The 136,986-nt window shown below is 36.3% G+C and overlaps 2 protein-coding genes across 2 annotated transcripts; one reads left to right on the top strand and one right to left on the bottom strand.

Annotated features, from left to right (window-relative positions):
- Positions 1-8,630: 8,630 nt before the first annotated feature.
- On the top strand, positions 8,631-65,191 carry LOC121425317 (myoferlin-like). The gene is made up of 13 exons (XM_041621346.1): positions 8,631-8,771; positions 10,215-10,343; positions 12,200-12,355; positions 13,263-13,354; positions 14,081-14,251; positions 14,719-14,864; positions 15,728-15,956; positions 19,420-19,515; positions 20,179-20,317; positions 25,731-25,830; positions 27,801-27,985; positions 29,356-29,465; positions 65,008-65,191. The coding sequence occupies exons 1-13, from the start codon at positions 8,646-8,648 to the stop codon at positions 65,189-65,191; spliced, it is 1,863 nt and encodes a 620-aa protein (XP_041477280.1). The 5' UTR covers positions 8,631-8,645.
- A 5,537-nt stretch (positions 65,192-70,728) lies between these two features.
- LOC121424977 (cytochrome P450 26A1-like) lies at positions 70,729-94,367 on the bottom strand. Its single transcript, XM_041620885.1, has 8 exons — positions 94,310-94,367; positions 91,827-92,056; positions 80,339-80,482; positions 78,077-78,214; positions 76,365-76,580; positions 75,697-75,873; positions 74,773-75,033; positions 70,729-74,215 (listed from the first exon to the last, which is right to left on the bottom strand). Exons 2-8 carry the CDS (start codon positions 92,001-92,003, stop codon positions 73,760-73,762), a joined length of 1,569 nt encoding a protein of 522 aa, XP_041476819.1. The 5' UTR covers positions 92,004-92,056; positions 94,310-94,367; the 3' UTR covers positions 70,729-73,759.
- Between the last annotated feature and the right edge of the window lie 42,619 nt (positions 94,368-136,986).

Genomic DNA, 136,986 nt, shown 5'->3' on the forward strand with positions numbered 1-136,986 from the left:
AGGCAAGATTTAGGGGCGTGGTATTGTATTTTCCGTCTCAAGGTAAGGCTCTAGCTACATTCCCTTCCCATCTCTTTGCAGTTTCAATGAAGTCCCCCCCCCCCCCGGTTTCACAAACCCTGCAGTGTATGCATGCGGGAGACAAGATCTAGAGAATGGTCCAGGCAGTGGACTACATGTAGGTTTGAATGAGTTTTGGGGTTGCATGTAAAGATGGAGTTCCTAAGATGATTTCCCTTTAACGATGGTTTGTTTTTTTTTGTTACATTTTATACCACCACCACTCTCACCTTCCCTCCTGTGCCCTATAACCTATAACCCTTATTGGGTTCAACCCAATCTGTTAGTTTTGTTTTCTTCCCAAGCAGTAGTGTTTTTAAATTTTGCATGAATTGAAATCCACTGACATTGCATTCTCTCAGAGAGAAAAAGTATCGCAAGCATCCAACTGTAGCATTGAATATTGCAATATTCTTAATGGTAATGTGATAGAATACAGAGAAGCACTGGAGTGCTGGAGTAGGATGTGGAAGCGCAACTACAAATGGAGATGCAAGCAAACTTGACAGATGGTGGTCAAAATTGGAGACTGAAAATATTTTTTTTCTAATCCCACTTAGTGTACATACCAAAAGATTTGCCTAAATTTGTTAGTTCCTTCCACCCACTAAGGAAAGTACATCCCTCTTCCGTGAAAGCCTTCACATCATTCCATCTTAAGAAGAGGTCTTATTTACAAGTTGTTAGCGAGAGCACCGACGTGTTTACCAAAAAAAATTTATCAGATTACTTTCTTCATCCAGTGGGCCGGAAATTTGATCAAAGTTCTTGCAAAAGGCTGTCATGTTTTCTGGGTTCTCAGCAATTACTCAATAACATCTTATTAAGATTGAATCTGATATTTGGTGGGAGTTGCCAAATGGATGATTACTAGTGATTTATATCTTTTGTACGGTGGGATGTTTGATGTGATAGAATTGGGCAAGCGGTATGATCGGGCCGATGATTTAATCATCATCGAACAAATTGCTTCTCAGATGCAAGTGCCCATGCTTTGTGTATATAGAGATGATGTTTCAATCATCGTTTGGATGATAAAAAACAGCATGTAAGAAGTTATGAAGAATCTTATTCTGTAGGATAATACTTACATGCTCAATCCTACCTCCACCATTTACTGATGACAGTGACACAAGAGTTTTCCATTCTCTTTTTTGGTTTTCTTTCTTTTCTCTCTTTGTATTTTCTTTGTTTGTCCCTAACTTTCTTTCCATTCATCCCTCCCCTGTGCCTATTTTCAGTAAATAATCTCCTTTGATCTGCTCATCTTTTTCTAACCAATATTCTTTCAAACTTTCTCTCTGTCTATCTCCCTCTGCTCATGTATTTTCCCCCTCTATTTGCCTATCTTTCTCTCATCTATCTTCCTTTTCAATGTTCTCATGTCCCTGCATTTCCACAGCTTCTTGTTATCAAATTTCTCTGTTTATTTTCTGCTCTTTTTTAAGCCTCACTTTCTCCTATCCTAATTCTTACCTTTGTTCTTGTAAGATTTTTTTTTTACATCTTTCTCCCTGAACACCCTTCTGTTACCTAAGTATCTTTCTTTTTGTCCATATCCATATCAGGCATTCTGCCTATCTTTTTCTCTCTTTCCATCATTCATTACTAAGTTTATCTTTCTTCCTTCATTCAATCACCGTCTCTCTCTCTCTCTCTCTTTCTTCCTTTCTTTATTTTCTGTCCGATGTGAAGTTAAAGTGCTAATCCGAAGCAGAGTAAAGTACAGCTGCAAAAAGAACTTTCCCAGGTCTCGCTTCATATTATGACAGCTCTGGCATTCATCCATACTTTATGCACCCATATAACACACAAAAACCCTCCCCGGAGATCTTCTCTCATGTCTAACACTCAAAATTAAACAAGGTTGCTTGCTAGCTTAAGCATTAAATAAACTATCCGTATTCCCAGGATATGTATAATTACAATTTTTACCTGCCTCTAAACAGCATAAAATACCGTTCCCTTTTTAATTGGTTGAAATATGAATTCCATTGAGATTGTTTCCAAAATCATAGTAATTAGCAAAGTCTTTTTTAGTGGTATGAGATAAGTATCTATATCTTGTCCAGCTGTTTTTGTAGTCTAGTACCCCCTTATAATAAAAAAGCTGAAAGAGATCAACAAAATAACAAATAATGGTATTTTTCACAATTGAAATGTAAAAATCTTCTTTCTGAAACCACCGGAAGTTTCCTTTATTTTAGGTCCCCAGTTCCGAGGTATTCGTTGTGTTCCCAAATTGATCCAATGCCACAAAGTCTGTGATATTCATATGTATCTAATGACAGAATTGATGAGGGTTTGTAGTATTTTCATAAGAAATGAAGTATGGAATTTCAGATGGTATTAAAAGAACAGGATGAAATTGAGATAAAGAAGGGTTTCTCTTGCCGTAACATTAGATAATCCAGGAGTCTAATGATTATGCCTTAGTTCTTTCTCTCCACTCTCTTAATTTTTCTTTCACTTTCTTTTTTTTTATTGTTGATGTCAGGAAACAATTATATCAGTTAATCCTCAAAGGAAAAAATGGGATTATTGTATTTCAGTGTAACATGAATGAGTCCTATTTCTTTTAAACAACTTCCTTTGTTAAAAGGTCGAAACAGCGAAGTTGCAATTAACTTGTATTGTTACATTGTGTTACAAACTCAGAAAGGAAAATTGTATTTATTGATTTATTACATATGTTTTTTTTTCATTCTATAGATCAATAGTGTTTGGTTAAGTATATTAAGTTAATATATTTTCATTAATTTACCCATTACTGAAAAAAGTATTAACTGTCTGGTGAGAAAATGATTGGAGAGTACGAAAGAAGTACTAATTTGTAAAAGGATTATTTTGTACAAGTTCTTCTTGGGCATAAAATAGCGTTCTTTGGGTTTGATTTTAATGATGTTTCATTTATACAGGAACAATAAAACTCCTGATTTCTACCTTAATACCAGTATGTCATTTTAACTGCATGATTCATCCACTCAATTACCCTCCGAAACAATCCCAAAGTAAAATGGACGATGTTCGCTCACCCGGGCTCTGTTTTGACGGCAGTGTTACCCTAGGGTCGTTGAAGGATGACTAAACTTTTCAACTCTGGATTGCTAGGGTTTGATGCTGTAATTTCTATTTCCCGCCACCACCGCACCGATTCTCGGAAGACGTGTTGGACAAAGGCCTTGCATGTGTGTTTTGATCAAGGATGGATGGTTGGTGAGGGGGCTAGGAGGTTTGGGGAAGGGATGGGAAATGATTGGGTGGGGTAAAGACAGCCAGGAAGGAAGGAAGCATGGGAATTCTAACAAAAAAAAAACATTAACTAAAGTATGAGAGATATATGTTAAAATCAGCTCACAAAAATAATGTCCCTGATTTGCTTTAAAAGAGATGTCCTTCAAGCATTTGAGTTACTGATTTAAAAAAATCATGTAATTCGTTTCATATAACATGGTTCAAAAATCCATCATGAACCAAATATATGATGTTCACATATCAAATTTTCATTTTTCAATATGGCAAAAAAAAATATGTCTAGATATGTCATGACTACAAGTATGTTGTGTTTGTGTACCTTTTGTAGGATGATCACTTTGTTTCAATGCAAGCACATTTCTGAAAGCTTTTGAATTTTAGTTGCCCCTTTTAGTACATTTCTGTCAAAAGTTTTATCTTCTATCTGGTAAATTGGAATAATGTCCATATTCTGGTAGAATAACTTTGAGATAAATGTTATTTCTTTTCCTCCTAGGTTGATAACATACAGAAACATTTTTTACCATGTTCTTACATGGAAGATGTTCTTCATTGATTAATTTGCCTTGAACGCACCTAAAGGTCAGCTCCTTTCTGTTTTTGCGCCATTCAGCTCTTGCCTAGCTCAACTTTTTTTAACTTGACATTGAAGAGTAGGTCTTTTGAATGAGTCTGAATTTAAAATACGTGAGGTCAGTGTTTATTACATCTTTGGGATTGCTTATCTTTATTTCTTTGATGAGCCAGGTTAATAATCGATTTCCTCATTATTTGCCATATGGTATCGATTTCACAGTAGATATACTTCTGTATTTGAACTTCTTCAACTGTATTTTTACTTATTTTATTTTCAACCTATATGAATTAACTATCTGTATCATATTGGTAAATGGAGTGGGAATATTTGCATACAACCTTTATTGGCCTGTTATTTTTTTTCTTTATGTAAAAAACCAGGGGCCCGTTTCATAAAACGTGTTACAATAACAAATTTACAATAAAGTTTTAAAGCTACTGAAATCCTTCGATTTGATTGGCTGATGCATGTTTAATGGATTTTTTTAATTATAAGGAGTCTTTCTGAGTGAGACCTTGATAGGACTGAGAAATGTTTTATGGTAAGACGTTACGAATGAAATCTAGGCCTGTTTTGACTACATTTTGCTGCACCTGAATCTTGGGAGCTTCTTTCCCAGGCTAAGCCTCATGAAGACTAAAATAGCCTTTTATAACTCTGAATGGGGACTCATGTAGACATGAAATCATGCCCCTTTAAGCGTCTTTGAATGGTACTGGCCTATATTTACTGCGATAGCTTCCTGCTCTCTTTCCTCTACTTTAATACCCAGCCCAGTAAATTTAGCCTCCCGATCAGCTGCGAGACATGTGTATGACGCACTCTACAGCTGAGTGTACTACGCGTTTACTACGTCCATTGACTCGCGACTTCTTGACATGCCGCTTACTGTACCTACATGTACCCTGCTGTGCCCCGAACTAAAACAAAAACAAATACATGGCGTGGCAAGTGGAGCTGTGTGCCAGCGAGGCAGTTTTAACGTGGCCATTCTGACTTGGAAATTTTTTTTGGAAAGGAAAAGTTTGCTTCATGATGACTAAGAATCACGCAGCCGATGGATGCTTGCCCATCTCTCCTGCTTAGTCTCAATTTTAAGACATATTTGTAACCAAATGCTCTTTTCTTGATAGTGATAGTTGAGAGTCGTCTATATTTCAGATGAGTGAAATAAGAATAGTGATTACATCATGCAAAATCCTTCTTGTCCTCTTTATATAGACATCTGCTCTTTCACTTGAAAGTTCAAGGTAGCTTTGGCAATTTATGGAATGAAATAAGGCTTTAACCCCAAGTCTAATTAAAGCGTCCCTCTGGTGGTAAAAGATGCACATTTTAGTGATGACAGAAAGCTTAGGTCTTGTACATGAGTACACGTAGTGAACTAACCAGGGTTGAGGGTGCGCTTCAATTTCAAGGCACTTCCGCCCATTTCATAACACAAGTAGAGCGCAATGCATTGTGGGTTGGATTAACGTAAGACGGGAGCCAAATTTTTATTTGGATGCAAAATTAAAACCCTGGATCAGTGATCTTGGCTGTCGGGTTGAATTTTCCATTTTGTCGTGCAAAGATATGTTTTTATTTTCTTTAATCCTCTTTTCTGTTGATCCCCCTCCCATATCTTACTCTGATGACCAAGAACAGCTGTAAAGATTGGCTGGATTCCAGAGAGCAACTCACCTTGAATATATCTTTGTGCTTTCCTCTTTGTTATCATGTTTTGTGCCAATTAATCAAGAAGGTTCGACAAAGTAATGTAAACTTTGATAATCAAACATGGAATTTCAATTTCAATTTGCTGCATGTTTATAAAGACAATTTTAAATCTTTCGCTCTGGAGTATTGACATGCTGTCTTTGTTTACACATTGAAAACAGATCTATTTTTAATACCTTCCCAGCAGCTTTCATTAATATGTTTTACAATTTTCCATCTTTCCTGATATGCATTGAGACCTTTTGAAAAGGTTCAGTGTGCTGTATGTGCTGCATAAGACTGTTTTATTATTGCTATTACTGTTCTTGAATAAAAATAAGATTGCTGTGTTGTATCTGTGTTGGTAACATTAGAAACTTTGTTCAGTTGTCTAATTGTTCAGTTACATTTGGTTTCTATAAGCTTTAGAAAATCTTAGATAAAAGTAAGATTTTTGTATAAGCTTGACAAAAATCTAATAAAATTGATCTGAATAGGAGTACCGACTGATCCTTGAATTCCCACTGGATGCCACCAAGTTTGGTTATAAATCCCAGGAGGCTGTGGAGGGTCCTACTCTTTGCCTTCAGGAGTCGGGTGATTAACTAATGGCAATTGATTGGTAAAACATTCTTTGGGGTGTGAGTGCTTTTAAATGATCTGTTGCTCTTCATCATCATCATTATCACCACCACCACCATCTTCATTATCGTCATTATTTTCATCATCACCTTCGTCACCACATCATCAGTATCATAATCTGTGTACTTCAGTAAAGGTGTCACAATCGTATTTAATTTCAGTAGGTACTTCTGATACCATTGATAATGTGACATGAACTTGAAAACAGACCCTTAGGGTTCATTTCAGTGCACAGCTGAGGAAGTAGCAATTTTACGACATTAAGCAATTAAAGCATTTCTTCAGTATCATGCATTTCCTTGAAATGTTCATCAATATGATTCAATGACTCAACAAGGGAACGAAACCTCAGAGTCTTTCTCCGTTCTATTGTTCGGAGGATTGAACCGGTCCACATTCGTCTGGTCGAAGTTAAATCTCTCCGGTATTGTCTCTTATTCCCAGTCCAGTACAAGTTTTATACTTTGACATTGATTAAATCTGTCATCGAGGAGTAAAAATCGTTGGCAGTGAGCTGGCTAATTTGGCTGGAGGCCAGCTCAAAATGTCTTCCTTCGTGTCCTCCACGCATCCAGAAAGAGTGTCGTGTGCTACGCTACCTTAGGAGTTTGTTTTGATTCTCATTGTCATGGCGACGGGATGAAGCGCATTAAACCAGCTACAACTGGCACTGAACCAAGTGCGACTACAGGCAAATGGATGAGCTTCAGAGATTTGTGAAATACTTGACAACATTTTTGTTTCCTTGCAAGGGATTAGCTAATCTGAATGAACACTTCATACTTAGATTCTTGAAGGATGCGGGAATAATCAAGTTCGCTGATTGTCCAGTAGGGATATTTGGGAGAAAAAAATGTTGTAGTGTAAGGTATGTTAATCTCTCGAACATTCTATGTAATGATACATGATAAGTTGTTGAGAATAAACAGTTTTATCAAAATAGCAGCTGCTTTGGATTTTGGATGATATACTAGAAAACCATTGGGATGTTGGTTTTGTTGGAAGCTTTCAAAGGGAAATGTTTATTTTTAGCTTCAATCCACTTTGTCAATTGCGACTTCTCTCAAAGCAAGTGAACCAAGCTTCTAAGATCGTACAGGTGTTCTTGTTGACTTCCTTAACAGATTGATTTTGCCAGGTCGTTCAAGTTTGATAGTTTCCTGTGGCATTAACGGCATTCCAGTAGCAGTCATCATACTCCGTGACACAACAGGAAGTACTAAGTGTCTGACCCCCTTGATGAATCTTTGTTTACATGTTTGAACAAGTCAGCTAAAGTATGCTCCCGATGCGACGATGATGGGTTGATCATGATTGAGGGTTTGTAACTCGGTAATCTAGATCTGGAATAGAGAAGCGAACGCCTGCTTTTTGTCTTGTGAAGGTCATTTCAGATGTCGTTGGGAAGGGGGTGGTTGTGAAGAGGGTGGGGATCATTTGTGGTGAGAGAGGTCGAAGGGGGATGGGGGAAGAGATGTGCTCATTGCATAAAACTTGTAAACAAAGGGAGGAGTCTAGTGCTGACTTTGTTTAGCCAATCAGAACTCGAGCTCTGCTCATGGCCAGAAATGCTACTGTTTTGGATTTTCTTTTATAGAAATAAAATGTAAACAAAGCAGTCCCTGGCCAAGAACAATCAACCAATCACCTCGCTGGATGATCTTTTGCCTTGTTCCGACAAGCCCCTGGTTATTCTTTTCCTTTTTTCTTTCTTTATTTTAAATTACTACAACTTTGCTTCCTGTCAGATTATTGGCAAAGTGCCATGACTTTCTTTCTATGTTCTTCTTTATGGTGATCGGGATTTTTTTTATATGGCTTGATACTGAAACGTATAATCCACGTCGGGCTATTTTTGAAATCAGATTAAGGTCGTCCTTACTTGTGCACTCGGCGTCACCCTTACTTCGTGTTTGAGCATGTCTGTGTTTGAAGGGGCAGGTGCGTGGCTAGGGGAGGGAAGGGGATGTCATCATCACTTCAAAACAAAGAGAGGGAAGATGGAGATGTTGTATGGATGATCTATGGGAGAGGAGGGGGAGAATGTGGTGTGGGGTAGGGTATGGTGGGGTCACCTGGGGGGTCATCCCTTCTCTTCTTTATCTTTATCATCCTCACCGGACCGAGATGCTGATTATATAAGGACACCTTTAGAGATCACCATCATAATCGCCTTCGTGAGCTACGTCAATTTCCCTCGCAAATTCACGAACGTCTTCTCCAGGAGCCAATAGCATATTTTTTCAACTTTTTCACATCATTTCTACTCCTAGAAGCCTCATTTCCACAACCAGAGCGAATTCATCATTTAAAAATTATATTCGAGTTAACATTCACATCAATTCACTGATTCGATTTGTAATTTTGTGTTTTATTTCTGTTCTTTTCCGATCCACCCCAATTTTTCTTCACGATGGGTATTTGTCCGTGGCAGGATATCTTTGAAGACGAGATTGATTGGTGGTCCAAGTATTACGCCTCTACTGGGGAAACCGAGAAGTGTGGGGACTATCTGGAAAGAGGCTATGACAAGATAGAGGTGAAGTTTGGTTTATATTTTTTATTTTGAAATTTTTAACATATAATTTATTTTCTAATTTTATTTTTTTAACTGAAGTAAATTTATTTTATAAATTCTATTCTAGTTCTCGCTTTATATGAAACGTTAATGAAATATGTTTCAACAGATGGAGTAAAAGCTTTAATCTCATCTTTTTTATTCAGACATTCTTTAATGAATGCATCTTGGATTGTGGTTTTACTTAAACATACAGTTTTTAACATCTTTTAGAAGATTTCTCACCTCATTTCAAAATTATTGAATAAAAGGGGTTTTCAATTCAATTTGGTGACCAACAGTATTTCTCTTTTTTTTTAATTTAAGATGGTGCACATCAGTAGTTAAATTATCAATTCCTTTACTTTTATTCAAATAAAATAACTTTTTTTTAAGTCTCAAAATTTGTGTAAAACTGTAAAAAGAAGAGTTGATATCACAGTGTATTAAACATTATTTCAAACAAAATCTAGTGAACAATATTTACCTATGGGGTCCCCAAGCACACCCAAAATCAAATTTACCTTTGAAAACCACAGAGAAATCTATTTTTGACCACTGACTGTTTATTCTGGCAGTAGACATAGCCAAAGGCGGCCATGTTTCATTGTGTTTTGATTTGGCTGCAACATTCATCAATGGGAATATCAGATTATTTTTATCTCAGTTTTGAGGATACTTCATCTAAGGGCAGTCCTTTCTCAAAATATCAAAGGTTTTTCATTTTTATTTAGTATTGCCCAAGATTTTACAGGAAATTGTTCAATTATTTCTGAAAACACATTGGATTTGAATCTAAGGAAAATTTACTTTTGCATTTTGGATTACATAAAGATTTATTGGTATGTATATAAATTGATTACTTTTCAGAAATATGTTTTGATATATTTTTTTGGAATCATTTGTGGACTGATTTTATTTGAAGGAACATCTTTATTTGGCTTTTCATATGAAAACTAGTTGTTCTGAATCAATATTTTTTTTAAAGAAAGTGTAGAATTATTTTTTTGTTAAATTTGCTTTCAATCTGACTACAGTCAAAGCCTAGATCTCGGTGAGCATGCTTGAATTAAGAATCCAGCATCAAAATAATTGAAAATCAGTAAAGCTCAAATTTTGACATTTTTCAATGCTTTTTAAAACATGGGAATAATCGTGTCCTACACAAATGATTTTCAAATTGAAGACAGAAATGAAATTAATGAGAGTCATTCTAAGTTGCTTTGATTTCAATCTTTATTTTGTTCACCTTAATGTTTTGATAATTGTCAACATGGATGTTTCTGTATGAAAGCATTTTTTTTTTTGGGGGGGCAAACTTCTTTACAAAAGGGCTCATTTTCTTTTCCTTTTTGTAAGAGGTGTCTCTGAAGCATATCTTGCAAGAATTGATTGATTGAAACATTTTAAATGTTGTTATTGCAGATCTACAACAAGCCTTTGGAAGTTCTTGGGACGAACGACTATTTCCAGGACTTCTGCAACTGCTACGATCTGAACCGTGGAAAGCAGGAAGACGAGGATGAGGAATCAAGCGGAGTGGGAGAATTCAAGGTAAAAATGTCTTTTATCCATCTCTTGAATCAATCATGAGATACAGGGAAGAGCTTATGGTCACTTCACTTTTTCATTGACATGGTTCCGAAATGTGGAATACCCTTTCATTTGTTTACTATTAGTTCTATATGTGACCATCCACCCAAAAACCAACAATAAGTCACCCAAAATAAAAATTGGGAATTTATTGAGCTAGAAAAAGCACTTCGTAAGCTTGAAAATTATACATAGCTTGTCAAAATTGATTAATAATAACCATCGTAAGTACTTTATTGAATCCAGAGGAAATTCAGCGAGAGCTTAAAAATATAGGATAAATCAAGGTTTGAAGTTTGAGGTTCACTTAAGCATGAGATGTGCACACTGTACAATCTTGGAGTAACTTCCAAGCAGTCCGAATAAAATGGTGTAAAAAAAACCTTGTTTCTTTTCTTTCATTTAACTGCATGTACAACTTCAAATTTTTCTACAGTATGACAAAAAACGAATTTGCTCTATCAGATGAGTTAATTTTCTATAAATTTTGCTTTTGGAGACAAAATTACTATTCTAGGTTTTTCCAGAGAATCTTACCTGGCAACAAGAAGCCTTGGATTTACACATTGTATCTTGTTAGATTAGATTGTGTATCAACTCCTTAGTAATGTGATGAGGAATAGTGAAAGTATGATGTGCATAACATGAAAGAAAAATGGTCTACTTTTCCAATTTAAAATAATTATAAGACAATTCAGATCTTAGAGATGTATAAAAATATCTATGTTTATAGTGTCTGTAGTGTCTACAATATGTGTGGAAATATGGAGTTTTTAACACAGATTTAAATCTATCAAAATCTGTAATTAATCTGATATCTTGATGAAGAGTGTTCTACAAGATTAGTGCCATTTTCATAAAAGCTCTATGTATTTTAAGTAAGGAATTCTATTTTTTTGTAAGTTTGACGATGTGTTACTATGTAGAAGACTGTGATTTGGCCACTTTTCTGGGAATGATCTTATATTAAAATCATGAAATGTTTAAATATAGTAGAGGAATTGATGAATCAATATCTTTGCAAAAATGTTATTGCAATAATACAGCAATACCCAAGAAACTTTTTTCACGATTCTTTTTAACCCAATGAATACTAAATTATGTAAATCTCATAGTTTTTTTTTTAAAAGGACCATCCAGTTTTAATAGGCAGTAGGTTATTATATAATTTAGAGTCACAGTGAAAACTGTAAATAATGGATTGGTAATTTAGTAATGTATTAGTTCTATCCTTCATATATTCTGGCATGTATAGACTTGTCCTGTGAGTCATATGATGTACCTCTTTATGGCTTCATTTAAGTTTGACCAGGTGGTGCCATGTTTTTAACTGTATATTCATGTTTCATCATGTTTCTATCAGTATCAGTGCTCTCAGCTATCCTTCATGGTCAGACATTAATTATTCTTGGTGTTGTCATGTTGTACAGGGATCCTCTGAGTTTTTTTTACTTAATTAAACTGTTTTGAGAAAAATGTGCACATTCCTTTGAACCCCAAGTTTTGTTGTTTGGCCAAATAATTTTTCATGCACAACCCTAAAAATGAAGATAATATATTTTGATAATGCTGTATAGTGTATATTTACACGATGATGGTGATGATGAAGATTCTGATGATGATGGTGGTGGTGGTGGTGGTGGTGATGATGATGATGATGATGATGATGATGATGATGATGGTGGTGGTGGTGATGATTGTGATGATGATGTTTGGCAGAATGTTGAAACAATCTGCACCCTAGTAATTAATTGTGAATGCCCTCCAATCATTATTTCAATATTTACATGGAATTAATGATCGGTCTTCACTCACAGGGTCTCTTCAGGATCTACCCATTGCCCGGTGACCTGAAGGCCGAACTGCCTCCAAAGCAGTTCAGCCACCTACCCCCATCAGCACCGGTGGAGTGTGTCATCCGTATCTACATTGTCAAGGCCCTTGATCTCCAGCCTCAAGATCCCTCTGGATTGGTAAGTAGCATTTGGGTAGGGTATCACAGAAAGTTTATTAATTGATTGTAAGGTTGATTTGTAAGTTTGATTATGCATAATGATCTATTTAATCAAGTTTAAAAGTCAGCCCAACGATCAAGTACTAAGGTTTGTGGTACAGGGACTTGGAGCCTGTTTCAGTAAAAGTTGGGTTAAAACGCAACTCAAGAAAGTAAGCCTAATATCCGAATAACGTGTGTTTCATTGGTCGAAAATAAAGTGTGTTTTTTCGTTTTAGTTCTGATTGTGCAACTCTTTTGGCATTGGGCCCTTAGATGCTCCTTGCAATCAGTTGAATGTCTTTTGTAGGTTCCTGAGTCAATTATAAACTCCTGTAATTAATTGCAGCTTTGCAATTGATCACTGGACTAATTCTTACAAATATTTGCATTTGAAATCAAACTTAATTGAGATTGAACTCTATTCCTGTACCTTATTATGCGCAGCCAATTCAATATGTTACAATTTCATTAGCTTAACAGCAGCTAGTCTCTTAACAGTGGTTACAAGTTTGGTGAAACAGGGCCCTGACTATGCAGTGAACTTGATTTGACATAATGGGATCGCCAATGAAGACTACTAATTATCTTCCAGTGGAATATCTCACAAGTGCATAAATTACTTTATTTGATTTAAACAATTTGAGGGTAACCACAATATTACCACTTGGGACAAGGCATTCAGAGACATTAAAGAGGACAAAGACTCTAGCTGTCAGTCACATCTAAAAATAATGATAACCTGTCTCTATGAGGCTTCTCTGACTGTCTTTTCACCAAAACACATACTTGTTGTTGATTCATATTTTCATCCTGATGTAAAATTTACCTTTATTGTTCTTAAATGTACATTATCTTTAAATAAATTTTTTTGTGTGTGTTTTTAGGCTGATCCTTACCTAAAGATCAAGCTTGGAAAGAAGAAGATTGATGATGAAGATGACTACATACCAAACACCCTCAACCCGGTCTTTGGAAAGTGAGTATAAGTCCTTGTGATATTTGGGAGCTATCGCACCGCAACGCCGAACATATTTAAGAACACAGTAAATGTATTGAAAATGCCGTCAAATAATGTTCAATGTAAACATTCGCAATTAGTCTTCGGACTACAGCATTGTATTCTGTTTTATATGTAATAAACCAAATTGAATTGAATTGAAAAAAAAGATGTTGTTGGTCCAGAGTCCAGGACAAAACTGTGGTATTGATTCGCCTATTTTCCACAAAGACTTCTTGGGTGCTCTTTGTCATGAAGTGTATTTGACAAATCAGGTGTGAAAACTCCATACTACCTTGATTCTTTTAAAAGATACACATTATCTTCAAGATTGGAAGTCCTACTTATCATAATCCAAGGAAGATAAATGATAAGATGAGTGGAGAATGATTTCAGATGAGTTGTTTACTCTTGCATGAAGTATATAAATGAAACATTGAAATAATTAGAGTATGTTAACCTATTGTCTACTGAATTTTGTAATTCCTGTATGCTCTGTATAGGGTTCACCTTATCCAGCATGCAACTGGTTATTAATGAAATGAAATTGAAAGGTTAAAGAATGGATATTGGTAGGTGTGAAATTAGGAAATATTAAGAAAAGCTGTAATCACATGGTCCAAACATGTTTCCCAAGTAACATGTTGGGGACATTAACTCCAATAAAATGCAACTATCATTAAGTTATTTCTCTCCGCTTTTCAGGATGTTTGAGGTCAAGACGTTCTTACCAGTTCACAAGGATCTCAAGGTAACCGTCATGGATAAGGACTTGCTGAGCAAAGATGACATCATCGGTGAAACGGAGATTGATCTGGAAAACCGATTCCTCACCAAATTCCGTGCAACAGTTGGACTACCAGAGAGTTATAACACGTTAGTTTTTCCATATAGTTTATTCATGTTCACTATTAATTGTTATGACTGTCTGATATGCTAGGATGATGAATTTCAAATTTTGATGTTTCATATATACTTTTTTGTTTAGATACCAAATAAAGTTTCCTTGCTGTAAATGTAAATTATAATTATCTCCTGATAGAAAGAAGAAAGAAAAAGACATTTTCAAAAGAAAGTATGAACTTTTTTGGTCATGTGATGATGTAGACTTCAAAGATGATCAACTTTTGTATGAAATGGACCAATTCAGACGTACTTAGACATAGATTCCATCAGAGTCATACGCAGATTCAGACAATACATGGATATCTACAGGCACATGTCCATACAGAAACAGACACATAGAGACAAATTCAGATAGATATAGTTACAGATGAAAAGACAGGTACCATTGTACAGGTTTACATGGCAATAAAGATCTGGTACTTTATTTTTCTTATCAGCTCTGGCCCTAACAAGTGGCGTGATCAGAAGACACCAAGAGAACTGCTTGAGGATTACTGTAAGCTACAGAAGATCCCTGGACCATTCTTCTATGGATCCACCAAACTCACCATGGAGGGCAAGATGTACAATTTGGCTGACTTTGGTAAGGCACAATGCAAAGCTCTCTTCTGTGAAAGATGATGAATTTCAAGGGGTGTTGCAAGAAAACTTTCAATTACAGTTATATTTGGCTAAGTAATCAGCAATTAGGGTTTTATTTTAGTTGAAGTTAAGAGGAATAGAATGTGTCGCAAAGATGTTCCTTATGGCACTTCCAAATATGGGTTCTTTCATGTTACTCTGATTTACTGGTGGCAGCGGTGGGATGTAGTTCTTGGCCCAGGTATATGAAATATACTATTTATCGTAACTTTGTCATCCGATGATAAGTACCATAGTAACAATGCTCATCAGCCAATCAAAGTCAAGGATTCATTTGAAGTAACCATTGTTTGGCAAAGTTTTATGCAAACGGGGACTGCTAGTGACTGATTATTGTTTCATTTATTAGTAGATTTGTTTATCAATTCATTTTATTTACTTATGTGATTTATTATATTTTTGTTTAATTATAAATGGTTTTATTTTTTGTATGAGGGCATTCAATAGAAATGTACTGTTCATTGAATTGTGGCATGCAACTATAAGCCAAGCTAGTGAGCACATCTTTAGGATGGTGACATTAAAGATGTGAATAGTCATCTCTGAGAAAACTTAACCATGGACACAATATATATTTTTTTTTACATCTTTACTATTTCTAAATCCATCTTCATTCACGATTGCTGGACTTTCCTTCAGGTTTACAGTCCTTTTCAGGACTACTTTCAAGAAAGAATACTCTACTCTCAAATCTCCACTTTCTCGCCTATCCATTTCTTCTCTATCCACTGTTTCTATAACACTCCACATGGTGTATTGTAAACCACATCAGCAATTGCTGGACTTTTGTTTTCCGGTTCACAGAAACGAACAAGATGCATAGTGAGCACGAGGGACCCCAGGATCAGCGCCTGGCACTCTTCGCACTCCGCCAGTTCCCCTTGGTGAGGGAACACATCGAGACACGCCCGCTCTACAGCCCTCTGCTGCCGGGCATTGAACAGGGCAAGCTGCAGATGTGGGTGGATATCTTCCCCATGACCATGGGGCCACCGGGCCCTCCCTGTGACATCACACCGAGGAAACCCAAGAAGTAAGTTGCACTTGATCCTCTATTGTCCTGGGTTACATGTATAGTGGGAAATTTTTCAATTTGCCAATTGAATACTTTTAAATAGAACATACATATATTTCAATTATATATTGGCACATGCATGTACTCTCTGCTATGCTGAAGAAATAGTATACATGCATTATAACCCCAGTTGTAGCTCATTGGCCGTGTAGACCTATGTGCTCCAGAAATTAATGCTGCCAGGTACCCATTCTCCATGTGGAGCGTTGTGGCCCAGTGGATTAGTCTTCGGACTTTGAAACATAAGGTCGTGGGTTCGAATCCCAGCCATGGCGTAGTTTCCTTCAGCAAGAAACTGATCCTTGATGTGCTGCACTCGACCAGGTGAGGAAAATGGGTACCGGTAGGAAGTAATTCCTTAAAGTAGACAACCGAAGAATCAAAAGTATTTTATAATGTCTTTTTGTGGTCATCATTATAAAGGGGAAGTATTACTAATCAGATATATAACTTCACTTTTTAATATAGTGATTAGAGTTTGCAGAAATCAGCTCTCAAAAATGACTTATTTTCATGGCATATTTCTGCCTTCGTCCGTCCTCTGGCGAGCTCCAGCTGAGTGACGTCACACCAAGAGCAGTGAGCAGCTGAGCTGACAGCAGCCCATTGAAGACGATCTTTCCAATCAGCGTTTTTTGCTCTTAGAATTGTTTATTCCTCACAAGATTGGTCTTATTACATAGATAAAAGTTTGAATTTTCTGAACAGTAAAATGAAATGCACATTTAACATATTTTGGTAACCGATATTTAGCTTAGAAAAAATTATTTGTTTTCAAGAAATATACGTGAATAAACAAAGCATATTTTCACTTAGAAATCATGCTTGCACCACATTGATATTATTATCAATATAAAACATAGACATTCGTCTTCACGACTGAATAAAAATTATGAAATTTAATTACGTAGCAAGTTCAGGAACCACAAAAAAACACGGCAATATCCATCGCGAAATGATTGGAATTGCAGTTGGATTGCCGAAGCATTGCGAGGCAACAGCAGCGAACGCACTTTGTATATATATCATTATGAACCCGGAACGATAAAGATACTCTCTGTGGACAAATCTGTACGCACGTAGTTCATTTGTGAGTGCGGGGATCCAGGTTCGAAACTCATTGATTTTTTTTGGTTCGGGATTTTTTTTTTTCAATTATATTCTTTCCCCGTTCCTACCAGCTCTTTTTTCTCTTTTTATTTTCATGTGAGATTCTGTTCAGTCCTGTATTTATTAAATCTTACTTCTTAATTGCTGCTTTTTATTTTCAAGTTAGATTCTCTAGGCCTACTTTGGGCAGCGACTCCCTCACGGTAGTCACTTAAGAACCAAGTTTGAAAGGACACTCGTAAAATTACGTCACTCTCACCGATGAATATTCATTAGATCGTGGTCGTGCGTGTTCAATACAAACTCTCTGCATGCATGCACTCAGTGTGTATTGAACACGCACGACCACGATCTAATGAATATTCATCGGCGAGAGTGACGTAATTTTACGAGTATCATTTCAAACTTGGTTCTTAAGTGACTACCGGTACCCTGATCACTCACTGACTGGAGTGGAGCAACACAATGACGAATGCAGTAGACAAAATCGGTCTTTACAGTCCACAATTCAATAAAAACGGGCAAAGGAACACAGTTCTGATTCACGTTTCGTCTGAAGTTGTCGAAAACAGAAATTGAATGTCACATAACATGAAGAAAACGGTATATTCGGAAGATATTGAACAGGTCAGTAAGGTGATTCAGTGCATGATGCACAGAGAGCTGATGAGCTCGTCGATTGTGTGATGTCATTATTCTCGACCGTTTTCGGCTGCGTGATTGTCGGTCTGGGGGGCTGAGAAGGGTGTCTAATAATTTCATTTCTTGCATTTCCACGACATCTATAAGACTTTTTAGTGATATATTTGTGTATAAAAAGACAATACCTTTCCATCCATATATAATTTGTCTATAATCATCACTTTCGTGAATTTTCTTCGTGTGTAACCTTTAAGCTGTGTGCGCTATGAACGCCTAGCTTAGCCAGGTAATATAGGAGCGCCTTGAGCATCTAACAAGGTGGATATGTGCGCAATATAAATATCCTATATTATTATTATTCTGGTGTAGGATTTGAAGCATGAGCTACAACATGAAAAGTGTACCCAATGTGTCTTAAATTACCTATCAGCTGAAGCCAATTCTGATCTTAAGGGTAGTGGTTTCACAATACACCACGTTTTCATCCTTTGGCATGTGTTGGCCCAGAACAGGACCACCCATCTTTAACATTTGACAAGTTTATTCTTGTTGCCTTCAGGATCAATCCTGTACTCTTGCATATAATCCTGGATTAGACTTAGTGTACTTTTTAGACAATGGAGTCATTTCAAGAAAACCATTGACCTTCCTACGGTGTCAAAATTGATCAAACAGTCAGTGTTTTGAGACTGAGATATTGGATATTTTTGTCATCGGATGAGCATATGCTGTCAAGAGAGGGCAGTAGACCACTTTGTTTTTCATTCCTCATAAAGTGAATCCTTTACTGTAGTATCTTCTTTACACCTCTTCTTAAAAAGATTTGGGCCCGTATTCAATTTGATACTTAGGCAAGAATTTTGAGTATTATACTCAGTATTTTGCTCAAGTGTGAAATATTTATCCATCTTTGGTATTCAATCGCATCTTTTGGGTAAGTATTTTGCTTTAATCGAAGTCGGCCGCCTACTTGGCTTCAGTCTGGCTTTTGTGCAATTTACAATGTACAAGCAAAGGCAACCATGCTGCGCACAGACTGATACATCCATTGTGCATTATTTGGCTTACTCTTTATGACATAGTGGTTATTAGTGTTTTAATTGCTTAAAGTTGGCTTGATAAAATAAAATACTTAGAAGTGAATTGAATATGAGTACAAGCATTTTGCTTATCCAAGTAAAATACTTTAAAAAAATGCTTTCTCAAACCATACTGTCAAATTGAACACAGGCATTGGTGTCTAGTCCAAACTGATAATTTTGTATGTTGAATGTGCTTTAGTAACTCTTCTTCAAACATTTTCAATTCCAAATGTTGGGGAAAGGAGAACTTTCATTGAAAATGGTTTCATTGCTTCTCTTTGCACTCATATTGGAAGTATCTGTGATAGGTTCTGGCACAAGGATCTTGTCAGATTTGCAGCGTAGTCCCATACACTTCTTTCTACATACAGCCCAACTCCCCTCGGAAAGGTAGAGGAATAAAATCAAGCACAACATTTTGCAATCCATCCATATGTTTTTATGTTCAAGTAATGTAAGTAATAAGCTTTGGAACAATATCATACATGAAATCAGAATAGGCCTACCATATATAACAAAAATCAGACCTACCCCTCTCTCTCTCTTGTTTATAATTGTGTCCTTGCTTTGTTCTTTCTATCTTTTAGGTACGTTGTTCGCTGCGTTGTCTGGAATGCTAAAGATGTTATCTTGGATGAAACCTCCATCACTGGAGAGAGGATGAGTGACATCTACGTCAAGGGGTAAGAGCCTTTTCTCTTTTACATAACCCCTTTGTGACAGTGAATTACAAAAAAAATCAAAATTTGAGAAAAAAAGACATTTTGACATATCTAGTGTGTTTTCATTTTATGGATTGTATTTCTCATAATTTTCCTCATAATATTGTCTATGTACTTATGAAAGGTACTAATGCAATCTAGGAATGGTGAAAGAATGTGTATTACTTTCAAATCTTATTTTGGATGTATTTTGTATAATTTGGAGGGGGGGTAGGATAAAAAATTCCTCGGCCAAACCATAAAGGTGATGGCTTTATACAGTAGCTAGAACTTATAAATCATCTAGGCAAACCCCATGAAATATGTTTGTGTCATCCCCCCTGCCATTTCTAACTGTATCATGAAGTGAAGTAAGGAAGGGAAAAATGGTGGTCAGATGTGTAAAATGATTGACTTTTTATGGAAAGTCTGATGCATGAATATGTGTTACTGGTGTTCTTCAAAAGTTGCAGTTGCACTAAATCACAGATGGATTCTGAAAAAATTGTAGTGTAGTTAAAAAAAAGAGAATTAATCAAAAATTTTGATTAAATATGTTGATTTAGGATGATCATTTGCCGTTGCAGTCTAAAACTAATCTTTCATTTGATTCTCTTTCATTCATTTTGATTTTTCAAAATTCAGCTGGATGGCCGGTGAGGATGAGAAGCAGGAGACCGATGTCCACTACCGGTCACTGAACGGTGAAGGAAACTTCAACTGGAGATTCTGTTTCCCCATCGAGTACATTCCTCCTGAACAGGTCCTAGTCATCAAGAAGAAGGTATTTATAATTTTTTCTGCAATTATTTTTTGCCAATCTGTGTTGCTTCTCAATCGGTCCACAATGATACACACAAATCGTGTAGAGCTACCTGGACCAAGTTGCATGAAACTTACTCTCGTGGTAACATAGATATCCAATCGTAACTGCCTTGGTAAGGATGTTCAACAGCCAATCAAAATCAAGAATTCAATAGCAGATATCATGGAATGTTTTAAAAGTAACTTTCACGCAACAGGTCGCTGGCCTACTAGAGTGAATGTCAAAATGACATATCCCAGTTATTCCATTTTATAGTTGTTTACAGAGGTGATGTTATGTGTCATGTTAAGAATGAACCTCACATGTTTTATTCCTGTTATCTCCTTATATCCTTGTATTCAACTTATTCAAGCCTGACAAAATAGAGGTGCTGGCAAAGAAATTAAACTCAAGGTTTTGCTCCCATGACCAAGACATTTAAACAGAATAGAGATATTTCATCAGAAACATAAAAAAGGGTTTAAGTGCTTTAGATATATCATAATAATATCATAATATATCAGTATTGATCCCTCCCAACTCTTTATGCCACTTTTGTTTTATCTGATTCGTAAGGTTCCATTTAGAGTTGGCTTCCAAATTATAATTTAATGATTCATCGCTTTTCTGTCATTTTATTTTTGACCTCACCAACTGTTTGAATTTTATCAGTTTAAACTATCCTTACGGTTGATAGATTGTTTTCTACACCCAATCCAATTTCAATGTTTTTCACATTCTTATACAACTATCCATCATAACTTGAGATATGCCTTACGTACATGTACCAATGCATATTACACTGCACTAATATGGTCACGCACTTTACACTAAATGATTGCATATGATATATAAAATTCCCATTAATGTGCATGCAATTATTTCTTAAATATTTTTCCTACAACCTTTTCATTGTAAAGGTTCACCCTTACCATGTAAGGGATTTTATTTTAGTTTTTTTTATTATAAAGCAAGTATACACCAAGAATTTTCAGAAGTATATTGCCAGGTTTGGGAGATAGTAAGAAACTGACTCAAAATATAAAGTTTTGAGTAGAGGGATCCACATTCATGAACAAAAAAGTAATGTGAAGTATATTGTATTGTCAGCTACAGGACATGGCATTTTTTAAAACATATTATTAACAGACAAATTGATGCATCAGTCAGTAAGCATTAAATGATGAGCTTTGTTGGGTTCTGCTAGTTATGTATGAGTGGACTTTAGTACTAGAAATCCAGTTACTTTTACTTGTTGCCATACCAGGCCCCCCTCTGTGAAAGCTTTCTGATTGTCAAGAACAGTTTTTATTTGAACACTGTATAAATTTGAATACTTAGCTGATGAAGGCTCTTACCCAACAATGAATAAATTCCAGACATCTAGTCAAATCCCCAAGTTGGTTGTTGTTTCAAATAAATTCTAAACAATTTTCTGGATGATTTAGAAGTTCATTTTAGAAGATATGAATTGTAGTCCATTGCTTCTTAGTTACAGTTATATCATCAGCCATGGTGTAATTTCCTTCAGCAAGAAATTTATCCACATTGTGCTGCACTCAACCCAGGTGAGGTGAATGGGTACCCGGCAGGATTTATTCCTTGAATGCATGAGCACTGAGAGGCAGCTCGAGCTAAAGCCGGGATAATAATAATAACAACATGCCTTGTAATAGAATATTTCTAGATAGATGGCGCTATATAAATGCCTATTGTTATTATTATTTAAATCAATAAATGTGCAAATTGTTTGTTTTGCTTTTGAAATCTCCAGGGATTTTTGGTAGGTATTTTGGTGGATGATTGTGAGCAATTAAATGGTATAAAAAAGGTATACATAAAGTTATTCCTCAAAAAGTTGTGAGCACCGGAATCGGTAGCCCAGCTTATCCAGGGGGGTGTTTCACAAAGATTTAAGTATGACTTAGAGTCGCACTTAAATGTCTAGTTGCGCGCAGTATAAAAGGCATGACAGCATTGGTCAGATCATGCCAAGAGGACGCGCACTACTGCGTATTGATCAATAAGATTGCGCGTTGCATATCATGTACGCGTCGACATTTAAGTGCGACCTAAGTCATACTTAAATCTTTTTCAAACACCCCCCTGGTAATATAGGAGTGCATTGAACACCTAACAAGGTGGATATGTGTGCTATACAAATACCCTATATCATTATTATTATTGTAATATTGCTATTATCTGAATGTTTTATTAATTTATTTGATATCAGTGTAAAGCATTTAATACAATTAACATACAGATATGCCCGTGTTGCATCAAAACTAATTGTCATGGTGTCTTTGTCTATATTGTAAATACCGTGATAACGTGGCTCAGCAGCCAATCAAAATCTAGGATTCCAGTATGGTTACCATAATGGCAAAGTTACACCATTAAAGGACAAGTCCACCTCAACAAAAACTTGATTTGAATGAAAAGAGAAAAATTCAACAAGCACAACACTGAAAATTTCATCAAAATTGGATGTAAAATAAGAAAGTTATGACATTTCAAAGTTTCGCTTATTTTTAACAAAATAGTTATATGAACGAGCCAGTTACATCCAAATGAGAGAGTTGATGATGTCACTCACTCACTATTTCCTTTGTTTTTTATTGTTTGAAATATGAAATGTTTTGATTTTCTTGTCATGTGAAATGAAGTTTCATTCCTCCCTGAACACGTGGAATTCCATTATTTTAACATTTTGTGCTTTAGGCAAGGAGGTCCTAATCATCAAATTCGTAATAATGAAAAAATTGTTTAATTCAAACAATGAAAAACAAAAGAAGTAGTGAGTGAGTAACATCATCGACGCTCTCATTTGGATGTAACTGGCTCGTTCATATAACTATTTTGTTCACAATAAGCAACTTTGAAATGTCATAACTTTCTTATTTTACATCCCATTTTGATGAAATCTTCAGCATTGTGCTTGTCTGATTTTTCTCTATTGATTCAAATCAATATTTTTCTGATGTGGACTTGACCTTTAAAGTAAGTTTTATGCAATAGGACAGAGGTGTAGCTATTAACTCCTCTTATATCCTCTTAACACCAAAGATACATGAATAAGAGAATTAAGTATTCAATGGGTCAATAATGACATTGTAAACTCTTTGCATATACCCCGGCTTATTTGCATATACGGATTACCGGCCGCATCGCACACCGACGCACTGGTTGGTGAAACGCCTGACCAATCACACAACGGATCAGTGCCCACCTATTGTCCTCGTGTTCGTGCGTACGGTCCTGGACATTAGTATAAATAGAGAACGATATCAGATTATTTTCGTCACTTGATAAAGAATTGCTATGGCACTCGAAAGCTCGTGAACTTGTAAGCTAGTGAACACTTTTTGCGAGAGTGATCACGAATTTCCTTGTTGACCATAGTAGATTGCGAGACAAATGAATACCCTCTAGCGATTATTTCAATCCGCAATAATGAACCTATTTAGTATTTTAAACTCTTGTTGGTTTTTGGAATGTATTATCTTGGAACAAAATTGTATGTGTAGGTTATAATACCTCAAGTAGGAGTATTTTAATCTGTATTCAATCTTGAATCAATTGATTGAATGTTTGAATGTTAATATTAGCTTATTGAATAATCAGTATCATTGTATAGTTTTAACTTCTAAGGAAAGGAGAGCATTTATTGCTCTCCTAAAGCACTGGATACTGACAATAATTATGTTCCCAATTTTTTTCATTTCCTTTTCCCAATATGTTAAACATTTTTCTAAAAGTGGGAGTACATGAAGAGTATTTGTTTATATACTTAATAATATGATAGATTAAAACTTACTGTGGATGTCAGATCAGGGCATCTTATGCAATTATATTAATGTTTTTAACATTTTTTTGTGAATTGCAAATTGTTTAGTGAATTGTTCAGGTATTCATTAAATTGTGGAAACAATATTTTTTCTGGGACAATTTTTTCATTTTCTTTTTATTTATTTATTATTATTATTTGGGGGGAGGGGTTGGGTGTGTTGGTTAATATTTTGTTTTCTGGGAATTCCAAGTGTAAGTCTTCTTGATCATCAAATGAGATATCTGGGTTAATCATAATTGTAAGTGTAATCACTAAAAAACTCTGTTGTAATGGACTTATGAAAATAACTTTGATAAATTATTAATCGATCATTATAATAAAAGTAGTAGTAGCAAACACACAGAACAAAATGACTGATTTGTGGACAAATCTCTATTTGTTTTGTACACAAATTTTCAGATATTTCCTTGCTATTTTTCAAACTGCACCTTGCCTCCTTCTAAGCACAACATATGTCATGGGAAAATATAATTCACACCACATATATCAAGGTCAGGAGGACATAATTTGAAATAATTTGTGTACAAAACTAATGGAGATTTGTCCACATAATCAGCCTATTGAAGCACTTTTGCCAGTTTATGGATCCCCATAGAAAGTACAAGACTTTTCAAACTCCCATAACTTGCTTATTTCACAACCGATTTTGATGAAACTTGTTTTAAATTGTTCCTCTCATTTTACCTTTACAATAAGATTTAGAGCCATAACTGTAAATTTTCTGGCTCAAAGATATATTGATTATTTTTCTCCTAACAATACATGATTTTATTTAATTTTTATCATGAAAATAATTGTTGGAGAAGGGATGTAGTGTGCCAATTTTTTTTTTATTATAAAACATTGGAATGTTAAATTGCCATTTGCTTTTTAGTGCTAAAGGGCATGGGTCTGTAAGGTGGACTACTGATTAGTGTACATGTAATTCAAAACAATAATGTGAAATAAGACACAGTACAATATTTTTAAAGAAGTAAACTCATCTTATAAAGTAGATTTTTTTATGAACTATTAGATGTAAAGGAAATTAATTTGGAAATTGTAAAAGAGATCGGTTTCTCTAATTGTATGTCGGTTACAATTGATGAAATTCAACTAATATCATTTAAAGTAATTCTGGTGCCATATTACATTAGAAAGATAATTGAAAGAGATGCTAAATTTGTTGCCAAGATGTGTAGCAAATTAAGGCTAAATTTCTAATTATCAAATAACTTCAATTAGATGGGCAATTGTCTTTCTTACATGTATAATGAAATTATTTTTGTATCAGTTCTTCAAATTCTTACATAAAGTTTAGAAAGAGTACAAAAGAAATGAAAATGATTTCTTTGGAATAGTGTCTTGACAAGAAATATTGTGCTATAATGCATTGGATTCAAAGTACATGTAATTGTATCATCTTGAAATGTTAAGTGATAACTTGTATATTGCCAAACCCAGTGGAAGGCATAATAAGAACATCTATGGCAAATGTAGACAAGAAATGATGTTCACTCACTTATTGAATATACTCTCCTTTCATTTTTATGTCCATTTTAGGAACATTTCTGGAGTTTGGACAAGACTGAGACTCACGTTCCACCTGTTCTTATAGCTCAGATCTGGGACAACGACAAGTTCTCACCCGATGACTTCTTAGGTTAGTCAGTCCAAGTTATTTGTTTATTTAAAGGAAAACTTCAGTGTTTTTTCTGCTTTATTTGCATACATGTACTTCATGTATCCCGCCTCGATGAATTTAATGAAAAATTAAGTCAGGTGTTTATAGACAATTTCTCACCTGATAGCTTGTTGGGTTCGTCGGGCGAAGTTACTTGTGTATTAAAGGAAAACTCGAGTGTTCTTTCTGCTTTATTTGCACTAATTCATGTGTGCTCCCTCGAAGATTTAAGAAAAATTTATTGTCAGGTTCTCTCTTAATGACTACTTTGGAATCTCAACATTCAATTCTATATTTTTCTGTTGTGTGTAACTATTCGTCTGTAAAGAAATGAGTATGGTTTATGATTACTTGTAAGTAGATTTGAGAGGGGAGTGTGGTTGTCTTTCAGCATAGGTTTTAAACATCATGAGCCCAACCCTATACCCTGAACACATCCTTACCATGGATCACATGATCATATGAATTTGATTTCTACTAACCTCAATGTGTTACCGACATTATTACATGTCCTACATGTACTTTCCATGCATTCAACCTTTAATGTTGCAGATCTTCAAGTAGAGAATGGTAGCCCCCTTAATTCAATTCAAACGATTTGGACCAATTTGCAGTTTAATTCTTGATCTTGAGTGGAACACGAGGACAATGTTCTGAACAGGAAAGATACAAGTCAGACACAATACAATATAATGAATTTCAAATGATGCCCTCAGAAAGGGGCAGGTGCCGCCATTGCTCAAGTCTTTGCCCCTTAATTCAATATTGCATTGTACGATGTATTGTTCCAAGTGTTCCTAGGGCTAAAAGCTGTCTTGCGTTTTTTTCTTCAAGAATTTATCTTTATATTGTAAAATCTACATGGGTGACATTGCTATTTTCTCTGTTTAGCATGCCCCGTAACAACTACATGAACATGTGCACCAAGGTCAGGCTCACACTTTGACTGATGTATTCATTTCATAACTTTAACAGATACTGCATGTAACCTTTTCTTCTGTAAACTATGTCTTATCTTATTATTTTTTTTCTTCATTTATTATAATTTTTTGATATTGGACACTTTCAAGAATATAACAATGAAACAATTTTGACAGAGTGATTACAGTATTTATAGATCACAGAGTGAAGCTATTGGTGGCCAAGGAAGATAAGAGCCCAGGGGTCCGTTGCAGAAAGAGTTGCAATCAATCGCAACTCTAAAAATCATGCTCAACTTGATTTTCAACCAATCAACAGCGGGCATTTGGGACTTGTGATTGATTTTTGACTTGCGTATAAACGCAACTCTTTCTGCAACGGGCCCCAGGTGGGTGTTTCGTAAAGCTGTTCCTAAAGTTACGGACGACTTTACGCACAACTGGAACCTGTTCTTAGGTCATAACTCAATTACATAGGGAAGTTGCATAGCACAAGAAAGGATCACCAGTCGTGCGTAAAGTCATTCGTATCTAATGAACAGCTTTATGAATCACCCACTGTAAACTTGAGACTCATAGGCCTGTATGCTCAAAAGGGATTTCAAATGTACCATAGTATAAAACCATAGACTGTACAGACTTTTTAAATTGTATTGTCGTGCTTCTATTAGGTGTCCTTTTCCAAAAGCATACATTTATACATACATTGGAATTTTCTTAGTATGCGCAATGAAGTAAGCATAGTTATGTACTGGTACAAAAATATGCAAAGTCCATGGTTTGTACCATGATGCAATTGAAACCTCTTTTGAGAATAAAGGCCGTAGAGAAGGAATTTTAAAAATATTCTTGGCTACCTACATGTATTACTCAAACACAAATTAATATGCCATAGCTTTGAACAAACCAGATTTCAGAATACATGCCATAGAGGAATAGTTCTTTAATAACTTCTCAGACTCGGACCCTCAACAGTATCGCTTTAAGCAAATGTTTTTAATAGCAATTATTTTTCTTTGTTCTCTTAAGGATCCATTGAGCTAAATCTGAACGGTATGCCCAACCCCGTCAAGAAGGCAGGGAGTTGTTCCCTCAAGCAGCTACCCAATGAAGCCAAGGGAAAAGAAGTCAGCTTGGTGTCTCTCTTTGAGGCCAAGCGTCTCAAGGGTTGGTGGCCTGTCATCAGTGAGGAGTCCGGAGAACGGGAGCTCACTGTAAGTCCAAGATGGTTTTTGCTTCCCTGACACTTTCTCCAGTGAAACTGTGGTTTAAGGACTTAGTGCGAGATCGGTGATACTGTGTGGGAGTTGTTGGTTCTGTGATGTTTTCTTCCTTGAGACCATGAGATCGGTGATGCTGTACAGGAGTGTAACATGGTGTTTGAGGGAAGATGAGATATGAATGTCTGATTGTAAGTTTTAAAGATGATTTGTGGTTCCATATCACTTCCTTCAGTAAAACCATGGTTTTAGAATTGTGAAATTGGTGATGCTCTGCAGGATTGGACTTGGTATTTGAGTGAAAATGGGATGAGGATCTGTCATTGTTAGTCGAAAGCTGATTTGTAGGTTCCCTGATTTTTTTTCTGTAAAACCATGGTTTTAAAGTTATGTAAGATTGGGGATGCTGTACAGGAGTGAGACTTGGTGTTTGAGTGAAAAATGAGATAGGGATTTTGAAGACAGAGAGAGCAATGAGAGCTATTTATGGTGTGAAGATGATGTATAGGATGACCGCAGAGGACTTGGTGCAGATGTTGGGTGTGGAACGAGCGATGGCCTGGTTTGCGAAGGCAAATTGGGTATGCCGGTACAGGCGTACGGTGAGGAAGGATGATTGGCATTTTTAAAGAGGGCATTTGAGTTTGATTTGTTTGGTTAAAAAGGGAGGGCGTGGCCAAAGAGGACATGGAAGAAGCAAGTGGAGGAAGAGAGTAGGTGGATTGGGTTTAGAACTTCAAACTCCTTACTTGATCTTCATAAATGTTCCCTCTTCTGTATTCTTTCAGTGTGCAATGTATTAAATACATGCTTGCTTGTTAAGGTTTGCTTGATTAAATCCAGATTTCAAAAAAACATTTCTTAATTCCAGCATTATGGTTATTAAAAAGTTTTAGGTGAAAATTTAAATTAGGCTTTAAAGTTTTAGGTGAAAATTATGTGCATCACATGGCTGTAAAATTAATTATAAGACCATCAGAGGCCATGGCCATCGATGCTCTTCTGATTGGCCTCTATGCCCCTCTGATTCGTGCTAGAGATTTGCTGAGCCTTTTTTGTATTTTCTATTTGTGCTTTTTTATGTAAAGGTGCCCTTTTTGAAAACTGGCATGATGGCTAGATCGGTTGAGCGCCAGCGTCATGAATGGAAAACTTTCTAAACCTCCCTTCTAGTCTGGTGCTCAGCAGTTTAGAATAGAAAAGGGTTATGATGAAATTATGTAATGCAGGGCCCGCTGGGAGAACAGTTCATAAGAACCTAAGTTGCTACCCTGGGTAGATATCCCATATATTTTTTTGTTAATAAATGTTGCTTTGCCCTATTAATTGAAAGCCTGTTGCAATGTTTGTGTCTTGTATTTCAGGGCAAACTGGAGTTGGAGCTTGAGATCTTGACAGAGCAAGAAGCCGAGGAAAGGCCAGCTGGGCAAGCAAGAGATGAACCAAATGCCAATCCTGTCCTGGATCCTCCAAAGTAAGTCAATCTTTTACCTGGATCATGTTTCACGAAACAAATAGTGATTTTTCACTGATTATTGTTATAAGCTACCGAAATCCTTGCATCCGATTGGCTGAAAGCAGATTGGTCAGTGAATACTTGCACTGCTTTGCCTATTCTAGAGTACATGTAAATGGATCATTATCCTGGCAGTTAAATTTAGTTATTAAAGGGGAAGTCCACCCTGAAGAAAAGTTTATTGTTAAAATAGCCGAAAAACAAAGATATTTAGTTTTGGATTTGTGACGTCATAAACAAGCAGCTGCCCCATAGGTCATGTAATATAAAATCCATATATTTCATGTTTTTAGTGGTTTGTGATGACAAATTTTTGTTTTCTTTTTCGGAACGGATTCAAAATAATTTGTTTACTGATATACTGAATGTACAGTAATAACCATTTTTCAATTATCTGAGAAAATAATATTTCATCGATTTTTTTCCATATGATAAATAGGAAAGCTGCTCACATATGACATCAAAAATTAAATAATTTGAATTCCATTAACTTTTTTAATCTTTGATGGATTTTCTCAAACCTTCAGCAATATTCTTTAGTATATTTTCTGCTATTTTGCTATCAACTTTTTGTCAGGGTGAACTTCCCCTTTAAGCAAGTATCCCAGATTTCCAGCCCTTTATTATTGGTTTATTGGTATGTTGTGATTTCCACTTTAAAGGGGAATGAAACCTTTGGAACAAGTATGCTTGTGTTGAAACAGAAAAATCAAAGAATAAGAACAAAGAAAGTTTGAGAAAAATCTGACAAGTAATGAGAAAGTTATGAGCATTTTGATATTGCAATCACTAATGCTATGGAGATCCTCCCATTGGCAATGCGATAAGGATGTGTGATGTCACATATGAACAACTTTCCATTTGATAGACTATAAAATGCCCTCAAAATGTATCTTTTTGCTTTTTCTTATGGTGATACAAACTCTTTATTCATGATGTATTCTTTAAAAATCTGTATTACATGCCCTCCTATAGAAAGAACGCAAGATCTACTGATGAATATGATAAAAGAGGCAATTTAAATGAAATTTTACTAAAGTAATGGGGAGAGTTGTTCACAAGTGACATCACACATAGTTGTCGCATTGCCAATTTGAGGATCTCCATAGCATTAGTGATCAATATATTCAAATGCTCAGAACTTTCTCATTTGTCAGATTTTTCTCAAACTTTCGTTGATCATTTTCTTTGATTTTCTGTTTTCAAACAAGCTATCATATTCTAAAAGTTGCATTCTCCTTTAAATTATATTTTAAAAATTGCCTCCTGTTACCCAGGGGTAGTGTATGATTCATGAACTGCATTGAGCATTTATTATGGCCGTTAGATTAGAACTAAGTTGAGTGAAGTGTCAGCATGTAGCACTGGCCTAAGCTTAATGTATTTGCCTAACTGTGTGAGGGTTCCCTTCAAGAATGCAGAGAAATTGAGGTAGAGTTAGGTATAGCTCGGAGTTAGGCACAATCCCATCCCTTATAACATTTGTAACATACATGTACCTGTATATCCATTAGAATCTGAATAGTATCAGCAAACTAGTAATATTCAAATTTTTTGTAATTTTCATTAGTGGACGAGCCTCAATAAATTTGCCTAACTCTGTGTGAGGTAGAGCTGGAGGCAAACAATCATACGGCCCCTGGGAAGCGCGGGTGCCGAATTTCTTGGGTTTCATTGCACCCCGTGAAAATGTGGTTGAAAATGTAATTCCCAGGCCCCTGAAAGATCAATATCATTAGAGTTAGGCAAAGTTCAATTCATTGTTAATATTTCTATAAGGAATGGACATATTGTATCTTTAGAATGGTTTGACTGTGTGGTAATGGTGCAATAATGACTTGTTGTTGATGATACTTATTTTGACATGGATGGTCATGATAATGATTGATAACTATGGTGTTTGCTAGTGGTGGTGAATAAATGTGAAGATGTTATTCAAACCTTGATTCAGTGCCAAATCTAGTTGAGCATCGCAGTTTGATTTCTACCTTGCTTGGAATGAAATCATCATAAAACATGAAGCTGTTAGTGTATCAAATCATCAAAAGCAAGCATGGAAAAGTCATGTTACTTTCAGAAATTAATGAACTTAGTTGAAGAAAATGATTGTATATGTACATGTAGCTGCTGAATCACAGGTATTATTGAGAATCCTAGGCAAAGTTACTAACCACCTCTAAAGGGAGAACCTTTCTACTTAGTGACAATTCACTTCTATATATGATTTATTAATCCAGTTTTGGTTGTTGGAAGATGCTGGCTAGGAAACTGCATGGTTTATCTTGCAGGAATATTTATATTTTCTTGTCTCAGACATTATTTTCTTGTTGTGATCATTCTAATAATTTCACTTTCCTCTCTATGAATAACTTGGATGGATACAAGAAGTATTGTTTATTTAAAAGAATGATCATAATGTTTCTTGCAACTGTTGCTTACACAAGGTCATGTAGTTATGACACTTGTAAAGGATGCTTTCGATGCTATTCTTCCAAGTTCCTCTCATCATTGTCCTCATCGAAGGCTTAATGACAGAATTTCCAAGGCAAAACTGATCTGTCATTGCTAGAATGTTTGTGATTTCCTGTTTGTCAAGGTGGAGGGAATTTCCCCAAAAGTACAATGATGAGAATGTTCGAACATGCATGTTAGCCCTGGAAGTGTACTTCCAAGGTTCGTGCCTTCCGTCACATTCCTGCCTTGTCAGACCATTTCTTCACTCAACAACCAGCAATTAACTAACCCATCGTCATGTGACAATCATATGTAGCACTAGTGGCCAAAGAACAGGATACCCTTCCTTGTACATTAAAACAACAAAGTAGGGGAAATTTGCATACTCTTATTGAGATGAAAGGTACTTGGAATCTTGGAGAAGAACTGTGTTAGATGGCGGAGAGGTTAGCGCCTGAATGGCCACTCACTCACTGACAATCAACACACCTTTAACTCCTTCAACACCAAAGCTGAGAGGTGATGACTTTGGCCATGCTGCAATGGCTGCAGCGGATGGGTTAAGAAGGATGTCCCTTGTGGCCTGTGGGATCTCATCCTCTCATTTCTGGCTGTCCCCTGGCTGAACCTGATGTCACAGTCATCCCCCATCCTGTTGCTTTGATCTGGGGAAGACAAATACATGCCAGATTTGTCATGGACGAGCTGGCCACCAACCAAGAGTCTTTCACACCAGGGGAGTGTTCCCTCAAGCTTTTTTTATCAGGGATTCTCTTTAACAGTCGTTCTAAGCTACTGAAATCCTTGGATCGGATTGGCTGAGAGTAAACTTGTGAGTTGAAATCCCGAAGCGGTAGATTCAGGAAATGCTCCGCGGGATGCTTGCTGGTTCAAGGCTTGGTCAGATGGGTAACAATTAGCAAAGAGCCAAATGTTTGAGACCCTATGAGTACAAAGCAAGAGTTATGTACTTTGCAAACTGCTTTTTCTAACAAAGAGTGACAATTTTGGTATGAGTACTTCTGGTGCTTTGTAACTTTTGTGTGTTTGTCCAGAATTGAGTGATGCAAGAGTATCTCTAATCAACATAAACATTGCTTTACAAGAATTTTAAGTTTTTAGTAGGTTTTAAGATTGATCCACAAATGGCTAGTTGAGGCTAGTCTGAGATTTGAAAGCCTTTTCACTATACAGAATCTATAGCTACTAGCCATCAACTGATATCTTGATGTGTTTTTTTTAGCAGACTTGAATTCCAGATATATATTCTTAGCATGATGTTTAACCAAAATAACATTAGATGATCGATCAATAAATGCAAATCATTTTCCCTTCTAAACTAATCTCACTCTTGCTGCAAAGCTGAAGCCATTGAAATTTTTATTAAGAATAAATCTGTTTACAGATCGCCATATTAGCACAACAGGGTGTTCAAACTTTATTCACGCATGTAAGGTCCACTGGTTTACTCTTAATGCTTCAAGTCCCGTCAAGTTAAAAGAAGTTTAAATAAAGCTATTGCCTTCAGAAATTTAGCAGGCCATGACTTATCTTGTAAAACTTTACACAAAGATCCTCAGTAAGCTGATTACTTGGAGACCTTATATGGGTCATCACATCCTTAGATTCTCTGTCTATCTCAAAAGTTTGACAGGGATATGCATGTAATGCTTTGTGATTTGTCCAGCCTTAACCCATCAGTTCTGATATATCAAACCCCAATAGTTATGAACTGTGCACATAACTTCATCACTGATTGGAAGAGGTTAAAGGTGGATGTTCATGAAGAATCAAGCTAATATATAAGTAAGTTTGGAAACTATCTAGTCAATAACAACAAAATTAAAATTACTAGAGATGCGTAAGATTCTGAACTGATGATAAAAGTTATACTAAAACTGACAAAGTTTTTGTTCTGATTGATTGATTGTAGTAGCATTTGATGAAAATCTCATACTAAGGTGCAATCATACAGGGAGTTTTTCTCGGCTAGGAGAAAAGAATTGGCTTGTTAATATAATATCTGAATTATTTTTATATATGTATATATATATATATATATATATATATATATATATATATATATATATATATGTTGATTCATCATAATATTGTACAACCACCAAAGTGGCGGTAAATTGAATACAATATGATTAGATATACCTCATTTCTTTATGAAGCAATCCAGTTATATGTGTAACTGTAAGTTCTATTTTTTAAATATGTTCTCTTAGGGTTCAAAGCCACCATGAATGATAGAACTTGTTAATTTTCAGGTGTGAATTGGCGCTTAATGTGCGATGGCTGTCAGGGAGACGCCCGATTCATATGTCAACAGCCATTTTGGGCACTGCACAAATATTGCGGGGAAGCGTTTTATCATCGGCTTAGCAAAAGTACACAGGAGGGAGAGCAAGCGCGGACGGAAAAGGATGATGCCGTTTTTCGTTCCCCCCTCTTCCCGTATCCATCCTGCTCATCTCCTGTGTGCTAGAGGTACCGTCCCTCGTCGGGAGGGGGAAGCCCATTGCCAGGAGGAGCGCGATCGTGCCAGTCATGGTGCCATATGTGAATGGTTATGCAGTCACGATCACAACGCGTGTTGCCAATTTGACAATTTCCATGCTTTGCAAGAGATAGAGTGGTCATGTTTCATTAAGAGGATTTGAAGAGAAGCTTTAGGGAGGAAGCAATGAGGGGATGAGGTCAAATCAGGGGCAAATCTTTCTCAGAAAATTGAGTAAAATGCCCCCAGCGATTGTCTCTTCTATCTCTTCCCACTTTCCCCTTGCGATGATTGACAAAGGGTGTACTCATTTCTTCTTGTTTAGTTGCTTCTGAACAGTTGTCATGGAAAGGTCAGAGATTGGGCAACCATTCAGGAGAGTAATTAAAGTGTTTATAGCTTGACATGGAACTGAGGGCAAGAGTGCAACGTTGGTGATGATCTCATTTGAAAAATAGTGCATAGGGCTGGGAATCGTTCTTTGCTTCTTTTGAAAGAATGGCATACCAGGTAGATGGGAGTCAAATTCAATTTCAGTAACCTTTGGGAGTTTTTCCATAATGTTCTTATTAAAATATTTATCCATGTTATTTCATTTGTTGTTATAGCTGTGTGGAAACCCCTTGACTGTCTATTTTCTAAATTGTTTGAATTTTTTCCTTTTTCTGCTGCTGACCCCTGTCTCATGTATCATTGAGAAATGAGATTCTTTAAAAGTCTGAAATATTTGCCCACCTGAACTTGAAATGTAATTTTTTTTTAAAGATGAAATATGATTTGCTAAAGAATTTGTAATGGTTCATTGATTCAGGTAAGTACTAATGCATTCATCTCAATAGGATTTCATGCAAAAGTTCCAAAGTTCTTTGCACAAAATAGATTTGGTTGCTTTACAATGGACCCAAGGAAAAAAAAAAGTAATTCGAATTTCTTTCCAGCCCTGCCTATCAAGAAGGTATTGAACTGTAAAACTGCAAAACACAGAGATTTGGTAATGTGGCAGATGAATAGCAAATGTACCGATGAGCCCTCGAGTTTAGGGGTTCAACTGGTGTGCATGTTGAGAGACTTACAGTAGAAGTGATAATGAATAGTCACTTATTTCTGTTTTTATTTATGGATTGATTTTGCTTTTTGTTCCTGTTCTTTCGTCACATATTTTAAGGTTGCATTGAAACAACTTGATGGCAGATATTCTAGGACTAGCAATATTCCGACAACTTTTCATAGCATTCTCGATACATGTAGGCCTAGTCAATCAAAGTGGAATTCTTGAGAGGGAAGGCAAGGTGTAAGAATAACGTAAAGCAGACTGATAAACAGAAAGAAAGAGATCTAAAAAAAAGGAAAGGTGAGAGAAAGAGAGAGATAGAAAGAGAGAATACAAAACAAAAACAGGAATGAGGTCAATCAAGGCATGAATTGGGTTAACGAGAAAAGAGAAAATATCACCGATATGCGCTCTTCCGACCTTTTCAATGAAGGTGATGGGGAAAAAGAAACAAAAGTGGCATTTACAGGGCACCATACAGAGAACTACTCAACTTCAATTTCCATCACCGAAAAAATTCCACGTGCAAAGTTACAAAATGCATTTCCCTAGAAACAATGAATTCTGTCCACATGACATCATTAATCTTGCATTATTTATTCAGATTGGAATTAATTAAAATCGATGAGTGGCTATGTGCTATATGCGATTACATTACAGAGAAATCATGACATTCTGAAAGATAATTGTTTATGACTTGTTGGTTATTGGCAGGTAGTGTCCCCACTGTGAGAATATTCTGACAGAGAGGGTATCAAGAGATATGTTCATACGACATACCAGAATATTTAAAATTACTTTTTTGCTGTCAATATTCGTGCTTGAACAAGAAAAAGTATAATCCTTGCTAAAAAAATAATGCACAGTTTGCAAATATTGGGATATCTTATCCTTCCTATCTATCTTATTTTACTTTTATTCTTTTGATCACAATGTTTGATTTTAATTACCTGTAACTTGTAAGTCTGCTAGATGCCTGCCAGATATAACAACAGTTAACAGGTAATCCGCTGCTTGCCTATCTTGAATATAAAAAGTTTTCACTTTCGTTAGTGCATAGATAGCTCTTCAAATCTTTCATCCCACCAACTTGACATTAAACCCATGAACCCAGTATGTGAACACGACTGGTATCATTGGTATTTTGTGGTTTGCGTGAAGTGAGTCATCGGGTTACCAATTATTTCTCTTGTGTTTCTCTCTATCTCGTTTTTTCACTGACGAACGAAACGTCGTCGGTCGGAGTGGGGAGGGTTTCCCTGCTGTCAAAACCTGAACTCTTCACCTGACTTTTACTTGAACTTGACATGACAAGAATCAATCAAAGTGCAGAGATGTACATCTACCTTCAAGCTTTAAAGGAAAAGTCAGGTTTTGAAAGAAATTCAAATCCATTGCATTTTTTTAGTTTATACAGTAGCTTAAAAGTGGTGAAATTATGATGGTGTGAACCTTTTGCACATCTAGATATGTAATAGGCCAAGAAGATACAAAAAAGACATACATACTCTTCTTTTGGGGGGGCTCTGAAACCACAGCTGTTAGAAAAAAAATCAAGTTTTGATACAAATAGAAATAGAAATTGTTCCTTGAACGAAAAATCATCAGCTGCCCAAAGGCCAAATTATAGATTTTTAGACTTAAAAGCAAATACACAAATATGCGTAAAAGTAATGACAACATATTGGAAAAACAGAAATGAGAATCACAATTCCATAAGAATCAACTCTGATCTCTCCCATTTTCTGTTACGTAGCTTGTTGATCAGTAGTAAGACAAAGGCATGAATGAGATGCAGTGAAAGTTCTTGATCATTTAGATGAGTAATGGCAAATAAGGAAAGTAGACATTATCGACCTAGCTACTCTTGGCTTTAAAACCATAGCTACACGTGTAGAAAGGTGAGATTCTACTCGTGTAGAATATATATTAGCTTGAAAGAGAATTTTTTTAAACTCCTTGGTGTTTTTCAATTTCAACCCATTTCTTTCTTCACATTTCCCTCTTTTTTGTACTCTTTTTTTGTGTAATACTCTACGATATAAAATCTTGTAACTATGCATTTCTCTCTATTTGTTTGAATAAACTATACAAAGAATCTTTTTCTAAAGTCTGCTCTTGTTTTGATGAAAGTTGTGTCTTAGCAGAATTTGGCCAAGATGTCTTTCTTCATCAGCGTGAATAATCATAGTTTAGTCATTGGCGTGGGGAGAGTTAAGCCTAATTTTTCTTCTATTTCTTATTTCTTTTGTTCATGAACAAGTCTCTTGTTAAAGTGATTGGTTAACATTGGTTTGACTTTTAAAAAATCTGAGCTGGAAGGTCACACTTGTCACCTGTGTCTGTGATATGTTACAAAAATGAAGCCCGCAAAAAATTGTTTATTTAGTGCTTCAAAAATTGGAATATAAAGTGACCGGAAACACCATCTTAATTTCATCCCATACACTTATGTGTACTATTTAGGTGTCTATAAGACGCCTATTTACAAAATCGGGGTTTGCATAGTAGTTTTAGCTTTTCATTCTCAATAATGGTTGTTTTCAGGGTTTATTAGTTCTAATACATGTACCTGTACACATGTTTCATCTTGGTTTGAGAATTTTTTAAATCAGCTGCTCACAAAGTTAAACAATACCTTTAAGTTACAAAAAAAGTTGGTAGGTTGGATTACTCTTTCCTTTTTTCTTAATTGTTATTTTGAGAGACAAAAGGATAATATTAAAAGGGTGATTAAAATTCTGCTATTGGTATTATTTCCTATAGCAGGAGAAGAGCAGAGTTGGGAGCAGGTTCATGAACTTTTTAAAGAGATGGTGCTGACTTTGTTTATAGGAGCTAATAATGTGATTTAGGAGGACTTTTCTTCTGGGGAAAATTATTGCTGGTAGGGGGGATATGGAAGCAACATTTCTACATCCCTTTATGTTGCCAAGGCAGACTTTCAGAAATATTAAAGAGCATTTTGTCTTTAAACTATACCATGAAGATATTGTAGATAATCTACCTCTTGACATATATGTGAACTGATCGTATGGTGATTAATCAAGTAGCCTTTGACAGGTCACGCTTTTGTGGCTTCAATCTTTTGTGACATTCATAGCCGTTTTGTTTCTATCTGTGCTATGTCAGCAATTGTGTAGATCCTATAAAGATGTACATGTACTTGCTTGACTCAAGTAACACCAGAAGTTCTCAGACTTTGACTTTCTTTCAGGCTTATTTCGTTTCTGTTCCTTTGTATGTATAAAAAGAGGAGGGTTGTTTGTTTAGAATGTGAATTCCCAAAATTCCAATTCCAGAAGTTGCATGGTTGAAGTTACAGAAAAATAATCTTTCCGGACTTCTCCCTGGATGCGTGATCCAGAAAACAACCATTTCAGATCCATTTTGACGTATTTTTGATACCAGATATCATTGATTACAGATTATGTTGTCGTGAAGTATGTACAGAGTTGACAGCTCCACGAATTCAGGTCCCAGCACACTGATACCATCTGAATCAGAGCATGGCATACTTACAATAGCAGTATGAAATATTTCTTCGAATAGTGCCTTTTTTCTTTCTGAACCGTATGCCATAACTCCTGGTGACATTGTGTCGTCATTTATTTCTTCTATGTGACATCATGGAACACAATGAATGAAGGGAACATGGTATTTGGCTTTTCATGAAGTTTCTTGTTTGGCATTGTGTGAGTGGAGGCAAGAGGCTGCCAGATTTGAATCCCAGTCCTCTATTGATAATTCCATTGATAAGACTTATCAATCAATGAACGTTTAAACTCCCCATCAAAATGGTACGTGTGCATTGTTCAATCATCGTTCTGTTGAACATCTTGGATCCTTTTTTTCAATGAACAAGTGCACCTTTTCCCCCTTTTTCATGGGGGATAAAATTTCTTTTTGTGGTATGAATCTTTTTACCATCCCTTCACCCTACAGTTTTCTGTCTCCATGTTTCTCAGGTAATTATGGTATAACCATTTAAAAAAAAATCTTTTATACTGGAGTCAAAAGTGCATTTTCTCCCAAATATTTTGGTGAGCCTTTCATTGTGTTGATCTTTACTCATCTCTTTCCCAAAGTGTGTTTTATGAAAAATATTTTGTTGAGTCTATTGTGGAATACACGTGGTTACGTGCAGACTCCAGCATTGTACCATGAAGATGTCACATGGTCAAATACGAGACTCTTCAGATCAATACCTCTTGAAATGTCATTCCTTTAAAATCTTTGGTTGACAGTATTTTTCATTGCAATAGAGCATGGAACTCACACAAGAGTTGGTTGAATGGCTTCAGGTACCTTAACATCGGCATAAGCTAGGTTAACTTACGACTGATAAATATTAAATTCTAGGCCAAGACACATGATCCTATACTGTCACTCCATATTTTCAATGGGTTGCCTGGCATTGCAACATGAGGTTTACGTGTGATGGGCGAATCATGAACAGAATATCCTTGCCTCTCTTCATCAGTTCATCCCAATGAAAATTTCATGTCATTTTCAATACAAATTTTCAATTGGATTGCCTGGCATTGCAGCGTGAGGTTCATGTGTGATGGGCAATCGAGGAGAGAAAAACCTTGCCCCCTCTTTCCATCCCAATCATTTCAATGCTGAGTTTGGATCCAGCATTGGTTTAATGATGGTTATGAGAATGCTGGCGAAGCAATCTTCTCAACTGATTTCTGAAACTGACTAAAAGTTAAAGGGAAACCACTTCTAAAGAGCAGATGAGAATAGGGTCTTATATAAATTCTTGGATAAGGAATAAGAACTTTTTTTGCTTGTGTGGGGGACAAAAATGTTAGAATGACAGTGCGTAGCAGCATATCAAAACCATGTCGTAATCATTTCATTGTGTTTCATTTGGAAGCTTCGGTCATGTACGCTGATGGTTCAGTTACTGTAAACAGGGATCCTTGCATAATGAAGATATGCCTAGTTGCAGGTCAATCATGGGGAAAATGAAAATCTGCCTCAAGATGGGATAATCGGGGTTAGGGAAAGGTCAGATCTGAAAATGATCTCCTTATTGCCACAGAAGAAAATAAGAGCTAGTGATGCCTGTATTATATGATAATATCAATCTCTCTTCTCTCGTTTATGCAGTCTTTTAAGTCTTTGCCTGCTTTATTCACTTCTCTGACCAAATTGAAATGTTACTGCAGCTTCTCTGTTACTTGCACACAGTTCATATACAAGAGGGATAGCAAGAGATATCCCATATGGGCAAATAAGGATATCTTTATACATTGCAACATAAAAGTTAATATAAAGTTAATACTTTCAAGGAGTGTGGTTGTTGATATTAAACAGTAGGTACGAATGCCTAACAAATTTGAATCCCGTGGATGTTAGATCTGACTGATCGAACTGTCAAATGACTTCCGCATTCCTTATTCCCCTAGATTAATTTCTCGACAGTGACGAACCAGATTGTGAAGGCAACTGTTAAGAAATGTGGCTTAGGCAACAAATAGCGGATCATCAATTCCCTTCTCAATTCACCTGGATATGAACCTGGTGATCCCAACAGAATCTTAGGGTCAAATCAACAACATCTTTCAAAAAAAAAAAAACCTCGGAAAGCTCAAATGCTGTCAGTGTCATGCAAAGTTCACCGAGTCTTAGTTTTTTCTTTAGCATGTTTGTACAGATCTCTTGCAACATCTATGAACCTTAATTTACCTTTATCATGCTGGGATTTAAACAGAAAAGGGGCCAATGAGCTCTGTGATAGGGTCAATTCTTCTTTACCCATTACATCTCTTGCTTTCTCAGAAAACACACTCCGGGGTCAAACATTAATTTCTCTATCCCTGAACCGTTAATTGAATTTCCTGGACAATTATTTGATCAAGGGTACCCTGGGATGGCTGGGTACATACAGACTAGTTTCATAAGATGATTAGGCGGGGAAAATAAAACATTCTCCAGGCCTTTCGTTTGTGCGGTGAACGATCCCTTTACCAGACCATTATTGTGAAATTTCCAGGAACGGGCTGATAATTAGCTGTGTTTGAGTCCCTTGGGTCAGTCAGCTATGGAAGCTATGGGTAAATTCCTAGAAAAGGGCCTGTTTGTGACTGTACAATAATACATTGCCAAATACTTTTCCATACTCCAAGTTCATTCAACCCCATACGTGATTACTATTGTCAAAGTCTAATATTGCCAAACCAACAAAATTGTGTTATGACGTCTATATGAAGGTGAAGTCTTGGCCGTCACTGCTTTTTAACTTTGGAGTCAGTGGGAGATTGCAAGGGAAGCCTAGAAGGTTGGCTCATTACCAAATACAAGTACAAATATCTACATCAAGTACTTGTTTCCATAATTCAGTTGGAATATTATACAGAACAGTATTACTCTATATAATCAGGTGATAACATTCAAAAGGAGGTTTTTAATCTCTATAAACTGAGAGCATTAGAAATGATGGTTGATGGACAAAGCCTGTTTTTAGTATTTGGGTATAAATTGGTTAATCAAGGCAATTAGAGGATTATTTCAGTGTAATCATTAAGCTAATCATCTAACGTAATCAGAATGAAAGGGTGTGCAGAGTAATGTTCATGTTAGGATTCCGAGAACCAGATTTTTTTGTGTTTTTGATTTTCAGTTGGAAGAATAAAGTCTCCCCACATTGTCTGAGTCACAAACGAAAATTCTAAAAGAGCAGGGATGGGGGGGGAATCATAGGGAAGAAAGGAAAGGGGGGGGGGTAGTTGAAAAGTTAGGGTGACAATAAGATGAAACTTGTTTTTAAAATAGTTGTTATCTATACAACCTACTTTCAATGAACTTTGAAATGAGAGGGTTCAACTATTCTATGTGGACATTGATGGATGGTACCATTATAGCATGTTTAGGTATTACAAAATAGCTCAAGATTTGGGCAGAGAAGACATAATATTTTGATATTCCATAGGTTAACCAGGGAGCATTTCTATGGTAACATGATAATGTTATGGTGTCTGCCAAGAATAAAAAAATAGGCTCCTTGTCTCAGCATTAAAACCTCCTATTAGTCCAACTGAACATGAATAATGAAAAATAAAAAATAATAATTTTAGATGTGTTTCCAAACAAAAAATTGATGTTGTTCTATACAACTTTTAGAATGGTTATGAAACAAGTGAAAGAACTTTTCTTGACCCTTCATCAGATAATTGTGTGGCCATTAAGTACTGGTCTATTAGCCATCAGTTCAACCAAGAACATAACTTGGGATTAGTCCAATAGGGTCATTAAGCAATTCATCTTTCGCTAGTCCCTATGTATTGCCTAATTCAGGTTAGCTGGATTTGACTAACTGCCTGTTCAGACAATACTGAAATTAATAACATCTCAGGATTAGTCGACAGACACTTAGGCTGCATGAATAGAAAAGAAAACATTGAAGAGATATGCAGTTTTCCAACATTTATGTTTTACTTTCGGTCATTTTCAGGCCTTTCTACTTGAAAGTAGGCTTTTTTTTCTTAGCCCCATTCTTGTTTTGGTCTTGTTTTGGTCACCACACATCAGTTCACTAAGTAACATTTCAGTGGTTTAATGTATATTTCTATTCCATGTTGGTAAAGCCAAAAAGTCATTTTCTATTTGATAACGACATTTTGCCACACTTATGTAGCACTTCATACAAATAGTTTGAAGTGCTGAATATTATTACCCCCATTTCAGCATCGCTGCTCATACTTGCCAAATCGTTTCAAGGAACAAGTTCATTTACATGTACCTCACCTGGGTTGAGAGTGACAAATGAACACCTGGCAAAAGGATGTTTGAGATTAGGCGGGAATTGAAGCGAGATAATCTGTTGTGGATAGATGTCCACCAGACCACAACACCTCTGTAGTGTCTATACACGGGAGTTGTGGAAAAGGGGATGAATCAAACTTGGCCGTTGAGGGCTCACATCAAGATAATGAAGACACCCCCCCCCTCTGTCTTCGTTTTTGTCTCTTGAATTGCGTTATTAATGCAGGTGGGACTGCCATGGATATATCACCAATTTTGTTATTATTTCCGGTAGTGGAACCCTCTACCACCTGTCCACCATAGTTTCAGTTTGCAATAAATTACTGAATGCCAATGACCAATCCTCATCATTGTTGCATGTGCACTTTGTTCAGTACACTGACCAGGAACCAATCAGAGCGGTTCTTTCATATTCATAATTCATCACCAACTTTTGTGTAATGACGCCCTGCTGAGAGCTCTCCACATATCAGGCATCTGTTTGATATTGGATAATAATATTTATATTTAGATGTTCATGGCAGGAAAAGAAAAACGGGATTTGCTCTGATTGGAAATTATTTTGAATCTTGCAATGCTCTGCGGACTTTCCTGCCTGAAATGAGAATCTGGAAATAGTTGCACTCGCAACCTTTCACATTCTCCTTTTCCCAAGGTACATCTTTTCTAACTCCTAGTTTCGGAACTCTAAATGTTAAACCTCTATCAGTGTTGACACAGATTTATGTGAGAAATGTGACTTTGATTCCAAATAGCTGACTGCATCTCAGCTTTATATGTTGGCTATTCCCAGGGTGTTTTGAAATTGGAAAATTTCCAGTGTTGATTGGAGAGAGTTGTAAGTGTAGAGTTTCTTTTATTTGTCATATGGAGCTTACATTATTTTCTGCCCTTTCAACTTTCACCTCCCCCTCCCACTCTCATTCTTTTCTATTAAATGTTTTCTTATAAATGCTATTTTTATCGCATCCGCGTCTGAATCTATACCACCTTTCAAAAATGTGGTTGGAAAAAGTGTGACTCTTTCTTTTGGAAATACTCCAAAGATTTTTTTCAAATGCAGTAAAAGAGTTATAAATGTGTAAATTGTTACATATAAATGTTATAATTTCTTCTTTGTATCTAATGTCTAAAATTCAGTGATTTCTAATGAAGAGAAAAATATGGAAAGGTTTAATCGGTAGGCTTGTTGGTTGATTTGTCATTTCTGTGCTCCTGACAAAAAATATTTTTAACGACAATAAGCACTGCCCCTGTCTGTCCTGACCAACTGTCTTTTTGTCCATCCCAAGAATTGATTCCTGCACTAATATTAAAACATAGGCCTATTAGATGTCTTGTTTTTAAACATATGTTGTCGCAGTAAATGACACTGATATAAATATGAAGACACTGATATAAATTTGAATGAAGATCACAGCCCATTAGCGCATATATGTTCAACCCCCCCCCCATGTTATAACTTTTTTTAATGGATTTCAAACATTCATTCTGTGTAGATAGATGATCCCAATAAACAGATCATCTTCAAATTGAGATTCCACTATCCATAGCTTGTTATGAATTAATTAATTAATTAAATAAATAAATTAATTTCTCTTCAGGTAACTGGCAAATAGTTCTCCATGGATAATAAGACCCAATATAAGGATACATCATATTGAAATTACATAAAAATACAGCGCTTGTTGACTCATTTTATACCCGAGTACTACATGAATTTATTTTTATCATAATTGATTTACATTATTACTTTTGTGACCTACTTTTGTTTATTTCTTGGTTTCATCTGGGATGCACATTGACAAATGCACAGAATCTGTTTTGAAAATCTGAGTGACTGGTAGGAGGGAAGAATAATGTTTTCTATGACATTGTTTCCCCAGCCCTATGGGAGCATCATGTAAGTAGGGGTTAATGGACCTGATTGCTCCTCCCACTCAATTCTATTACGATCTGTCTTCGAGGAACAGGTTCCGACATCAAAATGTCCGATTGGGCCCTCACCATCAAGCTATCGTATCGATTACCAGTCCAAGTTCAAGTTAATTGAATCATGGCAGTGTTTATCCCAAACAGTTCCCTCTTGAAAACATCACCCTGGTATTCTGCAGGATGTTGAGGTGATACCAGAGGAGCCTATGACTCTGAGATGCGTTGCTGTGGCGTCGGGGGAATGGGACGTGGTACGGGGTGGGCAGAGTACCCATTTTGTGATATTGTTATTTAATCGTGGTGTCGCCAGTGTGATGATGATGTAAGGAACAAAAGCAGGCTGATAATGGCAGCCATATGTTGTGGATCTCGTGTAACCCATACCTGTCCGTCATTACCTGCCGTCTCTTGATGATACGCTCAGAATTTCTGGCTAACACTCCTGTTACTCAACCGAAACTTTGATCTCTGTTATGACATCCATCCAGAATAAAAAAAATTCGCCTCAAAATGATCTTCATCTGAAGTTCGAGAAACTTTTCAATGATATCTTATAAATGAATGCACAGAGCTTTTTAGGCACATAGAGATGTTAAATTAAAATTTGGTTTGTTCTGTTCCAGAAATGTGTATCATTAGTATCATACATTATTCTTAAAATGTTGAGGTAGTTCTTTTGGTAAACCAAAGAAATGTGTGGAAAGCTGCTTAGATTTTGATAAATGATTACTTGAGGGGGGGGGGATATGACAGATAGAAAAATAAAAGGCTGAGTTTTCATCCAGATTTGTAGTTGCAAGGATGTCTAGACATTACTAACTGGATTTGGTCTTGGAATTTACAAAACGGCTGCAAAAATTGTTCCAATTTCATCAATTTTGATACCTTGACATGAAATTGATTTGTTTTTATTTTTTAACTCATTGTTTTAGGGGATATGTTTGGTTGTTATTTATGAACAGGTGGTGTTGCAAATGAATCAAACAGAATTTCGCATAGGGTGTTTAAGTTAAACTGTGCACATGTATGGACTGAGTTGTGATCATCACTTCATAATTGGTTGATATGAAGGAGCATTGCATCGCTGTCATTCAGAAATCCATGTTCTGACTGTATGCATTGTAACCCAAGACATCCAGGGTAGCGTCCTTGCCATTCCAGAACATCTTCAGGACATAGATAATCAGTTGAAAACTAGTACCCCTATTTCAGAAGCCTTCAGACAAGCATGGAAGTGTCGTGTAGTGGTTCTGATTCTTGCCTTGGAATCAGAGGGTCATGTATTCAAGTCCCACCAGGTCCTAGGTTCCTTTCGCAAGTTTAATATCAATCCACACTTTGCCACTCTCGATCCAGGTGTTTATGGGTACCTGGTAGGTTGCGAAAGCATATGTCGTATGCCTTGCACTCGAGTCTTGGAACTCTTGTGTTGGAACGCTCTACAGGAAGTGGAGTAAATGCATACATTCTAACCCAATCATCATGACCAAAGTCTCTTGAATGCAATCATCTTTGTAATCATGCTGCTGTCCAGTAATGGACTTCAGGCAGGAAAGACTTCCTTATTGTATCCTGATGTATTTGGGTTGGGTCAAGAAGTGGTGTGAACATGACAATGGAATGATAGGTAGATCATGTGAAGGCTCTTGAGCAAGATTCCCTGTTAAATTACAAGAACTTTCTAAGGATAAAAAATACCTGATTATCATTTCCACATTCATACAGCCCCGAGCCTCTGACATACTATTCGGGAAAAGCAGTGTGGTCTGCTAAGCAGGCAAGGTGCGAGATTCAAAATCGCTAGCTCAACAGCCACCCACGGCGCCCTCACCCAACTACACGCTGGGCTACAAGTTCCTGTAGTTTGCTATCACACTGCCAATATACCGGCGATCTTGGAAAAAATCCTTGTGAAAAGTTCTTGTAATGTTAGGTGGTTTCAGACCACCTCGAAGTTTGTCAGTTCCAGTTGTTTTTGCTGTGTGAATGCAAATTGTGCGTAATCTCCCCGAAAGAAAATACCCGCTAAATATGAGGTACTTGTCAAAATGTATGGATAGATCACTCTATTCAGAGTCATTGATATAATGGCTCTCTTCTTTCTAGAGGTAAAATTGTCTATGAGGCCATTCTCATTACATTTTCTAAAACTAGTTTACTGGAAACCGGTTCAGGAAACCAGTTTGGAAGATCACTTTGCTAGCGTTCCCACCTGATCACACGAAAATGGTTTTCAAAATCACTTCATGTAAAGCGATCTTGTTGCTATTGAAGTGCTCTCAGTTTGCGCTAAAATAGTTTCCAGTAAACTAGAATGGCTGTATAGATATGCCTATGTACAAAGTGATAGCCAGCCCTTGATCAAAATCTACAGAATCTCATCCTCTATTCAACACAACAGGTTTGATTTTCTCACAAAAATCAGGTTGGGAACCTGGAAACTATTTTATGTACTGCAATTTTCTTCATCATTAACCCAAAGGCCATACAAATGACAAATATCCAAATTAGAGAATAGATGAAAAAAAATCAACTGTGACCATTATCGAGAAACCCTTGCTTTATATGTGTACCGCAGAACATGCAATTGTAAACACATTCTGAAAGAAGAGATGATGAAGAAAAGTCAAGCTATTTCTTTGCTTAAACATTGATCCCCCTCTCCCCAATTAACCTTTCTCCAACAGATAAAAAAAAGTTACCTTCTACAGAAATTGCTGTGATCTGATTCTTACTATTTTGTACTGATTTTGTTGTATTTTGTTGTGATTTTTATACAGTTAAATGAAACCAAACCAAAGCTTTTTTTCTTAGGGCAAAATAATCTTTTTTTGTAAGGTTGTTGATTTGATTTGAATATCTGTGCCTACTTATGGTAAGGTTAGAAATGGGTCACAGAAGTTCATTGATCTCCTCCAGCTATGGATTAAAGAGTAATCCTGCCTCAAAGTCATTAATCTGGCAATGTTTCACCAGAGTAAAGTATTTTCCCAATTTCTCTGTTTCAAGCTTTTTTTTCTGTATCTCTTCCTCCTCTCTCTGTATTTTTTTCTCTTTCTTTCTCCATCTCTGTATTTTGTTTCTGTTTCCCTCAGTCTCTCTTGCTGTCTCTTCCACCTTTTTTTATTTTCTGCTATTCTTCGTGCACCGTTTTGTGTCTTAATAATGAATCTTCTGGAGATGGTATTGTGGGGATTAGCGGATGCCTGGTAGCACAGTGGCATGTTCATCTGTCAGTACATGATTATGCCCTTGGGCCCAGGGGTTCCAGAAACATGAGTGCCTTAAAGAGAACTAGTCAGCATGTGTATAGGTATCATGCTGTTTGCCTCTAATGTTACATCATTCGCTATTGCGGATGCATTCAAGCAACAATTTTCACCATAGAATCTCTATTTTCAAAGACGTTCAGTTCAACCATTGCCTCCATGATTAAAAGCATATTGGCAGCGTTATTTTATCTTAAAAAACTGATATCTTTACAAATGTTACTCTGAAATGCTAAAAATTGTGTCTTTTGTACAAGGATTCTGCAAATTCATGACGGCAAAAAGGCAAATTGAATGCAATGGCCATCCCAGTGACATCACTCTTGTAGTCTACTTAAGTTTCAGATAGGCCTAGACTTGAGTACTCACTGATCAGGAGCAGGAGCTTTAAATGAGAGAGAATCAGCATTAATCAAAATTCACTTGAACACTGTCCCTCAGTAACTGTTTTGTGTTATTCTAGCTAAAGAATAGCTTGAATGCATCCCACTTCACATTACCCTCAGTCACCTATAGTATTACAAGCGAAGCCAGAGACATTTATTATATCCTTTTGGGGAAAAATTGTATACCTGGTTTAGCGTAATGTGAACCCTTTTTAACTGTTTGAGCGTGTTTATAGATCTGTTTGTGCTGAAATTCAATTTATCAAATGTTGGAATTTGAAGGCCCTATAAAGTGTTCATTTGCATCTCATGGTCTAACCTTGCTGTCTTGTTCGGACGAGATTAATTGGTCAACATCTTAGGAAGACGATCTCCACAAATAAATTGGAACCACAAATTGTTTATTCTAAACTGCTTACAGCTATTACTTTTACACTTAATTTCATTTTCTCTGATACAGAACATAAAGCAAAAGATTTAATATAATAACTTGTTTTATTGTAATAGTAATCTCGTCCCGGTGTAATTATTCAACATCTAAGGAAGATGATCTTCACAGAAAATTAAGTCCCCATATATCAGTCTTTTCTCAGATACTTCAAATTTTCTTTTGATTCCAAAATTCCCATTCTATCATTTTCTTACTTAGAAACATCTTAGTCTGAAAATAGTAATCTATTGATCAGAGGCGTCGATCCTGGGGGGCAGGAGGGGTGATCGCCCCACCAATGAAAATATTGGGGGGGCAAACATATCATTTTGCCCCCCTCAATAATTCCGGATATGGCAAAAAAAAAACAAGATTGTAATGTTCAGCAAGCGAGAATTAGATACACAACTCGTCCTTTATTTAAAATCATGCTCAAAATGCCCGCTTTTCTGATTGGAATATAAAATTTTTCAGCTCTCGCTTTATGCTCGCATCATTTCTGTCGCAAAAACCCATACTTTTCATGATTAAATAGGTGAATGCAAATGTCCCGTTTTCACTTTAAAGCCTCAAAAGAATTGCTGCTTCGATTTGCAATCATCTTTTCTTGGATATATATCTTGTTCTTTATCAAAAACGTCCATTAAACTGTCATTTTTTTCAGATCGAAAAATCAAAATTTTCAGTTCGCGCTTTGCGCTCACATGTATTCTTCTTTTAGATACCAATCTTAATCATTGGTACCAAAAAATGCTTAGAATATCAAGCTTTTAGGTCAGAATATAAAGAAAGTTTAGCTCACTCTTGGCACTCGTACTATCTGTGTAGTGAGATATGTATCCTCCTCATGAGTTACTACAAACAGTTCTAAACAGGCACGCTTTTCCTGTCAGTATACTAAAAAAAAATCAGCTCGCGCTTCGCGCTCGCTTTAATTTGTTGGTGAGATACCTGTCTGTGTCTCATGAGTCATATATATATATATGCGTGTGTGTGTATGTATGTGTGGGTGTCTTGTACGATCCAGCGCCTTTCGAACGTTCATGATTTTGCCCCCCCCAAATCTGAAAAATGGATCGACGCCCCTGTTATTGATCAGTGATTTAGAAAGATATGCATGGGTTTTGAGACCGGAGCTACCATGCTCCCATTACCAAAATGGTTTAATTTGAAATTGCCTGGCTTTCAACATAAGATACATGTAACATAATGAGCAGCAATTAATATTTACTATGGATCCCATCATTTTGCTCAAGTTTTTCTACAAACACTTGTATGTCTCATGCTCCATATTTGCTCAGAGTTTACCCATCATGCCATTGCGTGTATTGACCTTAGGCACATCATTGTGGGTAATGCGAAATTCATAAAATCTAAGAACGGGTAAAACTTTTACACTCATACAGTAGCTGATAGCTAGTGCATGGAATCCTACCATTAATCCTGTCTTGATTGCGCTGTTCAGGAATGGAATTAGAGGATGATACAATGTAGCCAATTGAAGGTTCTTTCTACTAACATTTCCTGGATTCAAAATTGCTCCATCCCCGATCTTTGTAATGATTTCTAGTCATGAGTTCCTCTATCAAGCCGAGAGATTTCTTGTACAAATCGGCTCATTGCCCCCTCCACCTGTTCATGTTAATTCAGCTTCGTTGCTTGATGATCTACCAAACTGACACCTTGGCTTTGAGACGACAGGAGCAGCAGTTCCCCCTTACATGAAATGATGGGCTCATGGAGGATTATTGCGGGCACATGGAAGGGGTGAACGATCGCTACTTTTAAAGGCTTAAAGTCATCGGATTTGCTTGTGAATCTCAGGAAATATCTGTATACTTGTACCAATGAGAATGATCTGCAGATTGTTTTTAGATTGAGCAAAGGGTGACTGTGCATTCTGTCTGCATTTCTGGGTGGTTAACCTAATGCCATATCCAGAAGGATGGATCCAGTGTAAACCTGATGGAAATTAAAGAATACAATATTCAGGTTATTACATGACAGCTTTTACATGCTATTGTTGAGCTATTTTGGGAAACTGATCATTTGTCCTTTTTTTTCATTTCATTTCATTTTATTTATTTAATACTTTCATTAAAAAACATATAACAATGTATACATTTACACACACATAAAGGAGAATAGATAGAGAAAACATATAAAACAAGTAATACCAATGTACAAATGAAAGAATTAGGAGAGGCAGAAAGGCAGAGCCTTATATTAAAAGCCAATTTTAATTTATCATGACATGACTGACATCTGTTTAGATTCTTGACAAATGAAACATGAATCTCATTGATTTAAATTCAGCAGACCCAACCAGATTGCTTGAGTAGTACAAATGAATTTTTATAATCCTGATTTATACATACTTTGCTCAAAAATATGTATACAGTGTGTTTGATATGTTTGTGATCAGTGTCATTGAAGCTAATCTATGTTTTATATTTCATGAACCTATCAATCTTTAGGCATTTTCAGCATCAGGAAGTCAAAGAAATATTCATTTGATTGGCAAAGCAACTGACAAGTTGTGTGTGTAGAGAGATGCATTTGGCCCAAGAACTTGTTGAGGTTGTCTTATAAGGCGGGGCTTTACCGGCCCGAGTTTGCTCAACCTCAAGAGTTAAGCACGATCAGCCCTCTTTGTGATTAATCTCTAGATTCAAGAAACCCAATCTCCATCATTACAAGAAGAACAATTCGTGCTCGAGCTAGGCATTGATGCATTATGGTCTGGTGCCGTGAATTAATAATCCCGAGTCAAATCTTTGAGTGTGTCAGCACTTAATAAATAGCATGCCGTTTTGCAAACAATGCTAAGTTGATTTAGGATTGCAATCTGGAGATTAATCCAGCGAAATTTCATTATGATTTCATCTCCATTACAAATAATCTTGAGATTGTTTAGATCAAGAGAATTGCCGGAGCAGGAATAGGGTGAATATTTGAAAACTCAAGCTGATGCAAACGGCTCTATAGACTTGATGGGTAACCCCAATTCATTGCTGGTTAATTAGTAATTATATGACAGGAGCACTCACAAGAAAAGTGGATTACATTCAAGACCTTAAATTTCCGTCATCTTCTTAAGATCTAGATGTATTGTGAATAGCCATTTTTTCAGGTCTCTTCTCCTTATCTCTTGTATCAGGTTTATCTCTTGTTTTCTTCAACTTGTCAAGTTCATGAACTGTTGAACTTCTTGCCTTAGCCATGATTATCCCCATGCTTATCTGTTTGAGTCTTGCATATTCTGTTATTTTCATTATTTGTTATTCTGTTTTTCCTTCTTTTATTTTGATATTCTTTTGATGCATTATTCCTCAGGTGATACAGTAGAATAATGTCATGTTTTATTGTGTGCTTATTTTCAATCTTTCCCTTTCTTTATTTCTTTGTAGCCTCTCTTCATCCCCCAAATCCTTCTCTCCCACCCATCTGTCCTCCCACACATTGTATAATTCTCGCATTCTTTTTATCTTATATTACTTTTTTTTATGATAATCTTCAATTATTAATATCTTTTTACTTGGATTTCTTTCTTTAAACATGTTTGGTTGATCGGATGCGTTGTTCTCATCATTCTGTGCTTCTGTTTTTATCTGCCTAGTTTACAGCACCCTCCCCTCTTTCCTCACACACCCACAACCCACCCTAGAACACCACAAATACACCATCTCACCTTCACCATACAAGTATTGTATCAGCCCCCCCCCCCCTCTGTCTTCACACACTAACACACACACCAACCATCCCACCCTAGCACACCACAAATACTCAATCTCACCCTCACCATACAACTATCGTATCAGCCCCCCCCCTCTGTCTTCACACACACTAACACACACACCGTCCAACCCACCCTAGCACACCACAGACACACACTCTCACCATACAAGTATTGTATCAGCCCCTCCCCTCTGTCTTCACACACACAAACACACACACCGTCCAACCCACCCTAGCACACCACAAATGCACCATCTCACTTTCACCATACAATTATTGTATCAGCCCCCCCCCCCTCTGTCTTCACACACACACACTAACACACACACCAACCATCCCACCCTAGCACACCACAAATACTCAATCTCACCCTCACCATACAATTATCGTATCAGCCCCTCCCCTCTGTCTTCACACACACTAACACACACACCGTCCAACCCACCCTAGCACACCACAGACACACTCTCTCACCCTCACCATACAAGTATCCTATCAGCCCCTCCCCTCTGTCTTCACACACACAAACACACACCGTCCAACCCAGCCTAGCACACCACAAATGCACCATCTCACTTTCACCATACAATTATCATATCAGCCCCTCCCCTCTGTCTTCACACACACAAACACACACACCGTCCAACCCACCCTAGCACACCACAAATGCACCATACAAGTATCGTATCAGCCCCTCCCCTCTGTCGTCACACACACAAACACACACACCAACCAACCCACCCTAGCACACCACAAATGCACCATACAATTATCGTATCAGCCCCTCCCCTCTGTCTTCACACACACAAACACACACCGTCCAATCCACCCTAGCACACCACAGACACACTCTCTCACCCTCACCATACAAGTATCCTATCAGCCCCTCCCCTCTGTCTTCACACACACTAACACACACACCGTCCAACCCACCCTAGCACACCACAGACACACTCTCTCACCCTCACCATACAAGTATTGTATCAGCCCCCCCCCCTCTGTCTTCACACACACACACACTAACACACACACCAACCATCCCACCCTAGCACACCACAAATACACCATCTCACCCTCACCATACAAGTATCGTATCAGCCCCTCCCCTCTGTCTTCACACACACAAACACACACACCAACCAACCCACCTTAGCACACCACAAATACACTATCTCACCCTCACCATACAAGTATCGTATCAGCCCCTCCCCTCTGTCTTCACATACACAAAAACACACTCCCTCCAACCCACCCAAGCATACCTCAAATACACTCTCTCACCCTCGCCCGTACAAGTAACGTATTAGCCCCTCCCCTCCGTCTTCACACACACACACCGTCCAATCCACCCTAGCACACCACAGACACACTCTCTCACCCTCACCATACAAGTATCCTATCAGCCCCTCCCCTCTGTCTTCACACACACTAACACACACACACCAACCATCCCACCCTAGCACACCACAAATACACCATCTCACCTTCACCATACAAGTATCGTATCAGCCCCTCCCCTCTGTCTTCACATACACAAAAACACACTCCCTCCAACCCACCCAAGCATACCTCAAATACACTCTCTCACCCTCGCCCGTACAAGTAACGTATTAGCCCCTCCCCTCCGTCTTCACACACACACACCGTCCAATCCACCCTAGCACACCACAGACACACTCTCTCACCCTCACCATACAAGTATCCTATCAGCCCCTCCCCTCTGTCTTCACACACACTAACACACACACACCAACCATCCCACCCTAGCACACCACAAATACACCATCTCACCTTCACCATACAAGTATCGTATCAGCCCCTCCCCTCTGTCTTCACACACACTAACACACACCCTCCCTCCATCCCATCCTAGCACACCACAAGAACACTCTCTCACCCTCACCTATACAAGTATCCTATCAGCCCCTCCCTGTATCTTCAGACACATGCACACCCCAGCCCACCCTAGCATACCATTTTTTTTTCAACAATACCATCATTGAATTCACTCCCACACCCTCACCCACATAAACATCATATCACCCCCTACTACTCTCTCTTCACACACACACACACACGTCCACCCACATTTACCCCCCAACCCACACAAGCACACTGCAAATACACTCTCTCACATCCTCACCCACACAAGTATCATTTCAGCCCCCCCCCCCCCACTCTCCTGTACACACAAACACACCCCAACACACACCCATACACACTGTCACCCACAAAAACCTATTTTTAACAACACCATCATTGAATACACACCCTCACCCACATAAATATCATATCACCCCCTCGTACTCTATCCTCACACATAGGCACACATCCACCCACATTTACCCTCCAACCCACACAAGCACACTACAAATACGCATTCACACCCTCACCCACAAAAAACATATCAAGTGTAGTTTAGTTTGTTTGTCACCCATCTCTCTCTATATCTTCTTTCCTTGGCTTTATCTATCTCTGAGGTGACCTCTTCCTCAACTTTGCATGGAAGTCTTACTTTGTCAGCATGCTGCTCTTTCTTTTTCTCTCACTACCCTCATGGAATGCAACAGTGACATATCTCTCAACTGTCACTCTTCCGCTGATGCTTTCCAGATATCTTCCCTACCAAAAAGACCTTCCTTGGCTTAGAAACAACATAAACCAGTGCCCATTTGGCGCTCAGCAGATGATATCGTCTTCTGTTTACATCTAAGGCTTCTTCTTTTCCTTCCAGCCTAACAATGGCAGAATGAAAGATGTCAATATCTTGTGGAAGAAAACAAGTCTGTTGGATTAAAAGGGAGTGGGAGTCCTCGTATCCATTATGGCTTTCGAAAACATTCTGGATTGTCTTGATGCAGTTAGGCATTCTGCTACCTTTATTTGGAGCAGTAGTAAACAGATTAATTAAAGTGTGCTACCTGTTGTCAAATCACCAATGCTTCTTTACCAGCAGTAGTGACAGCATTAACCATCCAGCACCCATACTGCCTCTGCATACATTGTGCTTCTTATTACTTTTTTTCCAGAAATTGAAGACTTGAAGAATACAGTCTTACTACTGTTACCCTTATTATTCTATAACGAGTACATTCCTTCCTGCTGATTGGAACTATTAAAGTCTATTATTAAATTTGCAGTAAGGAGCATTTAAAACTTTTTCAAATGTTAAGATATTGACAGACAGTACTGTCCTTATGGTCAAGAGTTCATTGATCCATTTTTAGCTTGAGAAGAATAACATATGCCCTGCTGTTCCACTACTATGGTACCTGTGTTGCATTCATCTTCAAAGCAAATTCTTGGAAAAGCAGATTTTGAAGTAAAATGCAAAAATATGAAGCTGTTAGGTTGAAAATAGTAAACAGTTGAGTCAATTAGTAGCATCGAATGACTCACCCCCTGGCCTTGATAGTCACAAAAGGTGCTATTGATCACCCCTTAAATTGATCAATAAAAAACTTAAAGAACATATAAGCACTCCATTACCTTAGTCTATAGAGATTAGAGAAGTATACAATGCTCTACCTATTATGCCAGAACTTCTGTAAGGCCACTTAAAGACTTATGGAGATAACATACACATGAAACAGTTACCTCAAGAAATAACAATACATCCATTGTAGTGCTCAGTTTTTTCCTATCATAAAGCCAAATCTATCCATTATTGCATTTTTAACAATAATAATGGTCCGCTACCTTGCCTGTATTTTGACCTTGGTAATAATACTGTTTTTGATCTCTCTTTATTGAAGTAAATGAATTGCTCTCTTACCTTAAAGCTTGTGTATAGTTTTGGTAAATCCACCAAAATGCACCTATCACTATTCCAATTCATTGCTAGCTAATATGAATGGATATGCCCTATAACAGTTATGATGTGGAGGATATGAAATGAAAATGTGTTTTACAGGATAAATTTTGCGATTTTACATGGAAATTTAATTAAGATATCTGTGTGTTTTTGTCTTTCAATTAAATCCTATTCCAAATCATGGAATGGGCTGAAACTTTCAAGATATGTTCTTTGTCTGTAACTTTTGGATATCTAATCACTAGATTTATAAGAAAAGTGCTTGAATGCCCAATTATTTGATTTAAAACAAGCATCGCCGAGAGAGGGCGCTATATATCCAAGATTTGAATATTTGAAATTTTCTCAGAGAAGTGCAGTTGGAAAAATATCTAACCGTCTCTACGCTTCAGTAAGACTGTCATATTAGATGATATTCGATTATCAATCACATTATTGACCCTTCACCAAAGCTATACACAGGCTTTAATAATACTGATGTGCATAATAAGATTTAAAGATTAGATTTCTTGTAGAGGAATGTATTGAAATTTCAAATGGGCATTTATGAGAGATATCTGATCAAAAAGTCAAAATGTCAATGAATAATGCTTGAACCACAACCCTTTCTTTTTTTTAATTTATGATTTTACTTTTATTTTAGTGAAGGTCTATGGGGGATGTCTGTTATTTGCTTGTAATGAGGAGTGGAAATAAGCTTTGTAATAAGACATGAGGGCTTGTTTGACTGTAGTCTTTAAGTTCAGAATTAGCCAGGGGATGCTTTCTCTGTAGGTAGAAAAAACTGGTTTAAAGCGAAATGCCAGTAGTTGCAGTAAACACTGATTTCATGAGAAAGTCTGTAAAACCAGGCTTAATTGTCAGTATATCATCGAGGATCTAGATCTGGTACAGTCACATAAACTGAACTTTGTGAAATCTTGAAGTCTACGCTGAAAAATATTCACACTGAAGATCACCAACACAGATAAGCGCACATGGAACAGTGTATTATTTTTGCGTTGAATGTCGTGCCCGACGCTTGACCCGAATCCTGTGCTTATTTGCTAATTTCTCAGCAATTGCACAATTTCTTCCAGAATCCTTTGGCACATATTCTTTATTTATACAAACAGACACTTTGGTGGTCATTTCATTGGATTCTGTACAAACTCATTTTGATATCGTAACCAAAACTGGCATTTACCTTTAATCTATTCATCAGTGAAAGAATTGGAAAGTGACTTTACGAATTCATATTGGGTGAAGTGATGAGGTGAATAGTAATATTGATTTTGTTTTATTAGAGTGGTGAAATACATTTAAAAGTTGTTCACTAAATGGTGAATGCGGATTTAAATTGATTCATTTAATGATGTCTGCTTCCACTCCAAATAAAACAATTTGTCATTCCTTTGTTTAAAGTGGAGTTCTTACACATTTTCTTGCACTTTCCCCATTGCAAAAAAAAAACAAAACAGATTTGCTATTATATGTCAGGCAATTTGTGAATAGTTCAAAACATGTTTGCAACCTGTTGCTTACTTGACATTGCACTTTCAAATCAAACCACTTTGATCATTATCCCTCTCTGTGCCATGTGGTAGTGTGTTATGGAATACTTAACCCCCTTGATTTGTTATTGAATAGTGACAAATGGTTAACAATGCCAGGTATGTGTGTAGGTGTGAAAAGTCTATACCCAAAGGTCCATGCCCGTATCCTCACCTTTTCAACTTACCTAATCCAGAATAGAAATTTCTCAAATTGCTCTATTTTTCCCTCATAAACAGAATTTATTTCCCTTTATCATTTCTGTGGACTTCAGCTTTCATGTTTTTGAGGAGGGAAAAACAAGGTTTGTTTTTTCCTTCAAATCCTGCCAATATATTATTTTACTACTTGCCTAAGCTCTCAATTTGTGGTGGAGAAAGCTTCAATCAACCAAACGTTACCCATTAATGGTACCATTAATCGTTGTTTCTCAAAGTAAAGTACTATTTTATGCTTCTTGAATTGGTTGACTTAAGAGTCATGGAGGGTAAAAGTTCATCGCATGGTCATGTAGCTTTATTACAAAAATTGCACACTCTGCATTTAAAAATATATTTTCCACCTATTTTTTTCTTCCCTGTAAATTCAGCCCTCCCTTTGAACCATAAAGCAATAATTATTTTTTTTTATTTCAACTATAGCTATGAACCCATAAAGTACATTGGCATGACCAAAATAAAGAAGGGAATGAGAAAATTGTTATTTCAAACATGACAAGTTTTGATAACGCCCTATTTGTATGTGAAGGTGGGGCAGAAAAGACAATGCAGTTTCAAGGCAGCATGGTTAATAGATATTTTTTCTTTAAAAATAAAAAAAAGTAGCCCTTTAACCAGTTGTTACGTCATTCTCATTCTTACAATAATGTAGTTCTCTGGATCAGAAACAGTCACAAACTTTTGACAGTTTCCAATTTATCTTTATTGTTTTGCATTTCATTCGTTAAACATTAGCTAAGGACTACTTCAACCCCAGCCCCCAAACATCACTAGATTCAGAATTTACCCCCACCTTACCTTTCTGTCTGAGTTTCATGGGCTTGAATCCCTGCCATGATTGTGTTAATGTCCTACCACAAGAAAATCATGCATTTCGTGTTGCACCTGACCCAGGTGTAGTAAGTGGGTACTGGACAGGAATATTAATTCTCTGAAATGCCTGTGCACCTGGAAGGTAGCCAGCTACACTAATGGTAATAATGACAATTGGTTCATTGAGAATTCTGCAGCAAGGATACAAGTGCTATTTTAATATCTTATTAAAGTTGTAAAAGGAGATACTTTAAATAGAACCAAAAAGCAACAGTTCAAAATATATGAAATTCAAATTCAACATTTGTCAATACTTCAGCATGTTTTGTAGAACAGAGAATTCAAATTGTTCATTCGATTTGCCAAGAAAACAGAAAGCTCTTCGGTTGTATCCATCACTATTGTGCCCCCCCCCCTCCCCCATTAATCATATAAGTTTTATCAACGTTTGTCTTTCTTTGTCACAGAAGTAATTCTTTCCATTATCTGAATATTGCTTTCCTGGCCTCATTCAAGCAATTGCCTTTTGATGGGCTCTGTTTAAAAGAGCAATTACATACTGCATTTTAGCTCTGAGTGCATATCCAACGTTTTGATTGTTATGTTTGTAAGGAACAATGTACAAGGTTACTCATGACATTTTGTAACTACTAAATCAATACCATTTTGGTTCATTTATTGTGGTTGAAGTTATTGATCCTATGTTTAGCCTTTATAGGTGTTGGCCCTATCATAGTTACAAAAATAATTCATGAGCGGGTTTTTAGAGTGATTAAATCGATGTCTTACAGACATACATTTTGACAGTTCACTGAGATACCTTGTCAACAGTCAGAACTGGGTCTTTATGCGGGAATCATGCAAGCAGCCTCATATAACACTGCATCATAGATAAAACAATGGGAAATACACCCTAGAATGTTTAATGATCTTGTAAAGATCTTTGTTCTTTACCTCAGTAAGTTGATGAAAATGAATCAGTAGATTCCTAGAAAGTTCATAATGAATACTGAATAGCTTGATCTTTAATTTCTGGGGATCGAGTTACTCTGGTGATCGACTTACTCTGCTCACAATATTTGATTGGATATTATGAAACAAAAATGAGATGGGACTGAAGATTTTTTTTTAGCATCCATCCCCGTCAAAAGGCCCCCAACCCTTCATATCCTGAAGCAGTCTTCAGGACTACGTCTGGCCAGACAGAAGAAAGGCACATGATCAATATAATTGAAGGGAGAGTAAGACAGAGACATCTTCTTTCAAGTATGGATGATAAAACATTCATGTAGTTTCCGTGACATGATAACAAAGGAATCATTTGAGGGGTTCAAGCGGGGGTCAACCGGCGCTTAATGGAAAAATCGAAAGGGGTAGAACGTGCCGGGAATAGGCTGGGGCTGGTTAAGTGGATGCGGAAACGTGATTTCTTCCGCTCCGATGCAAGGACGAGATGCAGGCAATGCCATCCCAAGGAAAGAAAGAGAGAGAAGTGAAATGAAGGATGTTGCCAAGATGTTTTATTCTTCATCCTCCTATTGCACACCTTGGAAAGATTAGGAAGGGAAGAAATGATAATGGACCCTAGGATCAGTTTAAAGGCCATACTGTACAGACACCTTCAATACAATCACCTCCTGTCCTCAATTACGCAAAATGTCTCATCCTTACCCAGAATGCTATGCCTTCACTATATTGAGTCTGATAATATAGTCCTATTAACCAAATTTGTTCACTACTCTTTGCAATATTCATAGACCAAATAGGTTGCCAACAAGCAAAGGGCCAAAATTCCTCTCCCGAAGATTGCTGATTTCAATTAGACTCACCCCTTTCATAAACCCAATTATGTGGCTAATAGCAGCGTAATTTGGTCGTAAAATTAGAGGACCAGAGTTATCCGCATTATTTTGATGCTGCAATTATCCGCATAATAGCAGCATCGGGACCAGATTTTGACTTTATGAACGCATTTTGAAAGTAATGCGGATAATTGCCATGGTGCGGTCACAAGGTCACCCTTTTCCAATGCAACCGCATCAGAGGGGGTGTGTGTGGTTGACATCATGATTATCCGCCTTTTTCATGACGGGCGCTCGTAAAAATAGTCCGGATTATTTTTTGAGTTTGTGAACGCAATTTTTATTGAATTATCCGCATTACTCATAGGCAGCTAATTGGAAGATGGGTTTATGAAAGGGATTTCAGAAGCCATTGTAATTGTCATAGCAAAGGTCACACCTAATTTCAAAAAAATGTTTGCATCAAGACTAATGCTGCAACATGGGGAGCCTTTGTTTCTCTTAAGATAACACTCTCAACTTTAATGCTTTTTAGAGTATCGCAAGCTTGCTACCTTAAACTTTTGAAAATGCTGCTTCCATCCTGTTTGCCAACATGTGAGCTGTTTTAGTATACTTTGGCAACACTGGATTACTGTTATTTGGTAAAAACAGGCTTTATCTTTATCCCCAAAACAGGAGAAGATAAAATGAGTTGTTTTTCCTTCAATAGACAATTCCATGCAAAGGCAGTAAGGATCAAAATGCAAGAGTTGGCCCATGTTACACCATTAACTCTCCCTGTTTGACATAAAGTGACAGATATCTTTATACTTAAAAAAGAGCATTGGTGCTTCATTGTGCGATGGAATTTTAAGCCTTCGATAATTCTTTGACTACCAAATAAAGCTTGTTGATCCATAATAAACGTTACTGTTAACCAGTGGACAAATACTACGTTGCTTGAGTAAAAAATTACCCCCTCCAATGCTGTAGAGGATTGATTCATCCCTCAAATCTTGGTAGATGACCAAATTTAACGACAAAGTTTACCTTTCAAATGTACAATTTAATTCTTTAATTTGTTGATTACAACGCATAATCCTCTTTTTATTTTAATTCAATTGCATCACTCATGTCGTAATTGGTATCTACCATCAATTTAATCCAAAAAAAGTTATCAGAGAGTGTCTGTGAAGGAAAACAAGCTTTGAAAATAAGCTTTCTCATGGGCATTTTAATTTAATTGCAGTGCATGATCTTTTTATTTTAATTAGATTGCATCACTTGTGTCATGTTTGGTATTTGATATCAATATAAGCAAAATAAAGTTATCAGAGAGTGTCTCTGAAGAAACAAAAACAGCTTTGAAAATAATGGGCATTTGAGGCAGCAAGAGAGAAGAATAGTGAATAATTTTGCATGACCTAGATATCTCATGAAAGGAATTCATGTTATGAAAGGTATTCTTACAGTTTGTTTTTCATTTGAAACACATCAAGACCTTGAAGTCATTTCATTCCTTTTAGGATGTGATTGACATGTCACAGTGCCGAATCAACACCTCATATAAAGCACTTTATTCTTTCCTTTTGAGCTGTCATGTGAAGACTCAAGCTAACTTTCTCACCTCTCAAGGCAGTGCTTTGCGCCCAGGAACGGTCTTAGAAGAAATAGGAATGTTTCAGTCACATCAGTGGACAGATATGGTGTCACAGTATTGAACTTTCGATGACCCGTCCACAATAGCATCGTGCGAACAATAACTTATGTTGTGTTGGCGATATGATGATTAAATCTAATTCCCGTTACAATATCGTCCATGAGTAAATGTACTACAGGGGTGACAAATAACGCTCATTGATTTCTCAAGTATTCAATATATCATTCTTTGCCCTCCCTTTAATGATCGCATTTTTTTCTCAATCATAGTTCGAACAATAATAATTATTCTTTACATTGCTCATTTATCACGTCAGAACTGAAGTATCGGTATGCAGCCTTGTCGCTAATAATGTGGAGATGTGTCGCTCACAATAGAATCAGATCTGGGGCTGTAGCTCTTTATTTAGCATAGCGCCGATAATGTGCAATCTGTCTTCTATTGTCATAAATACCTGCTATTAATGTATTCTCTTGGATCCTTACTGCAAACATAATCTCTGTTTCACCTTGCTACACCCAATTCTATGTCAAAATTCAACAAAGAAAAGCAAGAGACTCAAGTGATTTTATAAAAACCTCATTATGACCTGAAGGTGTCTCAAACAATGCATCAAATAGTTCTACAACAAAAACTTTGTCAGATTGTTTGGAGGATTTATTATAAAAGAAACTGAAATTCAATTATTCATGTTCAAAAAGAAGGCAATCTTTAAAGGTTTTCCTAGAAAATTTTGGATTTACCTCGAGCATATGCAATCTATCAATCTTGCAATGCTGTCTTTTGTATTTTTCATTTAAATGGTAATGTATAATTCCCCTCTTTCTATTGAAATATAACATGATTGAAGCGTGATCAGAGGATAATGACATTTAAGGTGAATGTGATGTAGATGAAAGAATTAACAATTCAGTTCTGATGACTCATGAAATTAATAGGTGATCACCATGATAAATTGGCCATCTTTGGAGCCAAAATGGAGATTTCTTGCATCTTGTGGTACCTCTAAATAATCCGTATCCATGGCTACGCTGCATAAAGGCAGGGCTTTTCTGTGTCTTTTCCTTTTATCTTTGTTGCAGAAATTGGAGGAATAGGAATCGGGAAAAAAAAGACTTTTAGTTGGATTTCAGTGGTTAACTTGGCCTAGCTGTTATGGTGTCTTACAGCTCTGTCTTGCACCTTAAACTAAATTGGAATTATCTTCAGGATCACTGGTTCAGTGACTTCAGATTGGATTGAGCAAAAATTATGATTGATGAGGGCTAGGAGAATATAAAATAGATCTTCGTTCTAAACTTAGAAACGATGGGTTTGTGTGCTGAACTGTTTTTAATTGCACTTTGCAAATTATGTCCCAGGGCTGTATATGACGTAAGCTACAGGTCATGTCGGGGACAGGTTTTGTCATGGTTCCATGCACAGTAAATGTAGAATGTAAATGCAGTGATGCAGAGCTGATATGCTGTACTGATGTTTTCAAATTGCTATGTTTGTTTCTCTTTCTCTCAATGATGGTATGAATGAAATTAGCAATTTTATAGAGTAATAGAGACATTTCAGTTTGTCAGGTGTCCTATAGTTAATAATTTCCTGCACCAGAAGGAAGACGTACCATGGGCCTCTTACAAATGCTATTGTAATGACAAAGCAAGATTAATAGTTTTGTTTGTACTTTGTTCTGTCTGATATTAAAACATCTAATTTAGGTTTGTTGTCATGAATATTTTGTTATCAGTGTGTAAATTTGGAAACACCGGGTTTCAAAGAAAACAAAAGAAATGAACTACCCCGTTTGCACCTAATTAGGGTCAACCAAGGGCCACTTGAATTTTTTTTTTAATTACTTGTACAAATACCATGTATGTATGTTTTTCACTCTGTTGGGGAATCTACTGACTATGTACTGATGATCATGATGGTGATGATGATAAAGTAGCTTATAAAGTGGTAATTTTTAATCTGTAGAGTGCAGAGCGAAGTAGATATAAAATGATCACCCGTTTAAAAATTGGGTTAAGACTTTAAGAGTGGCAAAAATAAATCAATATCCAGTCGAGTCATCGACCATCCCCTGTTCGACAATGAGAGTAGCTAACACAATGCGTTTTTTTTTTCTTCTTTTCTATGTAGTCGTCCAGAGACGTCCTTCTTGTGGTTCACCTCCCCCTGGAAGACCCTGAAGTATATCATCTGGCACAACTACAAATGGTATATCCTTGGATTCCTTCTCCTGCTCCTCCTGGTAGCCTTTATCATCCTCATCATCTACAATGTACCAGGAGCTGGGGTCAACAGGCTGTTCGGTAACATATAACAACCCTTGGTTTGAGGACATCCAAAAGCCTCCAAAGACCACTCATAGCTGTAGGGTCAATACCATTACCAATGGGTGGATGTATGGGGGTTGTCAAGAATGGATCGAGGGCAACCTACCAGGTTGACCACAAGGTATCTAGTCTTGTTGAGCTTGGTCAAAAGCACTTTCAAAGAGTTCCAAAGGCAGCTAGCGATGCTAGCTTGGTTTGGTCCTATATGTTCCTTGATTTGATTTGGGGGAAGATGGCAGGAGCAAAATGAACACATGTCTAGAGTTGTATTCTAGATTACTTTTTCATCATATGTAATGGAATTGTTATGACTTCACAAATCATGTGAAACATGCTTTAATCTTAATGTCGGGTATTCTTACGAAAGCAATAGAAGAATTCTACAATTCCGAATGTATGCCTTATACCAAATATTTCGTAAACCAACAGTGTCAGTCTGTGCCTGTCATGAATTTTGTATTTGCTAATAGTGTTCTGACACAGGGCACCATTTAACATGCCACATTAACGTACTTACTTTTGATTTTGTTTTAATCTGTTGATTACTCCTTAGCTTTATACAGGAATTACAATATATTTGTAGCAGGTGGGTGAAAAAAGTTATATTATGTATTGAAATGTTTGAAATAATTTATTGATAATGGAATGACACGGATATCTTTTCCACACTCATATTTTTTTAGGGAAAAATAAAATCATGAAATGAATTCAAATTACTGAAAAGTGCTTATTACAATGTTTATTTACTTAGAAAAAAAAACAGGAATGAACTTATTTATATATATTTTGAATAGTAAACTCATGTCATTTCCAATTAAGTCATGTTAAATTGTGAGATGTATGGGGATTTTGCAGTGTAATTCTTGTTAATTAAATTCAAGAAAAGGGGCTTTGTTAGACAAATGATACTCTTGTGAGTAAACAAATCATGTTCAGTCTGACAAAATGTAATGAAAATAATGAAAGCCTAGTGAAAAGAACCAATACAATTGTATATGCTATGTAGATATGATGTATTATGTTTTTTATATGTATGTCTTATTCAGTTTATCTGTTTCTCTTATTGTCTTTTCTATATGTCTTATAAACTTGTTCTTTTTTCTTATTCAGTTTATTAATCATGGCATTTACAAGGTAGTCGACAGCTATCATACATTTATGAAATGGTGTATGTTGCAATGAGAGAACATTTGTTTATTGATATTATACCATAGTATAGTTTATGAAGTATATTTCAGCGTCTTGTATGTAGAAAGGTGGCAAAGAGTATATATTTTGTTACATGGGGTAATAATGAGTCTTAGCAAGTTAAGCTAAGATTGTCTTAAGCTTGAGTTGATTTGTTATTAGGAAATATATGTTTGATTGAATTGATGTGAATATGTGAAATGATGACCATTCATTATTTTCATTAAAGTAATAAGACACAAACTCTTCCAAGATTGATCATGCCTTGATTGAAATCTCATGCCTTAAACATTTAGCAAATGAAATGAAACTTAATGAATTTGACAAATATATTTCTATTATAATTATCTATTTGATAGATGGAGACAAAATGTGAATATATGAAAGTATGATTATGTAATGTCCAATAAAGATATAACACTTATTAGATTGACAGGACAAGAAGGATTAGTTTGAAGAATTTTTCTGTTTAATGTAAGTCTGTGAGTTATGGAACTTAATCTGAACACATATGTAATTGTTTAATTTTAACAATCACTGACCAATTAAAAATGAGATCTACATTTATTTCCAATTTATTTTGTTCATTCTACCAATTTTGAAGGTTCATTGAGGAGTTCCATTGAATGCTTACTATAAATTTAATGTTCTGCTTTAACGTATTAGGTGGGATGAACATGTTGAATTATGATGTAATATTTCCATGCCTTCTGGTTGCTTCATAGTTGTAGTATGGAACGGGTATTTTGACTGTCTCTCTCTTTCTTATCTCACTTTGTATGTAGATCACTCTTTTTTTGCTCAAATTAAATTCCAAGAGTGAAAACAGTTGTCCGAAGTCTTTTAATTTACTGGATTGCATTGTGATAGGAAGAGTTTGGTCGGTTGAGTGTGTATTTTGAGGTGTGATGAAAAGTTGAAAAATATGAATTGTTAAAAGAAATAATATGAAAGCAAATAAGGAAAGGTAAAATGATTTTCTTTGTGATGTAGGTGTGTGAGGGTGGGTGTGTGTGTGTGTGGGGAAGCTTGCAGTGAGCATTTTCTGGGGACATTTTTTATATTTGTCTTGTCTTTCCGTTAATGCCCACAATCATTATGTTGGTTATATGAATGTCAAGATTGACTAGACCTGAATTTTGCCAGGACTGGCAGGTGCAATACACCGGGTGAACACCCTACTCTTTGGCAAATAGTGTATTGATTTTAATGTGCGTAGGTTGTGACTCTCTTGTACACGGGACCAACATTTGCATCCTTTATGATGGATGGAGTGTCTTCCTACTGCATTCACACCTGCACTGAATACAGTGGTGAGGCACGCTAACACACAACGCTATATCATCAGATTTTTTATCTGTTAGACGTGTTTTGGCATGAGTGGGACTTGAACCCCTCACGTTGAGATCTATGATCTTGTGCGAAACATGCGTTCTAACTGACTAATCTTCGCTGCCTCCCATCATCTGGAAAGTCATTACTACCATGCTAATCAATTCTTATCACATTTCAAAGCATTTCATATTGTAAACTCTGGATTCTTAAAAAGTTCTTGTTTGACCAATATATTCAAGTTGTGTGGGAGACACTATTGAATACCCAGGGAATATGACAACAATATGTAACAGATATTTGTCTCACCTGCGAAGCAAAGTGAGACTATAGGCGCCGCTTTTCCGACGGCGGCGGCGTCAACATCAAATCTTAACCTGAGGTTAAGTTTTTGAAATGACGTCATAACTTAGAAAGTATATGGACCTAGTTAATAAAACTTGGCCATAAGGTTAATCAAGTACTACTGAACATCCTATTAGAGTTTCATGTCACATGACCAAGGTCAAAGGTTATTTAGGGTCAATGAACTTAGACCATGTTGGAGGAATCAACATCGAAATCTTAACCTGAGGTTAAGTTTTTGAAATGTCATCATAACTTAGAAAATATATGGACCTAGTTCATGAAACTTGGACATAAGGTTAATCAAGTATCACTGAACATCCTACATGAGTTTCACGTCACATGACCAAGGTCAAAGGTCTCTTAGGGTCAATGAACTTTGGCCGAATTGGGGATATCTGTTGAATTCCCATCATAAATTTGAAAGTTTATGGATCTGATTCATGAAAATTGGACACAATAGTAATCAAGCATCACTGAAAATTTTGTGCAAGTTTCAGGTCTCATGATTAAGGTCAAAGGTCATTTAGGGTGAATGACCTTTTGCCGAATCGGGGGCATCTGTTGAATTACCATCATAACTTTGAAAGTTTATTGGTCTAGTTCATTAAACTTGGACATTAGAGTAATCAAGTATCACTAAACATCCTGTGCGCGTTTCAGGTCACATGACCAAGGTCAAAGGTAAATGAACTTTGGCCGAATTGGGTGTATCTGTTGAATTACCATCATAACTTTGAAAGTTTATGGATCTGATTCATGAAACTTGTACATAAGAGTAATCAAGTATCACTGAACATCCTGCTCGAGTTTCAGGTCACATGATCATGGTCAAAGGTCATGTAAGGTCAATGAACTTTGGCCATGTTGGGTTTTTTTGTTGAATAACCATCATATCTCTGTAAGTTTATTGGTCTAGTTCATAAAAAGTGGACATAAGAGTAACCATGTATCACTGAACATCTTGTGCGAGTTAGAGTAGTATTCAAAGTCAGCACTGCTGCTATATTGAACCGCGTGATGCAGGTGAGACGGCCAGAGGCATTCCACTTGTTTTTAATTTAGGTTAGCTTTCATTGTAACTGTCATCAATGGTAAGTAATCTTTCTATGAAAGAAAAAACAAACAAAAACACTTTCATGAAAGCAGTGCTCAAGAGCCAATCAATTCAGCTTTCTGTGGAAATGACTGTTAGTAGTAGTGCTACCATGATTTCACTCTATTTCGAAAGAGGTTTAACCCACTACAACTGAATTTTCATTCAAAGATATAAATTATTGTGACTTCAACATCAAACTTGTCACTGTGAAACTGCTGTGGGAATGCCTTATAGGTCAAGTAAACCCCAGGAAAATGTTGATTTGAATAAACGGAAGAAAATCAAACAATTTATCAAAAATGGATGTAAAATAAAGAGTTATGACATTGTGAATTTTCACTTATTTTCACACAAAAAAAGTTATATATGCATGACTTAGTGACATGCAAATTAGAGTCAATGATGTCCTTCACTCGCTATTTCTTGTTTTTTATTGTTTGAGATACACAATATTTGACTGAATCATGAAATTCATACCACCTTCTCAGGGAGCAAAAAAAACTTTCACAGGATAATGAGGAAAAATTGAATGTTTCATATTTTAGAATACAAAAGAAATAGTGAATGAGTGACTTCATCAGTCTCATTTGCATACCGACTAGGATGTGCATATAACTGTTTTGTGAAATAAAGCAAATCTTTAAAGTGTTGTAACTTATTTTACATCTGATTTTGATGAAATTTTTCTCTTTTTATTCAAATTAACTTTTTGTTGGGGTGGACTTTTCCTTTACAAACAAAGGTCATGTAGTAATTTACCAATACAATTTATGTACATAAGAGAAAAGCTTTCAATTTTTAAGTTTTTGCCCGATAGTTGTATATCTCACACAAAGTCTCCTTGTTGCATATCCTATATTTCTTTGTCATGATATCTGTTCTCTTTCCCTCCCCCATCTCTCTCTCTCTTTCTGTCTCTCCTTCTGCCCCCCCCCTCCCCTCTCTCTGACCCATCATTGTTCCCTCATTGCTCATTTTACTTCATACAGTTGGTAGTCACATACTCAACTAATCAAGTAAACAACATGAATAAGAATTTCACAAGGACACATTAGTTTTCTCTTACAGCTGTTAATACGCATAAATATTTTACTGAGTAAAAATGATAGAAATATATGGTACATGGATGTCAAAACAACTGTCCAAAATATACAGAAGTATATATAATAATGATAATGATTTGATTAGATAATACCACTTACAATAATCATATAGTTGAAGTAATAATAATACCTCTATTTGAAATGAAATCACAAACAGCGATATTAGCCCATGAAGTACAAAACTTAAGGGTTACGCCTATTTTCTTAAAAGTAAAGCTCAATCCCAAATGTTCAACATGATTGTATACTTACAAACAGGTTTTTGAATAGATATATAATAACATTTCACAACAGCAATTTCATATATTTTTTTCTTTTTTTAAGCTTAGAACTTTAGTCTAATCTAAACATAACCATAAATAGAAGAGTTCTCAGATAATTGGTACTTACAGGAAAAAGAATAAATGATTGGATACTATTTATTTTCTCTTCCTGTATTTTTTTTATCCCCCTCACGCTCTCTTCCTTCCTTTTACACACTCTCTCTCTCTTTTCCACTCTCACTCATTACGGGGCACAAAATTAAGAGGTTAAAAATATTGAATGAAAAGCTTTAATTCACTATGTGGAAATGATATTTATCATACCTCTGAACAAAAGTCATTAAAAGGGGATCTAATTATATCTTTTCTATAATTCAATCTAGGAAGAAGATAAACACATAAAATTTGACATGATTTGGCACTTGTTTCTCTTGCATTTGATTCCCAACAATCAAGTTGTTATGGAACAAATTATTTTGCTAACAGCATTAAGCTCTCATAAGTTCAAGGTATAGCCAAAAATGCACAAAAATACTCAATACAGTTTTTCAAGAAACACATTCTAATCTTAAATTTTGGCACACACCTGGTGCATTATTTGAAGGAATACTTTGAATTTCAAAATGAAAAACTTGAGTGTTTGTTTAGATATGTTTTAAAGGGGGATATTAACTTTAAATTTGTAAGGTTGTAAAAGGGAAAAAAGCACACAAACGCATGAAAAATATCCCTGTATCAAAAATATGCCACAGTAAAAACCTCACTACACACTTGTAAAATACTGCTAAGATCATACAAATATTTCAAAACATGAATTGTTCCTCCATCCTGACTCGCTCTCACTTTTTTTCTCAATAAATTCTGGTACAAAAAGATGGACATCTCAAAGTTACACACCTTGTTTGGAATAAGGTCACTTTTGAATGTCATCTATAAGGGTTGATCCCCACTGCTCTGCAATCTGTGACAATCCAGATATTCTTGCACAATGCATTAATACATACTTATTGGCAAGCCTGTGGGAGCCCGACTCTCAGGCATGCTCACATTGAAACAAACTACAGAGTCCGTGGAAACGTCTCCTTTATTATGACCCACACACATGAGGATTTAGTTAGTCACCAATATCCTTTGTCATATCTTTCTGATATATGTACACATTTGCATTTTAATGTCAACAATTTAAAATCCAGATTGAACAAACAAGTTTTCATTGTTTTACGTTTTCCCTTGTGTTTGTGGTTATTTTTGTTTTAGTGTACATGTATTTATAAGAAACGGCAATGGGTGTCGAGGAATATTGTGATGTATTACGTTGCCAGTCTAACGAGCATAAATGAATTGGCTCCTTATTTTGAAATTATCTGTGAAGATGAATATTCCAAGGTGTTTGTAAATCATTGAAATCCATAACCTGAATTAGATACACATCTAAATATTGTTACGCCATTAAGTTGGCATGTTCAACTATAAATCTTTAATAGGTTAAGGATACATTTCTTTCAATGTGCCGCCACAATAATGCTGTTTGATTCCAGCAGTAAGTTATATTTATTTTACAATTAATTATTTAATGAATGAATAAAATTGTCAATACTCTTTTTTGGGGGAAATTTGCAAGTAAACAGTTGACATCCATAGTATTTGTGCACAATGTACACTGTACATTTTGAATGGAAACTGATGATGAAAAGTCATGTCTTAAAAAACATATCAGAAAGCATATTTTCAAGCCATGTCACCGACCTCCCTTCTATACAAATTCAATATAGCCACTTACATTACCCGTTTTGTCTGAAAACATTGTTCATCCAATCAAAAAATGTAACAATACATACTTTTCTTAATATAAAAGAATTCTTTTGGCAATACTGTACACATATAAATACATAAAAATTTACTTTTACAGATAAGACAAAAACAAACACTGTAAATGCAATTCTTTCGAGCTTTTAAATCAATAAGCTTGAATAAGACCAGCATTTAAACCACAAGGTTTTAAAAACACATTAAATAGCATCAAAACAACACCGTTATCTTTTTGACATTTTTTTGTGATCTAGGTGATCTGTATTTTGATTTGTTCCTCATAAATCACTTTCTTCATAAATTAATCTACATCCTTATCCATTCCAATACCAATATTCTTAACGGCAACTACAAGTCACTTATCACTTGAAAGTACAAGGTGAAATCCATTTTCGCATACTAACCATATCTTGCAACAAAAGTTTCCATTTTCGTTTTCCTCTCTCTAACCGAAAAATGCAACTAAACATTTTAAAAGTACAGATCCAGATTACATTTCAAATAAAGCTCTATCTCTTTCTTTGCCCAGAAACAAGATACGTACTTAAGAAAAATATAAGCAATAAATAAATACATTACATATCTACCTTTCTGAATAAAACTTAAGCTGCTTTTTCTGCTTATCTTTGAACTCATAAAGAGTCGAGTATTTCTCCAGGTTGGTACAAAATACTGTCATACTAGATGTACATGTATGTATGAATGGGTAGAATAATCGCAAACCAACGTTACGACTACCACGCTTCATCAAGTAGAAACAAGATGTTGGCTAAGAATTACCTGCCTATCAAATGAAAATAAGCTTTGGAAAGACATTGAAGACAGGACATGATATTTACAGTGTTGCAAATTGATAAAATATGAATATTAAGGTGCCTTGTCATCACAAAATGCCTGAAATGAATACATAGATAATTAATAACCTATCAGTGAATAGATTCATGACTATGGAATACCGTCAAAAGGCAATATATATATAAATCATATATATATATTTATATGTGTGTATTTAAATGTATACATATATATATTTTTGCCTTAACATCTTGCCAATCTCCATAGTTTTGATTACTTTCAAAAGCATACACCCAAGATGTTTATTTTCACCATGTCATCAAGAGCCTTCAGCACGAAACATGTCGATGAATGTAGAATGGTTTGCTGGATTTGGTTGAAATCAAGGACATATTGGATTGTTTAATAGTTTTTCATGACCACTGTCTATATGCATATGTAATGCCAAGCCACAGTGCAAGGTTACAGTTTAAAGGGAACGTGTCGTGTAGAGACAATCAAATCGATCCCTATAACAGAGCGTCATCATTTATTCATTTCAAAGGTGTTCGCTAAGATCAGAGCTTTGTGCGTGTAAATGTCCAGTTCTTCTCAAAATACAATGTCCAATTTTGAATGTCTTCATGCTGCATGACACGTTGCACTTCTCTGATGGACACCATCTCCTGATGGACCCTCATCATCCTGAGATATCGAAGACTTAGAGTAGCAGACCTCATTCTCATTTTGATCCACCATAACTTTCCGTGTGAACCGCGTCGGCATACCACCCTTGGGTTTCGGGGACGGCAGCCATGCAAATTTAATCTTCTCTACATTAGGTGTTTCAAAGTCACAGGTGCGCGCCAACTCGATAAGCAAGATGCGTAACGTGAGAAGTGCAAAGTTCTGTCCGATACAGCTGTGGGTGCCATGGCCAAAGACGGGCATGGAGAAGCGACCAGCAACCTTGTCCTCCCTGCGTTCAGGTGAGAATCTATCAGGATCAAATTCGTGGGTGTTGGTGAAGGAATTTGATAAGTGGATGGTCTCCCGGATACTCCAGAATACGGTCCAACCCTTGGGAACTTGCTTGCCCTGCAGAAGAAGGAAACAAAAGATTTGATGGAATTAGCAATGGCATACTCCCATTTAATTATACAAAAGCTACCACGAGTGTCAACTGAACAAAAGGCCAGAAATAATCAATATCAGTTAAGATTTGACTAAACAGTATGAGATGCAATGATATCTATGCTATGACCTAAGAGATAGAAGAGTTTGATCCAATATCACTAATATTTGACACTGCATTATCCATCTCTATATTAATGAGTTAGTAAACATCAAGTACATAATTGATGTTTGTCTACAGTTGCTCCTTGTATATATCACTTTCATTTCTACAGGGAAGGAGGTAAACAACATCACACCAAAACCCTTTCATATAAAGTCTTATTTCTAAAGCAACCAATAACTATGTACCATGAAATAGAGCCAGAGTCACATTATCAACTTTACCCTAGGGTCTACAGAGTCTATGAGAATTACGGAATTCACTAGGCAACCAGGCAACACTTTCTTGAAAACCCTCTGCTTTTCCCAGACCAACTATATCCTGAAGGCAAATGCCACACCTGTAGCAGCTTACTTACATCTAACTCAAAGGTCTTGAGAGCAGTCCTGAAGGTAGCACCAATGGGAGGGACCATTCTTAAAGATTCCTTGATGACTTGCATGACATAGTGGCATTGGTTGATCTTGTTAAGGGTTAGAGGGGTGTAGTCGGTCAGCAGGCCATACTGGTTCAGCTCTTCCCGAACCTTGGCTAGGACCTCTGGCTTCCTGGCTAGGTGGTACAGCATGGTGCTTGCTGCAGAACTGAGTGACAGCATACCGCTTATCAAAAACTCAATCTGAAAAATGGGGGAGAAACACCAGCATTAAGGAATGTGAAAATGTCTTGTCAAAATTGAATAACTGGATTACCAACACTGATATAAAGATGTTTATCAACAACCTAACCTGTACTTCTGATCTAGATTCCTAGCCAAGTAGGGGCCAAATTTCACAATTGCGCATATCTGGAACTGCAACCAGTTTGTCAACCATTCTTAATCTCAAATTACTACATAGACAAAACAATGAGATGTATACAGATAACTGGTGTGAAATACTAGCTTTGGTAACGTCATGAAATTAATGGACATGATACTCGATTAGCTGATTGACTTCTATTCATCCTTCCTCAATATTCTTTGCAGCGCTATGAAAATTAAAATTGATCCTGATATGAGTAATGAATAATCTTAATTTTGTATGTACAGACTACAGTAACCCATATTATAGTGCCTGGTTTTTCATAACAGATAATTTCAAAATTAATTTAAAACCCAGTTAGATATGCCTATATCCTGCAGAGCCATTTCAAGAAAAATCTTAACCCGTTCTTTATTAGAGTGGGATTGACCTGTATAAGAATATATGAATAAAAGAATGCAGTGGTAAATGGGTAACAATGAATGAAAAGTCAAATTTCAGCCAGTGTGATTTATTTTCTTGAAGGAAGAGGAGCATACCGTTTGGTTCTTGATGGCTTCATACAAGCCTTCCTTGGAAGTATTGCAGTCTGATTTATTGGCGAGGTTGATCAGGATTCGCATGGCATCTTGGGTGTCTTCCTCCGGATCTAGGTTAGCCTTGCGCATCACATTCTCGTCCAGGTTCTGTTTGATGAAGTCCCGAGCCTTCAGGGCCTAGATCATCAAAAGGTGAGATGAATAGAGAACCAGAGATTGAAAGGGGAAATAATTAATAGGGTGTGTGTATGTGGGATAACAGAAGAGAAATACAAAGAGAAAGATTAAGAGGAGAAAGATTAAGAGATAAAGAAAAAAGGTCTTTAATGAAATTACATACATGTATGTTCGCGCTCCCTTGATATAAGAGATTTCACCGTGATCTCGGTGTAAAAGTATTAACAGAAATAATATTATGGAGGCCCAAAAGACTATGATACATTCTTTTCCTTGGACTTGTATCTTTTCATAATTAGCTTGGGGTTGAAATGTATTCAATTATTTGTACTTCGAACTTGTAAATTATACATGAAGAACAGACATGGAAAAGTGAACCATATAGGATTGTACTATATGTAATTACATGGCACGTGTCATAAAAAAAATTTAAATTTTGAAGTTTGATAACTAGAAAGAATAATGAAGTTATTGTCATATGCACTGCTCACCTTTCTAAATGTTGAGAAGGGCAAATCGAAAGGGATTGTCATGATGCCTTTCATGATTTCATCAAACTTCTGACAGAGCGTTGTCACGTCCTCGTCAGTGTAACGGAAGCCACAGATAACATCAGCAGCAACACGGAATGACAGATGTCTCAAGACATTGCTGGCTAGCACCTCATCAGACTGACACCACTTCTCAATGGCCGTTCTGACTGGTTTCTGTATTCACAAAAAGAGTAGGGTATTGTTTCATTATAATGATGAATATGATTAATCATTTGATCTCACTACAGAATTTTATGACTCCTATCAATATACATGTATATTCTCTTTTACTTTACTTAAAATAAAATTTTGATTCAATTGCAAAGTACACCTGCGGGCCATTTCATAAAACTTGTTATAATAACAAATTTTAAATTACAGTTTAAAGCTACTGAAATCCATTAATCTGACTGGTTGATAATAGGTTTGTTGTAGGAATGATGCATTTGTTATTGCATGGATCTATTATGAAATGGGATCCTGGAGTAAAAAGGCTTAAACCCATGATGGCCACGGCTAGAAGCCTCCAAATAAAAACACAAAGGGATTTACAATAGATTATGCAAACGGTCAGGTGCTTTCTCTATTGGTGTCTTTTGTTAGGGATTCTTGAACCCCATTGGAAACTAGCATAATACCCTGGATTGGTTTTTGGCCAAATGCCTTTCAAAATCAGCAGACCAGCAACATCTTTTCAAATCAACTCCTTTGTTCAACCTAGCCATAGGATGATCCTGCCGCAACATGAGGTTCATAGAGCACAACACTGTGACTCAAATTCATGATAGGTCAGGCAAAATCACCTTTAACGCTCCACCATTACTCTAAGGTAATTTGTTTTGGTTGCAAATCAACAGATAGTGACTAAAGACAGTCTTATAAGAAGACTTAACCCTACGAAGTACATTTTTTCCACTCTAGACAGCTGTGCTGTTGTATAGGCCTACTGCATTCTTAAAGTTGGATAACTAGTATATGATTACCGTTTGCTTTTAATTTCAACTACATACTCATCGAAAGGCCTGACTGCTGATGTCTTTTTATTTCTCATTATCCACTTTTAGCCGATATCATCTGAGGACATTTTTCTATATTCTTTGATTGCATGGAAACCAAGCTTCTTCCTTTCGGGTTATATTGTATGTATGGAGACTGTTCTTCCCGGACCCAGATATTAGTGTTTCGTTGGATTTCCACCCTTATTTACAACTATCATCATATCCATGGCAACACAGAGAACAAAGTTGACTACTGGACAAGGTGAGGGTGAGTTCTCCAATCTCTTTTCTTCTGATATAATCTAAATGTGTCTTTATGATCATAAATCTTATTTCAATGTTCAAGCATTGACCAAGAGAACATTTAAATTCCGTGGAGGGGGTAAATGACTGGACTCCTGACATCACATATCATTGTACCCCCCTCAAGAATTCCCCCAACACAATTATTAGTTAAAATGCAGCCAACACTCAGGCTATGCATACTGTGCATACAAGATAACTCGGAATTGCCTGTTATAGCAACAAGTAGGCATGCGGGTATGCATACTCACAGATAAAATAACACATCTGTATAAATGTTTCATGTTGCATATTTGTGACCACATATCTGCTTTACTTAGATTTGGTGTTAAGAGCAGAATGAATCTACTACCCTTTCAATATACCCACCTGAATCATAGAGACATAACCACTGAGAGCCGAGTGTGAAAAGGCTACATAAACCCTTTTCTTCATGAATGCATGTTCCTCGGCCTGTGCCATGGCGAGGGTGTCTTCCCCAAGGATGAGACGGGTTGAAGCTGGCCACTGAATTAAAAAAAATAATAATATAAAATATCTAAAATATATAAATCTTTAGACTAAATATAGGCTGAAATCTTTCATTTCTTCAAAATACAAATTTAATGGTTGATGCATGTTTAGCAAGTTCCTTTTTTTTAACTGACAATTTCACTCTCAGCTAATCAGATGCGAAGATTTCAAATACGTAGGAACACTTGTTTGCGAAAAAAGGCTTTGCTCGATTTTGTTTATATGACTGTAGCTATGTATGCAGGGAATGTTTTGAACGGGTGAATGTCCTTTGAAAGTTGAAATTCGTGAAGCTGCCAAGCGGGGGGAGAATGCTCAAATACAATTACTCTATCACATAGGAACTGATTGATTGGTCCCGGAAAGTGGGAGCTTGAAAATGAAAGGGAAACGTGAGATTTGTGATGTCGATAGCAAGGTGGAGAGACAGAGTGGAAGGAACGATGGAGACAAGATCATTAAACGGAGTGTTGTATTTTAAAGATGGTGATATCAAGATAGGCATAAACATGAAAGAAAGGTGGAGAGAAAGTGATGGTGGGAGCAAGAGGTATACAGAGAGGAGGGGGTAGAGGGTGGCTATAATTATAGAGGAGAAAAGGAGCCGGTGAGGGCGGCAGAAAAATAGAGGGAAAAGAGAAAGGAAGAGAGAGGTGATATGGCGCTTTGTGATAGAGTGATCTGGGTTAGAGAAATGGTTGAGGGTAGAGAAAGATAGAGAAAATGGATTATTGCAGGAGAATATAAATGGGTGACTGGAGAAAGCCAACTAAAGACTATTAAAAGACTAAATAGTGGTAGATTAAACACAAAGACTTTCAAATAGAGAGATGCATTAAACAAAATGCTCTAAAACGGGATAAATTGACCTATACACCATACACTGATCCAAGAAAAAAACAAAGGAAACTAAAGAAAGTGAATGAGGGTAAAGGGAGATTGGAAATGGAAGAACTGTAGGAGAAAGGAAATAAAAGAGGCGAGAAAGCGAGCTGACAAGAAAAAAAGTAGGTAAATAATTTTATGAACAGCGACGCACGGTGAGTGAGGTACAAGTTCAGTTCGGAAGAGAAAAGTATGCTTAAGCCAAAAATTTATTGGATGAAAAGTGCAAATGTTATTTCTTATGATCTGTTAAAGGTCAACCAAGTTATTTTCATGCTTTTAACTGCTGCTATCAATCAAAACTAATGAAGTATATAACCTGATGAATAAGGGGTATTGAAATATACTAATTTGTACAAATTAGGGTGTTTGGCAAAGTTTCACGATTTGGATGGAGGGAATTCTATTTTTTCATGAGCCATTTTCCAAATAATAATTCTTTAAAGGAAAATCCATGTTATAGTCCTCGCAAAATCATTTGTAGTTTTTCAGGAATTAAAGGGAAAGGGACATAATGTATCGTGTCTGGGGGTCAAGACTTGTTTAGGGGTGACATGTTCAGAACACGCACTTGGAAGACATGAATAGCGTTGAGAAATAATTATAATGTTCAAGGGAGTAGCTTTCAAGCTGTCCCGCCATAGCAAAGCCAAGATTACTCCCTATCTAGACCCTTTCAATCGCAAACAATTTCCTTAACTTCACGACAGGTTTCAGACATACTTCAATTTCCATCAAACATGAACGAGGCAGAGAGGGAAAATTGTAGATTCATTACGATTAGTTCAAAATATACCAGGTTGTCATCATCATTATTATTTCTTGATACTTGCCATTTGTGTCATTGTTTTTTTTTCTTTGTAGGAATAAAATGATATGTCTATAATGGACCCGTTCCCGTTTATTTTCCTATTTTATATCCTAATTATTTTTCAGTGATAAACATGTTCACAAGTGATTCCTATATTTGATGTGGTTCAAGAATCCCTAATAAATAGAAACTGACAGGATAAGAATCTGACAGCAATAAATAAAAAGAGGTGATGACTTTATACGATAATCTACTTTACCTGAAGGCGAAGTGAAATATGAGAGCACATTCTCCTATTCTTTTACTCAAGTGGTGCCTTGTCAATAGGCCAATTACTGTAACTTATCTGTGAATTAAGAACAATGATTATCAAAATATCTCCCAATTTTCGATGCATACAAAATTACTAAGTTCACACTTACCGTTGAAGTCACGATATCATTCTCCCCTTGAAGGATCTTGGCGATATTATCTTTCCCGTAAACTCGAACAGTGGGGTTGAGAAATAGGTGCGTCTTGAAGATTCGTCCAAATTTTGCAAAGTTTTTCTCGTAAAACGACGGTCCCTGAATAATAAACAACAAAAACAAAAAAGAAACATTGATTTATCAATATAAAGAGAGATTTCAATATTTGCTCAAATAATGTAATTTTAATTTATCTTTAACATTCACAGGTTATAATAATTTAGTCAGTCTTATGATGATAATACATTTATAAAGCGTATAAAATATTCACACAAAAAATATAATCAACTGGACTTTATAGGATTCCTAAAAGGCTTGTTATTAGTCAAATATATGTGTTTTGAGTTTTGATATAAAGTTGTTTACGGATGGTGCTTTCCTAGGGGGAAGCTATGCCAGAACTTGGGGGCTATACAAGCAAATTTTCGATCACCTAGTGTTAAAACCACTAGCGTACCTATAGGGGGGGCAGGGGGACAGTCTCCCCCCCCCCCAACGAGTCACAACTGAGGACCTTTTTTTTTGCTTGTCAATTTTTTTTCTGATGCGAAATGTCGTTTATATCCTGTCGAGGACATTAATGACTGTTTCTATAACTAATGTTAGTAAACAATATGTAGTATTTCATGTATAGTACGATAAGGCTTAACGTGAATATTGATTTTTTTGTATTTTTTACACACTCGTAATCCTCCCATTTAAACGCACGTGTCAGGATTCTGCGAACTACTTCACACCTCACACTGTCAAAATACCGTTGACAGGCGTTCACACCTATTGAGCAGGATTACAACGTGGAATTCTGTTGCCTTTCACACCTGCTCTTGGATTATGAAAGAATTCTTTTCCGCCCCGATGCAGTTAGTCTATCCTTCACCACTCTGCCCTGCAAGTTAACCTGCATTTAACCCAGGAATAACCCCTAACTTCGATCGAAACACCTTTCTGGAATGCCTCTGTGTGATTTCGAGGAGCGAGAGTGGCGCGCGAAGATGACGACTGACGACACGATGACAAAGGGCAAACTAAAGCAAACGAACTTTTCAAAAGTTGAAGCCCTCTCCAATGAAAAAATGGGTTTATTCCCATAATAAATGCTTTTTTTGCTTTCAGAGCCATCATGACTTAGTCCTTATGCCATTCAGTTCAATTCATTATGAACCGCGTGGCACCAAGAACTTAAAAACGTGCCCCCTTTCTGCTTTCCTCCTCCTAAAATGATAATTTTATTGCAATGACTCGAAGGTCCATCTTCTGGCAGAGGTTCTAATTATTTCCATCCCGCCACCGAATTAAGTTATGTCAATCTCGTCACAATATCGGTACATGACGTTTGGAAAGTCGGCGAGAAATTAATCTGATACTGCCTTTCCCCTTCGCTGGTTTGCATTTTTGCTCCTAAAACCGCAAATCATTTCCCGCTTTCCCCTTTGATTTTCAAATCGATTCTTCAGTCTTTACTTATTAGCCTGACTGCATCTGACTGCTAAAATGCGAATTATGATGGTTATCACTTGTTAATGATACTTTAATAAAAAAGTCTATTATTAGCTTAGTTTAATTTAACTTTAGCTTCTATCTTATTTAAAAGAACGAATCCCATAGTAAGTTCACCTGAAATACATTTACAAATAGGCCTTAGGAAAACAGTATTTCGAATATAAGTCAACCATTAAATATTTATCAATTCAGAATTCAGATTATTGCAGCTGGTATGTGGAAATTATAAAGAAGTAATTCGCAGAATACCGTATCATCCAAAATGAATTATATCGCGCGAGCAATTTCATCATAATCTTCTATGATATTTTATATATTCACTCTACAACAACTGTTTTCATAACAAGAATGATAACAAAAAAACAAAGCGCCATGATAAGTGTAAATTTGACAGCTATATTTTTTCTATCTGTCAATTTACAATAAGTTTATAAATAGCAGCAGCATAATAGAAGAGAATGCTGGACGTAATATGCATTTTCATACTCCAGTTGAGCTAAACACACAAACACAACGATGGAATATGCCATACACCTGTCAAAGAAATTGTATATAGGGCATGCACAGGTATTTACTTTTCTATGAGGAGACAGATCGCAGTGATACACATTCCTAAATTGACCTATTTATAAAGAAAAAAAATATATTCATTTCAACAGCAAAGAGATTAGAGTTTCAGTTACGTATTGATAGGATTACCCTACTCTTACTGGATAAATTCCAGATGTAATATCGGAAGAAGGGGATATCCTCTTTCATCATAATTTTATTCAAAGCAAATAGCTTCTGTTTTTTTTAAATGATCATTAGATGACTTTATTGAATTAGTATTTAGCGGAGTTTTGCATGAAAAACCAATCATATTAATTCTAGAAAATTCATAATGCAAACCTTTTTCCAAAATTCTTTATTAATATTTGCATTTTTCTTCATGACACATAAGATTGTAATTTCGGAAAAGTCAATATTTTAGATTCTGAATGTAAACTCTACATTCCGACAGATCAGTTTAAAACACAGGATCAGATGAAAATTTTACATTAAATGAATGTTGTTCTGCTTGTCTTGGCCCTGGTTTTGTCCACCCCCCTCCCTCTCGCACACTCTTGTCATTAAGCCCCGGGGAAACAAAAGAACATTTAATTACTAAAATGTCAATCAATTCTTTAAGCCCGATCAACCGATACTAAAGTGAAAAAAACAATGTTTCACATGGACCATTAATGTCGGACACAACTAACCGCGGAAACTGGTCTTCATCGTGTGGAAAATACTGATCCTCGATCAGGGAATGACACTAATTGAATTGTAGTTGGAGGGATTAAGGTATTACATTGTATGCATATTTACTTTGGGGACTTTATGCTTTCATATTTCAATATCAGGTTGTACTGGCAGGTTTTGACGTATATCGTCAACCGCAGAACCACCTTGCAAGAGCCGAGTGCAAGGGACAGGACGAGAAAGAGAGAGCGAGGGAGAGGGCGAGTGCAAAATTTGAGTTAGTGTTAAAGGGTGCGTGTGTGGGGGGGGGGGTGTGCGTGTGTGTGTGTGCAGAGAAAGACAGTGGGAGGGAAAGTGGGGAGATAATAGAGAACGATAAGTCGGCCTTTTCGAGTGAAAGCAAAATATGCATTGCGGGGAGGTGCATTTTGATGGTGTGTTTTGTGTGTGTGTGTGTGCGTGCTCAGAGGATGAAAGCGAAAAAAAGGGGGGTGGATGCAAGGATAAAGAGGAAAAGATACAGAAATGGTGGCTTGGATTTGTGTATTTGAAGAAGAAAGGAAGATGTGATGAGGAAAGAGAGAGAGTAAGGGAGAGAGAGGGAGCATGAAAGGAGGTCGGGTTCATAACTGACAGATTTAATCAAAACGCCAAGGCAGTCCTCGCCGCAGATTCCTCAGAACGCCATCGAGGTTTCACCACAGGTAAATAGTTATGAGGTGCTGTACTCTGGTGACATATCACTGCAGCACGACTTTAATAAACGAGGTATTTAGATGAAATAAAATAGAAAAGAAAGCGAAAGAGTTGACTGATTGTTCACTAGATTAACGTAAAAACAATCGAGATGATTATGCCAAAGAGAGAGAGAGGGGGAGTGTTGTATTAACGCCTGCTTGAGATCTTATCAGCATAGGCGTCTCGCGTAAAGTTTAATTACTAAAACTTGCACTCGAGATGGCATGGGGTTCAATGGCAAGGGCGAAACAGGGATTGATAATTGTTTTGGAAAAGGTACAGATGTATTCCGTCAAGGTAATCATCAGCAATAGCTTATCGATGCCTTATCTTAAAAGGTCCAGGGTCCATATGTCACAATCATTTTGTTATCAAGAGTATGAACGTGATAGTGACAGTCACGACGTATTACAAAAGTTATTTTTGTGATAGTGGTGATAGCAATTGATGATGGTGATGATCAAAATGGGTGTTGCTTCACATCTGCAAGAACTGCCACGACGTTGACTCCTGAAAGTCTGGGAACGATTTTATTGTAAATTTGACAAGCCAAAAAAAAAGGTTTTCACTGCAAACTACAAAATAAAGATCGTTTTGGTATAAAGAATTTCGAGTAATTTTCAGTACATTTCTCCAATATAACACACCTACCAGCATTCTAGGGGATGCTGCCTGTGGAAAATAATACACGCAGCCCCCCCCCCCCTCCCCGGGGAAATCTTTCCAGGGCCATGATTACCACCCCCTCCGAGAACTGTCCCTGGATCATAGCTTTCCCGGGGATGCTCCCAATGACTACTCCTTAGGCCAGGAAGGAACTAGGTCTTGAATTAGTTCTAGAAAAACATTACGCTCCACGACCATAATCAGGAAACTAAAAAAAATTAGCCAGAAATTCAGTAAGAATACAGTAAAATAAATTTTAATATTCTATTCTACAAAGATGAGCAAGACATCACCTCTTTGGTCACGCCATCGCCTATGTACCACCATGCTTGGCGCCACTGCTCGAAGATACGCCAGTGACATACACATGGTCAAGTTCGTAGGTCAGAGGGATCCCTTTAACTCTGTTGGTATTTCTGACGCCGTTCTCTCCTAGGATCTGCCACCCTTTCGGGGCCAACCCATCTCTCATCACCTATCAAATGTTTCCTGTAATTATTTAACCCCGACCTTTTCATAGAGTAAGTTATATAAATGCTGGCCTGGTCTCTTCAGACTCAAGCATCAGAATACTTAGGAGATACACTCACGACCCTATGTAATTGGAAAGGCACCCCAAATCGCTACATATTATGTTATAATCTTCTGCAAAATAGAAGCATACAGGTAAATGGGATACGCTAAAGCGGTGAGCGGACTATGGTCAGATGGTTGTTAATCGCAGAAAGGTCCATCGCTTTTAAATCATAAAAATCATAATCAGATCATGTCTTTAAAAAAAGTTACGGGAAACTCGTCAATTGTCAGACACAGATGCGTGAACAAATAAACCTGTGGTCAGTGCAGGAATCTCGATGTTTCATTTCATTTCTGCATATTATAGGGGGATAATTTTCAGAGAAAAGGATAAAGATGCATATCTCAAAATAGAGGACATGGCGAAGTAATACGACAGGACCAATCATGCCAGCAAATTAAACCGTGAAACGATTGGTTTATTTTCGTTCGGGAGGGACACGGAATCCTCTCGAAAATAGACAACCCTAACATAATGCGTAATTTGATCGATTGCCCTACAAAAGTCTGCGATCCTATATTGGCACTGTGGACTTCCCGGGAACATGATGGGCTGGTATATATAAGCATCCTTCGCTTGAAAAAAGATCCTTCGTTCCTCGTCGGCAATCCCGTGTCTTGTTGACAGGCAGGTAACGAGAAAACAAAGCAACGCTCGAATCGTTTTAGAAGATGTCAATTGAAGCGATTGATTGCCCTGGAATCCCCTTTGTAACTGATACCAACGATGACAGGTACAGAATTTTACCGGTCCGTAGGTCCTTCGTGCTACGGACGCAGGGATGCAGAACGGGCGACCTCTATACTGACAATACCTGTATAGTACTTATAATACCCTGCTACCTTCATAACTTTTACTTTTATTACGTGCATACCAACGTGAAAATGTAAACATCTTGTGTTTACAAATACCAGAGTCGCGTTTCTTTACGAATTGAAGGTCTATATAACGTATCACCATTATAGTATGTTTTCATCTACCATAGATCGTAGATAGACCTTTGTTGAACAATGCATTGTAATACCAATACAAAAGCTTTGCGATATTTTATTCGTGATGTCAATGTGTGTTGCATTTTAAAGGATGGTTTTATGGTATTTCGAGAGAGGGTCAAAACGATGTAAAGGCGACGTTACTATTTTTCATTGATTGATGGGTGTATTAGAGTTAAACGACCTAAAACTTTTTTGTATTGCTCTTTCTCCCATGATATTCCCCTTCCTTTTCTCCCTTTTTTTCACTAATAAAATCAAGGGTATGGGTTGGCTGTAAGGGCTGCACGCCTTAACGACGGAGTCGGCAAATCTCTGGTAGATTTATAGGATCGTTTCCAGATCAAAGCATAATCCTGTTTTTTTATTTATGTTTATGTTGTAAATTCATTGATATGTCCCTTTTCCCTCGGATTCCGCTATTATTATGATATCAATAACTGTAGTACTGATAACATTTATTTAAAAAATAAATAATGATGATGAAATAATAATACTATTTCGAGTCTTGTACTACTATCACTAATAATAACTATGATGGTAAATAATCATGTTCAGGGTTCAGTTCTTCCCTACAGATAACATCCATGCTCTACTATCATGGCTATGTGTAGCCGTTGCTTTATAAAAAATGAATTAATGAATAAATAAATTACAGAATTTGTAGTAATATTTGTTCATTAATGTTTAATTTTGACTCGAAGTAAATTGTGGTTTGAAGTACACGGATACATTGCTTTTTTAAATCGAGTAGTCATAGCAAACAGAATGAAAGAAATCCAGTTCAAATTTTAAATGCGACAGTTCTTCAGTTTACATTTCTATTTTAAAACACAATACCTCTCGGACAATTATGAGCTCTGTCGCGCATGCCTCATGGGTAAAGGACCAGTGCAAAAATAATTTTGTAAATATGGCGTACTTTGCATTGGTATTTAGTAGGTTCTCGCTGGGATTGGAAATGTTGATAAACAACACTGGTGACTTACATAGCTTGGTTGAACAGAGTAGCACAATAAGCTTTTGTTATATCTCTCTGGTCTCGTGCCAATTTGGCACCAGTACGCTTCGAGATTTTTCGTGAATCATCGACGCAAGAGGTTCAGCCAAAGGTTGATAGATATTTTTCGCCTGAATATGACCGGGATCGCGAATTCACTTAAGGTCCATTTAGATACTTATGCGGTTAAGCAATAAATCTACGATTCGTTGTGTAAAGACGTGATAGGAAATGAAAGATTTCATACAATTTTCGGAATCTGTTGATTTACCGAGACAAAGAAAATGCGCAAGAGGAGAATTCCTAGGGCATCGATCCTTGCTAAATTTACCATTTCAAAGCACGTTTGATATCAAATCGGTCAGAAGGTCAAAGCCAACGCACACTTATTAATACCACTTTCAGCTTGTACAATTTTCCATGATATAAAAGAACAAAAATCAAAGTCCCTAATAGGTCTACCACCATGATCATAAGCTGAACACACAAGCGTTAGATCTAATATAAAAATATGTATACAACTGGACTTTCTTTCAACTTTCGTTTAAAACGAGATGAAACGTGGATTCATTATCATTATGTTGCCTTTGTATATTTTCTCAGTATCGTCATAATACATCATCATAATGACAAAAAAATTCGCCTTAAGGAACTTGATGTGAATACCCGGACAATGTGTCGTAGTACAATCCACTCCGTGATGATGTATAAATTGTTGATTGTTGTCCATTCTATACGATGAATAAACTCCATCGTCTTGCCCTCGTATTATTCTCGAATAAACGATGGTTTAGATTGTTCAACACTGGGGTCATTTGCCGGACAAAGTGGACTGTATTCGTTTAGGTCATTGCTTGAAGGCGATTTCTTTTCTGCATTTCCACCTTTATGAATTATGCAACGCTTTCTTAGCATTTTCCCTTCTTTTTCTTGAATTAGCAAACCTATTGTATGCTGAAATAAATTCATACCCATAGGCGGTGAAGGCTGACCAAGGTCAGGTATTGTTGTTTATAAATATTTTTGCTTGTAGTAAGTACTTTAGGCAGGGGCCGCAGAAACGGCTTGGGTTGGGTGGGTTTTACACCCCCCCACTTTATTCCAAAACCGTGGACAAAAACGTAAAAATCATCATCTGATTATCATCTGATTTTGATTTTTTGCATGCATGGTCAGCCCCCCCCCCCCTTTCAAAACTGTTTTGTGGCTTTAGGTGCTTTGGGTAGAGGGATGGGGACCTTTCATACACTGTATTCTGCATCATTTCATCATTTTTCCTCCGCTTTCGAGGAGAGTACTTTGGTTAAAAAAAAAACAAGAGTGTGTGCGCGTTTGGTTCAGGTTTAGGTAAGGGAGCGAGTGTGGAGTTGGTGTTGTGCAGTAAAGTGTCACGCTTGAGGGATAACTGGGAAATGTGTAAACACAGTGGTATGGTAAAGAGCAAACGAGTAAACATAAAGTCGCGCACGCTAAAGGAATAATTAATTAGAAAATATGATTACTTTGAACGTTTATCAACAATCGATAAATCGCGGTCATAAAGCACGCACACTCGAACACGCGCTCGAAATTATCATTCCCTCCCTCTCCCTTTCTCAGTTATACGTATATATATATGACCACTGCAGTTTAAGAAATGATGCCAAATTTGTCAATAGAGAATAATTGCACTCTTTAAATATTTCTCATTTCTAAATAGGCCTAGGCCTTCCAATGTATAGAAGCATGGTAGGTTGCATTCATGAAAAAAAAAATACGAAGTTTTGAAAGGGGTAGACCAAAAGAAGGTATACTCATCAAAGTAGCCTCAATCTTTGCAATGGCATTTTCGGCACCGTTTTATCCAGATAGGTAAGTTATCTTACGCACTACCCCCACCCACATACACACACCCACCCACACGTACCTCCCCACAGAGTTCCGTCATACGCATAACAACTCGAAACGTACGCCTTCCAGTTCAAGGGTCAAGTTCAGCCTATTCATGAGCTGAACAAAATCATTTGACCTACGAACTTAAAACCCACTTGGGACAGGCCATTTAAGACATCCAACGTCAAATCCCTCTTCAGTGCTATAACGTTTAGAGCTTACATGCAGTACCGTATTCATTCTCACTTGGTTAAAAAAAAACAAGTTACGCCAACACTGATACCAGGGTTGGTGTTGACTTGTTGTTCTATACAAGGTAAACACTTTCTTTGTAACACCTCACCGCATAGCGCGCTCAAATAACCACATATGATCCGCCGAGATTACATCCCGTTCCGAGGTCGCTGATGTGGTGTGTATCAAAGTAATATCACCCACTGCCTACATGGCAACCGTTTGTAGGTGTTATTTACATTATTACTCAATTTCCTCTTTCGTGGTATAATTATCATCACCATGCCATTCATGCGTTAACACCAAACCAGAATAAAATTGAATATGTTCTTTACAATATCGATTTGAAACATTATACATATAATTTATATGAGTGGGGATGGTTTCCCGTCCATTTTTTCATGAGCCTTCTTTCTCTTGATTCAGAGGGCACAACTGCAAAGGAGGGGGAAAACCGCCACCTCGTGGTGGTCAAGGGAAATGCAATTGCGGGTCTCACTCACGGAATATTTCCTTCCGTGTTCTTACTTTGAAAATGTAGAAAGAAATCCGGGAAAGAAATTCGCTGTAACCCGTACCTTCTACGAAATTCTAAGTGATTTTTTTTTCCAATGGTCGATCTATTTTGAAAGGGGATCACGGATTTTATCATATATTTAAAGGAGATTGACTCTAGTACTTTTTTACTATTAAATAGGGACCCGATGTGAACTGAAAGAAACGTTCGGGTGTTTCTTCTTCAAAGTATAATACCAGAATACCTTTTTTTCGGCATCGAACCCCAGAGGAGTCAATCATCGCTTCCACGGTCTCTTCATTACCGCGTAAATCAAAGTCAGTATACAATTTATCTTGCAAAATCTGGCGTAATTGCGGATGTTACCTTCATTATGTCGAACATTTAATGGCCCATTCAGCGTTAAAGAAGTGGAAAATTAAATATCATTTTTCAAGTATTCCATAAATCATTGCCTAACAAAGGAATGCTCTCAACTCTGTTCCGTCACCGGAATGTGGATATGCTCGAACCCCCGTTTGATCGGGAATGAACTTCGCCTGACTCTGTACCCTCTGTCCAGCGTCAGCCACCAAACAATACCTTGCATACTTCTCAGTTCCTGTGCAACGATTCAGAAACCCCTTTATTATTCGCCTTTAGCGCAAAGTGCATGTTGCAATAACTATTCCTTGCCCTTGGGGGGTATTCCTATTCTTGTGAAAAATTCTGGAATGTCGTATTCATTTCTTCTCTCCCAGGCTACATTCTATTTCTTTATATTTTTAGGAACACTATTGTGAGTGAATAACGATACAAATCTTCATTATGACGTCATATTGTCGTTTTTATCCATTTCTCACTCGTTTTTGGCTTTCCTGTGTACTTTCTGTGCTGTTCCTGAAGACATGATCTGACCACAATTAAGGTCAAAATACCTTATTATGATAAGGTATAAAAGAGGTAATGTACTTCTCCGAAGCCCCTCAAAAGAAGAGGAAATGATAGTCAATTGTTGACTATCATTCAGCTCTTCTTGTATTTATTTTCAGAAGAATACAATTTGATTTTTTTCTACTAAAAATAAATGAAACCAATAATTGCATTCAACATACCATCAGGTTGAGATTCTTGCCTCACCATATTCTATTGGTAACTTTGAGAGTACGTTCTTTGATTCTGTTTGATAAATAGGCCAACATAGACCAGACTATCTTTACTCGATCATTCAACATTTCCTCAATCAGTATAGGTTTTAGCAAATTTTAAGCCTAGAGACACTGGTACTACCAGAATGAAAGCTTAAGGATCTAAGCTTAATTAAACTCCTTAACCTAACTCAACATTATCATCGGGGTCAACACCAATATTTGCCACCTAATAGGTATCTTAATTGATGACATAGTATTTTTGTTTAGAAGGCTGAAAATCGTTGTCTTGTAATTCAACGACACACAATCATTCTCAAGTGCATGGAATAATTCGATAACTTCTCGCAGTTCCAGAGCAATTCCAGGTAACCCTATTGCCAAAATTAGGGCAATTCCTTGCACGTCAACCCATTCTTTTCTACCCCTGTTCCTCGGAAAAAGAATACACTCTCTCAAGAGGAGTTTATTGGCCTCTGAATAACCCCCAATACGACGTAACTACCAGAAAGGTTGGGTTATCGCTGATTGGTCCGCTTCGTTCATTGACCGAAAAGAAGATGTGCAGCTGATTGGCTGATTGGAGTCTTTAGGAACAGTGAGGTCATCGTGACGTTTTCATTACGCACCAGCTGATACCGGTGGAACGGGATACGACGCCACGGTTGGCTAACTTGAAAAGTGTCTTTCGCATTGATGTTCTTATCACTTGCCTTTAATGGTAAAAGAGGAAGCTGCTCAATGCTAAATTTCGAAATCGGTTGCCATTATTTTGAAATATCTTCTTTTCGCAATTCCACTGCCACGTTTTTAAGAGTGAATTCGGCAATGTCCCTGTAGGAAAATTCTGATACCGAATTCTTAGACAAACCACAATTTCCAATTACCCAAAATTCCTAGAGATGGGGGAAAATAAATTTCCTCGTATGAAATATGCCACGGGTGTTTTGGAAGGAGAAAAAAAATAGAGATTTGTTCTAATAAAAGTCCACCTACCTGGAAAAGCACGTGAAAGGTCTCTCCGATGATCGGCCAACCCATAGATCCGCCAGGAAGAGGCGCCGAGCATTTCGGGTCACTCTTGCTGACTATATACCAGTACCAAAGTTTCTTGATCAGGTACAGGAGACAAACGGGGACAACGAAAGTCCAAATGGAGTATATAAACGCCATGTTACGATGTGTGTTGCTCAGAAAAAAAGATGAATATACTATATTCTCGGAGGCTGTAGGACAGAAAAGAGAAGATATTGTCCAGTATTCTTCTGAGCAATAAACAGCAATGTTATAATATTTAAGTGTATGTGGTATATACAATGACAAGAGCGCAAGAAATACATACACCCAAGTATACTCACACATTTAGAATGGTCTGTAACTGCCGAAGCAGTATGGGTCTAAAGGTTTGGGTGAGGTTAACATTTGACACCTACACATTAAACTTCGACTTTAACTATTAAAATATCAGAATTCTTAATCAGATGTTTTCTATTTTGAAACTATCCAACCGTTTTAATATATATAACATGAACAACCAAATAATATGAAACCATGAAACCAAATTTAATGAAAACAATATTAACCTCGAAAGCCAATTAAAAAAGAGTTCACATTGCCGATACTAAATTAGTCATTTTTGTTTGTCCTATAGGCCTGTCTTTTATTGACTTAATTTTGTTGAATAGCTGAACAATTGTTTACAATGAAATATATTTATTTAATTTTTGTTGTTCTAAAAGATATTTTGTTACTCATCACACAAAGCCCTTTGTTAGGAACACTCTCATTCAATAAGTGGGCTAAAACCTTTTTAACACTGTGAATATTGCGGAACGTAGGAATTAATGAAGTGAAGTAAAACTATCAAATCATTATCAATATAATCATTGTCTTTTAATTTTCAATGTTAATTAGTAATCAGTTGATATTAGTCATCTATTAATGTCTGCAATATTAAAAGAGATACCAAAATGTAATTGTAATCAGCTTAGACATTCATACATGTAATAGCATAGGAACGCAACAATTCAAAGTCCACATCTAAATAAAATGTTAGGCTCACATACTTAGACATGTAAACAATTACAGTTTGTAAATATCTGCACCCCCCCCCCCCGAAACCTGCGATAATTATGTCGTTCCGGTGGCGCCTCAAAGGGAATTCTTTAAACGTTAGATGGACAAGAAAATAGACCAGGTCTGAGATTTTTTTCTTCAAATTATTACCATTCAGGGTGATTTCAATTATACCACGTTAAAACAACATAATCATGATAAATGTTTAAATATTTAGACTTCTTCCTGGAATGCATTTAAAATGATAATCAGACCAATTATTAACCCTCAAGCACTGGATATATAATGGTAAAATAATGACACAAAATCCAGAGCTCTGTTCTTGAACGAACTGGATTTATTTGATTTCCATCAGGCAAAAAAAAAAAATAGGGGAATTATTTTCTTCCTCTGTCAGCATCAATCACTGACATCTGGCTGCTTAAACCCCATCGATTACCACTGAATAAATACCTAAATATATTTAATCAACCAAGTCAACAGATTGACAACTTGGCCTATAAAATCAAACGTCCTGGATTTGAATTATACTTGCCGATTCGAACACTGAAAGTTATCGCACAGAATTATTTTTTTTGCGAAGGGAGAATTATTCTCTAAACATTGTTAAATATACATGACAATTAAATATTCAAATATTCCCCACTGTTGTATTTTGTTCCAAAAGCATAAGGCAGGTGATAATTCTTTTTTTCCATGAAGTACTTTAAAAAGTAGGTAAAAATTGACAATTAGCACAATTCTGCTGACTTTATCAGAGGAATAGTTGGAATGATTTCAGTTAATACGAAACATAATCTAAGTAAGGTTTTAAATATCAGACACATGGTATATTATATTTCTATATTGTGAGTAATATCGTCTTTTCACAACTGCATCAGAAACTAATTTTGGATTCTATTTATTTTTGTCACATGATGGGCACTGACGAAGAGTGTAATTTTACCTTTCATCTTTTAGAGTTACACTCCTTTTAAAATCTACGATTTCATTTATATATATATATATATATATATATATATACATATATATATATATACATCATTCAGTAGAATCATGAACACGTAACAATCATTTGTTTGTAGGTAAATATATAAGTTTATAATATTGCAGCTTCTTTATAAATAAATATTTTATGGTCATAATAAATAGGCCTACGGTATTCTGCTTTGCTTTCTCCAATCTTCAGTCTCAGATTCTTTATTTTGTTCAACCAAAAACATCTTTTTTGGAAAACAGCAACACGGAAAGGATGGGGTGTAATCACTTCTGTTGGATATTGTAAAAATATTTTTTAATAAAACAGGTTTTTACAAAACAGAAATCAAATAAAAGAAAATGTAATGAACAATGAAGAAGGGACATTTAAAAATCGCCAATGTAAAAAGAAAATCACAACTTACCTCGCTCAGATCAAGGAGACAAAATTTGCTACGGCTTTTTTCAAATCCACTTGTAGTATGCGATCACATTATGCGTTCTCTGAGAGCTCATGAAATTGTGGAATTCCTTCTCCAGTTCACCAACCAAACTTTTCTCAAAAGTCAATGACATCCAAGCAAAATGAGCTTTGTAAGTCAGCAGTGTTTAGCTGAAGAATGAGCCGAGATGCGGGCGGAAGTTGCCGGTATTACAGCGTATGAATTACACGTGAAGAGGATTTCCCCGTTCCGCAAAGATTGAGGGAGAGCGAATGAGAGAGTGGCGAAAAGAGCTTGCTTGCAAGACGCAACATTCCTCCTCTCACATGCGTTTATTATGATCGCGATATTACGGTTTGTTTCACCGCAGAGATATCTCTCGTATTTATATCACCTCGGTCGGCCGAGGATAAATGTGCAGGGTCCCGAGCGAACGGAGTGCGCTTGCCAATGTTTTCATCCCTCACCTCCCTTTCTCCCAATCTTTCTCTTTCTCTCTCCGCCTCTCTCCCTCTTTTATTTGAACAATCTGAACTATTGAACTTAGCGCTCATCTATCACTGTCGCAGTATGTGTTTATATTGTGTAGCGGTTCGCGCTGTTTGCTTGCTTGCGTAGTACGTAGCGTTGCATCCCTCGTGCGGTTTTCCACTGATCGATTGCGCTACGTAATACAGGAGAGGTGGAAATATATCCATGGCGAAATATTGCTTTGAGTTCACACCGAGTTCACGCATGCCTCGAACACGAATTTTCGCTTGTCCCCGGGGCTGGCTCAGATCGCCTTCGCACTTCACTGCTCGCATCAGTCGGGTTGACCTCTCCATGGGTACAGCGCATCTGGCACGCGACTGGTGGGCGGGGTCAGAGGCGGAGTTTTAGAAGAGTGAGCCAATCAGAAGTTATCAAAGAAACGTAAACTTTGTGAGCATGATCGTTCTCCCTCTGTCTCAGAGAAGAAAGAAGATTTAGATTCTCTTCTCTCACCTTCTCTATCTGCTTGATAACCGTTCCATTCCTGAAGTAATAACTAAATGTAAAACCGTCACTTTCTTTAATATAGTATATTATAACCCTTTCGGTTATCCTCGTTTGTCATCCGTTAAGATCCTGAAATCACCTTACAAACGATAATTTGACAAATTGCGTGAGCTTTGAAATTTAAATTTTGTATAATGCATCGATATACCGACCGATAATTATTCACGACGTCTCTTCGTGGTGTTTTCTTAGAAGTTTGCTTTTTTGTGAAAGAAATGAAAATAAAAGGTGTTCCGATTCATATTATTAGTCGTCATGATTTCCATTTATGCTATTGGGATTCGTTCCTGGACCTCGTCGTCGTGGTGATTCACTGTCCGAAAATTAATATCGTAATATAGACCTTTTGACTTGATAAATAAAATAGTTATGTTCCGTTGTCAATTAAAGCAAAGGTTAATCATGAACTTTTTTCAGTATCCGACTATCTATTGCCTTCACTTGGTTTAGCAGATAACCATTGCAAAAATGGAGTTTAATTCTACTCATGTCCCGTTACGTTCTTATGAAAGTGTCCTCATATCGATCGAAATGCGTCATGGAACACATAGACTTATTAAATCAAATTTCATTGGAGGTTATCAAAACATCCCAAATGACCTTTAATAGTCGCAATCACGAAAAGGCCATTAAAGCAAATTCTGTGATTAGCATGATTAGGTTTGTTTGATGATCACGTCATATCAATTTAGCACAGATTCACACGTGGGGCTTTATATTACGGAAAGGTCAAATTCCAGTGAAATATGATTACTTTTGTTATTATCGACCCCCCATCGTTCTAGATTTCCAAAAGAAAAGGAAATATATTGGATAATTAGCTATTCTTCGCTTGGTCGTTATCATAGATGTCATGGAAAGGTCAGAGGAGGAAATGAAATAGTAGTTTCAAAATTATTTTATTTTATTTAAATTGAAATGAACAGATTGGCCTATAGCCCGCGGGTGTAAGATGCGCTCTGATCATTTTTATCAGAGTGAGTTATACGAAGTATCATTTTCATCAGAGTGAGTTATACGAAGTATTATGTTCTCTTGCAAATTTCATTTAAGAAACAAACACTGCATGGCATATGGGGAAGGGGCTTGTAGGCATTAGACGCCCGAAGAGTTCCATAAACAAGAAAAAAAAGCAAACAAGAAAAGGAATAGGATAAAATTTGATATTGTTTTCTGAAAATGTCAAGATGGATTTTTTTTTAGAAAGGTCGCAAATTTCGCTCCCTCGCGATTTTTTTATTACCTTTTCCCCAATACGCCTCGTTGTGCCCTGTCGAAATTTTGGGCTAATTACGTCATTAAAGGCCTGGTCACACCGTCGTGGAGCGAAGAGAAAAAAAATCATCACCGCTCGCTACCGTTCACCATTTTTTATTTCGATTATTATTTTTTTTTCCGATTTTTCCCCCAATTTTGTAAGCGAAATTCGACCCTCTCTCCCTACTGCTCCACGACCGCTCCAACAACGCCCGGGTGGTGTGACCAGGCCTTTACAACAGGGTATTGAGTCTCAGTATACTTTGTTAAAGACCCCCTCCCCTCTTATCTTTAAAGTAAATTCATTTTTCTCGCTTGTATAATTATAAATCACTCCGGACCACAGAGACATGTCGTTTGGGGTGACCCCATATGGTCGGGGACATGGGCTCATAGGAATTGTGTATGCGGCTGAACGGATATCAGTTATTCAAATTTTTTTTAAACATTTGTTAATACAATCTTTCTGTCGTTTTTTTTCCTTTACTCCTTTATGCCCCTCCCGTTTTCGTGCCCCAAGAAAATGATACAACCGGGAAAGCTCCGCTTCGTATACCCCCGTAGCCCTGGTTTATTTTGGCTCATATTGACCCGGGCCATGGACTTATTAAATTTGGAAGGAATGCGCAAAATAGCTGCAGCCCCTCTTTCTCCTCTTTTTCTCTTTTCTTAGCTTGTTCAACCCCTCTTTCACCTTGCTCACGGGGACATGGAAACAATCGACACTAAAAATAAAGATACTCCTTTCGACGCTCGCCTCTTCTAAAATAACATCCAAATGTCACAATACGAAGATGTAAGGCCAATCCTTCAATCGGCCCGAGTGTTCACGGAATATCCTTCAGGGTAGATTCTTGAACACGAAGGATCTCGGACCGGCAGAAGCGGATTATTTGAAAGTCTCGGGCATGAAGGTGTAAGAAAAATTGAAAAGTTCAGCATGTTCAGGTATATCCTCCATGCAGCTTACAAAAGCTCTCAGTTGTGACGTTCGGCGACGCAAGCTTGCGCGGCTATTTCTGCGATTCTTTTCATGGCTGGAAACATAGAGTGAGCAAATTGCCTATTAAAGGTCATGTCCACTCCGACAAAAAGTTGATTTGCATAAAAAGATAAAAATCCAACAAGCATAACACTGAAGATTTCATCAAAATCGGATGGAAAATAAGAAAGTTATGATATTTTAAAGTTTCACTTAATTTCACAAAACATTAATATGCACATCCTGATCGGTATGCAGATGAGGAGACTGATGACGTCATCCACTCACTATTTCTTTTGTATTCTATTATCTGAACTATTCAAATTTCTCATTGTCAGTTGTGGAATTACCATTGTTTAATACGATATAGTTCAGTCAAGTTGGTCCCAATTGTCAAATCTGTATATATAAAAATGAAATATTGTATAATTGAAACAAAAATAAAAGAAAGGTGAGTGAAGGACATAGGATAAGGGTATGTTTCATTGTATGTCACTGAGTCGTGCATATCACCGCTTTGTAAACAATAAGCAAAACTTGAAAATGTCATAATTTTCTTATTTTACATCCGATTTTGATGAAATTTCAAGCGTTATGCAAGTTTGATTTTTCTTTATTTATTCGAATCCATGGTTTTTCTGGGGTGGACTTGACCTTTAAGTAAGCCCTAATAGTACACATGTGATACCGAATACACACACACACAAACACACACACGCGTAACTGCATAGCTCAATTCTATTTCCGAGTTTTCTGCCAGTATTGGTCTTTTTTATGGAATCTGCCGGGATGGACCTGAGGTTGCGTGTGTGTCGCACACTGTCACCACAGACAGAAACGCACGCACAATACGACACACACACACACACCCATAAGCAACTCTAGCAGATTCTCTGAAGCTCAGACATAGAGTAGGATAAAGCCACTCCTGTTTATAATTTGAATTTATTAACAAACTTCATTAATTTGGTATTTTGTTTTAAAATATATACAATGATAACATAACAAAAACATAACTGTATGTCGTATACAGCAGTAATACATCAATACATGGATTTCCAATTATCGTACAGATATACATCCTCTATATACAAAGAGAATTGACGAACTGAAATTTAATTTAAAGAAGGTGTAGCATAATGCAATGTACATAATTTATCTAATTAGCGAATACAAATCAGGAAATAAATAAATGTATGATGTTAGAGGTATAATCTTTGGTGATGGTGGCTTTTGTGGATTTTAGATAGCTTGAATGAAATTTAAAAGAAAAATGTACTTGATGTTAAAACTCACCCTTCTTATTTATAATCGATTTGAAGAATTTACAGAAATTATCAATTATGTTTTCATTATCAAGTTTAATTATGAATATAAATTTTTCTTTATCGCTAAGGTTTTCAAGCTATTTATATAATTATTTCAGTTATTTTGTCAAAAAACACCACCCTATTACTTTGTATTAGTCTTATTATTATCATTGTCTTAGATTTATTATGTAGAAAGGCACTATTTTCCCGTTTGAAGAATAGAAATCGAATATTATTTCGGCCCTATTGATTTATAAACATTTGTTTCAACTTTTATTACCCGAGCAGTTCATGTATCAAATCATTTAGACGAGTGTTTCATAAAAGCTTTCTGTTCTTAACTTACGAGCGACTTTACGATTGACTGGTGTCCCTTTCTTATGAAATAAATCGGCACCGATGTAAATCTAGTGTGTATCATCAACTGCGAGAAAGGATAACCAGTCATTCGAAAGCTTGCTGGTGATTTACTAACAGCTTTATGGGTATAAAAACTATATAGTGGTTGTTAAATTTTGCTTTTGCTTTATACCCAATAGTAATTTAGTAATACTTTCGGGAGAGGGCTGCGGTAAGGTAAACTAAAGGTTAAAAATTCTTTCGAGGTCTCATATTGTAGTTTCAAATTCTTTTCCAACTCGAGGATATATATATAAGAATTATCGTACCCATGCCACGGCATGTGTGTCGCGTAATATGCTCAATGAACCAAACTATGTCTACATCTACTGCTGATTACGAACTTAAGGTTTGGTTGCATGGTTTCCATTGATACATCTTAACATATTTCATTAGCATAATTGGCTCATAATAACTGAGTTCTAGTAATATTATTTATTAATCAACTTTGAATGTCCCGCATTCTGGCTTACACTGTAAAAACTGCGGTGTTAAAAGTGACACCAATTGGTGTTAATAGAGAACCACACCCTGAGGTGTTAAAATTACACCCTAGAGATTAAACTTAACACCGAAGACTGTAAATGTAACAACAAAAAGGTGTTGTAATAACACCTATAGATGTAAACTAACACAACCACTTTAACACCGGTGTAAAATGACTTGTGTGGTCCTCTATGTACACCGGTTAACGCCACAGCTTTTGCTGTGTATGAAAGGGCAAACTCCTCATCTCTTTCTATTTCTGTTTCGATATAAATGTTGGAGGTTTTTTTTTCTTCTTATCATGGCTTTTAAGAACCCTATCACACATTTACTGATGAAATTAAATTAAATGTATTCCTCTGAATGTCAATATTCACCATAAGACGCCCCACACTCCCTTGTCACCGATCCCTGCACCGACTCGTACGCCATGGCAGCTGGGCCTTGTAGCTGATAGAGATTTAATAAATATGGTGGATCGAGATACGTGGTCAAGATTTCTTGAAAAGGTCGGACAGACGTGAACTCGCATTAACCTTTGGAAGCTGTGCAATAAAAGGCAGCTCGTCGAGCTACAATCAATAAAAGACCTCGCGTCATGGATATGACCAGATGATGTAATATGGGGAACTGTCAAGTTACGGGGATGATATTTGATTAGTTTAAAGGTATACCAACCTTCCATTACTTCACACTGAGTGGTTTAAAAACAGATGGGGTAACAAACGTAATCACCACGAAGTGATTGTACTGCATAATACTTATTTTTAGCTTTACTGTTGTCATTGTTGTCATTATTGTTGTTATTGTTATTATTATCATCATCGTTATAATTATTACTATTATTGTTATTATTGTTGTTGTTGTTGTCATTATTTTCATTGCTATTATTGATAATTTTCTAGTAGTTGTAGAAGTATTTCTCTCAATCTCTTTGCAAGATATATATATATATATATATATATATAAAATACAACCCAGACCATCATTTTTTTTAATAAAAATCTCTGCATTTTTTGACAGAATAACCTTATGCCTCTTGAAACAATTTAAACCACTCAACCTGGAGAAATGGTATTGGCGTCTTAAACAGTCATACGAACAATGCATTTCACTCGCAAATGGTTGAAGTAAGTTTGTCAGTTGTGTAACCCGTCCATCGATCATTCCCCTAAGCAATTTGACCGTCCTCATAATACTCTGTAGAATGTCCAAATAGACTGAGTCAGTTTAGCATTTCCACCACACCGGGGGCGGCGCCAGGGCACTTAGAGGGGGGGGGGGTGGCAAAATGACATAAAGGGGAAAAAAGCATTTGTTTATTCCTTAATAAAAGAGGAATGGATATTTAGACTTCTATCCAACATTTTCTTTATTTTCGATATACTCTTCAGTATTCCTCTTTTCATCTTTTCTATTTAAGATATCGATCATCTGGAAAGTTGTGGGCTTTAGAATTTGTGCTATTGCTTCATGTTTATCTTGAATTATTATCGTTTGGGGAAAAATAACAAAAGAAGGTTTCCAGTTTTTCTTATTAAAAAGCAAATAAGTTTTCGAAATATTGTTTTCATTTTGTTATTTCATATCTACATTACGTTGGTTGTAAAGTTGTATATGTCATAAAATCCGGAAATAAAAACAAACAAAACTATTCATGGGGCGCTTGCACCTGCCAGCCCCCCCCCCCTTACATCCGCAGCACAGCCCCTGCCTTGTCCACGGAAAGTTATTCCTCTCCAATTCTCTTTCTTTTCATCCATCCCTGGAGGGCATTCAGTTGAGTTGGCAAATAAATTGATGACCATGATTTGCGTTGGGCTGGAGAGGTTAAAGAAAAGGCAGGTCTTCTGAATCAGAGTAGAAAAATTCTATCATTCTGAAGCTCACGGTTGAAACTCATGGTGTTGGTCTATGAAAAAGGCCACGAGCCCCCCTTCGTCTATTAAAGGATCAATTTCATAGCTCCAGAACGTTTATGAAAATTCTTACAATTTTGCGACGAAACCTTACAAGAGAAAGACAAGTGACGCCATAACACTATACCCAATGTTAATCGCCTTTGGTTTTGTGGTGACTTTCTACCCTCGCATGCTTGACTGACCTACGGCTGGAGGTCGCTCCAGGGTCAGGGTAGTGATTATTTCATCTCAACGCCATTATACACATTAGAGAACAATCATCGACGGACTTCTTTTATGGCAAAACCCTGGCCCTGCGACAAGCATCAGGTGAAATCAATCGGAAAATCAATTTCAACTAATCTTATCATCCCTATTGCAAAATCACATTGTCACGCGATTGATTGAGGTGGGCACGGTCGATTAATAGGCCCCCAAATTGTTTGGCTATTTTTATCTCAGAAATGAATGTTTGTGTTTAAATGGAATGATGTCTTATTACATTTGGCGCCATTGTTATTGTTGACATTTCGGCTGTAGAACAAGGGTTACTGTCCAATGGTGTTCGTACCATGCATGCCTGGTGGTCCAGTGACTGAACAACGCAGAACATTGATATCTTGAGTTGACTCTTATACTAAAGATTATTCTGTACACGCTGAGTTGTTTTCCTGAAAGATTTCGAGGTGGGGACATTTTGGAAACATCATTTTAAGAGAAGGCGTGTCCTTATTTCTTGCTTAACGATGAAGGTGATAAAGACATCGTGGACGTCGATGGCCATGGCGATGTTGTCTTTGATGAATCCCTTACAAAAACCTTTACACTTTTGACAGAAAGAAGATCCTTTTGGACCTATTTCAAATGATGTACCTGAATTTAAAAACAAATATATACTTAGGCCTTCTTTGAGGGAAAGACACATTTGCTTCTTCCAATTCTGAGGTCGCAAGAGCAGATATCCTTGGAAAAGATGCTAATAGCCTTACTGAAATTAAATTAATTTAACTGATAATTAATGTATCTGATCACGCTGAACATTAAAAGAAAATAGAAATTACGCCCATTTCGCCTTACATGTTTCCACGAATAATAAAGGGGATGCAGCCGAATACTGACCCAGAAGCTTCTCTTAGAACGGATGAATATGATGGATGTTTCCATAGAATTGCCATACTCTAATAACAGACCTCAATAAAAGTACACCAAAGGATATGGGTGGGTCGAGGTTAATTAATCCGTCATTTCTAAGCCTTTTGAGGCTATATATTTCGATCGCCGTTATGCTCTTTTTCTCACATGATATTTCATAACTATAAGGACGAGCTCCATTTAACATGTTTTGTTCTTTTGGTGGTCGTTCGATTACTTTACAGGTCCCGAGGACGTTAGGGTATAACTTTTGCCCTTCTCAAAGGATGAAAGGTCAAAAGGAAATGCAAAATTATAGGAAATTGGTTTGTAATTTTTGCACTATTAGCTTATTTAAAACATGTAGAATATAAAAAAATAATGAAAATCTGCAATAATCATGTTGTATCCAGATATTTGAAAGACTAGCGCGACTTTTAAAAACCTAAAAATGCAGTATAAAATGTTAACTAATACTCTCATTTTTTTATTTGCGTGAAAGATGAAAAAAATAAAAATAATCGGAACATGATCTTTGATATGTCATGCATTACATATCGTATTGCTCGACCGTGCGCTGCCAGCTAGTAAGCTTCGCCCGTGTCTGCCATCAGGGCCCCTCTCCTTCCCGCCGGCGCCCCGTCCGGGCGCCCCGTTTCCAAGATCAGCCTTTCATGTTTAATAAAGCATTAAGAGATATCAAGGGAGGTTTGAATGCGGAAAGCTGTAAAAACTTTTTTATATTACAGATTAAACCTGAAACACCAGATGATAAAAAACGAAATTTATGAAAATCTTTCTCTGTAATGTTTTCTGCGCGCATAGAATTAACACAGACGCCTTGCACGGGGAAAGCGCAGTCGTAGGAGCCGACTAATCTTCCCGAACTCTGGTATTGAATCTTTAGATCATCGGTTATTTCAACCGCCTCTCAATTGTGTTCACATGAAAATTTACTGCGCATTTTTCTTCGCGTATTTACCGAAAATCGCATTCAAAGCATTTAAACTTAACCTGGTATTCACGCTAGTCCGCATTGGATAGGTGGCATCCTGTCATAAAAATATATTTTTCCTTAATATTGCCAATGTTTGGATGTGTATGCATGAATGATTATTCATTTACTATTATCATAGTATTAAGTATTGAAGATTACCCGAGCAACGTGCAAAAAAAATAATGATATGCCAAATATATCATATAATTACGAAATATAGAAAATGTCGTAATTTTTTTAATTTACATTCGATTTATATTACTCTTTCAGTTTTATGCACTTTACGTATAGCAAAATCAACTTTTGGTTGAATGGACTAGGTGTTTAAATAAGTTGGTCACTATCAACCAATATCTCTGAGGAATTTTACAACGTGATTGGAAATGAACTCTTAGACCTCTAAAAAGCGTTGGTTCACCGTATTAGCTTATTTTCGCGGACATTTCTTCATTTCATAGACTGAAATGGGAAACAAAGGGTGGTGCCTTTCCTGTAACACGACAAAGATTAGCTAATATTTTACTTTCCATTGTCTGTAAGACGAATTAAAATGATGAAAACAGCTTTCATTGCGGCCTTGGAAGCGCTATAGATGTGCCAAATATTGTCAGTTTTTGAGAGCTATTCAGAGGTCTTCTGCCAAGTCGTAAGCCTGTATTTGATCGGGCCAAGGTAATGGTTTAATTATACCACATGACTTTTAATTTGGACAAGTCCTAGAGGGGACATGGAACTTGATTTAGTCTGATTCGGGAATAAGAATTCCCTACCCTGTCAATGCAATGATATTGCAGCTACACGGTGTGTAATGAACTCGTAGTGACGTTCTTTACGAAACAGAAAACCGCAATACAGTTCCATCAACTTATTCATTGGGTATAACGCAAAGTGAGTTTGTGTAAATCATGTAAATGACGTAACAGAGGGCTATGAGCAGAATAAAGCAGTAACATATTGACTGATATGTGATATGGGAGTGTAAAAATAGAATCGTTACGTGCATGAGTGCGGATTATTGAAAAGTAAAGTTGTCACTTTTCAATGTTCACTCTTTTGTGTTTTTTCTCATTAATTAGTATCATTATCATGGAAACCATATAAGAAAACCATACAAGTGTCAAAATATGTGAAAATTATTCGTCCGATAAATGGTTAAAAAAACCACATTCCGTATAAATGTAAAATTTGAAATAAGATAATCACCAATTAATATCACCAGAAAATTCTGTATTAAAATAATTTCATATATATAACATTCGCCCCATGTTAATTCATACTTTATGACGTACTACTACTCTTAACGCTTTACAAGGGAGCAGTATGAAATTCAATCTCGAACATGTAATTTTATTGAATACCCTGTCTGCCATGACTTTGCGCAAACATCGTCACATTCTAAAATGATTGACTGGTCGCAGTTTTATCACGCTATATCTATGATATAATTAATTTAGATTTTGACAATGAAAAACAGGTCTGCCTGAAGTTATGGGTCAAGGATTATTTTGGGGTTATATATTGGTCAAGTGTATCGACTACTTAAAGAAAGGAACGTGGTAAATATATATTTACATTATGAATCCATTCGGGAAATTTTGTTGAATAGGGATTTTCAATGTGGATACTTTTTATTCCTTTGTTACTTAAATCTCATCACCTGCTTACCGATTTCTTAAGCAAATTCCAGTAGCGAAATAAATGCAATATTCATACTGGTCGCAGCTGTCAAAATGTCTCATTATTCAGCGAAAGTTTTCGATACATATGACTTATCTTTCGGTCCTCAAAATAGCCCCCTCCCCCCAAAAAAAATAATAATAATAAATAAAAAACAATAAAATAAATAAAATGAATAAATAAATGAATAGAATAAATGAATAAACATTGAATAAATGAAAAAACAATGAATAAATGAAAAATGAATGAATGAATAAAACAAATTTATTAATTGATTTAATTGACTTAAATTGAAATAAATATACTTGGAATAAGTATAAATAAAAAGTAGAAAATTGAATTGAAAGTAAATCCAAACAGAAAAAGAATAAAGAAAAATGAAATTAATAAAAATAAATACATACTTCTTCGGTTACAACATGGCAAAAAGGGAATTTAGTCAGTCGTAACATTTTCAAGCCTTTATATATATATATATATATATTATATCTGTTGATGTTCCATTCCATTTTGCCATTTTGAATTGTAGAGAATAATATTAATGCATTCAGAGGCAATATGGATTTAAACTTCTCTCTATCTCTCTCCAGTCCATTCTTGGTTTTGCATCTAAAATTGACTTAAGGTTTAGATCATTATCTGTTAATGGAGGAACAGCTGACTCAGTTGCAGATCAATTTTCTTCTGTCAAAGTTGGCAATCCCATGCCCAATGAGCTAATATACTAATAGTTATATTGGCTTATCCGGTTATGTTGTGGTTTTCGAATGATAGGGAGAGGGAGAATGAAGGGAAGAGCATACGTTTAAGGGTTGAGGTATGCTTATTCAAATATTAGCTAAATGATTCAGTTGACCTTTAATTCTAGGGTAAACTCGATGTGCTCACGGCAAACCCAAAACGACAAGTCCGAGAAGAACCCGAAGTTGTTAAACCTCCGAGATTTAGATGAGAGAAAATGAACGTGTATCCAATATTGTATGCACTAATTTATCCCCCCCCCCCTCTCTCTCTCTCTCTCTAGAGAATATTTAAGATTTTTTTTAACGTTTGCACAACCTTTGAGAACGTAGATACACTGCAAAAACTCCGGTGTTGATTTAACACCAGCCCGGAATCTATATCTGTTCACAACAGATAAGTGTTAAACAACACCAGTTTGGGTTTGGTCTAACGCCAGATATGTGTTTATACAACACCAATAGTTTATCAACACCGAAGTTTTTGTAGTGTACTATCCTTCAATTAGGTATATTTATCAAACATAATCCATCCGATATTGGAGAAGAAAATTTTCGATCAATAATTTCATCTAAGTTTGGGGTTACCGATATAATTCAGACTCTCTTTTAAAAAGGACAGTGTTTTTTATATATATATATTATATTATATATCTCAAAATGTGTTCGCATACCCCTGTACAAATCGTTCCTGCTCAACATTTTAATCCTATTACCGCATCTGATCTGTATCTCCCAGACTTTTGAATTAGGTTAATAACTCGTTTCCATGGTAATTTTGATCCGATTGCGCCTGATTTTATTGGGTCAACAGAGGGAATCCGATAAATATAATAATGTTCTCACGATAGGTCCATTTCCGGTTGCCCTCATTTTCCTCCGCAAGCACTCAAATTCGAACAAGCTGGCAATATGAATTTCCATCGTCCAATACTAACAGAAAACCATGGTAACCCAGGCGCTCTTCCAAAACTAAAGGAAAATCAAGGAAGAATTTGTCCAAAGTTAAAGGTTTATTGATGAGTTAGAGATAATTCAGATTGGCATGGTAAGGTTAACATGTCGTGACATTTGTTGAATGCTAATTTGTGAGAGGCACATAGCGAGGGTGTATATATCCTCTATTCATTTCCTTCATGAAGTGTTCATTGAACACCATCATAAATATCATAGTTTGGTATATGCCTGAAAATAATGTTGAATTTAACTTCCTTTAATCAAAATTTCGTAACCAGGCGCGGATCCAGGTGATGGCGCGCCCCTTATACCATGGTCACATTTGCTCTACGGCGGCCGTACGGCGAGTCTAAAAAAGTCGTTTTTAATCATTTTTTGTACCAACTACATATATGTGGTTTGCTCTACGGCTGCCGTTGAGCAAATGTGACCAAGGTATTACAGTTTATAAAATATAATGGTGCACCCCAATTCAATGTAAAAAAAAAAAAAAAAAAAAACGCTGTTAAAAGTTTTCAGTACGTTGTTAATGCACGTCACTTTAATAACATGTTGTATAGACCTTTTTGAGATTGTCTAAACCTTTAACTCAACTTGTTTATAACTCTAATCAATAGTTGAGTGACAGGATCAAACAATTGAATTAACCCCCCCCCAAAAAAAAAAAAAAAAATGAATAAACAGCATTTTTACAGTGAAATAGAGCAATGACTTTTTTTTTTGCTTGTCATCTTTTTTTAGAGAGAGACGTATAATCCGATATTAGATAGTATGTGTGCCTCCACTTATATCAAGTCCCTCGATGTCATGTATCTATATTCATATTAATATTAATCAACGAGGGGCCATGCTGCTGACATAAAAACATCTAACATGAATAAGATATGACAAGGCAAGAAACAACTGCAAAACAGTCGGATCGTTTAACAATAAAAAAAATAAGGAGGACGACCTTTGAATGTCTACACTCGTGCCGTCGCGTAAACATGGTAAATGATTGTGAATTGGATGGAAAGTCACATAAATACTTTTTTCACAAAAATTGGTAGCTAGGCCTATATCCGTGCGTCCCCATATGCGTGTCGTTCGGCGTTGTCACTTTAGCATACACTTGGAGCATGGTGGCGCCACGCCTTCCCCCTTCCACTAGGGGAACAACAGATTCGTTAAAACGGTGCAGGAGTGAGAAGAAAGGAGGAGTAATATGAGAGAACGAATAAAAAAACTTGACCTATTCATTGCGAAATTATTATACGGTTCCAAATATGTGTAGGGCCTATGTGTATACTATCATGTCTGTTATATAGAACCACCTAGCACGAGGCAGAATGACGTCTGAACTATTCTTACTCTTGTTTCTCTTTGAATTTGTAGTGTCCTACCACATTTGTGGGGTCATTTGGTTTCCTATGTTTTATGTTTGATTCATTTCTATGAATGCATTTTAACAGTATAACAGTGAAACAGATTTCAAAGAGAATAAGGAATAAACTAGTCTGAAGAAAATGGCGCCAAGTTCGTCTTCTTTTTAACTCAATCTAATGTGTCAACAGTGATGGAGGAAAAGCACGGCGTGTCTGACAATCTTTCTATAATTTCGCAATCGAGCGAAAAATCTGTAGGGATCGCACGGAAACGTTGTTAGCGCTATAACATCGCGCTAACAGAGGCCCTGCTACAACAGGTAATGTGGCAGCGATGGCTAATGTTAAAACGATACATTACTTACACATTTAAATAAATATTATTACTTCACAATCCCAAAGATGTGACAGGGTTTACTGCTTAGCGCCTAATGCCGGCCGCTCAGAAACGTTGTTAGCCTAACTGATTGCTAACGGTAAGCCCAGTCACATCTTTTGGATTGTAAAGTCAAAACATTTATTTCAATTTGTCAGTAATACATCGTGGTAACATTAGGCATCGCTGCCACATTACCGATTGAAACGGAGCCTCTGTAAGCGCACTATGATAATAATAGTAATATCATATTATCATATTGAGCGCACACACCCTCCAGAGACGCTCAAGGCGCTAGCGCAATAACAGTTCGTTTGGATACAAATATCATATATATATATATATATATATATATACATATACATGATAACTGCAGTTTCGTATAGTCATTATATACATATACATATATATATATGTATGTGTATATATATATATATATATATATATATATATATATATATATATATATATATATGTATATACATAGACAGCTATAAATTATAAACGCCTCAAAAGTTTGGAAATCTGATTTTGATCGATAATCTCTCCTCGGTTTTAGTGACTATTAATGTGTGATTGATATCAATGAATACATGTAGATCGTTTAATTTTCTTTAAAACGATATCCTACATGATACGATTATGGCTGACATGGAGGTGCAGTGCCTTGAAATGTGGGGCAAATTCAAAATTCAAAAGTTGCAAAATGAAATATTGACGGTCATTGTTCTTTTTTCCTTGGTGATGAGTGTGTTCTCAGCGGTTTCTTTTGTTTTCATGCACTTTCACATTAAAATTGATATGGATATCTTTGAGATAACATGGTTTGAAATTCCCATGCATGTTTGTTTGTTTGTTATGTGTTTGGTTGTGCAGATGTGTGTTTTATTCCATGTTAATGTTTATGTTAAGGTTCATGAAAACAAAACAAAACACTGAGAAACTCACTCATCACCAAGGGGGAAAAAATGAACAGTGTCTTTCAATATTGTGTCATTTTACAACTTTCGGAAAAAAAATTGACGTTGCCCCACATTTCAAGGCACTGCACCTCCATGTGAACCATAATCATATAATGTAGGGTATCATCTTAAAGAGAATTAAATGATCTTTTTGAATGATATCAAATGTGCATTGTGTAAAATTGGGAGTTCGGAGAAATTGATGGCCAAACTCAGATATCTAAACTTTTTTTTAGGAGTTTAGATATAAATAAAATCGACAAAGAAATCTTAAATCACTACAAGTACCGTCCTGCATCATCGCCACTGGAATTCCCAGCTACATCCTGGTGGGGCCTGGTGCCCTTTGCTTGCTGCCCCTTTCACGGACAACTTACAGGAGCTCTAGCAAATAAGGGCGCCCAGCCCTCATACGAACCAGTGTGTGATGACAGACAGTGTACCTTAAAATACCATACAAAACAAATATTATTTCTTTAACAATATACATATAAATTGTCAAGGTATTAAAGGTTGTAAATAGGTCTTAGGATGTACCTAAAATGTGTCATGCACTTTTAATGGAACGCCAACAACGTTTCGGTGCGGTAAGCACTGGTCTTTTAAATTTGAAATTTAATTTTGTAATAAAAAAATAGTATCACAGTTCAAAATCCCCCGCTTTCCTTTTCTTATCTTTCTTCTTCTTTTTTTGTTGTTGATGATAAAAACAAAGGCTTTGTTTTCCTAAAACCTAAGCTTTTCTCACTCGAAATTTTGTGTTATTGTGTATCATTATTAGATACCCTCAATGGACAGGGGAATGCACGATGGTAGAATTTGAAAGGGAGGAGGTTACAATTTGGTAATTAATTTGATGCCACAATCCGCCCACAGTTCTTTTTTTTCGTTTTCTTTTTGTATTAATAATACCCATGGATTATAATTTTACTTAATATGATGCACATTTTTTGTTCATAGATCCTAACCAAAATTTTCTCGGGCGCCATGAATGTCTTAATTTTGTTTAAATGAAGACCTGCTATTGAAATTTTCTTATCAAATGCTAGCACAGGCCCGTTATTCTGAAAGGAAGTATTTCGCATTTAGAATCATGTATCACTGAAGATGTTCCCCTTTTTGGGGGGATGGAGAAGGGGTGACCTGTCAGCCCCCTGTCAGCCTGTCCTTTGCTAGAAACGCCTGGTCATCGCAATTTTCCTCATCTGGTCATCATCCTCGACAATCCATGGATAGACGCGCTCTGCTGAAGAAGGTTGACGATGCCTCGACAAGACAGGGAACGAGTGAAGATCGTGACGCTGGCGAGCATGTGTTGCTTGGAAAGCTGTCAACAATTCTCCTAATGATCAATCGAAAGCCTTAGTGGGCCATTAGTGGTAGCGAAGAAAAATAAGAGGGGAGGTAGAGGGGGAATCTCCATCGACATGATGGAATCAAGTTGAAAGCGAGGTCACAGGTACGTTTTCCAACATGTGCTTGTCATACATCGGCCTCTTTCACATCGGTAAGAATTCACCTGCTTGCCAAGGTTCGCTCGTGTCTGAGCCACGATTTATGAAATAATGGGATGTACGTAATTGAGATTAAGATGATGTTGTTTAAGGAAAATGTAGTACAAAACTATTCTACTGACGGAAGAAAAAAAAACAATCGACAGCATATGTGATAATTCGAATAATACAATTGATCGCCTTTGTTTTGGGGAGGGGTGATGGTATGGCCCTTACACTCTAAAAAACAAATCAGTCAAAAATGACTAGTTAATAGGGTCAGATGGATGCAACTGTTATTCTAGTCATATTTGACAATTTTGTTGTATTTTACCAGAACAGAGTTATTTCTAACTAGAATAGGCCTATATGTAAAAAATGTGACTAGCATATCAGTTGCACCCAGCTGACTAATTGTTTAGTCATTTTGACGGATTTGTTTAAGAGTGTAACAAAATTAGCCCTGTGCGAAGTTTGGTCTAGGACACTACTGTATTAAAGCACACTTAATTACCCGACTAATTCGACGTAATATTACTAACCATTTATGTATTTTGTGTTTTTTTTTTGGGGGGGATGGGGGTAGACTAAGTAATGATTAATTGTAGCATTGAAGTGTTCAAACGAAATATACTATCGAGAAATAGCAGTAATGACGTGCGAAACATCGGCAAACCTGCATGCCGTAACTTATTTCACCTAATTGTCGCAATATAGTGTGAACACGGTATCAATGCATGTATTACCGTTTGGTATCGTCATGTTCAATTAGGCTGAATTAACTAGTACCTAAGTGGTGCTAGATGGCTTTATTCACACTGTCATTAGAAGCAGACTGTGAAGAAGCTTACCCTCCTAATTTGAAAAATATCGCAATCAATTGAGACGTATGTCGGTGAATGTGTTGAATGATTTGGGGATGATGAATTGCGAAAGTTTGAATGCACTTTCATTGTCTTATACTTTTTTCTAAAGAAAAATAAGAGACTTTAACTTTTGAACGCACACAAAATTTGAAACATCAAGTATTGAATCGAGTGAAACAACCTCTTGCCCCCCGGAATATAATAGATAAAAGATAAAAATAAGCACGCACAGTAAATCGTCACAAAATAACAATTTAGAAATAAATGCGACGGCATCCAACGGTAATTTTGTTTAAATAATTCTGAAAATAAAGGAATAAATATCTAGTGTAATGATATACAAACTCAAATGGAATGTTGTTGGTGTACTATATTCATAGTTTTCTAGTTGAACTAAATGACACAAAATATGTAAAATTGTAAAGTCACATTCAGAGTTCCTGATCAGAACAAAAATAAAAATGGAACCGAAATAAAAACCTTCATCTTAATAAAACACTTGAAAGGAAACCCCTCGAAGGCCAAAATAAAGTGTGGGCGCGTTCGAGGTGGGTGCAAATAAGTGTGCGTGTGCGATTCTGTGTGCGTTGCATATCCATGTGGGTGACTGTGAACCGCAAGGGGAAGTAGGGCATGTTCTTCCCCGTACCGATCCACCAGCTTGAGTGCGTGACAAGCCAAGGATGAAAGGAAATCGTGACGTCATTATTTGGCACCCATTCTGCGCTGTCATTGGTTGAAAGTTCGGTGGCCTCCGTGTACATCTGCCGGCTCGCTTAGCCATGTTACGCGTGGCATGTATGAAATATGGGGCGTGCATGCAGGTGGAAGTCATTTACAATGATGGTATAATATGCTATTCATAACGGTTGGGTGTGAGGAACAGGCATGTTACTCGCCTTGTAATGTGTGTATCATAACATACGGTTTGCCAGGCAATTTGTCTTAATTAGGGGATGGTTGTTTACGATATAAGCCAACTTACGAACATCTGTAGGTGATGTATAAGTAGGGCCTACTGAACAGTTAATCAAGTTGGGCTGTATAGATGAATATAAAATATTATTTGCATTTACACCAACCCTTGTCAAATCAAGTTAAAAAAGTGAAGATTTAAATCATGATGGCATTACAATGTTACTTTTGACTCTCTCCTACCACTTAAGGGTAGTAAGTTCGAATCCCACTGTATGGTTGTTTTCCTATTCTGCACTCCACCCAGGTGGAGTAGTAACTGATATCATTCCTTAAATGCTCGGCTTAAAATGGAGTAATGGGATTCAAAGTGCCTTATAAAACTTAAAGATAGAGATCGCGGAAATGAATGCCTATTAAACCTCTTTTTGGAGGAAATGAATTGAGATCGACGTCGGAACATAATACTTATTTATGTTATAATTGCATTGTATGAATAAACTTTGTTTTAAAGATGTAAATAACTTTTTTAAAATGTAGCTGGTTAAAAATATCCTATTTTTCTTTTCTCATAAAAATCTGAATAAATTTAAATGTCAGTTCATAATGTCTGGTAGGGATCTGGTAGGAATGTGGTTTATATCTTAAATTCTGGGGAAAAAATTCGTATGAATTGAATTATCAAGCTTTGCTTGTAGTAGCAACCCCTGCAACTTTTTTAAAACGTTTATAGGAAATACATACATTGTTCATATTGTTTTGATGTTGTTAAATGTTTTGTGTATACTTTATATTTTCCTTGTTATTTGGTTTATGGAAAGTTGCAGAAACAAAAAATGAAATGAAATGAAAAAAATATGTGAGAAGGTGACTTGATACTATTTTAAAATCTGATCAGTTTCTGATCTTTCTTTGCCCCTCCACTTCTAAGAAGCTCGTCACAACCCCCATGTTCGAAAGGTATACATGTCTGATAGTTAAATAAATATGTTTACACAGTGCTTGCGTCAAACATGAGATTTCATAATGAGAGTTGCATAATTCAGTTTACATTTTTCAAATAGGGTATAATCAAACTACTATGCCTTTAAACTTATTTATAAAGAGTTCATTTCGTGTCACCACCCTGCCCTGATTGGTTGTCTCATTCTTTTATCAATGACGAACAAGTTGTATATAACTCGTGTGATAGTATGTATGCGGTAATTTGTCTTCATTATTACATGTCACACTTGTTTACGACATGAGTAATCAGCATACACTGTGATGGTCCCTTTTTATTCATGTGGCAATCTCTGTGAGCAATAGTCTCCCTTCGATTTGAACTAGAATTTTGCGATGTAAGAGTTAACTCAACTTTGAACATTATGGTATTTTCTTGAGGGAGATGTTGGTTGATTGTGACAGGACGTACCTATCAGAAGCGTAATGTTCCAAAAGTTTTGAGGGGGCAGACATGGCGTGTGGGGCGAAATTCGTATACAATTGCGAATGTTCAATCCTTAATCTTTTTATACAAAAATCTGATTTTTTTAAATATTTCAGTGACATGAACAGAAAATCATATCATATTCTAGCATTTCCGATTTCCCTTTCTTTCCTTTTCTCCTTATTTTTCTTGGTCATGAAACTTTCTGGGTTCATGGACCCAAAGCGCCACCTTTGTGCCAGTGATGCTTATTGCCAATTATACAATAAACTACATGAACAAACACAATCTACTACAGATAATGTCAATAGGTTAAAGTCATTTGAGGAATTCGAGAGAAAATAAGAAAAATAGAGAAGAAAAAAATAGAATGAGCGCTAAATGACAATCAAAATAAGACAGTTTTCTTGTTTGTTGTCTTTACTTCCGAAGAAATTTTCAGTGCATTGTAAACAATGTTTTTATATCAGCAAGGCGATGTTTTCACCCTTCACCCCTGGGCTCCGTAACACGAAGGTTTGCGATGAATTACAAATATGGAAGAACCGCACTGATTGGTCGCTGACCAGCATTTCAAACCTAATGCGCGTGTAACATTTATATTGATTGGCCAGTTCATTTAGCGATTGATCGCTAATCTTTGTGTTACGTCGAGCCCTGGTTTTGGTGTTTGCCCCCATGCTTATCTTTTATTGAATCGAATACCGCAATAGATTTGGAAGAACTATCTTAATGTCGTAAAAATGAAGATAGTTTGATAACTTTTCATTCTGTTGGCACAAGGGACTTCCCCATTTTACAGACAATAGCAACAAAAACTGATAAAACCGTCCACCCATCCACGCAGCTTTTATTTCATATTCATGCATGTCAAAAGTTTAACGCGGTGGCATTTCAACTATTCACCCTTAGTAATGAATTTGTTTACTTGTTTGTTTTTCACAAAAGTCCACTAAACAATTATTTGTCCGGTTGAACGAAATATAACCTTTAAAGTGATAGTTGTTTGTTTCGAAGAAATTTGATATGTAAGCCATTTCTTTATGTTAAATTGGATTTTGTAACCACCATTTTCATACAGAAAAGCAAGGATTTCAATTCAGCTTGTAAGATGTAACCTGATTACATTATGTAATGTCATGACACGTTTGTTCCTGCTAACATACATGTATATATGTCTTTTTAACAAATAGATAACAAAATTAGTTGATACGCCTATTCCATAATATCGACATGCAATTAAGCTTGAATGTTTGGTCTATAGCAGACATACGTCTGAGACATCTAAGAACATATATCTATTATTGTTGAGGCGTAAATTGGGAGAGCTGTATATGTAAAGTGCATAAAGCAATTTTAAGTAATCATGCGCTATATAAGCACCACTTTATTATCATTATTATTATCATTATTATTGTTATCATCATATTGATGATTGTTATTATTATAATTATCATCATCATCATTAACATCATCACCATCACCATTATCATTGTTATTATTATTATTATTATTATAAATATTATTAATCTAAATCAAACCTTTAAGGATTCATATGAATATGGTCTCATCGATAGGGAGGGATAAAGGGGAATGCTTATGTCATTATCTCTTATCTACTTAACGGGTTGTGTTTAGGACATGCTTAAGGTCATTCGTCTTAATTAGGCAACTTGTTTACTTCACTTTACTATACACCACCACTGACCTTAGATTCCATAGGCGGTCAGTAAGGTCACAGGCGAGCACGGACAAACATATAGCCTTTACTACTTCATACGATAAAATTTAAACTATAAATAGTTTCGCATGATTTTTTTCCAAATTCACAAAAACATATATGTGTAAAACTTTATATTTTAAGCATTTAGAAGTTAACGCAGTATAAAGTGTTTAAGTAATCGTGCAGTTATTAATTTCATTAACATCATGATTTATCAATACTATCATATCATAATTATCATTTGCCCTCTTGCTCTAGTCATTATAATTGTGTATTATTATCATCATCACTATTATTTCATCTGCATTATCGTTTTCGTTGTTATCACTATCAAATGATAATGATACAAAATGGTGTTACGTTAATATATGCCATAATGAAATGAAATCAATGCGCAATGAGTTAACACTAAAGTGTATTAACATGCTCTCTTGTCAACAAGTTAACATTTCATCAAAATGTGATGTTTCAAATATAGAAATGATGATTTCTCATAAGTATTCACCGCAAATGTTACATTGTGAAGAGCAAGTAAAATTTGAGATTTAATGACGGTGTTCGATAACGAACAAGATTTTACATGAATTGGAAAAGTGAACAATTGTCAAGGCAAAATTTAGGTACACAGATATTGAGTAACAACTGCAGATGTGACAATTGTATCCTTATCTAAATTGATTATTTGAAAGTCGTATATCCGTGCGTATATATGGTTAAGCATTTACAAATCGGATTACGCGTATAAAGGTCTGAAATGGTTTCGCCTTTTATTTTAAGTTTGATCCTTTTACTTTCCTCCCTGCATGTATACTTTAAACAAGTGGAAACATTACAGATAATGTATAAATCCGATCAAATTGTCACAAATCATTAAAAAATGATACCCATGGAAATGTTTTCAAATATTAAAATCACGGCCAACATTATGTAAAGTGAATAAAGATACCAATGATCGAGATTTGCATTGGTCACGTTGATGAAAGATTGTTTGTAACTTATCCGACGCATTTCATTTTTTCTTGTGTTTAAGTGATTTTTGTTGATATTATCGCGACATCCGTAAATATTTCATCATAACACGCAACAGTTTGAATGGAAGATTCTATTCATTAATTTCTTATTTCTACATCGCTAAAATGTAGTACTTTCGTCTGCAGATAAGGATGGGGTTGAAAATTTTGGTGGAGAGTATTAACAAACAAATTACGTACATGCAAAAAAGTTATCCTAATGTTTAACCCTGTGGTACGCCATTTGACTCGTAAAATGTTGTTATTTTCTCCCCAATATGTCGTGAGAGTGGTGTATGTGGACCTTAATCTCATTATTAATCCTTTTACGGTCTTTTTTCTGGTAAAAGTTGAGATTATTATTTCTTCGATTATGAGAATGCAATTTAACCAGTAAAGACAATTTATACAGTGCGTATCAAAAAAAAGTTTACACTTTGAAAAAAGTCCTGGGAATTAAAAAATACACATTACGTGGGTATTTTTTTCACATATAATCTTGGGTTTGGGTCTCATCTATCCAATGAAAGTAAAAGTTTTGTCAGAATGTTACACTTGAGTGAGCACTGTCCATTTCTGTAAAGCTCGCAGAAATCTGTTTGCGCAGAAATGCTCGTTTTCATGCTGTGTCAAGTCGAAAGGACGAAATCAAACTGACACTACGAAAGATTTATCATACATTTCCCTTGCACTTTTAGTCAATTGGAATAAAACGGATACATTCAAGCATTTTGTGACAAATTTGCCATCCAAATTGAAATTTCAACACTCAATAAGCACAACCTTTACCCTATTTGTGCCAGCTGAAGCTGAGGACATAACTGAATCTGAACCAAAGTTTATATCAGACATCTTCAGCATTTTTTCACTAAATTTTTATCATTGAAAGTTGGTTTACATTTCATTTTTCATTTAATACTTGTTTCTCCACACTTTTCCCAAGCTTAGCAACGATTAACAAAATGAAAATCAAGCTTAAGCCATTTCATGTAAATCACAGCTCAGTGTAAAGCAAATATCGTCACGATGGCCTCGGTGTGTGGGGGAGTGTGGTGGGCAAAATGCACTCTTCGAAGTGTTTTGGGCAAGGAAACAAGCCAAAGAATGTAGAAGATATCTTCAAATCAATTTTACTAGCTAAATTCCATGGGTTCTTAATGATTAAGGGCTACTTTTATTCGCATAACTATTTCAAAGTTCTGCGCAAATTATTTTTCACTAACTTTTCAAAAGTAAGTGGTGCTCAGTCAAGCGGAAATATTTTTCGACAGTTATATCGTCATTTGCTTTAATGGACCTGTACCAATGTTAACATGTGGAACAATCTTCCGCATACATTCGTAATTCCGAAGCTTCGTAATTCCGAAGGTTCGGTTATTCCGAAGGTTCGTATTTCCGAAGGTTCGTTATTCCGAAGGTTCGTAATTCCGAAGGTTCGTCAATCCGAAAACGAAATAAGGTTCGTAATTCCGAAGGTTCGTTAATCCGAAAACGAAATAAGGTTCGTAATTCCGAAGGTTCGTTAATCCGAAAACGAAATAAGGTTCGTAATTCCGAAGGTTCGTTAATCCGAAAACGAAATAAGGTTCGTTAATCCGAAAACGAAATAAGGTTCGTTAATCCGAAAATTAAATAAGGTTCGTATTTCCGAAAATGAAAATAATTCATTTTGGTAACAAAAACGATGTTGTCATTACAAGATTAAAAATATTATGCAATGATAGTAATAACGATCGATGATACATGCGTGTGTTGTGGCCAAAGCATGTATTTTATTAAGAATATATGCGCCCTGATCAAGCATAGGCTAATTTCGATTTTATCTGAGCAATTGCTGCCTAAGCAAATGGTTTAAAGATGCAGGGGATCAAGTGTGTTGGAAGCGTGCGAGCAACCTCTAGATAATAGGATTTGTATTGGAGGGATGTCATTTTTAATAACAGCTTCTGCTGGTAATACAAATAAAAATAATACTAATAATGATCCTTGTGAGATGTTGAAAGTGCGAATCGCAAGCTCAAACTAGTAGACATTTCATGTAACAAGACGCGAAGTGAGCATTCGGGGCATTTTTTGTAATCGTGAGAAAGATGTGTATCTTTCTAAAGAATTAATGCGAGGGCGAGCTGTAATTTGTTTATATACAGACCTGGGGCCCGTTGCATGAATCTTTTTACCTGAGAAAACTCAGGTTGTTTTTACAGGAGTTTTTGTCCTGTGCTAAAGTCAATGGCGGAAATCAGACTAACCTTTATAGTTTTCAGTTTTACCAGAGTTTTCTAAGGTAAAATTTTTTATGCAACAGGCTTCAGAAAGTTATCTTTTAAGGACTGCATTTAGTGACTCATGAATAGAATATATATCTCACGAACTAGATAATGAGAGCGTGAACCGCAAGCTTAAAATTTGTGATATTCCAACCTGAAGACTGGACATTTCATACTTCTTTTTTGTAACTAGGAATAAAATGAGTTCCTCAATAAACAATACTTGATGCGAGCGAGAAACGTGAGTCAAATTTTTCCGATTTTCCAACCTGAAAACTGGACATTCTAAGCATTCTTGTAAAAAAAATAATAATAGCTGGGAGAATAGTTTCAGAACTGAAGTGGCTTCCCTGGGTAAATAATATCTATATCAATATTATCATTATTATCATTCTATAGGCCCACATGAAATTTCCAAAAGTTTGAGCACGTGATTCGCTCGCAACATCTAACAAGGATGCCCTATTAACAGTAATTGACCAAAAAGGCGAATTTTACATCTTTAGATTTGACTTTTCCCCCCAAACCGCTTGCTCTCTACGCTCGCAGAAATGAAACGTAAATATATAACTTTAGTGATCACTAAAAAAATTGTGCTCAATTTAATTACTACAAAACACACAACCTCGTTACACAGATGATAATCTAATGGTGAAAATATCCGTTTGCACCAAATTGCCCCTATCGGCCCCTTTATTTGCTTTGCCCCCCCCCCCCAAAAAAAAAAAAAAAACGTTCCGCCGCCATTGGTAAAACACGCATCTTCTTCATGGCTAACTGCAAAAAGTTCTTAAAATGTCCCCTTTAGATCAGGTCAGAGCTTATATATTTTAAAAATTCTATTCGCGCTTCTTGCTAGCAGTTATTATCTAAATTTAGTTACATAGGCATCTCGCTTTGAAGATCGCAAACATATTGCTCATCATATAAAAAAAATATATAGCTCGCGCTCGCATTATTTAAAAAGGGTTTATCATGTTATTACATATTTAATTTATTTTATAGCTAATTATTGACTGTTAGGAGTACCCTTTCAAAGAAACAAACAAAAATCAACTTTAAACTGCCGATCAAGGAAAATATGGCTTAAAAAAATTGCCCCCCCCCCCTATTTGACGAAAGTTGGATCCGCCGGGAGGGAGGCAGGGGGCATTTGCACCCCAAAAATGAAATAAAAAACAGGGGAATTAATATTTTCCAAAATGGGAAAGTTCCTTTTTCAAAAATAAATATGCCGTTTTTCATGTTTTTTTTGAAATAAAATACTCTTATTAAAGTATACAAGTTAAGTTAAGTTTTTCATGCTGGAATATTGCAAATTTTCAGCTTGCGCTTCGCACTCTCATTCGATTGGTGAAATATGCATCCTAAAGAGGTCACTAAATGCTTTCTTTAACAGGTTCCTTTTCTGGTCAGTATGTTTAAGCTCGCGTTTTGCGCTCGTGTTAATTCTTTAGTTAGATGCACATCTTTTTAATGACAGCAGAAATCTGCTCGGAATTTTAAAAACTAACTTTCATTTTTTATTGAAATAACCTAAAGTTTTAGCTTGTGATTCACGCTCGCAACACCTCGCAATAATGCCATTTTAAGAATAATTGACCACAAAAAAACGTTATACAACTTCACCTTTGAATTTGTTTTATCAAGCCGCTCGCTCATTATACTCTCTCCCGAAAAATAAAGCCTAAATATACATTTTGCCAAAATAAGAAGTCACTTCAAAAAAGTTTTTCTCTACTTAATCACTATCAAACACACAATGACTTCAAGCAGATGATAATCCTAAGGTGAAAATATCACCAAAGTGCCCATTTTGACGTATGAGTTTCATTTTCTGGCTTTACCCCCAACGAAAATTCGTACGACCGCCCTTGCCTTCCCATCCTCATAATAATTGAACGGCAACAGTGTCCCCCGCTCCCCTCCCCTTGCCTCTGCCTCTGCTTTCCCGGTTTTCATTTTTCGGATTAACGAACCTTATTTTGTTTTCGGATTAACGAACCCTATTTTGTTTTCGGATTAACGAACCTTATTTCGTTTTCGGATTAACGAACCTTATTTCGTTTTCGGATTAACGAACCTTCGGAAAAACGAACCTTATTTCGTTTTCGGATCAACGAACCTTCGGAACAACGAACCTTATTTCGTTTTCGGATCAACGAACCTTCGGAACAACGAACCTTATTTCGTTTTCGGATTAACGAACCTTCGGAACAACGAACCTTATTTCGTTTTCGGATTATCGAACCTTCGGAATAACGAATCGTCGGAATTACGCCACAAATGTTCGGATTAACGAACCCTTTTTCGTTTTCGGATTAACGAACATCGAGGTATAGGCAATTTACGTGTTTCGGAATTACGAACCTTCGGAATAAAGAACCTTCGGAATTACGAAGCTTCGGAATTACGAAGTGTAACCCAATCTTCTGGATATTACAAATGTATAATTTTACATGATTTTTTCAAAGTGTAAACTTTTTTTTGATACGCACTGTATAGTAACCCATCTATTTACTATTTAAATGGGGGTACTGCCGGCGTGTATTATTTCCCCTAGGCAGCAAGGTGGATATCTCTCCCCAAAGTTAGGTGGACCAGGGACTAGAAAATTTGACAAGCCCCCCCAAAAAAAAAGGTTATCACCCCCCAAATAAGGTTATTTCGTCCAAAATACATGTTTCCATCACAAAAGACCATAAATACATGTAGTATAAGGGACAATTGATATTGTGTCCCCTACTATTTTGGGAAGGGGATGTCCCCCTGTCCCCCTGGGATTTCCGCCTATGCTAGGCAGTACCCCCTGTAATTCTGTTAGGTGTTGCAAAACGTAGAAATGTAACCCCTAAAATGACCTATACTTTGTATTGACTGCCTTTTTGTCATTTCTATTCAAATTTCTATGGACTTTCATTTTGTAGTGAAACCCTTTTTTCTTTACAAATTTACATCAGCATCCCTACTGAAAAGAAAATCGATCCCAGGGCCCCCCAGGGCCCTGTTCAATGGCTGAAAATCATGTTGAAATTGATTTTTCGAGTTGCGTTTGATTCCAATTCCTTCTGCGAGGCATAAGCATAATACAGTACTTACTCACTTTTTTAAAAGGTGTTTGTAACGTTATCCAACACAAAATGGGCCAAACTTTGAAATGGGCCTTATTTCAAAATTGAAAGGGAACAGCTTTAAGTTATACTAAAGATTGAGTGATGTCATATAGGCAAAAAAAACAACAACAAACATATCGATTCTTTATTACTTCAAAGAAATGTCAATATCGCTATATTTAGACATTTTATGAATACTTAACACTTAACGAGCTCAGAAGTACTTCATATGGAGATTCACCTGCGTTTAACCTTTTACAAAGCAAATAAACCTCACACTTTAAACAGGTGGGGACCTACTTTTCAGTAATAATATTTACAACATACAAACTAATATTTTCTTCTGTATGGATAGAATAAAAAAGCCAAAAGGTGTCAAAACTCATTTTGAAAAGAAATACTTAAAACAAAATGATTCATAAATGTGTCTAAGGAGGGCGTAAGATTTGAAGCATAAGAAATATGGAGGTCAGTGCCAATGGGGGGGGGGGGTGCGGGCGATCTAGGTCTGAGCTCGGTCATCATATCACAGGGAACAGGGGCCCGTTGCATAAAACTTTTTACCTGAGAAAACTCAGGTTGTTTTTACCGGAGTTTTTGCCCTGTGCTAAAGTCAATGGCGGAAATCAGACTAACCTTAGTTTTCATTTTTTTACCAGCGTTTTCTCAGGTAAAAGTTTTATGCAACAGGCTTCAGGAAGGACTTGTCCGAAGTATTAAAACTGGTACATGTATTTCATTGAGGTGAAGCCTATAGTTGAGTGTGCCGAAGGTAAAGGTTTAGGGTTTAGTTCAGCAACAAATTGTAAATTCAAATGGATAAATGAAGCATATTAATGTTATAGAGTAATAGGAATATTATATAATCAAACCGATCAGAGTTAGGTTTGTGCCTTACTGTATATCTGGTATTAACCACTTTACTCTGAAACCTGATGCTATCCCCTTTGGGCAATTATTTTACAGGGGTGCTGGTTTGAATTTTGACAAGCAAAAAAAAAAAAAAGAAGAAAATTCTGAAAAACGAAGGCGATTTGGGTCCAGGATAACTTTAAAAGGCAAAATGCAGCTAACCTGGGTTAAATTTTTGCATATTTCAAGGGATACTGTCTAGCTTCATATATATGGGGCGGTTACCCCTCTCCCCACGGGCGTCAATCCATTCTTCTGATAGGGGGGAGCAAAATCATGAATCAACAATCAAACGTTATGCTTGCCCCAATATTTTCATTAGTGGGGCGATCGCCCCTGGCCCCACCCCTGATCGTCGCCTCTGCCGCTCCCCTCTCACCCCCGACAGCGACGCCCCTGCGAGTGATCCAACAAAGTTTCTCAATCCTCGACCAAGCGATCCTTCATAAGACTCTCAAAAGATTGAATTTTAGTTTTGTTTTGTTGAAAGAGAATAGTTATAAATGCAAAAGACTTTCATTATCCTGGAAATACAAACGGTCGTATCGTTGTTTTTTCGATCCCTCATTGCACGTACGGTGTTAAGTTAGGATTTCCCTGGAAATTCCCGGAACGATAGAGTCGGCAATGTTATCATGTATACCTGTTCAAATCCATCTGACATATTTTAAACTACTATCGTTATTATTAAAATTTCATGAATATCCAAAAATTATTAATGCAATTATTAACTAGGTATAGAAAACGTTTTTTGAAATATGTATCTTATTAAGAATGCTACAACGTCAAGTAACCTGTCTAAAATTGTATCTTAAAGTACGTGCATGGAAGTAACTCCACTGTGAAATGACTAAATGTTTTAGTGTTAAAAAACAGAGGTACTTTGGTATTGTTTTTTTACATCTCACATCAATAAACCATCTCATACTAATAGAATTCGTTTTCTTACTTTTATAACAAATTTGTAGGTTTTTTTATTCAATTTTCACTTTAGAAATCAGGGGTCATCCCCTGCCCTCGCATTTCTCCGCCATCAAGATATATCTTGCAGTCAAGAAAACATTCACTCGCATAGGGTGTGTGCAACATTAAGTGAAAGTAATCTTCGAGATAATAACAAATTATAGAGCATGAATATTACATATATTACATAATACGTGCGTGGTGCTATAAAGAAATTAAAAAAAAAAGAAAATTCAACTTTTGATTTCAAAATGATGGGGTGAAGTGCAGAAGAATAAGAGACAGAAGGAATAAGAATCAAAGAAGAAATAACGAGAAATAAAAAGAGAAGAAATAAGAAATGTGGTATAGAGAAAAATAAATAATACAAGAAGACGAAAAAGAAAGATGGAGAATTAGAAGAAACAAAAAAAAAGATGGAAAAACAAGAAGAATTGTAAGAGTAAAAAAAAGTATACCTTGGGAAAATCAATACAGACCAAGCGTGGTCTCATATAATAAAATATGTATGGAAATAAAGTTTTACCACCAATTTACTAGATGTTTTACTTCATTACTCTATGAAGGTTTTAACGGTACGATGAATCAACAGTTATTCGATTTTTTTTCTAGACGATGTTTGTCAGCTTTATCAAAATACGTTGTCTTTTACGATCTTGCAACGTTAGCACCAGACTCTAAATCATGTCTAATTCGACAAGTAATGGCAAGCGATAATTCATATTTTGACATCTGATGTTGGTTCGTATGACATAAATGTAAATTGAAATCTCAAGGTAAAATCCCTTCAAAGGTACAAGTCACCACTAGGTGTTTCTTTTAAAAGGGTGTATTTCATGACGCATTTAAAAGATAAGTATGTAGTCTTTGAGTATACCATCGGAAGCATTATGATCAAGATGATACCATCATCAAAAGTAGAAATGATTTCTGCGATCTGAAAAATAAAATCGAGAAAGCCATTTGCATGTTCTCATTTTTTTCAGTCACATGCAACTTTATCTTCCATGTCTTCTATGTCTTCAAGGGAAAGAATTTTCACAACGGATAAATCGAAACCAATCCTTAAACCAATCTTAAATTGACATTGCCAAGGATAACATACAAATCCGATTTCACGACTCCTGGTGTTATATCTTTTACCCCTCAAAATATAAGTTTTAGCACCGAGGAAAATAAACCTGCCTACAAGGGTTACCTTATGAAATAAAGAGGTTTTCACATCTCTGAACCACAAAATGAGAAGGTCACTGGCAGTAAATATTGAATATGCCACGAGACCTTTATGTGGGTTCAAGGGTGACCATGTTTTTGATGAAGGTACAGATGAAAGTGTTAGTTATTTTACGTTTTATTTGGGGTCGAGGTGTCGCGAATACCCTATCACGTGTGCTACGAGGTAATGGTTTGTTAGTAAATATTTACTCACATTAGAAACGGTTACGTGATAAAGGGAGGCACATGAAGGTCCATGCCTGAAGGCTGCGACATGAAACCAAGTGAAATGTCGTTTCCATAAACCTTCACTGTACGAAAATATGCTGTTTATAGGGATTGGTATCAGGTACAAGAATCATGCATTTTTTCTTAAATTGTACAAAATTTACTTTACTTTTGAGACACAATGTTTATAAATTTTGGCACATTTTGGATCATGAGAAAAATGGCAGTACGTGAAACAAATTACGCACGTCCAATTATTATTTTCAACGATTTATTGATCTTGAATATTTGCTAAATGAATATTTTCAAAAGAAGAAAATAAAATCTATTACGATTTCTCAAAAAGAACGTTAAATACAGGGCCTTCCACAATGGCAATTTTTCAGCAACATACCATCAATACCATTAAAATGATAATTGAGAAAATATTAAATAGGATGACACAAGGACGGGAAATAGATAAGAAAATTATCCAAGAACCTAACAGGACAAAACATACGCTATCCCAGAGAATGTTGCTGTTCTCAGGGTAGAAAGTCGTGGAAAATGGTTTGAAAATATCCTATAAGCTTCCAGTTTGTAAAAAAGGAAAATTGAAATTGGTGGTGATTTTTTTACCTGAATGCAAGAAAAACATGTACACGTAAGCTGAATGAAGCAAGCAACGAGAGAACCAACGGCTTAATTTCATCTTCGATGGACCTAGGAAGAAGGATAAATGCCTATACCAATTAAAGGGTGCAAGCATAAGACGAGAATTAGAAGAAGAAGAAGACGAAGAAGAAGAAGAAATTAATGACAGCTTCATAGGCCTGCTGGTTTTTAAATTTCACTTGGAAACTGAATATATTGACAATTGAATAATATCAATAATGACTAATCATTATGTTTGATGTAGCCTCTTGTGATATAATCAAAACAGAAACTCTTGAGAGACAAGGCTGATATCTTCAAAAAGCTTAATTAGTAAATAAATCAGTCTCGTGATTTGGGAAGATTATCAAGCAAGTGATTATGATGACTATCTATATCTTAAGTGGGCAGGAGAATTATCTTTCATATTTGCCGTTGTTTTTGATGATTCACCAAAGATGGGGAATCTTTTGCCAAAGGATCAAATCCACGGGGAAATATTCCAGGTGGGACCCTTGGCATCTCGGGTAAATTTAAAGAGTCAATTATTAAACATATATTCAAAAAATTGAATTGCTCAAATGCTTTTATCTGACAACGGCTGTTTCTCCCTGGCTTTAACTATGCCATAAATTATTGAAAATTATCTTGATTATTAATTAAGAAATTTCATTCACTATTGTACTATATTTTGTTAAAGTTCAGTGTTTTTTATCATCATACCCTGATCCACGTCTAAAAGCAGGTACGAATACTGTGTTGCGGTTAATTTGAAAGCTATGGTTAAAGCTATATCACGTGGTACGCGCGAATGCGCCAATTGGATGTCAGGAAAAACTGTTCGTAATGTATAAAGCGCGGCCTCCTCTTTTCTCAAACTGCACGGCGTCGCCACCGTCCGGTGAAGATTTACGTACCCCCGTGAGAACTCTTCAATCAATATTTATTGAGATGAAGGACGACGGATAAAGAAATAAATACGTATGAAAGATGGCGACCAAAGGTTAATATGTGAGTTGGAATTCGTCCAGAGGAAAGAAACAAATATGCCCCATGGTTGAACTCCGGTTGAAGTTTGCCAACGTTCTCACAGTCTGACGTCCTTTTGTTTGTCTTCTCATATTCCGTTCTTCTTTTTCTTCTTCTTGTTCCTCGTCATCACCTTCTTCTTCCTCCTCTTCTTCTCCTTCTTCCTCCTCTTCTCCCTTTTTTTCTTTCTCTCCCTCTTTAAAATCATTTCTTCTACCATCTTAACTTTTATAATCTTTATCTTTCATTCCATGCCTCATTCGATCCTCTCACTTCTCTCATTGTTCTTTTCTAGTTCTGTATCCCCCTTCTCTCTCTCTCGGTCACTCTATCTCTGTATGTCACCTCTAAAAATCTCCATCCTCCCATTTTAACCTCCCAGAGCATGTTCAGGAAAAATATACCTGGAATTTGGTGCACTCCACCCAAGTGAAATAAATATAACGGATAAGATATTTCCTAAAATTCTCGAAACGCCAGGCACTCTATCTCGCACTAAACATGCTAAATAAATTCCAAAGGTCTTTGTGCATGTTCGAAGCAAAGACATAAAGCTGGTAATATGATACGTGCACAATTATTGAACATCATGATTATTTGATTGTTTTTGTTTATGATTTTTTCTTTCTCCTTCTATTCCGTCTTACAGGCTGTCGAAGAATGTGTCCATTTTTTTACAATGCAAAATTGAAAGCCATAAGCTGTTCAGACGCTTCTTTGATATTTCGATGTGTAAATCCTGCGTAGGGACCTTTAATTTGACACACAAATCCCTCATATTGATCCAGCCCACATTATCAAACTAATCAAAAAATGATATATTCTACTTCATTGCTTGAAAATGCGACCATACGAAAAGTCATGAATAGGTATAAGACATTTAATGCAACATAGTAGGGCCAATATAATCAGAGTTACAAGTTTACTGGAATTCTTCCAGGAAGAAAATCGTTACAATAATAAAACTAATGTCAACACTCTTGATTAGATATGATATCGAGTTCTTTCTTATTGATAAATATTAGTCACACTAAACAAATAAGTCTCCCTCTACCTTTCGATCTTATCCTATCTCCAATTTATCATATCGAACATATTGTTGGATCTTTACCAATATCAATGACACCTCCATAGAAGTGATTCTGTCTCCTTGTACCATTCAACTTGTATCTCCAATGAAATTGAGTCACTCTCCTTGTCAATGTGATTAAAGCCTAATTGAAGACTAGGATGTAATGATGTACAGATACACACTGCGAGGGAAGTTAAGCGTGACGTACCTTTAATAATGCCATACTAAGAACACGGGTACAATTTTTGTACATTTCAGGTCTAAAGGTACTAATAATGCGAAAGTAAAGGTGCTCACAATTCCAGAAATGGTACACATTCGCACTCTCCCGATTGCATCTATTTCAAGTTGACCCAGTTTGTCTTTAATAGTTCAAAGTTGTATATATGAATATATATATATATATATATATATATATATATATATATATGACTCGCATCTAACAACAACAACAAATCCTACAGACTTCCTTCACACAATGCATCACCCATACTGTCTCGAGACCTGAACCGATTTATTTTTGACAAGATAAAAGTATATTATGTGCATGTAGGTCACGTAGATCATACGATACACAGTTCTCTGGTCTCTCCTTAATTTGTTGTACTTTTAATTATAGCATGGACATTTATCTCGCTTCTGAGTGGGATGCGTATTTGCCTTGTAGTTTTCTTATAAGGACAGAATACCACCGCCAGACGAAACAATAGAGAAATAAAGACTGTTTTCACCAGCCCAACCCTAATTACGCTAATCATTTCCAAAGGGGGGCTGCTCAAACAATACCGCTACGATGAGACCGGGGTGTTTAGGCTGAAAACATGACAGTTTCAGTCATTTGAAGCGCTGGTGATGAGGGCTTTGGAGCGACAGCAAAGGTCGAAAGTCAGCTCATCAAGCCAAGTCTTGGCCTCAATCACCTGAACCATGTTTAGCGTTCATTGGAACTTGCCATCCAGATCAGCACACCTTTTGGGGCGTTGTGGAGTCACTTGTAGCAATGGCAAAGTCCAGATTTAACGTACAGTTCAGGTGTTTTTTTCCAACAGAAGACGATACATATACATTTTTTTTTCAAAACAAAAATCTTTTAAATTGAAATACATACTGTTCTCCTCTTCTTTGAGTCTAAAAGAAATATATTATGTCCACTTGACACAACCCCCCTCCCCCGAAAAAAATATAATTATAAATAAATAAAATCTAAAGGCCTGCTGGATAAGAGAAATCCACAAGAAAACAAGGATTGTTTAATGGTTCCTGACTAAATTACAGCAAAAATCATGAAATTATAATATTCTTTCAGAACAAAAATGATACAGAAGTAAGTAAAACAATTTATTGTGTTCTATTGACAGATGGGGTCAAACTGTGTTGTCTTCATCGTTTAAAGGACGCGTGGTATATTAGATGACAGACGAGGATGGAAATGACAAAATGACAGGATAATGTCGCACAAAATAAAGAAAAAAATGTCATAACCTTACGCAGTTTAAACACCGGGGGGGGGGGGGGGGGCTCCTTTTGGGGGTTACTCACACCTGAAGATGCTTTTCTACTATTCAAGATGCAGCTCCCTGTGCTCCCTTTGTTATGACAACAAGTGGGGCAAAACGATGCACAAAACTCTCATGATCAAGGAAATCTACCAACACCTGGGATTACAATTTAATCCCCCATATTGTAGCAAATTGAACTTATTTTTCCCAGTCCCATGACATTTCGTTTTCACCTAACCCACAACATTTCGTCGAAATTCGTCGCTGGTAATGTGATTTTATTTACGACCGGCGAGATCGCATGACGCAGATTTGTTGGGGTACAAAAACAGTGATCGGAAATGTGCGTTTACAGAAAGTTCAAGGACAAAATGATGGCTCCGAAGGGTGGTTGACTCTATGGCAACGCGTCAAACAATTCCCAGCCAAGAATCACTACACAAAACACGGAAAATCAAGGATATGTATAAATATCCATTGGGAATAGAAAACTTTTATCCACATGTCACGATGAACACAAAAAAATCACGATTGTACTCCATCAGACTTTTTTTCCTCTGCGATTAAATCATTGCGTTGATCTTTTCAAATTGTAGGGATATAACATTGGCTATATAACATGAAAATCATGAAATATTCTTTATGATTCGATATTCCTTTCTAGTTTGCAATTAATTGACTAATAGGCCTATCGATTCAGCCATTATCTGTAATAATGATTACATGGTGTGTAATTAAGGGTATATAGGGTATTGCTTATTGGCAATTCATTTAGGGAAACTGTGTTGTTGTTCTAAAAAAATGAGGAAACTCTCAAACCGTTCGCCATTTTTTTTAAATAAAACGATTTAAAAAATTATTGTCGAACTTTTCATGTATTAATCGTGGTCGAATTACGTCATGCGCCATGTCCACTCGTGGAGCGTTGTGTCACAGTGGATTATTCTCCAGAATTTGAAAGAGATGGTCGTAGGTTCGAGTCCTAGCCATGGCGTAGGCGTAATTTCCTTCAGCAAGAAACTGATCCATGATGCGCTGCACTGAACCCGGGTGAGGTAAACGGGTACCTTGAAGGAATTTGTTCCTTGAACTTGAAGGAATATATTCTCCTTGAAACGCATGAGCCCATGACAGCTGCTGTGCTAAAGCCAGGGTAATTATGCTGCATTACCGTAGAGTGCTAGAGAGTTCTGATAAAAGATAGGCGCTGTGTATAAGCAAGTATAATTATTTTAAATATGTGACAATAATTGTGGACTTAAATCTCATGTGTGTTGTATTTCCGATTTTTTTTTGTTACATGAAACTGAATAACATCCCCATTCATGCTCATGTTCACATTTTTAGGAAAGGTAAACCTTGTTATTTTTTTCAGTACAACGCTTGTTCAAAATTTCATCATAATTCCAAATAAGCTTATTGTGTTGGACAGGAGCTGACCTTTAATAGACTTCCGTATTGATATGACCTAATAATATACCTACCGAATCTTCCAGATATGATAATTAACCAAAATCTAATTGCCTTATCTTCCCTCATGCTATGCCAGTGACGTCACGACCAGGGTTCAGTTCGCGTTCAAGAGTCATATTGTACCGGTGTCCCACCGTGAAGGAATGTCTCAGTAATTATCACTGTACACACACCGGGAATTTGAGCACCCCGTGAAATTGTGGAACACGTGAAATTTGGGAATTCTCCCCCCCCCCATCTTCTTGGTCCGCGTTTTCCCCTGAACTTTTGACCATTGATAATGATTGATTATTTACTTTAACTCGAATCTTACTACCGATATAATCACAGGAAGATGTGCTGATTCAGTGATAGATATCTGCTGAGTAACATATTTGATTTTGGAGATGTATCTGATATTTTCTTGAGTTCAGTCAGAACTTCGGGTGTCATCGTCTGTCTGTTCTATATTTACATAAAATTTATATAAAAGTTTATGAGCACCTTTAATTTGCGAGTGTTTGAGTATTCTATGGTTAGCAAGAATTATAATCAATTATAATTGATTTCTGTACTTTATTAAAAATATATGATATGCAAAAAAATACACATTCGATATGGTCCTCGTAACTTGTTCTACGATATCTCATCCCAAAACCAGTAATGGGAAAAATTAATATGAATCTGAATGAAAATAAACCTCCTTATTGATTTGTCCAATTCGATAATTGTTCTTTTGATTACTCCAATCATCCAACCACTTTTTCAATTCAGATTCATTCAATTATGAAATAACAAAAACAAAATCAAATCAGGTTGTTAGGTATTTGAACCAAACAAACTATGGATTTTACATTTGAAAATACAAATTCATAAACAAATTTTGGTACAAAATCACTGACTAAATTATTCGATCTTGTATTAACAATCAGTGGCTTTAAATGATAAAGCTTTGATATGAAAGTAGACCACTTACCATCCGACGATTCGCTAGTAAAAACTAACGCACTGCTGAGTGGGTGGATATTAACCCCTTGACGATAAAGTCGACAACGGAAGTGGAAAGATGCTGCTTCCTTTCTTTCACGACATCAGCAGCGGTCCTATTCTATTCCGACCCTGCCCTCGACCAGGTTCAATTTCTCAAATCCTCCATTACTTCTTTGTTTTAATTAAACCGAGGTAAGATTGACAGGGATGACCTGCACTGATGAGGATGGTGTTTTCTTGATGAGCCCAGATGATTGCCACAGTAGGGGAATATACACTAGTCTTCACCTCGAGCGCACTTACAGATATATTGCCCGTGGACTTACCCGTTAGAATTCGTTGGCCAACATGGTATTATAATTATATTGCAAACTGTAAAATGGTGTATATTCTCACATTTTGAATAAAACCTCATTCTATGTTCAAAGAAATGTGGAACTTATATTTTAATTGTATCTAATTGGAAGAAAAAAAAATGCAAAATTGAAGCAAAACTTAAGAAGGGTGTAATCATGGTAATGGTATAACATGTAGTATAAGGTTATTTTGAATTAAGTTTCGTCGACATTACCCCCCCCCAAAAAAAAAAATGAAAACAAATAATAAATAAAACAAAAATGATAATGTTGTACTACGTGACAATGCTGCTTCACTGCTCCAAAGTATTGGTATTTAGCACAATTTTTGCTAAATAACGATATTAAAGCGATCCAACGACAATAAAATCGTAATTGCATTAATGGATTTAATATTGATGACTCAATTTAAATAGGAAAGATTGATTACATAAAGTGATATTTTTCCAGACGGTAAAAGTGTCGTGATAAAAGACTAAGGAGACCTTTTCTTGGTTCATTGCTGTACGTGCTCATCTGATTGTTTGATTCCATCAGAACCCCGCTCCCAGAGGTAGAATAGGGACATCGAAAGCCTGTTATGTGGGGCGTGGGGTACAGATGAGCCCCTTTTTTCTAATGAGGACATAAATAAATTCCAATGTCCATACATATCACTAGTTATTTTCATTTTTTAACGGTGGTTATACTCTAAACTCGCCCCTGTAAATATTTTAATAATGACAATCTATTTTTATAGGCAAGACGCTGTTAAATTATTAAAGGCGCCTAGCACTTCGACGTGTATAAAGAACATGTCTTTTGTGCTTTTTGGTGGATTTAAATCGACTAACAAACTTCTTCAATATAAATTCTCATCCAAGCTCAGACGAGACAGAAAATATGATAGGCCTATTATTTTTATTAGTCAAAAGTTAACTTATAAAACTGTCCCATGTCATATAGATTTTCGAAGATCTACAATCCCTTTAGAGATGATAAAGACGGCTTTCTTTTTACTTTAAACTTGAAATAATCATATTTTTTGTATAGTTATCACTTACTCGTTTGTCTTAAAAAAGGATAATAAAAAATTATACTGTTTCAATGTGATTTTCTGCAGGTTTTCATGAAAATTTATACTTTCTGTTATTTTCTCATTTTGTTGCGTTCGTTCACGACTTATCAATATGCCTTCAAGAGAAGTTCAGTACATATGAATTGAAATATATTTTTTACATGTACAATATGACACGCTAATCTAAATAACTTCCTAATAATATATAATTCTACAAAGATATTCATCAAAATTTTATTTCAAGTGACTGTTAATTCAAAAAGATAGATTGTGCTTTTTAATTCACCTTATGTAATGACCCTGACCATTTCTGATGGATAATTCTTGCATCAAAATATCAGCACTATTCTAATTTGCATAACAAGCCTAAGAAGGAAATTGCCAACTAAACTCAGCAGGATTATATTATGGACTTCTACCCCTAGGTAAGATTTCAACAATAAAGGCTAGAATGTCTCAACTAGGTGTGATAAAATATTTAGAAGTTGAAATATAAAAATGAGTGAAGCATACACTGATGACTAAGGTATTCTAAACGATAACAGGAGTATAATAAGAAATAGTACAGAGATCTTTGGGTAACCTTGGAGCTCATGTAATCAAATATAAAAAATGAGCAATAATATTATTTTGAACTTTGCTTGACACTTCCATTTTGGGCTGGTGAATGAACATATGGAGACGCAGAAAGGGAGAGAGGGAGTGAGAGAATGATGGGGACTGTGTGCGTGTGGGTGTATGAATGCGTGTGTGGGTGTGTGTGCGCGCGTGAGAGAGGCAGAATGGAGAGAGATATGGAGAGAAAACGGGGTTTGGGAGAGAGAGGGAGAGGAATAGCGGGGGAGAATCGGATGAGTATTGTAACTTGCGTTTGTGTGTGTGCGTGTGTGTGGGAAAGAGGGAGAGACAAGAGAGTGTGTATGAGAGAGGGGAGGTTGGTGTATAAATTCAGATCAAGCAAGATTCTGTTTGCCTACGTTAAACATATTTACATGCACATGGTGTACCTGCAATAATTTGCAACAGCCGAGAAAGTGTTCTATTAAGAATGTCTCACGCACGTTTCATGGTGGTTTATTTCTTTTCTTTACTATAACGATCATGAGGACGAACGTGATAAGGATGATATTGATCGAGAATAAAAAAAAAAATTATTGTTGAACAGTGTGAACATTTAGTTCACTGTGTAATTATCGAACAATTTGTTAAGCATCCGTGGCACGTTCGTAAGTGTTTAGCGGATGAACATGAAAGGAAAAGCGAAACACGCACACACGCACACCCACCCACCCCCTTATCCGAATTTGCATTATGGGGTCCCTACATTACATTCATCACTTTTTTTGTCGAAAATTTGTTGAAAAACGTTCACTTGTGATGGAAAATATTGTAAACAATGTTATATGTAAGTGTTACACAAGTTTATGACAACTTAGATTTTATACTTAATTGTAAACATGAATTTCTTACGATTTTGAGGTATGTTTTATCTTTTGAAATGCCGGCATACTTCCCTCATGATTACTAACCTTTTTTTCTCTAAAATGATTAATAACTTGAAGTTGATCATTTATCTATGTAATAATGACATACCATTTTTCTGCTAGCTCTGTTCTTGAAATTACATAATTCATTTTTCCATAATCTTTACGCAGATCAAATACAGACATTCAAAATATATTATGAACTGAACACCTGAACATAAAAAGAACCGTTTATCTACCAATACTTCATTAATGGAAATATGGTTCATGTATACTCAAAAGGTGTCAAAATACAGAATGGGTGTCATAACCATGATAATAAAATATCAACTCGTGTCTTCCCTCAAACATGAATGTTAATAAACTTAAATCTGGGCGATTCCATGCTAGAAAAATCAGGTACTTTCTCAACATTTGTCAACCTATTGTCCAAACAAAGAACTTCGATTTGTTTTCTGGTAGTAATAGAGTACGATTGGAAGACATGAAAAAATGACAACCAATAAAAAATATGCTGTCCATGGGTAAATCAGAGATGAAAATGTTGCGTGTCGTAAGGGACTCAGAAATGTCCCGTTAGACACACAACATTTTCGCCCGTAATTCAGTAATAATCAAATATTTTTTGTTGGTATTAAATCAGACAACCCACTATAACTTTATTATTGACCAACAATAATTTTTCATTGCTCAAGCAATCAGCTTAGAAAACAGAAATTGTTGACAAAATGTCCCATACGACACGTATGTAATCGCCCTACTAATCATCGAACCAACTTTCTCTTTCCTTTAGTTATTAAACCAATGTTATTCATCGTAACATAATATTACTATCATTATAAATCGGGGATAAATAAAAAGTTAGAGTTTAAGTCTATTTTAAGATTTGGTAAACCCCTCAACTCGATAATCTTGATTAAACTTTGTCATGTTATGATGTTGATGAAAAATGGAATGTGTTTTCCTGGATAATTCTTGCGATTTATAAGAAAATTCATTATAGTCAGATGCTCGATTAAAATTAAAATAGCTGCGTGCTTTTGTCTATATAAACACTTCTGAAGCATGGAATGGGCAGTAACCCTCTGACATCCAATCACTTAATTTGCAAGGTTATTGCTCAAAACGTTCTTCTTAAAATAAAAATTCAGATATTTCCGGAAAGACGCTATATTTTCCAAAGCAAATTTTTCAAAAAAAAAGTATGAAATGACGACAAAAACATCATCCACAGTCACTAAACTTTTCGAAGATTGAAATTTCAAATGACACTGCAGTAAATTCCACATTATTTAGCTTTTTATCAAGCTTTATAGATACTTTTTAAGGAAGATAGGAAGAATCCAAGATACCGAAGGACAATTTTGTTGTAT

This window comes from Lytechinus variegatus, chromosome 12, assembly GCF_018143015.1.
Source record: "Lytechinus variegatus isolate NC3 chromosome 12, Lvar_3.0, whole genome shotgun sequence".
Lineage (NCBI taxonomy): Eukaryota > Metazoa > Echinodermata > Echinoidea > Temnopleuroida > Toxopneustidae > Lytechinus > Lytechinus variegatus.

Bases quoted from the DNA above. Each gene is read 5' to 3' on its own strand.
- LOC121425317 (XM_041621346.1), top strand. From the start codon at position 8,646: ATGGGTATTTGTCCGTGGCAGGATATCTTTGAAGACGAGATTGATTGG. The intron at 19,516-20,178 runs GTAAGAGCCTTT...TTCAAAATTCAG, and splicing joins AGTGACATCTACGTCAAGGG to CTGGATGGCCGGTGAGGATG. The intron at 20,318-25,730 runs GTATTTATAATT...TGTCCATTTTAG, and splicing joins TCCTAGTCATCAAGAAGAAG to GAACATTTCTGGAGTTTGGA.
- LOC121424977 (XM_041620885.1), bottom strand. From the start codon at position 92,003: ATGGCGTTTATATACTCCATTTGGACTTTCGTTGTCCCCGTTTGTCTC. The intron at 80,483-91,826 runs GTAGGTGGACTT...TTTATTATTCAG, and splicing joins CCTTTCACGTGCTTTTCCAG to GGACCGTCGTTTTACGAGAA. The intron at 78,215-80,338 runs GTAAGTGTGAAC...TTTTTAATTCAG, and splicing joins ATGATATCGTGACTTCAACG to TGGCCAGCTTCAACCCGTCT.